Source organism: Oryctolagus cuniculus, chromosome 2, assembly GCF_051225735.1.
Source record: "Oryctolagus cuniculus isolate XC-2025 breed Fujian yellow rabbit chromosome 2, ASM5122573v1, whole genome shotgun sequence".
In the NCBI taxonomy this organism is placed as follows: Eukaryota; Metazoa; Chordata; class Mammalia; order Lagomorpha; family Leporidae; genus Oryctolagus; species Oryctolagus cuniculus.
This window is the reverse complement of record NC_142868.1, coordinates 5336696-5480874: the sequence shown is the minus strand read 5'-3', so window position 1 is coordinate 5480874 and position 144179 is coordinate 5336696. Positions and strand designations below refer to the sequence as shown.

The 144179-nt window shown below is 45.4% G+C and overlaps 1 pseudogene; it reads left to right on the top strand.

Annotated features, from left to right (window-relative positions):
* The first annotated feature begins 83914 nt into the window (after positions 1-83914).
* On the top strand, positions 83915-84852 carry LOC149127677 (phosphoglycerate mutase 1-like; annotated as a pseudogene).
* Positions 84853-144179: the final 59327 nt, after the last annotated feature.

Genomic DNA, 144179 nt, shown 5'->3' with positions numbered 1-144179 from the left:
AGACCAGCAGTGACTTCCCCATCACAGAAGGGAACACAGGCTCTTGCTTCTGCCCAGGGAGCCTGGTGGGCCCAGTCCTTACACGTTATGGCAAGAGGAATGACTTCAGGACCTGCTCCTCGAGTCAGTCTTTCCTACCTACAGAAGGTGCTGTTGTGACCAGGATCAACACTGGGTTTTCTAGAACAGTGTTCACAGTTGGTACTAAAGGCAACAAAAGAGCAAAGCAGAGACTTCTGGTGCCAAGTACTCCAGATGTACTTTCTCTCCCTCTTGGCATTTCCAGGCCGCAGCACCTATCATGGACCTGAGAAACTGCCAAAGCAGATTTGGATCTGTCATGACAATCTCAGTTCTTTAAGCCTTGCTCTGAGTACAGGCAGTCAGGATGTGGTTGTAGGTCATATAACTAACCCTAGGGACACAGCAGGCATCAGTTCCCAGGCATCTGTAACAGGTGCCCTCATCTCCTGAGGAATACAGGGCAGAGGAAACAACATTATGTCAGTGCTTCTAAGAGTTCATGCCTCAACTGAGCAAGGGTAACACACAAGTATTGGGGTAAGCACCATCCTTGCTAAGACAAGACAGCAGTTCCTTCCCTAATAAGAGTTTGGGTTGGTTTTTGCTCCATGTATAGGCACTTTGCCAAGTCCTGCACTCACCTACTCATCACCCCCAGAGGAACCCAGAAACTGTAGTGCTCCCCCTCCCTTGGGAAAAGGTTCCTTGACTCTAGATTTCACAGGTTGAAATAGTGTCAGTTGCAAGTAGAATCAGTCTCCCATGGATCAGGAACAAGATGGATCCCTTGGGACACACAAATTCCTAGACAGAAAGTAGACTGGAAAGCTTGGTGATTACAAAGGGCTGAGCTTCCACACCACAGTATAAAAAGCTGTGTTCCTTCCCCAGACCCTTGTTTCCATTTAGCTCCAACTTCAAGTTCAGCACAGACTGGGAGAGCCCTCACTTAGTCTAACCTTAGCTGTGCCCACCTCTTTATCTCTAGATCAAGGCTAGGAGCACACTTTCCTCCTGCCACTGATCAAGTTGCAGCCTCTGTTTCCATTTTCTGCCCATGAGTGCCATCTGATCATGCTGTAGTTCTCCGAGCCTGCTCTCGGTTTGAGGGCTACCCAATTCATGAGTCATTTCTTTACTCAATTAAGCCCTTTTAAACCTAAGATTTTTAACAGATTGGAAATTTACTTCAGATCCTACTTCCATTTCCAGTGACCCCTACAAGTACCAAGAGACCACATTAAGCCACCTGCCAGGGCCCATTGTATCCATTGATCTCTTGCAGTAACAAGCTCTTAGGTGAGTTCCCTCAGCCAAGCTCCATGGATTTGTGTGTTGAACCAGGCTTATCTGAGCAATTAGCTTGTACGGCATCTAGAGTCAGACTGGATCTAGTTAGAAGTCTTTGGTGAGTGTTTTGATAATGGATTTGTCTCAACCTGAGGTGCCTGGGATTCCAGCTAATCTGTAAGAAATATGGACCTAGAATTCAGGAATTCAGAAATAGCTTAATCATCTTACTAGAGACAATTTAGAATTATTACAATGGGAAAGTTTTATTTAAAGTTGTCCACTTTGGGGGTGCATCAGAAAAGGAGGAATTAAAAGACCCAAATAAAGCAATGGAATGCATTTTTGAATTGGTGCTGAGGCAGCTGAAAGATAAAAGTTGCCTTCCTAAAGGAATCTTTACAGAATGCAAGCAAAACAAAAGCTTAAGCAAGTGAGCCTCACTATAAAAGGACTGCTGACCGAATTGGCCCAACTGCACACATCGACTCTTTTGTATGGTTACAGATAATGAAGACACAGAAGTTAAATGCTTTAACTAAGCAAGATACTCTAGGCCAGGCCTACCATAGCCCTCCTCGCTCTCTGGTCCAAGATCTAGCTGACAGCCATTGCAGAGGACTTCCCTAAATGGAGGGGAAGTCCTTAAACCTTGGCCAAGGAATTCGGAGTACTTTTGGGTGGTTAGGATCCAAAGCTCCCTGACCTTTATCAACTTATTTACACGATTTTGAAGGTTGACACAGCATGGAAAGTTGTGACAGGACAAGCCTAGAGAGGATATCAGAAACTTCAAAATCTCACAGAAGGGGCCTAATGGATCTGGGAGAATTGCTGAAATCCTTTTCCAGTCAGTTCTTACAGGTCTTACACAAGTATATTCAATTGTTCTGCCACAAGATCTTGCAGACAAAACAGGAACTAGCTTTTGGTTATACAGCTCATTGTGAACTCTTGTTGTAAAATATTCTGTGCTTAAACAGCTAAAGTATTCCCATAGGGAATGAGACTATACTGTTATATTAAGTGGATTTTGTCCCGAGATTAGTTGCCTAACAAATTGAGATGGAAAGCTACAGATGAGACCGAGTTGGTGGCCCTGGCTGCCCATTTTCAGAGTGGTCTAGAGCAAAGGGGAACCCAAAAAGGCTAACAAGCCTATTTGTCTCCAATTACAGAGACCCAGGCCAGAACGGCTTCCATGCTCTCATTTGAAACGGTTTCACAAGGTCCTAGAATCAGGCACCCCTACACTGAGGATGTCTACCTTCACTGTAAACTATCACAGTGGGAGACACACTGTACGTCTACAATAAAAAGTTCTTAGGACTCTGCCCAGGAGCCTACGTGGTATTCACTCATAATTGTCTACATTAAAAAGGCTATTTTGCTGGAAAAACCACCATTGAGGATTTTTCTAGAAAATCACTCCCCATAGTCTTTATGTGAACATGGAGAAACAAATTTAAAATTGGGGAATCTTGTACAATTTTGTGGATACTAAGTTGCCTTATCTACCATAAATCCCACTTTTACAAACCAACAAACCCTTCAGAATGAGGTGAGTTCTGTGGTGAGAGGTTCAAATCACATCAAGAGGTTCCTACATTTAAGCCTGTTTGATATTGGTGCCATTTTCAAAACACGTTTTCCTATATATACTCCTATTGAACTTGCTACAGCAAGACTTTCCTGACAAGCTAACAGGGCATAGAAAAGTATCTGAAGAAAATCTTCTCTAGATTCCTCTTAGTGAGAGCTACTATGCTTTCTTAGAAATGGGAAGACTAAAACTCAGACCTGTAATACTGACTTCTTTCGTATCTGGATGTTTATGGGCTTCCTAATTCAAAATGGTTCATAGTAACAGGCTTCTGTTGTGTGCAGCATTCCAGCTGACAGAGGGTCAACGCATTTGCATTTACTTAGAAACAATCGTATACCTGAACTGTAATGTCACATGGCCTCCGGAAGTGCCCTTGCATTTCCCCCCAGGCATTGCATCAAGACTTAGTAACCCTACAGATTCTCAAATTCTACGCTCATTCAGCACATGAACTATCAGTCATTATGGTCCCCTACTGAAGTGCCCTGAAATTGGTTGTATTATCTTTCACAGCAACTCAAAGATCAAGGCTTTGATGGGAAAATTTTCTTCAGTAGTAGTACACTGGTCAAGGCATGACTTTGCTACTGAAAGGCTCTTCCCGCCTAAAAGGGCTAGAGTTAGCAAGAGGTTTCCCTGCAAAGGAAACCGCATATCTTAGGTCCCCAGTTTTTCCTTAATAGCCTCACCATGGTATCAGCTTACTAGGCACACAGCACCAGTTTCTACCTTGAGAAACAGTCATAATCAGGCTTTCATAGAGGCATAAAGTAGCTTTATAACAACCTCCAGCCCTAAGACTTATGTTCCATTCCCCTTTCTCCTTCATTCATGAATATAACAAGCACTCTAAGTTCTCGTCTAAGAATGTAGGGGAAGACAGGCACATTGCATATTACAGCTTGTAATTGGACCCAGTAGCCAACCCATATCGTAACTACTTCTGTTCACTAGCAGAAGCCAACCTGGGAGATGCTTCATCTGAGCTAGTTTTAGGAAGCTGATTGAATTGGCAAGTCTCAAGTGCTGGGAGAAGTCTATTAAATTCCAAACTCAGCATTTTTCAGCAAGTAGACTAATAAAGTCTCTCCTGTTCCTGGATCTCCATCTAAAATGCTACAGCCTACATAATCCTGTTCCACCACCTCTAACAATGCAAGCAACATTGGAAATCTTGGCCCCTTGTTGACTTGAGATGCTCTATTGGAGGATTCTGAGCTAATACTTGTTGATGGATCCTATGTTGAAAGCCAAAAAGGAATCAGGTCAGGTAGTTTGCCAAAACCCAAGAAGAGTAAAGAAGGGAACTCATCTCTGAGTTGTCTGCCCAAGGTACAGGAACCCATGTTCTCACTCAAGCTTGTCACACAGATCAGGACAAAAGTATTTATGTAGGTAGATGGACTTGAGTAATCCAGGATTTGGATATATTGTGGAAACAAAGAGGGCTTCTCACTGATTGGAGAATCCCATCAAAAACAGACTCTAAAGTGATGAACCCCGGGTCCAGTGCCATGGCACAGTGGGTTAAAGCCCTGGCCTGAAGCACAAGCATCCCATATGGGTGCCGGTTCTAGTCCTGGCTGCTCCTCTTCCCATCCAGCTCTCTGCTATAGCCTGGGAAAGCAGATGGCGGCCCAGGTCCTTGGGCCCCTGCACCCACATGGGAGACCCCAAAGAAGCTCCCGGCTCCTGGCTTCTGATTGGCTCAGCTCTGGCCATTACAGCTATCTGGAGAGTGAACCAGCAGATGCAAGACTTCTATCTCTGCCTTTAAAAAAAAAAAAAGATACAGTAAATCTTAAAGAGACGAATTCCTTTCTGCTGTCCTGTTTGCTGCCATAAGCTTCAGTGGAGATTGAAAGTCATGCTTGTACCTGAAAACCCAGACCTTATCAAGGAAATGCTATGTCATTTTATGCTGAATCAGTGTGAAACTGAGGACACTCAATTTGAATAAACTGTAAGGTTGACTCAAGTCTTAACAGTGCAATATCAAAACTTGGAAAAATAAAGTTAGCATCTGAAAGATTATAAATGATAGAAACATGAACTCAAAGAGGGCCTACTTGGACCTTCCCGAGTTCTTAAACCTGCTATGAGATACACACTCCATATTTCATCATGGAACACAATGATCAAGTTATGAGAAGATATTGGTGCAGTGACTTTCAAAAGTCACTAACGCAGATATAACTGGTGTTTGGTTTGTCAAGCCCATAATTCTGGGTGTATGGGAAAAATAAACTTCAGTTGGTGTATTTCAGCCAACCAGTGGGTGAGATGAACATATGCAATAGATTTTGTAAGGCTGAAGCTGGCCACCTGATCAATGCATGTTCATGTGAGTGTGGATCTAGTCGAGGTAGCTGTATTCTCCCTTTAACAGATGCTACCTGTGCTGCAGGCTGGAGTTCAACCTGTTCTGATCGAAGACGGCCTAACTGATCAAATCACCATTCATTAAACACCATTAAACTGAATTTGTCTAAGGTTACTCGTTTTGATACTTCCCTTCGTGTCAAATTTCCTTGCTGCCCGCAAATGATATTTTAGGTCGGTAGCCTCTTAACTCACTTGAAATGCATTGGAATTTGACATTCAGATTCAAGATATTGAGGACAACGCTTTAAAAATAAAAATCAAAGCTTTATTAGTGCTTCACTAAGAACTCAGCAATATGCAAAAGAGCAAAACTCAAACCATCAGAATAACATTCCAATTAGGGATCAATTCTCTTCACTCTTTGGAAAGAATATAAAAACAGAAGATGGTAGAAACAGATATCTAACGGGTCAGTTTATATTCATATGAAAATTTGTTTGAAATAATCCCAAACATTTGCTTATCTGCCATTTCTTTCCAGTCACAACAGTAACTTGAACACATTTAGGTCTCAGCCCTGGGCAACACCCAGAGTCCCAAGCCCTCAGGACTTCATTGCTATCATCGATCTCTACCAGAGATGCTGGTGAGAATGACTGTTCATCGTGAAAGTTGGAGATGCATCCCTAGATGCACACTTGTACAGAAGGCAGGCATGATAGTTCTCTAAGCTTCCGGCACTTAAGACGGAGATGAATCAACTGTTCTGATTTTGTGCGGTGACAAAGGATTTTCAAGCTTACGTTGGCTTCCTTACTAGAGGTGTTCACTCTCACTGTGGGGACAACACAGAAACCACGCATCAGCAAGCTTCTTCAGAGCAGTCAGCAATGTTCTTTCAGCTGAAGGGAGACATTGTGACTCAGAATCCAAATGAAAGAATCCTCCCCTACACGTCTGGGCAAGCCAAGAGCCCTCCGAGATGTGGCTACTCATGTGGACTAACATTGGCCATCTTCCATTCCACTTGCGTAACAGGCATTTGAAGACCACTCATGCTCAGCGTGTGAGAATGGGTGCCCCAGAGGGATCACAGTGAACAAATCTGGTTCCCACACTGGTAGTCACGGCTACCTCTACAGGACTGTCTTCTCCCCTCAAGAGCTGAAGAGTGGGGGACGGTGCTGTGGCGTAGAGAGTGAAGCCACTGTCTGCAGTGCCAGCATACCATGAGTGCTGGTTCAAGTGCCAGCTGCTTCACTTCTGATCCAGCTCTGCTACAGCCTGGGAAAGTAGTGGAAGATGGCCCAAGTCATTGGGTCCCTGCTTCTACATGGGAGACCTGGAAAAAGCTCCCAGCACAGCTCTGGCTGTTGCAACCATCTGGGGAGTGGGCCAGCAGATGGAAGACTTCTCTAGCTCCACCTTTCAAATAAGTAAATCTTTAAAAAAAAAAAAAAAAAGCAAATGAGTGACAGTGAACAAGAGTTTTCTTGTCTGAGATAGTCTAGCCAATCAGACACCACTCTTAGTATGCCAGTAGCAAGAGTGCTTAAGGCACACTCTTGCTTTTCCGATCATTTATAGAAGGGCTCACTCTTGGCCTTTATTTCAGAGGAGACTTGATGAAGGGGAAGAACACTTCTTTTTGAAACTGTACCAAGATGCTAAAAGGGCCGAACTTGCTTCACTCCCTTATGACTCCATCACAGACTGCCCTTAGGATGTTATTCTGTTTTACAGGCCCAAAGCAGCTGAAAACTCACCATAGCCTACTCTAAGGTCAGAGTTCTCAGTGAGGAAGCGCTGACACCAGTGATTAGCTCTGCATCAGGCCGTACACAGTATACAAAAGCTCAGTTAAATCTTGTGAAGCTGTAACTCTGATCTGGGGCTGACAGTTCTAGAAGGACCAGTGGCAGAAGTGGGAGGCAAGGCTCAAACCTCTTGGATATTGGTTTCTGTGTCTGGCAGTCATCCCTTGCTCCAACAACCTGTAACCTTTAAGGCACTCTGGTCTTGTGACTTCCTGCTTGAGGCACTCGAGCCCCTACAGGGGTACAAAGCTCTCTGTGCCCACCCCAAGTACTTCTAGGTTGTCCGAGCAGACACCTGATGGAGGTTGGTTCTTACTTGTTACTTGTGAAGGAGTCTCAGGAATATTCCCTTTCCTAGGTCAGATAAGCTGGTCTGGGAGGTACTGTAAGGGACCGGTTATCCCACCATCTTGAACAATCCAACAAGGCCTGGTGTATGGAACTCCCAGGACACCCAAGAGGGCATATCCAGAGCTTGGGCGATGCTCTAGGAAGGAATCTCCATGAGTGCCACCCTCAGACCCCAAACACCCCCTCCCAGGGGAAGGTCTTGGTCTGGCCATCTCACTCCTCCACAAAGTGGGAGATAGTCACAGCATACCTGACTGCAGACCTTCAGGTTATGTTCAGAACTGGACTATGTTTAGTTATAAGCCGAAAGTGATTCTCTTGTAACACCCCTGGCCCAATATCGGCCCGAGAATGAGTCTACACTCTCACACTGTTACAATTGGACTAGTTTTGTAGAATAGGATTAGATCTCACATGTATGATCTTAGAACTTCACACTGACAACTCCCCTGGGGCCACTGGTACCGCCTACTTTACTACACACTCAAAAGGGAATGATCTTCCCCACTCCTGTATCATCAGGACAGGAAACAATACCTCAGGCTGCAAAGTTGATCATACAAGAAAGAGGCATGTGAGGGGAAAACCTGACAGCTCTTTTCCTTGAGTACCACCTATCTGACCCCACGAGTCTCCATATAATACTCCCATCTTTCAGGTGCAAAAACCAGGGACAAGATAGTTTATGCAAGACTCAAGGACCAATCATTTTAGAAGATACACAGCCCGTGGTGCCAGTTCCCTATACTTGCTTCCCATTGTCTGGAGAATGGCTGGTTCGCAGACTTTAAATATATATACAGCTTTTTATTGCATACCCCCTCCTGAGTCCGGAGAACTATTTACCCTCAAGCGAGATTCAGGTACTAGTGTGAACAGTATTGCTGGGCAGTACTCCTGCAAGAACTCAAAGACACCCAGCATCTTTGAGAAAGGTCTAGGTAAAGATTTAGTGGTACTACTTAACAAGGGAATCTTACTGATCAGAGGACACTGCTAGTAAAAATCTCAAATCATAACCACCCTGATCCTCAATTTCCTGGCATAGTGGGATATAAAATTTTTAAAAAGGAAGACCCAAGTTCCTCAACTTGAAGATACCTAGGCTTTGAGTAGTTTGTGTTTTCCCCAGGAGGACGGGAGGCTCTGGCTAGAGTGGTCATGCCTATCTACCAAGGCATCTATAGACTCCTGTGTATGACTGGATTAAGATCTGGATTCCCCACCTTGAACTGATTTCCAAGCCCATACAAAGCCTTCAAATGCCATGGTGATGAGTCATAATTGAACTCTAGAATCCATGGAGTATTCCAAAACCATAAAGGAGAAGCTTCAGAGACTCCTGGATTCCCAGATGTAAGAAAGCCATTTCATCTTTGTGTATGACTGACAAAGTAGGAGCCTTGAAGTACTCACAATTTAGCCAACACCAGGAAGTCTGTTGTGAACTTGAAGCAAGTGAACATAGTGACTTAAGGACGACGAGTTTGTCTTCCAGCAGGTGTGACAGGACCTCTTACAAGAGGCTCAGAGGTTCAGCTCGGGCCAACATAACACATTGCCTGTACTATTGCTGCATCGACTTACTTCTGGGAGATTAAGTGCCAGACCATGCTGTTGGGTACCCCAAGCATGAAGCTAATGGCAGTGCCTGAACCCAGCCAGCCTGCTTCCAAACAGAAGAGCTTATTCTTTGACTATTTACAAAGAATTGAAACTTACTCTAGCAGACCCTGCCTGACTGCTCAGCCTTTGAAAAACTTATACCTGGAGATCTTTATGGACAAGAGCAGCTCCATGGACCACTAACTCTAGATACAGTAGTGACCCAGAGGATCATGGAAGTTGAGGCCCTCCTGACAGTTGCCCTCTGCTCAAAAGGTAGAGCTTGTATTCCACCCATGGGTCTTGTACCTCAGGACAAAGCACAAGGTAACTATTAGCACAGACTCTAGAGAACCCCTTTCTATATCTAGTATATACACATGGAGCCATGAGAAACCTGCTAACCACAACAAAAAGTTAAGATATTGATTGTTAGATTCTATTATGCTGCCATAAGAGGGCACAGTCCACTGCCCAGGCCAAAGAAATGGTAGCTACATAGCCAAGGGAAATAACCTGGATCAGCAGGCAGTGAAGCAGGCACCTAAAAACCAAAGGGTTCAGCCACTTGTTCCAAGCATAGGTTTTTCTGTTTAAACCAATTCTCAAAAGTTGATCTAGAAAGAGCATGAATGAGGGTTTTATACACTCCAGTCTTAGGTGGAGAAAATATGAAACAGAGCTGGATTTATAAAGGTAAGAATATCGAGTGTCCAAGCCTCAGAACTATTGCCCATTTACATCAGGGAACTCTTAACAGGAGAGTCGCAACCCGTTACTTAAAAAAGCTTGTCAAGCTGTGCAAATGACTATTGCAAAGATCACCTGGAACTTTATCTTGCATTAGAAGTAATCCAAGCTGGCGCCGTGGTTCACTAGGCTAATCCTCCACCTTGCGGCGCCAGCACACCGGGTTCTAGTCCTGGTCGGGGCGCCGGATTCTGTCCCAGTTGTCCCTCTTCCGGGCCAGGGAGTGCAGTGGAGGATGGCCCAAGTACTTGGGCCCTGCACCCCATGGGAGACCAGGATAAGCACCTGGCTCCTGCCATCGGATCAGCATGAGCATGGTGCGCCGGCCACGGCGGCCATTGGAGGGTGAACCAATGGCAAAGGAAGATCTTTCTCACTGTCCACTCTGCCTGTAAAAAAAATAATCCAAAACCAGAACTCCCTCCAGTAATCAAAGGGGTCCATATCCAAGGAGAACCAGGACATGATTGGCAAATAGACTTCACTGTTATGCCAAGATCTTAAGGGAACAGATGTTAGTATTTGTGGATAGCTTTCCTGCATTACTCAGTCTTGCATGTCAAATGGAAAAGAAATTTGAGCCAACAAAACCTTTACTAAAAGGAGTAACTTCGTGCATTAAGTTGCCATTTTCAAAGTCCAACAGAGAGCTTTCATAGCCAGAGTTATCTAAAAAGCATCTAGAGCTCTATGATTGCATTACCAGTTGCACACTGAAAAAGACAAACCACACCTTTGGCAGAAAGATATCTGCTTGTCAGGCCTACTTAGCATGATCAAGTCTTGCCAGCTGCTCAATTTAGACCAAGAGTAGCCCCTACAAGCAAGCTTCATAAGAACCCCCTATAAAATGCTATGTAGAAGATTTAAAACTAAATATTGCGATCTGGAAAGTGATTACATTGTATCTAAGATACAGTACTCAGGTGCCTACAGTATTTTGTATGCTTCTAGTCACTGCATGTTTCCCAGATGTTCTTTTCCCAAGCCTAGAAGATTGCTAACTACACCAAGTATTGCTGAACACCCAATGTGAAGAACTATAACAAGTGGTTTGGAGTCTCTAAAGTTTTAAAATGTTCCATATTTTAAAAGGTAGGGGTTGGGGCCAGTGCGCGGCTCACTAGGCTAATCCTCTGCCTTGTGGCGCCGGCACACCGGGTTCTAGTCCCGGTCGGGGCACCGGATTCTGTCCCGGTTGCCCCTCTTCCAGGCCAGCTCTCTGCTGTGGCCCGGGAGTGCAGTGGAGGATGGCCCAAGTGCTTGGGCCCTGCACCCCATGGGAGACCAGGAGAAGCACCTGGCTCCTGCCATCGGATCAGTGCAGTGCGCCGGCCGCAGCAGCCATTGGAGGGTGAACCAACGGCAAAGGAAGACCTTTCTCTGTCCACTCTGCCTGTCAAAAAAAAAAAAAAAAAAGGAAAAAAGGTAGGGGTTGGGGAGGACACTCCATCCTCCATCTACTGGTCCACTCCTCAAATGCTCACAATGGCCAAGGTGAAGCCAGAAGCTCCATCTGGATCTCCCACATCCAGGGCCCAAGTGCTTGAATCACTATCTGCTGCTTCCTAGGGTGTGCGTTAGCTGGAAGCTGGATCAGAAGCAGAGGTAGGATTCAAGCTGAACAAGCCCTGAGTAGAATGAACACACTAGGCCCATCTTAGGCTTCCAAACCCTGAAGTTAGAATGCTGTAGTTATTCAGAGAAAAATATGTAGTACATACAGGGAGAAATGACTCGATTCTTACAAATGGATGAACGGCTCCCTAAAAGAACTCCAATGGAGTTAAGCCTTGTGTTCACCACTTCAAGAAAGATTCTGTTAATAGTCACAAGTCTCATCCCCTTTATAATCCCTACAGAGATCAACCCCTTCATGGAAAAACAGAAGGACCACATCAGCTGCACATTAGATGGCTATGCAAGCCCAATTTGTCTAAATGTTGTTTACTTGGACTACTCTCCTACCTTGTTGTGGTTTGTCCATTTGCTTGTTAATCAAGCTAACTTAAAATTTGATTTGCCTTAGTTAATGGCTATTATGACTATCATTCCTCTAATTTTTACTGTCATTTTAAATGTCTACAAACCTACCCAGCCTTATAATACTAAGACTATCCTAAAGCATAGCCACTGTAAGAAATGCAACTGGATGTGGTATCTGCTACAAGATCTCTGTTGAATCCAAGGTCCACATATGCCTTGCGACTCCTGTAACCTGCTGTCAGTTCCTAATGCCTTGACTTTTCAGATACAACCCAGAAGCTTCTCTTCAGGTTATAATCATACAAATATCTGACACCTTGTCTGGTATCATCCTCTGAAGTTAACGTTCCAGAATTGTTCTGTACCCTGGACTACAACAGTCCATCTCATAATGAAGAAACAGACCAAGAAAAACAAGACTGACCTATGTCAATGTCTTTCTTCGGTGAAATACATGAACAGTTTTGCAACCAGTCCAAACAATCCCAAGGTCATCCTTTGCTTAAAACCACTTTTCATCTTGCCTTAAAGCACATCTTCATAAAAATCCCTCATAGAAGTTACATGGTATTCCCCATGGATATGTTGATATAATGGCTTATTATGACTCTCACGCAAGGATGGACTCAAAGATGTGTCAACAGCTGGATGTCTTTTAGGTCAACATAGAACTCAGTCCATCCACAAGCTGGATGATGCAGCCTACACAAGGAAGCCCACTGTTCGAAGAGATGCCTGCTGGATGTGATCATGGTGTCTGACCAAGTTTTCTTGCTAGTCTCCTGCCTAGTGCTGGAATCTACATATACCAAGATACCAATGGTTAGATAGCTAAGGACACCTGTACAAATGTGGCTGCTCAAACATTCCAGAATTCCCTTGTCTATAGATTTGGACAATAGTGGTATTAGGTTACCTAATGGCTAAGCGGTGAGAAATTGGTAGTTGTTCATAGCACTTGTGTACTTAAGTACTTCTGAGGAAGTGGAACTGGAGTAGACAAATTCAACCAAAAGGTTAAATGGTTTCAGGATGGGAGAAAAGACCCCTTACGTGACTTGTGCTATCAGCTACCTTCAGGTTTAAGCAGCCTTCCCTCAGGATTGCAGCCCTGATGGTCATTGTGAGCGTTCTATGAATTCTCATGTCCAAGTTCATTGTGGGGCTCCATGGGATGGCCAGCCATGGAGCCCCCATGTCAAGGTAGGTCTGATAGCTGCTGCTGTGTCTATCACAAGGCGGATGTTGCTAGTTTCGGTTAGGGCGATGCTTTCCAACGGTCAGGGCTTTCCAGAGGAGTTGAGAGTGTTGTAAACAAGATGGCTCCGAGGACCACACGGTGAGCCTGCCTGCTGCATGACACCTCATCTGATTGGCCCGAGGACGCGTGCACACTGCATGATCAAGCAGCAGATTGGAGTGTTCTGTGCATGGACTTGAGCTTGCTTGCAATTGGCTAGATTTCGTATATAAGCCGTGTGCTGAGGAAGGAGGGGGCTTTCTTCTTTCCACTCTCCTCTCCATTCTTTCTCTGTCGCTGTTATTTTCTTATTAAAAGTCTACTGAAGACCAATAAGCTGCGAGCAGTGTCGTTCCTTTGCGGGCAAGGGAGCGACAGTTCAGAATTGCCAGGTGTTTAAATCATTGTAGCAGCACTAAGATTATCTTGAGTATAAATGTGCTTTAGCATCAAGTTTTTCCAAAGTCCTGGGATCTAGAAATGCTTAAACACTAAGCAATTTCACTCCCCAAACCAAGATATATGCTCACAACCAACAGAAGTAGCTAGTGCCATCACTATTCCCTCGAGACAGAAATGCACCAAAAAAAAAGAGGGATTTAAATCTACAAAACTGCTGGCAAGATCGAGCTAGTGTCACTCATCACTCTCTCACCAACTGCTATGAACAGAATCTCAAGTTATTCTGCCAGCCACCTACTGAACCAAGTAAGGAATAAAGTTATTTGCTGGAACCTATTCCAAGGCAAGAGATTCCACAATAAGGAAGATCCAGTGCCCAGTGCTTTGTACATTATCTCAAGACAGGGTGGTTATCTTCCTGTCAAATCCTGCCAAGCCACAGCTTTGCTTCTCCCATTGTTTCCTAACCTTCTAACTTTACCCTGAACCTCAGGTCAGGAAGACAACTGAGTCTTGCTTCATTTTCTCAAAACTCAGTGCCACAGTATTGGTTTGTTGCATGCTGGACAGTGAACACTTAATACCTCTGAAGAGCAGGATCTTTAAGCTTAGACCTTACACTTCTCACATCCTGTATAGTAACTTACGTGATCCCAGTTAACATCAAGTTTACACAGGGTGACTCATCAGGAACTACAGTGACCCTGTGAAAGTGGCAAGCGCAGGCCTCCTTTTCAAGGCTCCTCTTAGACCAGATATCTGTAATTTTCTTCCAATCCAGGAAGCTGGAATAGTGCCTAGAGGTAGCCCAAGCAGTCATCCATAGCAGTAAGAAATACCACATACCCATTATCCCTCCCTGTAGGCATGTCTGACATAATTTCACTTAGAGCTACTCTGCGGTTATTTCAAGGTGGAAGCATTCCCCGTATTTCCGCCTCAGAGGAGCGCTGTGTATGCAAGGTGGGGAATGGTCTCTTCACAAGTAGCTGTGTGCAAAGATGCTACCTGTATTTTTCTAATACGCATTCTATTCACTCAGCGGGTTGGAGGCAGGTGGTAATTATAAATTATCTTTCACCATAGGAGATTCTAGAATATACAGCTCCTTTTGACAACCACTCTGGACCATAGGCATAACGTTCTCCATTTCCTATTTAAAGGTAGGAAACTCACGAGGCAGCAATGAGTACACCAAGGACGTTCCTATGACAGAACAGGTACGGTGCATTATGGGAAAGAGCAACTACACACAAAAAGGAAAGGAAAATGTATGGTCTATCACAAGTGCTAACTTGCTGTGAGTGCTTAGTTAGGAATGAGGTCCTTCAGAAATTGGAGATGAGCATGAGATGGAGAACGAACGCTTTGAAAGTGACTAGAGGGCAAATTAACCAGATGTGTAGTTTTTCCAAGCTAAAGGATAACCCTACACATGACATGAACTAAAATATAAAATGGCTACAATACTGAAGTAGAATTAAACTTCTCTAATGCAGATGGGGGGACTTGAGAACGGGACACAAGACACTTTTCTGGGGGGAAGAACAAGGACTCTACCCAGGCTCACCTCAGAGGACCCACTTTGCAACTCGTGCTTAAAGTGTCCTGAAAAAATGGGAGCTCAGCCAAAACAGCGAAGCCCAGCTTACGGCCCATGTGCAATGAGACCCAGTTTGACATTGGTGTGGCCCTGCAACACATGATTAGAACTGCAGCTTTCACGCCCCTCAAAGTCAGCATTCCCACCACACTGGAAAGCCAAGGGGCCCAACGCCCAGATATCAAAAGTGCCCGTCATGAGCATCAGGGCCACATCACCGGGCAGCACCATTTAAACTTGAGATAAATGCTTCAGAGCACGGTGAAAGGGGGTCATGTTCTCTTCCAACTGCCCCATTCCTCATGTGGAATGTACTTTGATAAGCTTTGCTTCACTATCCCTATTTCTGTCCCATTAAGCTGTAATTCGTTACTCTACAGGTGAAAAAAAAATCAGGGCAAATCTGCCAGTGTCAGCAACACTTCATCCTGAGTGCAGCAAAATATTCAGCTGACCAGACACAAGCAGTACAATCAAGAAACAGGGTCCTGAAGACTATCCTTAGTGGAACAAGCCAATTTCAAAAAGCCAAATGTCATGTTTGATGTATGGCAGTTAATATAGAATACACCAAAAACATGAATAGAAATGGTCATATTGGGATATGATTGTCATTTTAGCCCTTGTTTATACTTCTTTGGAACTGTGGTCTTCATACTTTATTAGTGAATTCTGTGAATATGGAGTACATTAAAATTATCCTAAAAACAAGACCCTAATCAGAAGTCACTCACACCTAGGAACCCAGTGACAGATGTAGCTATGTACACAGGTGACAGACTCAAGTGGACCACTCATGTGTCCCCTGTAAGAAAAGCTATTGGAGTATAGGCTCCTTTCTGAGGCCACCTATTCAGGCTAGAAACCTCCCGTTTTCTGGTCAGACTGCATAGGGTAAACTGAAAAAGCAGCCGAATCATATCCAACTAAGGAACCTACAACTGCTCAAGTTTTATGAGGGTGCATGTAACCCTCATTAACCCTCCAATGGATGACTTTCCTGGTTAAAAAGAGAAGCTGGTATCTACAAAAAACCTTCTGCAAATAATTTTTATCCCCTCATCTGTGCTATATTCATGCAAAATGGGGTGATTGGTCATCACAGACCATCTCTGACCAAGGAAGGTTCCAAGCACAGACTATCTGTAAATCAGTAAATCAGAAAGGAGCTAGTGACTAGGAAAGCCTGACCAGCAGCTGCCTCCCTTTTCCAGAACAGGTCTTCATACCAGTTGTCTTCAGAGAAGGATCAGTTAATCCTAAACCCAGGTCCCTAATGTCTCCCAGACGGGTTCTCACTTCTGCCAGTAACGACCGTGTCATCTTTCTAGGGCAAATTCTGTGAGTGCTACTGACAAGACTACAGGGGTTTCCAACTTACATTTCTTACCATCTCAATATCGCTTCCACTGGAGAAGTTCCAAGAGCACCTAATACGTCACATGGGGTACAGTCACTTATAGCATGACTTGCAAACCAGGTGGACAGCAAGTCTGCCAACAAAAGCAGGTATTTCTCGGTAGCCACTACAATAATGCAGAAGAGTGGTCACCTCAAGGCTGACTCATTCAAGAAAGTCAAAGATCAATAAGAGCCAATTCCTTTAAATATATGAGCAAGTATTAGCAAGACAAAACCCATGGAAATATTCAGCAAAAATGCCAGTACTTTAGTGAGTAGGATGAAGATCAGGGATATTCCCTGATGCCCAAAGGAAGAGACAAGAACTAAAATAAGCAAAGTGGCAAAACTCGTTTGCATCGAACAACTCCCTCTTGTGCTCTACAAGTTCGTGGTAGAGACGCGAGACCTTAGGTTTCCTCGATGGTCATGGATGGGACCCTTCTTTGCATGGGCAGCTCAGTTATTAGCCATAGCAAACATAAGTATAACTAGTCAACCAGCAGTTCTCTGTATGACTAAGAATTTCAGCCTGCATAAAGCATCCTTATTCAGTGGAACAGATTTTTATCTAGTCAACTGAATTCAGGATAACAAAACCAGCTTTTGTGGGGACAATTCCAACTTGGAGCCTCATGTTAGACTGATCTGGTGATGTTGAATCACTCAATAGCCAACAGTAAGCTAGTGTTGAAAACCTAGATGGTTTGACTAGAAAACCTGTGTTTGCTGTCTGAGGACTTCCATGTTTCATTTGATGTTATTCCTGCTGAAATTTTTTTCCAGGAGAAAACTGCCAAGTCAATTGTGAAGTTAATAACTAGTAACACCCCTGTCACTGGCATGAGCCCCATAACTTCTTATGAGGCTACACGGCTCCAGGGTCTTGGTTCTGCATCATGACAAAGCATCAGGGGCTATATTTTTCCCAACTAGACACAGTTGCTTCCATTTACCTTCAACCAACTCATTCCCACAAAGACAATCAAGGCCAAGTCAAAAAAGTATGCATCACCATCAAGACGTGTGGGGAACCACAGCTGGAGCTCAACCAAAAATCACTAGAGTAGAAAGGTGTTAAGATCAACCCGAGAAGATCAAGATACCACATTCCCACTTTTATGTCCTTGCCCCCCTTATCTCTGTTCCGTATGTCAGCCTGTAGGCAACCAGTGTCATGGTAACTAACAAGTCCACCTACTTGTCCAGATGCCCATAACCCTGTTACATTACCATCTTGGCTCCAGACCATTGTCTGTAAACCCACAAAAGAAAGGGCATGTCTAGTTATGGCTATTGGTGGGTGCAGCTATTAGATACAACTGTCTGGATGTTTGTGGCTATGTGTAGATACACGTAAACATCTGACCACCACTACAGGGACAAAGGTGGGTATCTGCTGTGGCCCCACTGCTGTCGAGGGCTCGTGGATGTTCCTTGTTTCTCAGTACTGTGAGTAAAGGAGATAAACACAAATGGCTTCAAGTTGTTCTCAACATGTGGGAATCTCAACCTGCTTGTCCTGGGCTTTAAGCCCTGGTCATACATTTTGACACTATGATTGGGATTCTTGCAGGCCAGAATAGTCATTTGCCCCCTTGGAGGGTAGAATCCAGGGTGGCTAGTCAAGCAGCTGTGGTCTTGTGGGCCAAGGTATCCTGAGAGTGGGCTGGAGTAGATGACTGACCCACTGGTATAAAAAGGCCTTTCATGAGCTCCAAGACATGTCCAAGCAGACAGATGTCCGAATAGCAATAGTGGCAACTTCCCAATTGCCTTGTGGGTGGGAGATAATTCCCAACCATAAGCTGAAGCCAAAAAAAAATAGGCCTGCCAGTTGCCTTAGGAAAGGCCAAAATGTCCATCAGAAGGCTATCCAGACAGCAGCTGATGCAGTGGAGGTTCTTCTCACTGCCTTGTGGACAGAAAATGTTAAGTTACAAAAGGAAAACGGAGAGCTTGCACCACACCTCAGTTTTTCAAGATTCCGAGAGCGCCAGAGATGAGCTCCAGCCCAGGGCCATGCACTCCACCTACCCTGCTTCTGAAAAGGGTTAAGGAAAACTGAGTGGCAGCCACAACTTGGAAACAACTAAATCCTTGACTCAAAACAGCTGTGATACAGCAAAGGAGCTCCAACACCCCCCCAAAAAATGAGCCAAAGGCAAAGGCAAAAGTTGCTGTGACAAAAGCTACTGACAACTTGTGAGGATGGGTGAGGCCTCACACAGGAGCACCCGCCTGGGGCTGATCCCACCACCCTTGGTTGCAAGTTTAGGGCCCTTGGGAATATTTATGAGTGGTAAGGAGGGATATTTTATCTTCCATGGTACCCGAGGTAAGATCCATGGATTGGTACCTTTGAGACCACTGGGAGCAGACACGCAGGCTTGCAACATGTTCTGTCCAGTGGGACAATGCCATCCAGCTATGCAGGTGCTATGCACTAGCCTCTCCCCTGGCGAGGCACAGGGCTGGACATGCCCATGGAGACTGCAGCAGCAGTGCCAGATGGGAACCTAAGGTTACACAGAAGGTGAGCGTAAGCAAACACCACGTTCCTTCCCCTTGGCAGGGAGTGGATCGTGGCTATAATCAATGCCATGGGCAGACCCAGGAGAAGGCCTAGGATCACATACACACACACGAAACAAAGCAAGAGGATACATAAGAGATCTGAAGCAAGCAGCACCTAGTCCTTCCATTCTAAGGTAGCAGTGGTTCAGGACCCAAGACAGAATCCAAAGCCCCAGTGACGTACAGCTGAGGCAGAGATGCTGTAACCGCTGGAGCCCAGGAACAGCCAAGAGGCAGAAAAACACCATGCACATTCCAGAAGTAGAGGTCCTCACCCCCTGAGCTATATACCCAGCATGGAGACCCACTCACAAATCCTCTGGTGGCTAGGACAATTCTGAGCCACTATGTTAAGACTCGAGTCACCAACTAGACACAGGATATAGGGGTGGGCAAGATCCTATTCCTGGGCCTCAACCAGAAACATTGTTTCTAATTATCTACTCAGCCTTGTGGCTGCAGCATAGCGCCACCTAATGTCGTAACTTAAATTTACTGTGATGTGCTATTAACTTGTGGCACTTAGAAACCTAGAAAATTACATGTTCATTTTCCTGAGCCATCTAGAGTTGCCCATTAAGAGATGACAAATAGACTTTACTCGACTTTTGCCACAAATGGATACAATCTGAAGGCTGCGAACACTGACAAACTGTAAGCTACCATGACCAATTGATCAGTTTGTTGGATTACACCAAGTTGGCTGTCAGCTTTGCAGCTGGGCTACCTTGGAAGGTAGTCTGACTACACTGGACTTAGTTATGAATCTGCACTTAAACTCCAAGACTTTAGTCCGAAAACACATCAAGAGTTGGGGTATTCTATATGGTACATGTTCACTTATTGTTCTAACTTCTAGTGATGTGGCCCTTAGACATGATGTCCCACACCTTGTGTGTACTCCTTGCACAATCTTTTCAAAAGATGTATGCATAGATTGTGAGCTAAAACTTGAAGGGGTGGAGTGTTAACAGGATGAACATAGGAAGATGAAGATAAGGCAGAATGGTGTAAAGACATGCCAACCATCATCATGCAATCTGCTTGGCCAGCTGGTCTACCTGCTTGACTAGCTGCCCACTACCCTGTTATGTGGCGGCTTGGCTCCAGGTCACAACTGTCACCTATACAAGCAACTAGGGAGCATGCCAGGTGCAGCTATTGATAGATGGCAACTATGTGGATGTGTGACTGTACGTGGCTATGTGATTACCCAGATACAGACAATCTGCTGTGGCCCCACTGCCATCAGGAGGCTGTGGCCATCATACATCTCACTGCTGCTGCAAGGGAGCTACCCCAAATGACTGAGTTGTTCTTTAAGCTGCAAAATCTACATCTGTCCCGGGCCCTAAGCCCCAGGCATATACAAAGGCAAGCTGTCAGCAGTGGGATAACAGGCAAGACATCCCTGCACACAGCACTGGTCTCAGTGGGCCCCAAGGCAAGCTGTCAGCAGTGGGATAACAGGCAAGACATCCCTGCATACAGACTGGTCTCAGTGGGCCCCAGATCTCTCCCCCACAGCAAAGGCAGCCACAATAGAGAAAGCTGAACTCTTGTGAACTGAGAACCACAAATGCAAGAGCCCAAGACAGACCACAGTGACTTAGTCCCGTAATACATATTGACCATGTAACCCACATTGAGGCAAACATTCCTCGGGTTAAAATAGTGATTATCTCCATTGGAGCAGTTTGGTGGTGAGAAATTCACTTGGACCATTCCAAATATGGCTTAGGGTTGACTCTCATGCAGAGATTAAAAATGTTAGGTCAGAATCAAAAGATGACACAGGCTTTGTCCATCAGGGGAGAGTCTTCTTGGGGTCAAACACCAACACAGAATGGCAGAGTCCAAAGCATCCAGCATCACCTTCTGCTTGAAGTCAGCCGTTTCTTATCTACCCAGGCACCAGGGTTAGGATTGTAAGCAGGAGGGCTCCAACAATTTTGTTCTCCCTTGTTCAATTCCAGCAGCTTTAAGTGGGTAGGCATTGGGAACTACAACAGGCCCTTTGAAGTTCACAGGAGCTAAAGAAACTGTGGTATCAGAGCTTAACAATTCTCAAAAAGGAACATTGATTGTCAGAATTCAAATAAGCACTTCTTGAAAGTTAGAAAGCAAAAATGTTTTACAACATCTGAGAAAGGATTCATCTAACTTCAACCTGAATTATGAGCCAATAGTGAGGTACATAGCAGTGAAATAGTTGATACAATACAGTCAATTAAAATGGAGAAACTCAGTCTTAAGCTCTTATTCCTTCATTGAGGAGAACGCTGAAGTACTATTGTACAGTGTTAGATCAGCTAGATCAGACCAGGTTGATATGCATGATGTAGATTAGGTTTTCAGTCATTAAGATACTTTTCGGCCGGCACCATGGCTCACTAGGCTAATCCTCCGCCTTGCGGTGCCAGCACAACAGGTTCTAGTCCCGGTCGGGGTGCCGGATTCTGTCCCGGTTGCCCCTCTTCCAGGCCAGCTCTGCTGTGGCCGGGGAGTGCAGTGGAGGATGGCCCAAGTACTTGGGTCCTGCACCCCACGGGAGACCAGGAGGAAGCCCCTGGCTCCTGCCATCGGATCGGCGCGGTGTGCCGGCCGCAGCGTGCCAGCTGCGGCGGCCATTGGAGGGTGAACCAACGGCAAAGGAAGACCTTTCTCTCTCACTGTCCACTCTGTCAAAAAAAAAAAAAAAAAAAAAAAAAGATACTTTTCACCTCTTGCAAGAGTACATGAGACCTAAGAATCTCTAAGTACAAAGACTTAATTATTCAGGTCTTCACTTATTGCTACCCCTAATTCAAGCAGCCACTGGTGGAAGCAAAGGTAGCCGAGTAAAGGCAGAGCTGTATAAAGGATCTCCTTCTGAAAGAACTTCCACTTTGCTTACTGGCTTTACCTAAATACTGAAGGAGTCTGGATCCGAAAGGCTTCCATAGCCTAGGCAGCTCATGTCAAGAGCCTTGGGTGGACACTGAGGGCATACTTGAGAATGTTAACTGCTGAATAGGAGTCAGTGTGCACTAACCCCCAATATAAGACCTCTGTCCTCAATGAGTTGTATTATGAGAGTTAACTGTTAAACTAGTTTTTCAACAGTTGGTGTGCAAATTGAAATCTTTACTTAGTATAGAGTTGGGCTTCTGTGTAAAGTTAATTGAAAATGAATCTTAACAGAGAGTGGGACTGGGAAGGGGAGAGGGAGGAGGAGGGATGGGAGGGTGGGTATGGTGGGAAGAATACTATATTCCTAGAGCTGTACTTATGAAATTTGTATTCCTTGAAATTAAAGACTCCTCCCAACAAAGGAAAATGGTCTCCAACTGGAGATAGAATAAGGAGCTCCTCTCTGAAGTGACCAAGACTGTTGCTTTTTTGCTGAAAAGTACAAGGTGTTTGACCCAGACCACACCCTGAAACCCCCATTTGCATACAGTCACAACTCAGCAGTGTAGGAAAATTAAGTCAGCTGTTCTGACCAGTCCAGGGGAATGAAACAGCCAGAGAAAAAGAGCCCTCCATCGAGTTTTCTGAAAACTCTGCTAAGTTGTCCCTCTATGGTGAGGTTTGCCAATTTAAGGCCAAAGCATGGTCAACCTACACACAATCAGCCCACAAACATGACCTTATACAACCACATCACAGAACCCAATTCACTGTGGGCTCTGCTGACACTCCAGGTAGGATGTGTGTCCAGGATCAGATGAACAAGGAGCTACGAGAACATCCCCCCCCCTGGTTTCAAGCTTGCGTCCCAGCGTGTGTTGACAGGTCTCCAGAACAATCCCCAGGTCACATTCTCAGGCGAGTGCTTCCAGCAGAGCTGGGCAAGCAGCAGTCCCATCCCTTACCAACACTCTGCCAGGAGAGTCAGCTCGAAGTCAGCTGCCTCATGACTGCTTTCAGATATTTAAGAGCCTCCTACCAAGACAGCCAGGAGGCAGGCTACTAGAAAGGCAAAACCAGAGGGGCTGGTGGTGGTGTGGTTTTTAAGCACGTTTTGGGGAAAACTGACAATCAGCTAACAGTTACAAGGCAGGGACAAAACCCATCAAGACTACCTAGTTTGTATTCTTATTTGCCCTATCTGGCTTGCTGATGCTAGTACAAGAGCGCCACCCGAAGAGCGAGATAGGTAACTTACTCTCACAGCAAACAGAGCTCAGAAGGGTAAAGTCACCACTCCCTTGCTATTCCGGTAGACATTTGTAGGGGTAAATTGAAGCTAGAGTTTCTTCTAGGGCATCATAAGGGTGAAAAACTTCACTGGAGAGTCTCTGGGTTTTTTTGTTTGGTGTTTTTTGGGGGGGGTTGTTAAGATTTGCAAGGCAGAATTGGAGAGAGGGAGGGAGAAGGAAGAGAGATCTTCCATCTACTGGTTCACTTGTCAAATAGCTGCCATGGCTGGAGCTGGGCCTATCTAAAGCCAGTGTCATCTTTGGGGTCACCCACATGGGTGCAGGGGCCCAAGGACTTGGGCCATCTTCTGCTTTCCCAGGCCATGGCAGAGAGGTGGATCAGAAGTGGAGCAGCTGGGACACGAACCAGCATATATGGGATGCCAGCTCTGCAGGTGACAACTTTACCCATAATGCCACAGCATTGGTGCCCTCAGGGGTTTTCTGATGGGATGTATCATTGCTTTGACAGCCAAGAATGAAGATGAGGCAGACATGCTGAAAGACAGGCAACCAGAATGCTGGTCACTGGATTATACACATGGTGCACTTAACGTCTCCCTCTTTGGAGAAAGGTGAACAGCCTTGTCCTGGTCAGTACAGTGTCCATTCCTAGCCTGTACCTTAGACACAGAAATGCAGGAAGATGTCTGCTTCAAAAATCTCAAAGTTGCTTCTGACACAGTCATTAGAGGATCCTATAAGGAAATAGCAACTCACTGCCAGGCCTCATTGCAATTTATGGGGCTAAAAGCTGCATCGGTAGTCAAAGTCATTCATCCATAAAACTTCCCATATTCAAGAGTTTAAGTTCCAGAAAGCATGCCTTACAAAATGGTAGCAAGAGAGCCAGATCATCTTTCCCCGAATATAGTGCAAGATGTACTAGTAGAAGTGTGGTAACTGGTATACTGAAATTGTGGGGATCGGGAGGCTGACCCCACAAGATGGCGCCGGGAGGAAGTGAAACTCAGTGCTGTAAACAAGATGGCGCCGAGGACTGTGCTTGAGCCTGCCCGCCGTGTGATACTTCAGCTGATTGGCCGAGGGACGCATGCACGCCGCGTGGACAAGAAGCCTATTGGAGTGCTTCACACATGGACTTTAGCTTGCCTGTGATTGGCTGTTAGCGCTCTACAAGCTGGGTGCTGTGGGAAGTAGGGGCTTTTTCTTCGTTCCCCCTGTCCCCATCGTTGTTTTTCTTAATAGAAGTCTATGGAAGACCGATAATCTGTGAGAAGCATCGTTCCTTTGCGGGCAAGGCAGCGACAACTGGTGCCGTGACTCGGATGCTTCGCAAATCGCAGGAATAGGTAAGAAACAAGGGTAAGCGCGATTCAGTCAATACGAGAGAGTAAAGAGTGCAGACAGAGACCACAGTCCCGTCGTGAAGACGGAAAAGAAAAATCGCCAGAGCAGGGTAGAGAGGCCAGCGTTAGGCAGGAGTTAAAGAGGGTAGGACTGTAGCGCCCCACCAGAGGAAGGGGTGGAAGGTTAAAACGCCAGAGATAGGCATGAGTCGATCATGGGTAACACCCCACCCAAATTGCGAATACTGCTGAGCCGCTTGTTAAAAACCACGGGGATGCCCGTTAAAGCAGCCACTGTGTGTGCATTCACTAGGGCTGTTGCCAAGGCATCACCATGGTTTGTGGAAAATGGCGAGTTGGAGGAGCACCAGTGGCGGAGAGTAGGAAGACAGCTGAGAGCAGCCGGGGAATCAGTAGAAATACTCAGGCTGTGGCAGCTCATTGAGCAAGCGCTCCAAGACCCCACTGAAAGGATAGGACTTTTACTCAATGGAGGGAGTGAGCTTAGAAAGGTCCAGGAAGAGACTAGCCATGGCCATCAGTCCAGTGACTGTGGTAGTCATCGTGAGGGGAAACAAAGGCCGAGAGGGGGCAAGCAGCAGGACGGGAAAGGGAAGAGCGCTACGGGGTGTCGACCACCACCAAGTGCGCCCCTGGACCCAAAAGGGCCGCCTCGCTTAGATCCTAGTTTGCCCACATTCGCGAACTTGTCCTTGGAGGAGGACCCGCCACCGCAGTACACGGGTGATGAGGACATGGTCTCTACGAGGCCTAAACATCCTTCTAAAGGGTAGGTGTTGTAACACCCCAGATTGGGAACAGTACCAAGAACCCGGACGTGTGTTCCCAGTACTCCAGGACCAACAGAGTAATCGGGGTTGGACCCCAATGGACCATAAACTGTTGAAGGAACTACAACAGGCAGTACAGCTGTAGGGCCCCCAGGCAAGTTTCACATTAGCAGTCTTAGACAACATAGGAACTCAGGGCCTGGTTCCGGATGACTGGAGAAACTTGGCAAAGGCAGTGTTAGGCGGTGGGGATTTCCTCTTGTGGTCTGCCGCATACAGAGAGCTGGCTCGAGAATAGGCCAAGCAAAACCACAGGGCCGGAGATGCAGCTTGGAATGAGGACATGCTAAGCGGGGAGGGAGCCTTTAGCGATGCCGATGTTCAGGCAAGAGTCCCCATAGCGGTATTGCTGCAGATTAGGGAAATGGTGAGAAGAGCCTGGAAAGCCATCCCAAAGAAGGGTGAGATCAGGCATAGTTTGACAAAGATCGTGCAGGGCCCCACAGAGCCTTATGCAGACTTTGTTAACAGGCTAATGGAAGCTGCAGGAAACATTTGAGACCGTAGAAGAGGCTATGCCGCTGGTCAGGACGTTGGCCTACAAGCAAGCGAACAAAACTTGTCGTGAAGCTCTGCGACTATGGCAGCATCAGGACATCCCCACATGTTTAAAGATCTGCAGAGATGTTATGGATGATGTAGCCTCGGGCTTGCATGCAGCTGTTGCCATGGCTAGGATGCTTTGCCGGGACATGGGAGGGCGCAAGTGCTTTAAGTGTGGAGAGGAAGGTCATTTGAAAAAGGAGTGTCGATCCAAGACTTGGGTGCGCAAAGACACGGGTTGACAGCCAGGGCTCTGTCCCCAATGTGGAAAGGGCAATCATTGGGCCAATGAATGTTATTCAAAACAAGACAAAGCAGGAAATCCACTTTCGGAACCCATGGGGCAGTGGGCCAAAAGACAATGGGAGCAGCGCCCAAAAAACAGGCGGCAGGCCCCAGCACCCAGGGGCCCGAAACCTCAGTGGGTGCCAGCGTCGCAGGGGCAAGTGTCTCAGGAAACAGGGCTGCAATTGAGGGGAAATTAGGCATTTACTGCAGAGCTACGAGCCACTGATTATACAGTATTAACACCACAAATGGGAGTCCGAGCAATAGATGTAAGCCCACAAGATCCTATAGACGATTTGGAGGGCATAGGAATTACCAAGGAAAGGCTACCAACAGGCCTATTAGTAGTGACAGGTATTATCCAGTTACCCTGTAAAAAAACTGAAGGTGTTACTACACTCCACTAAAGGAATTACGCAACTATTGCCATCACAGCCGGTTGCTCAGATGATAGTTATGACACCCGCAGTTGATAACAGGGGCATTCAAGGGAGAAACTTTGTGGCCCTGTCCATGTCACTAAAAAACCGCCCCACGTGGACCATCACTGTAAGAGGAAAAGCAGTCCGCAGACTATTAGACAGGCGCAGATGTCAGCATCATCGCTGAGAACGATTGGCCAAAGTCATGGCCCCTGCAAGAGGGCAATAACACTTTGGTGGGGTCGGGCACAGCCGTCGCCCCATCTAGGAGTGCCCAAGTACTGGACTGGCAAGACCAGGAAGGCAATAAAGGCAAGGTGCAGCCGTACATATGTGCTGTTCCCATCACGATATGGGGGAGGGATGTATTAGAACAATTACAAGTACAACCAACTAATGAGCCTACAGCTGCTCACTCCCCCAGGTGGAAAGTGATGAAGCGAATGGGTTACTCCAGTGGAGGTCTAGGGGTGGATGAACAAGGCATAGTGGAGCCTATCACTCCTAAGGCAAGTGAGAGAAGACGAGGTCTGGGTTTTTCATAGGGGTCACTGTGAGGCAGCCACTTCTACTAACTTGGCTGGATAATAAACCCGTGTGGATACCGCAGTGGCCCCTTATTGAAGAAAAATTGGCTGCTATACATGAAATAGTTCAACAACAGAGGCAGGTCACCTTCAGCCATCCACGGCCCCTTGGAACACTCCTACTTTTGTCATAAGGAAAAAAATCAGGAGAGTATCGCTTACTGCATGACTTAAGAGCAATAAATCAGCAAATGCAACCAATGGGAGCATTGCAGCCAGATCTACCGGTGCTGACTATGATCCCCAAAGATTGGCCTTTGATTGTAATTGATCTTAAGGATTGTTTTTTTAATATACCACTGCATGAAAGGGATACCCAAAGATTTGCATTTACTGTGCCTGCTATAAACCAGAGCCCAAATAAAAGATATGAGTGGAGAGTTCTTCCAAGGCATGGCTAATAGCCCCAACTTGTGCCAGCTATGTCACAGGCGATAGAGCCTGCTCGTTTACGACATCCAGGAGTAAAAATCTTCCACTACATGGACGACCTGTTGCTCACCTCTGCCAGGGAAGATCAATTAAAAGCAGCATTTACTACATTAAGCTTGTGCCTGCGGGAGGCAGGATTACAAATAGCCCCCGAAAAGGTCCAAGAGGACACAGTAGTTCAGTACTTAGGACTCAGACTGACACCAACTAAGGTAGCCCCTTTGGAATTTACCATTGCTACAACAGGACTAAAGACCTTAAATGACTTTCAAAAATTTGGAGATTTAAATTGGATACGACCCTATTGCAAGTTAACCACTGAGGAGATGCTTCCATTGTTTAGGCTTTTAGAGGGGGACTCACAACTTACTTCGCCGCGACAGTTAACTCCAGAGGTGGCTTCAGTTTTACAGCAAGTTGAGGAGCGTCTTAGGACTACCCAAATGCAGAGATGTGATTTGACAAAACCCCTACAAATTCTGGTATTTATGGAACAATTGTACCCCTTTGTGGTAATTAGGCAGGGAGGTCCTTTGCTGTTTACCCACATTCCCATTTACCTCGAGTACTGTACACCCAGGGGTCAGCTGTTTCAGATCTAATATTGGCCGCTATAAAAAGGACAGTGGAAATTTCGGGCAAATATCTGGTACGATGTGTTACTCCTTTTCACAAGGCGGCTGTGGAAGCATGGACCAGGGAACATTGGGCATGGGCATATATTATCCTAACTTTATGTAGTCAGACTGTTGGACAGAGCATGCAGTGTTTCCAGACTGTCCACCATATATGCCTACTTAATGGAAATTCAAGGTTTGTTGATTCAGAGACACCATCCTATACTTATAGGGCATATAAGAGCACATTCCAATCTACCTGGACCACTCAGCTGGGGCAATATGCTAGCTGATCATTACTCATGTTTTCTGCTTGCCTGCACCGCTGTTGATCAAGCCAGGGAGTATCATCTAAGTGGCATGTGAACAGCACCACTTTAAGTGTAAAGTATATTTCCCGTAAGCAAGCTGAGGATATTATAAGGTCTTGTGAAAAGTGCATGGTTTCCATAAACCCAAAAATTCCAGCAGGGGCCAACCCTCACGGCCTTAAGCCGTGTCATATCTGGCAAATGGATGTAACTCACATTCCTTCTTTTGGACAGCAAGGTTGTGTTCATGTGATGGTGGACACATATTCAGGTGTAGTTATGGCCACGGCCCTCAGTAAAGGAACACAACAAGTTATTTAACATTGTTTACAATCCTTTGCAGCCTGGGGGATTCCTCAAATTATTAAGACTGATAATGGACCGGCTTATACATCAGCTCGCTTTGCTACCTTTAACTGAATTTGGCATTGTACATATAACTGGTATACCATATAATCCTCAAGGCCAAGCCGTTGTGGAGCGTACTCATTTGTACTTAAAAAGGGGGAATAGGAGCATATGCGGTATCCAATAGGGATGCTTTGGCTTTAGCATTATATACCATAAATTTTTTAAATAAAAAATGGCAGGACTCCAGCAGAAATGCATGCTCAAGTAGCTGATAAAGAATCAGTATAATGGATTATGTGGAAAGATTTGCAAGATAATCAATGGAAAGGCCCGTTCCCTTTGTTGAGGAGGGTACAAGCTTTTTCTTCCCGCAGGGAGCCGCGCAACCCATTTGGGCGCCAGAAGAGTCCGACTCCTGAGTGGAAATTACGACAAACAATGACCCCCGGAAGGGACAGTGAACAGGCCCCAGGCCCAAGTCTGGAAGAGAACGATTGAAAGTGATGAAAAGACTATTTGTGCTCTTGCTTATTTTGTTTTTGATGTATTGGTGGCTTGTTGGGAGTATTGACTATTTGCTGTTGATATTAGTGATTCATAGTAATGGGACCAGCCATGCTACTTAAAGCCTTTTGCTTTTGGACATTTTGGGTTGTTGCAGTGGGTCAGGAGTGTATTGGGGCCTTCTCAGAGCCCTGCCATGGCCCATGCCATTGTCTAACACGTCCAGCTATTTGCCAGTATTGTTTGCAGGAAATGCCTCTTTGGGCCGATTTGGTATCGCCAGTTTGGATAGGCCCCCTACCGAAGTCAGTGCCTTCAACCTTTCTGTTGCATTAGAAGGCTCCTTCTGTTTTGAAGTATTAGATAGGGATGAGGTTAATTTTACCTCTCCATGCATTTCACTAATCAATCCATGGGCTGGCTTGACCACCCTGATAAGCCTAATGGCAGCTTTGTTGCCTTTTCATCAGGATCTTTTCCTACAGAATGCTATTTTTGCTTTGAGTCAGAACCTATTGTACCTATTAAACAGGTGCTGCCAGCCTGTAATGATCACATTAATCTGGCTCGACCCCACTTTACTTCCTGTCAACGCCCAGCTACATACCTGGCTGGTGCCGGGTGTAGCCACACCGTCTTATACCAGTTTTGTGGGCTCTCGCTGGGTCAATTTCAGCCATGTAGGCTTTGATAATGATTTTTGTATAAGCTGTGATGCCTATTACAATCCTGCTAATTGCTCCCTTGCCGCCTTGCCATTATAATTTGTGGGTTAATTTTACCTTTAAGCCAGTGCCCGTTATGGGTAATGGATGGGATCTCATGATTGCCTGCAATAGTGAGGGAGTGTGCATTGACCTATCCCCACTTCTGTTCTTGAGGGGCTGGACCTGGTCCAACGGATCCTGGAGTGAGATCAATGATACTGTTTATCTCAATCACACCTTTAGGTCCGATAATTATACAGCTCAGGCTTGTGTTGAGCCACCCTTCCTCTGGTACGTCTGCACTAAGGGAGCAAACACCACCTGCTCCTCGGGGTATCTTGCCCAATGCTGGAATGGTACTTCGGTGGGAGTGCTCATGCACATCCCCACCTGGATTCCAGTCCCGGTCAAGGCAGGGCCTAAGGATTTCCTCAGTGATCCTGCGAAGTCGTAGAGACTTTGTCATTACTGCGGCCCTAGTGACCGCCATCATGGCGGCTGTGGTGGCAAGTGCGGCCGCAGTCACCTTGGTTACCCAAGTCAGCTCAATTCAGATTAACAATATTTCGGCACAGACAGCTATGGCTTTACATCAACAGGAGCAATTGGGGGATAGTCTCCCAACAGGTATCCTATTAATTAACCAAAGGGCAGATGTGCTCCAGCAGCAAATAGATCTCTTGGCATCTGTTATGGGTGCCCCTTGTCTGGTTCAGTCTGTTGCCGTCTGTGTTACACTTTCCTTATGAAAAGCACTCCAAGCATGCCAATTTGTCACAGCAGTTGGGCAACATGATCAATAACACCTGGAATAGCAACTTTACGTCTCTACTGCGGCAATTGCATGCCAGTATCTGGGTGCTTAACCAAACTAGAGCACAAGTTGAGGTGTGATCACCTTTCTGTTATTGGCTGATGGGTTTCCTCCACCTGGTCTTCTGTTAAAGAATGGGTTGCTATAGGTTTCTTGTTCAACGCGGTGGTGCTGGGGCTCACATTTCTCGTCAGATGGGTCAGAGTTCTAGCACTCTGTCAACAGCGTACTAACATGATAATCCGGCATGCCATGCTGGCCACCGTGTAGGCTGACCCCCATAAGGAAGTATGGCTTAGCATGTTGGAGCGGTAGTCAATGACGGGTAAGCACCTGTGGGCAGCTCTAGCAACCTACGACAGAGGGCAGGACAACCTTCTTGTATCCGTGATGACGGGTAAGCAGAGTATGCGCCGAGGGGCACCCAAGATAGGCACGCTTCCATACCATAGCTTAATACACAAAAAGGGGGAGCTGTGGGGATCGGGACGCCGACCCCACAAGATGACGCCAGGAGGAAGTGAAACTGAGTGCTGTAAACAAGATGGCACTGAGGACTGTGCTTGAGCCTGCCTGCCGCGTGATACTTCAGCTGATTGGCCAAGGGACACATGCACGCTGCGTGGACAAGAAGCTGATTGGAGCGCTTCACACGTGGACTTTAGCTTGCCTGTGATTGGCTGTTAGTGCTATATAAGCTGGGTGCTGCGGGAAGTAGGGGCTTTTTCTTCTTTCCCCCGTCCCCATCGCTGTTTTTCTTAATAGAAATCTACGGAAGAACAGGTGTCCTTGCAAAGTCTGCCTTTAGAAGACAATCTTTGCCAATCTCTAGGATTCAGTTTGGTAGGTGGGGCGGTTGTCTTCACAAGCTGTTCAATAGGAATCAATCTAGAGACACTGCAGTTCATCATGGCCAACACCCTGAAGCACACACACAAAACGCCCCATGTTCTATTCAGAGGAATGTCTTCAGTGATCAACATCGCCAAAACTGTTTCAACAGAACACACGGCCTGTCACCAGGGCTGAGAGGTTAGCTACAAATGGAAAGCAAAGACAGACTTCTCTAGCTTCAAGCTGTGAGTGGTTGAGGCCCAGAGTAAGGTGCTCCTTCACCAGTGTAAGGCTGAGTGGGGTAGAACCCCATTTAAGTTTTGAAATATAGTTGCAACAGAAATTACCTGTGTCATAGCTAACTGTTCAGGCTAGAGGAAGCTCTACATGAGGACTTGAACCAGGAGATGTAGAGTGTTCCCTTCAAGGGATAATTAGCTTGCCATCATAAGTGTGCTACAATGTCAAGTTGACCAGTCACAGGCAGTAAAATCAGGAAAAGATCCTGAAGATGAGATGTCCCTTGAACTCATACCTGAGACCATAATGTAGACAGGACGTCTTAGATTCCCAGCTCAGTCACAGGGCAACCAAAGGTCCTCCGCTCAAATCACAAGGACTCATGTGCCCCTCCCATTTATAGTACAGGTTCCTTTTTGCCACCTGCTCATCACAACTCCAGCATCTTCTCCTTGATCTGAGTAGACAAAGGTGGCCGAAAAGGCAAATACAAATGGAAAATGTCACACCTCACTACCATATTATCAGATGGGGCACACAACCCTCATTACCTTGTATCCCAAGCTTCTCTTTTCTATGTAGGTCCTTCTAGGAAGGAGTAAGCTTCTATGGCTGCCCACTAGTGTATAAAGTGAGATGCATGGGCCCAAGATTATGGCGCCCTCAATGGCTCAAGGCCTCAAACATCCACAGCCAGACCTTAGCAAAGTGAGGCAAGCAATGTCTAGCAACAGGAATATGAGGAGATTTGAGCTGTCACCCGATAGTGGAAGCCCAAAGCTTGTTTTGTGCAGCATTTACAACTATTTGAGCCAAGACCTTCCCCTTTCTCCTACAGCAAGGTAGGCAATTAGAGCCTATGCTGGGGACAAGCCCTGAACCTGCTGCTCCAGCAGTTCTGTGGGGAAGAGAAATTGCAGGAAGCTCCACTGCCAGCTGAGCACATGCCGTCATGTAGAATCACAACCACGCCAAGTTGTGAAAGTTGGTCCCCAAAATGGCAACTGAAAGTCATAACCCTGAGCGATGTGAAGGTGGCGATATAGGCTAAGACTTGTGATTATATAATTCCCAGTTATGTGCTATGAGTCCTGTCATCTTTTCTATTCTGGAATCTCAGCACTGTTCACTTGGTAGTTATGGGATTCAAGGCGAGATTGTGTGTAGAGGGGTAAACTTCAAATGTTCTCTAAAAAGATCTTTTCTGTTGTCGATCTTATATTCATGCAGGATGGAGGAAGACAGTGGTCATCAGCAGTGTCCAAGGAAGATTAAGAGGAGAGCCATGAGAAAAAAGCATGAGGATCTGTCCTATCACATGCAGGACGCTTACAGACCGTGGTAATGTCACCCAGGTCTCCATGATCAAGAACAGATGAGAGGGTGGAGTTCCAAGATGGAGGAATAGGGAGGGAGCACACCGATGGTCCGGGAAGGGAAGGTTCAAAGAGGGGTGAGAATTTGTAGTTTTGGGGAAAGAGAAGCTCTTCCGAAACGAGGGAGACAGAGTGGAGCTGCAAGGAGGACGCGGACGCCTGAGGAGCAGAACACCAGCAGGAGTGTGTACGCACCAGCGCTGGAAGCCGAGGTGAGACAGGGCACCCGCCCAGCACCGCGGCACAGCCGCCACCGCCCCTCCCAACCCACCCTGAGACGGACACTGAGACATGCACGACTGAGTGGGGGAGGAAATAGAAAACGGAACAGAGTAGCGCCAGCGGAAAGAGCGAGCGATTCAGGGGGTCTGAGGGACTGAACAATCCAGGATCCCTCCCCCAAGTCAGAGCTGCAGTGGGCAGGAAGCAGCCATCTTGTTTGTTTACATTCGGGCTTAGAGAACTGCCTCTGCCTCCGCACTAACCTTCAGAGGCAGAGCCCAAAGGTGAAATGGAGCGACACGACACTCCTTGCGCAGGGGCGGGCAGTGAGAGAGGGCAGCTCAAAGCCCTGACACCAGTCTACTCAAGTCACCAGAAAAAAACAATTGAATAGTGCCTGTGGGAAGAGGGCAAGATCCAGGGGGACGAACTGAGGGATCAGTAACACCAGGATCCTTAGGACCACCCAAACCACAATCAGAGCTGCAGCAGGCAGAGTACAGCCATCTTGTTTGTTTACATTCGGGCTTCAAGGAGGCTGGCCTCTGCTCTGAAGGAGGAAGCAGCAGGGGCAGAGTCCAAAGGTGGTCTGGAGCTACTTGACACTCCTCACGCAGGAGGTGCAGTGAAAGAGTGGCTGACCAATGAACCCCAGGCAGACACATAAGGGCAAATGTAGGAACAAGGAAACCAGCCCAAGGGGCGGAGATTGGCACCTCAAAGCCCTGACACCAGCCCACTCAAGTTACAAAAAAAAAAAGTAAAAAATAAACTCTAGTAGGCAGAGCAGCCTGCTTACACTGGATATTGGTACAGACTCACAGCAGCCCATAGCAGAGGGAAATCAACCTGAAAAACCACCCAGACGGAATGCCAAAACACAAAACAAAAACCCACAATATAGAACATATAAACTTGCGAATGGAGCAGGCTAAACCAACCATAACAGAGGCTGAAGAATTTGAAACTATGCCAGAAGAATTCAGAAAATAATCAAAATACTTAGAAATGAGAAACAGTGTCGAGAGCTGAACGAAAAACAAGCCCAAGGATTAGAGATCCTAAAGAGAAGCCAGAATGAAATACTGGAAATGAAAAACTCAATTGACCATATAAAAAACACTGGAATCCCTTGGAAATTGATCAAACAGATGAAATAGAAGAACGAATATCAGAATTCAAAGACAAACTTCCAGAAATACAGTCAGGTCAAACGCAGGAAGAAGGAATTAAATATGGTCTGAGACCTACAAGATTCAATCAAACGGTATAATGTTTGGATAATAGGAGTCCCTGAGGGGGTGGAAAGAGAATGGTTTGGAAGGTGTTTTCAATGAAATAATATTAGAAAACTTCAAACAAAGGCAGCTGGATAACAGGCAAATTCAACAGATAGCCAGGATTCCGAACAAGGTAGACTAGAAGAGAAATTCACTGCGACACATTGTGGCAACACTCAGCTCAGTGACACACAAAGAACAAATCCTAAAATGTGCCAGAGAAAAACGACAAATCACATTCAGGGGCAAGTTAATCAGACTCACCCCAGACTTCTCATCGCAAACACTACAGGCAAGGAGACAATGGCATGATATATTTCAAGTTTTAAAAGAAACAATGCCAACCTAGAATACTATACCCTGCAAAGCTATAATTTATGAATGAAGGGGAAATAAAGATCTCCCAAGACAAACAGAAACAAAGAATTTGTATCCACGCATCCAACCCTACAACACTTGCTCAAAGACGTGCTGCACACAGAAATACAAAAACAAGAACTTCGCTACAAAAAAAGCGAATGTAGAGTAACCCACAAAGTGCAAAATAAACAGCTCGTTTAGGAAACATGAATGGGAAAAGAGTACTTAACAGTAATCACACTGAATGTGAATGGTCTTAATTCTACTACCAAAAGAGATTATCTTTCTTGATCCAATCAGCTAGTCTATATGCTGCCTTCAGGAGACACACCTTATCAGCAAAGATGCACGCAGACTGAAAGTGAAAGGATGGAAAAAGATACTCCAAGCTAACAGAAATCAAAAGAGCTGGTGTGGCCATCCTGATATCAGACAAAATAGACTAACCTAAAATTGAGACAGAGAAGGGCACTATATAATGATTAAAGGATCTATCCAACAGGAAGACATTACTATTATAAATGTATACGCACCTAATTACAAGGTGCCTGGCTACCTGAAAGAATTACTAAAGGATTTAAAGGGAGATATAGATTCAAATACAATAGTAACAGGAGACTTCAACACCCCGCTCTCACCAATGGACAGATCAACCAAATTCAACAAGGAAACAACTGAGCTAATTGACACCATAGACCAAATAGACCTAATAGATATCTTCAGAACCTTCCACCCCATAGCCAAAGAGTTCACGTATTTCTCTCCAGTACATGGAATGTTCTCTATGATTGGCCATGTAGGGAGCCTCAAGTTCAAGAAAATTGAAACTATACCATGCAGATTCTCAGACCATAGTGCAGTGAAACTCAAAATCAACAACCCAAGAATCTCTACACCATATGCAAATATATGGAGAATGGACAACATGATCCTAAACGAACAGTGGGTCAAAGAAAATCAAGATTTCTAGAAACAAATGAAAATACAACCTATCAAAACCTGTGGGACACAGCAAAAGCAGTGCTAAGAGGAAAGCTTATAGCAATTGGTGCCTACATCAAGAAGCTGGAAAGGAACCAAAACAAATGAACTCTCCATGCACCTCAAGGATTTAGAAAAACAGCAAACAAGCCCAAATCCAGAAGGAGGAAAGAAATACTAAAGATCAGAGAAGAAATAAACAGAATTGAAACCAAAAAAATACAAGAGAACAAAACCAGGAGCTGGTTCTTTGAAAAAACAAAATCGACATACCATTGGCCCAACTAACAAAAAGGAGAGAGAAGACCCAAATCTGTAAAATCAAAGATAGTAATGGACATGTAACAGACACAACAGCAATAAAAAGAATCATCAGAAACCACTACAAAGAGATGTATGCTAACAAATTGGGGAACCTGGAAGAAATGGATAGATTCCTGGACACATACAACCTTCCTAAACTGAGCTGTGAAGATATAGAAAACCTAAACAGACCCATAACCATGGAAGAAATTGAATCAGTAATAAACGCACTACCGAAAAAGAGCCCAGGACCAGATGGCTTCACTGCTGAATTTTACCAGACATTTAGAGAACAACTAACCCCCGTTCCTCTCAAGTTATTCAAAACAATTGGAAGGGAGGGAATCCTCCCAAATTCTTTCTACAAAGCCAGTATCACCTTAATTCCTAAGCCTGGAAAAGACACAGAAAACTATAGACCTATCTCCCTGATGAACATAGATGCAAAAATACAACAAAATCCTGGCAAACCAAATCCAACTGCACATCAGAAAGATCATTCACCCGGACCAAGTGGGATTTATCCCTGGTATGCAGGGATGGTTCAATACTCGAAAGTCAATCAATGTAATCACATTAATAAATTGAGAAACAAAAATGATTATCTCAATAGATGCAGAGAAAGCATTTGACAAAATACAACACCCTTTCATGATGAAAACCCTAAGCAAATTGGGGTTAGAAGGAACATTCCTCAACACAATTAAGGCAGTCTGATAAACCAATGGCCAGCATCATATTGAATGGGGAAAAGTTGGAGGCATTTCCATTGAAAACTGGCACCAGACAGGGATGCCCACTCTCACCATTGCTATTCAATAGTCCTAGAAGTGTTAGCCAGGGCCACCAGGCAAGAAAAAGAAATTAAAGGGATACAAATGGGGAAGGAGGAAGTTAAACTATCCCTATTTGCAGATGACCTGATACTATATATAGGGGACCCGATAAACTCCTATAAGAGACTACTGGAACTCATAGAAAAGTTTGGTAAAGTAGCAGGATACAAAGTCAACACTCAGAAATCAACAGCCTTTGTATACACAGATAATGCCAGGGCCAAGGAAGAACTTCTAAGATCAATTCCATTCACGATAGCCACAAAAATAAAGTACCTTGGAATAAATTTAACCAAGGATGTCCAAGACCTCTATGATGAAAATTACAACACTAAATAGAAGACACAATGGAAAAACCTTGGATTGGAAGAAATGTCATCAAAATGTCCATTCTCCCAAAAGCAATTTATGCATTCAATGCAATACCAATCAAAATACCAAAGTCATTCTTCAAAGACCTAGAAAAAATGATGCTGAAATTCATATGGAGAAACAGGAGACCCAGAATAGCTAAAGCAATCCTTTACAATAAAAACAAGGCTGGAGGCATCACAATTCCAGACTTCAAGACATACTACAGGGCAGTTATAATCAAAACAGCCTGGTACTGGTACAAAAACGGATAGATCAATGGAACAGAATAGAAACACTGGAGATCAATCCAAACATCTACAACCAACTCATTTGACAAAGGACCTAAAACCAACCCCTGGAACAAGGACAGCCTCTTCAACAAATGGTGCTGGGAAAACTGGATGTCAAACCACATGTCGAAGTATGAAGCAAGACCCCTACCTTACACCTTATACAAAAATCCACTCAACATGGATCAAAGAAGTAGAGATGCGCCACGACACCATGAAACTAATTGAGAGCATAGGGGAAACCCTTCAAGATATTGGAACAGGTGAAGAATTTCTGGAGAAGACCCCAGAGGCATGAGTAATCAAAGATAAAATAAACAAATGGGATTACCTCAAATTGAAGAGTTTCTTTACAGCAAAGGAAACAGTCAAGAAAGTGAAGAGGCAACAGAATGGGAGACGTTATTCACAAACTACACAGATAAAGGATTAACTAGAATCTATAAAATGATCAAACCAGAATCAAAACAACCCAATAAAAAAATGGGCCAAGGACCTTAACAGACATTTTTCAAAAGTGGAAATCCAAATGGCTAGACACATGAAAAAATGCTCAGGATCCCTAGCCATCAGGGAAATGCAGATCAAAACCACAATGAGGTTTCACCTCACTCCGGTTAGATTGGCTTACTTTACCCTTTCAGTATTTATGTTCTACTTAAAACTAATGGTTGAACTCTAATACACAATTACTCTTAGGTGTTTAATGCTATAACTAGTACTCAAATAGTATTTTACACTTTGTGTTTCTGTGTGGGTGCAAACTGTTGAAGTCTTTACTTAATATATGCTAAACTGATCTGTATAGAGAATTGAAAATTAATCTTGATGTGAAGGGGAGAGGGAGTGAGAGGGGAGTGTTGTGGGTGGGAGGGAAGCTATGGGCGGGGGGGAAGCCATTGTAATCCATAAGCTGTATGTTCATTAAATATAAATATAAAAAACAGATGAGAGCTAGCATCACAGCAATATAACTTCTCTAGCACTAACTTGTCACTGTACAAGGAGATTCCTAAAGATACTGAAAAAGCAGGAAATTCTTAAGTCTCATAAGAGCACTAGGCTGTCTCCCCACCACCCTAACCAGACCTCATTTATTCAGAGTAAATGAACTTGACCACCACCAGTATGCAGACTGGACACATGGTAGAGGGTCCAGACCCTAGGGTCTGGGCTTTTTTATATCTTAGGTGGGCTAGGGAACAGTAAGTGGAGGTCAGTTCTCCATCAGTTTTAAGTTTGACCTGCTAGCTTCCAAACCTAGTAAGTGCTGCTCGTCACAGGGTAGCAGGTCTGATAGAGCTCCTCAGGGCCAACCTGGGGAGCTCAGGGGCAGAGTGGGATGAGTGTCGGCGGCAAAGGAACCACACCAAAGCCGGATCAGTCAACGCCCAGGGAGCAGCCAGGTTCTCGACTTTATGGGGAGGGGAAGAGCTTTTATAGACACAGAAAGGGGGCTGTCCAGGGCACAAGGGAACCGAGCCAACCAGCTGAAAGGTAAGGCAGGACATGAGCCGGGCACACCCTCAAGGGCCTATCACAGCCAAGGACACATACTGTTCACGAATACGGAAGTCTCCTGTCAGGTTAGGTACCTCCCCAGAGGACCACCTTGGATTGTTGGAAATGCTGAGTCACTGCGATGCGGAAGTGCGGCAAACTCGAGCAAAGGCTTAGCGGCCTTGTTGAGCACAGGCTTAGCAACTTTGCTTCCTTTTCGATTGGAGAAACCTAAAGCACTTTATCTTCAAGGGTAAGCTAACAATGAAATCTCAGCATATTATACTCCAATGGAATCAAGGCAGTTCAGAAATGCTGATAGCTGTGTTCTCTAGAAGGGGAAAAAATATGCTCGAGAAGTCAGTTACTCAGATGTATATTCAGAGATGTTCACAGTTGGAATTCTGAGAATTAGTTACGGAGAACACTCAACTCAGCCTTAGAAGTCCTAACAGCACCTCGGACTCCCAGTGAGTTCACTGCTGAGGACCAAGTAGCCTCATCAAGTTCACCAATTTGAATTCTTACCGGCTTTACCACCAGCAGGATTAAGTGGCATGATTCTTGAAGATTCAAGATTAGCGAGTTCAGAAATGGACATTGATCAGAAGGCCAGAGAAATTATTTTGTGCCACCCTGAGTAAGTTTCTTTATGGAAAGAATCTCTGGCATTTATTTCCCTCTGATCACAGCCATCTTCCCATCCTGATGAGCCATTCTTCCAAGAAACTCAGTAACAAGAACAGGACCAGGAATAGCGTCTGGAAGCTATGACCAACACTACCTCAGACCAAAACAATCTGTCACAGTGTGGGGCTAAGGGTTATCTGTGTGCTGCAGAGCAATGCTTTGAAGTTACAGCTTCTCCAAGATTTTCTTCTATGTCTCTCAGGTGTGGCCCCATTACCTATAAAAAGGCACACTTGTCACTGGTGGTCATTGTCTCCCACCTGTCAATCTGAATCCTGTCCTATTAAAGACAGAAAAGCCTCAGGGGACTGCTTGTACTCTTGAAGCTTTAGGTCTTAGTTTCCCAGAGGGACAGCACCTGAGATGTCCCAGATCTGCAAAGACATCCAGGTCCAATGGGACAACATTCAGAAGTTCTGCATCTGACAGGAACCCCGTAAGTTCACAGTAGCCACCTCCAAGGCACCAGTCACTGAAGAGAACTTCCCCAGTCAGTATAGGTTATCACAGAATCGTGATATCCACCCCATCTCCAATGATAGTTGTAGACATTGGCCCCCAATATATGAACATGATGCATTCATCAGGAACAGTACTGAATAAAAACATATGGTAATATAAACTACAGTTGCTCAAGGTTAAATGTGCTTCCTTGACGTCCAGAGGAAAACACACAGGCTAAAGTAAGGACAAAAATATTTGTTTCAAGCACTATAGTGTCTTTTTACTCTTGGGCCCCAATAGGAGACAAAGTTCAGTAGAGGTACAGGATTTTCAGGCTTTTGGGTTCAAGAGCACCCCTACCACGGCCCTAGATGAGTTTCAGAATACCTAGATGCCCTGGTTCTACCAATTAGCTCTGCTTGTGACAGAAGACACAAGCAGGAGACTGACCAGTGATTCTGGTTCTGTAGCACATGTGTAGGAGGATAACTTATTTCCATCGCTGTGTAAGTACTTTATAAGTACTATCATTACTTGTATAAGTGTAAACAAGCATGATGTATTGAATGGAAATTCATCTGATTCCGGTAAGGATTCAGGACTTCACAATTGGGTTTGTGAGGAAAATAGGCCTGGAATCCATACTGTTGCTATAATATTGAGGGTTGACTAAGCATATTACTTATATCAGGAAATCCCAAAATACAGCCTTTCAGGTCAACAGTCCAGAGAGACTGACATTAAGATGTTCACATGTGCAACAACGTCTAGTTGGACCCCATTAGCTGTTATAGAGTAACACTGCAGGAGTAACGGCCGTATAACTGAAGTAATGATTCCTGACGCTTGTCATAGGTACTTGACCCTGTGACTTCCAGCAAGAATGATCTAGGATCTTCCATCTACTTAAAGCATGAAGTAGGGTGTTTTTCTAGTTTAGCCAGTCCTTTGATCTATCTTCAATTCACCCCGAAAGAAACCTGGGCTGGTGCCACAAAGACATTCCCACGTTAACAACTCAGGGCAGCCACATTTGGAACTCAGATTGGAGAGTGGACTATCAGAGGTGCTACATACAACACAGATGTTTTCTGGGCCCTTAATCAGCTCACTGCAGCAAAGGGAACCTGTAGCAAATAAAGCATCAAACTACCTGAGATTTCAGCCCCACGGATGGGGGAGCCAGGTCCATACAAACACTGCCCATGTCATGATATCCAGAGCTGCCCCCGGAGAATAATGAATACCCTTCCAGAACGTGTGGGCGGCAAGAACCCTCAGACCAGCTCAGATACTCTGGCTTGGAATGAACCTCACAGGACAGAGCCCACAGTATCCGGCAGACAAGTGTCAAAGCCTGACACAGCCCGTTTCCAGCATGGGCTGAGCATACGTTTGTAACTCACAGTACTAAGCAAAGTTCAAAGGCCAAATATGTTGAGAAACACCTTCCACTGAGGGCAGTCTTATCCAGGGACCTGGGTTAGGCCTGCAGAAACTCAGCAGGAAGGTTTCAAAGCACCTCACTCTAATTCACTCACAGGGGTTAAACAGCACAGTGTGAAACATGACAGGCTCCCTGGGATTCAGGGCAGCAAAATAAAGCAGCATGACAGGACAGACTCCTAGGAAAGAAATATCCATTCTTCAAATTCTAATGAAATTGTGACCAACATACCAATGCCAGTAATGAACAAAGCTGGTGTGGAGAACATGGGAACTCTACTTCACATTTCATAAGTAATATCCTGAAACAAGCTTAATGAAAACATTTGATCTAGATGCAAACAACTTACAGATCAGTTTCTGGAGAAAGCAGCTTAGAAAAACTTTAAAATAGACCTCAGGTATTTCCCTCTAAACTATGTCGACAGGTCTACAGCAATACGGTAGTTATATGTATTGAGGTATTCATATGAACATGAAAACTCGAAGCTTCTTAATCTTCATTACACCTCCATGAGCCAAAGAGTTGCTGTTCAATATTGTAGAAACATACATGAAGTGCATTAGAGCACTGAAATCAAGTTAGATTCAACTGTAGTTCAAGCATATAATGTCACCTGTTTTTGGTAGAGAAGGATCCTCATTTAAGAAACCATGCTTTGAACAAAGTTTTTGCCAGTGTTTTTCCTTAGATATTTAATCCAGGCAGGCATTGAGGGCGGCAGAGATGGGAACATCCCTGAATGAGATGGGGTATGTCAACAATCTCCCAGAACAGATAAGTGTCATTACAGGGTGGAGGTTTGGGGGGGGGGGAGGGAGGAGCGTTCCTTTCTGCAAAAGGCATAGTACCTGTCTTACTGCAAAGGAAACCCAGGTGTCTGGCATTTGATTAGATGAATGTTGCCCTTGGCTGAACCGACACACCCACCTGACTCAGGTCCACTTAATTTCATGGAAAAAAAAATCACATCTCAGTAGCTTTAGAGGAACAGATGCCTCAGGAAGTGACAGTCTCAATGATCATGGTTGATATAGGTAAGGGATAAGCAGTCACATTTTGGTCCCATTCTGCACCTTTCTCCGTCCCAAAAGGATTGGGCTCTGATTACCTGAAGTGACTGGTTTAATATTATCCAATTAAGTGGCTGCTCTCTGCCATGTCCTGTTACCCATCCTCCTCAATGCTTCCTGCAAGTATTACCTAGTAAAGCACCAGGTAGACACAACCCACCCACCACCCACCCCCCAAGCTGTCCTCAGTTTTAGAAACTGAACATATGGCATGTCAGGAATTCAGGGAATACTCCAGTAAGGTTGATCACCTGCTAAGATTCAAGTGTCATCCATGTAGGCCAAGCAGAAGAGGGACAAGAAATTTAGCTGAGATGGCCTTAAGATGTACACCAGCTTTGAGATGAAGGTGGTCTTGAGGATGAAGAGAGACAAGTCAGGAGTCCAAGGGGGCCTTCTAAACGTGCTAAGTTGGGGGAACACATTGTCCTCTGCAGCAGGCACACCGGAAACCAACCCAGTTATTCCCTTCCTTGGATGCAGGTAACACCTGCTGCCAAATTTCTGTTCTCAAAGTTTAACAAATGGCCTAAGCTATGGGGTTAGAACAGGAAAAGTGTTCTCTATCTTCTCTCAAAAACATGCTAAGTCAAAGACCTCCTGGAGAAGTGGCTGGTGGAGGGGTTGCTCCAAGGCAAAACCCACAGGTGCGGGCGTTAGTGGAGATTTAAGCCAATTCTGAGGGAAGAGGACAACTGACAAGGCGGGGACAAAGCCCACTAGAAGGTCTGCTTTGCAGTCTTATTTGCCAACAAGAGCCATCAGAAGGGTGGAATCACCACGCCCTTGCTATTCTAAGATTGGAAGCTCCCCAGGAGTGGGGCAGGGACTTCCGTTTTGCTCAAAGGAGGTTTTGAGACCCATGCAGTGAGATTTGGTAACTTGATCTTGACCTGTTGTTTGGGGGAAGCAAACATTTTACCCCCTCAATTTCAACCAGGACCAACCTGACTGCCTATTAACCCCTGACTCCTCACGTTCCCTCCCCCAGAATAATGGGCCTTAAGATCTATTAGGGAATATGGGGGTATGCGACAAGGACTACTCAGGCTTCTTCAAGCTGAGTAGGGGCAGCGTAGGGAATGGCAGTCAAGACAGTTCTAGCAGGAGGTGGCCTCTCAAGGGGGCCAAAGAGCCAGCTTGCAGAAACTGCTTCCATCCAAGGTTTCACGTGCATAGCCATCTAAAATTTCACTGTTTCAAGTCTGGAGAAAACCAATTAACAAGCAGATTAAGTATACAGGGTCTAAAACCAAGGACAGTCATTAGAAGACCTAAGAAAGGTGCTTTCCAAACTATGAGGAAGGTTTTCCATTGAGAGGCAAACTGACAGGAGGGACTTAATAATCAGGTGGGCATTAAGGCCTGGGCAGTATTTGAGAGGGCCAGACCTGTGTATTTCCTCACATGAGGTACTGAAAGGCATAACAAGGGAGGTGTGACCCTCCTTAGGGAAGGCTGGACCAAATAGAAGGTAGGAAACTGTCGCTCCCCCTCTTCGCGGAGGAACACAGGACCCTGCGCTGTTCTTTCGTCTGCTCGGCCCTCCCCGGGTTTACTGCTGGTTCTTCCCGGGTTGGCTACTGTCCCTTCCACCTCCGTGGAAGGGCGGTTCCCCCTGGCCACTTTCCCCACTTCCGCAGGGGAGCGGCACACCGCCGGCCGGCTCTCTCGGGGGCTGCACAGGTGTTCCTTCAGATAGATGTTCCCCTTAGATGTTCCTGGTGCATGTTGTCTCTCTCCTCCTTTATAGTCCTCTTCTACCAATCCCAACTCTGCTGCCCACACGCCGAGTACGCTGCTCTCCTCCAATCAGGAGCAGGATCAGCTCCTGGAGGTCATCACTCAAGTTGGCAAGAGGCAGCTGCGTAGAAGCTGTTTTCTCCTCTCCCAGCACCATATTGTGGGAGAGCAGATGCATAGAATAAGTCTTAATTCCAGTAACTCAGTCCAGTCCGGGTTGCTCCCCACAGAAAACAGTTCTGCCTGCAATGTTAAACCCTAGGCCATCCCCTCAACAGTGGTGGATATTTTGGAAGCTGGGCAGAGTGAAGGGCTTTTTCAGCTTAGAGCCAACAGGATCTGCAGCACTGAGCTACGAGTCCTTTGACTCCAGGGTGGTTGTTTCCAGTGCCCCAACTCTGGGCTGCCATGGCTGACAGGACTCGTCAGAGGCTGACTTCTGTCATGACTGCTGTCCATCTGAAGCCCTGGCTTTCCACAACAAGAAGTGCCATGTGGGGGTTGACTGGCCTTCTTGATGGCAGGTGTAAAGCTATTACTTGGCCTGCCACCTTACATTTGCTCCTGCTGTGTAAACTTCGCTCCTCTTCCTCCTAGTCCCTAATGACTCAGACCAGATGAAGCCTTTAGGATGTCAGCCAAAGGGGTGCTCAATCCCATTCCTGGACTTCGGTGGCCTGAGCTAGGAATCTGGTCACAGGCATGTCCTGACAGTGCTCTTCCTATGAGAATAGATTATGCCCACAAGAACTAAGAAAGGTGCTTTCCAAACTGAGGAAGGTTTAAGATCAAAATGATCACCTTAGCCAACCCATCCACAAATTTTGAAGTCTTATTGACTTCATTCTCCATTGGTTTGGCATGAAAACGGAGGCTATGCCTGTTTACTGTGCCCATGGTAAAATAAATCTAGCTATGAAGTGGTGACTTCTTCTATGTTGCCAGGCCATTACAAAAAGTTGATAGCTATCCCTTTTATAAGGTGTAAAGATCAAACTGTACATCCTGATGGAGAGTCCTTCACCATAGAATCAGTCTTCCATCTTAAAGAGATTAGATGAGGAATGAGGGAGTAAATCAGGCCTCCTAGATTGCTAACTCAGTAACTTAGAGAAAATTTTAACTGTCAAATAACTTAGGAAGACTTACCAAAAAGGTCCAGTTCCTGCTATAAATTTTCACAGTACATGTAGTTGGCAATATTTCTTGAATGTCTAACATGTGTAACTTCACCAGCAAACCCAAACAAACATGCCAATGAAACAGTTTCTAAAAGAATTTAAAACGTCCAATAAAGATTTAAGTCATGTAAACCAAAAGGTATTTTGGAATTAGCAGTTTAAATTAATGAGCAATTTTTTTAACTTAAATTCCCAAAGTACAACTTTTGGATTGTAGCGGCTCCCCCCCCCCCCCCAATAACCTCCCTCCCACCCGTAACCATCCCATCTCCGGCTCCCTCTCCCATCCCATTCAAATCAAGATTTTCAATTATCTTTATATACAGGAGATCAACTTAGTATATACTAAGATCAACAGTTTGCACCCACAAAGTGTAAATTACTGTTTGTGAATTAACAGTATAACTAGTACTCATAGTACAACACATTAAGGACAGAGATCCTACATGGGGAGTAAGTGCAGTGACTCCTGTTGACTTAACAATGACACAATGAGCAATTTTATCTATACTAATTAATGCTCTTAAGTTTTCCCACAGACATACAATATGTATGCACGTATAACACATGTTACCAGATAATTTAAGATTTTAAGAAGCTGTTACTTATCAATCCATAAGTTAAAGTGATCATAGAAAAAGGATTAAGTGTCTGGTAATAACAGAATTAAAGAGGAATGAATGCTCCAACACAGGAAGCAGTCCATACAGCAGACTCATCGCATGAAAATGGTTTTAAGTAGCACTCTGACCTCAGAATCAGCCCTTGAAGGCATTCTGCTCTGGCTGAAAAGCCCACAAGAGCATCTCAGGCATGGGAAGCCAAGATACTGTGGCGAAACATGTCTTTCATGAAGGACCTCTGTGGGCGAGACCCCACTGGAAAGAAGTGGTCAAAGGAGGAGGTACTTCTTTGGAGGGAGGGGAGAACTACTTTGCTTGAAATCTTATCTCAACACTAATGGAGTTTGTCAATTCAAAAGGCTTTCATAACCTAGGCAGCTCATGTCCAGAGCTTCAGATTGCTGATTTCATACAGAAGAGTGTTATTTGTTAACAGGAAATCACTGTGCACTAACTTCCCATGCAGGACCTGTCCTCAAAGAGTTATGAGAGTTAACAGTAAAACTTGCTCAGATTTAATTTTAGTGTATATTAAGTGGAGGGTATTCTTATGTCTCATAAGTTATGTCTAAGTGCCCACAAAAGATGTATTGTCCTTGGGTGCTTCTTTAAAGTTAAGCCCGAAGAAGTGAAATTAACCTAGATGCAATGACTTTGAACAGCCCCTTGTCTCAACTGTTGCACTTTTCATGAAAGTGGAACTCTTCATATCGAGTTGGTCTTCTTGTGTAAAGTTCATTGAAAGTCTTAGTGGAGAATGGGCCTGGGAATGGGAGAGGGAGGGAGAGGAGTGGGAGTGTGTGGGGGAGGATGGGTATGGTGGGAAGAATCACTAGATTCCTAGAGTGTACTTAAGGAATACAAACCTCACATTTCATAAGTCAGGTTTCTTTTGGACAAAAGTTATCAATCCACTAGAATTATTTCCTACTCACAGTAACCTGAACAATGTTGGAAACTAATTATTGGACTCTGTTTACAGAACTGTCCTGAAGTACTGAATGCAATAGAAGTTAGGGAAGTCCTTCTGAACCCAGAGGACACATTTAAACACAGAACCAAAACAATGTTTTGATTTCCGTGAGAAGTATTTGATTTAGTATTTGGAGAATTAAAAACCATAACTGACACACAAGACTTTAAATATCCATATTTACAATAAACTTTAACAAGAGAAAGCAGTTTTATTCCACAGTATTTTTGGAAGCACCTCTAAGGTTTTACACAGCATTTATCCCTTCCTTTTAGGCCTCTAGGCCTGGAAAAAGGGCACTGCACATGTAGTCTATTAATCTCTTGAGCCTACTGCCAGGCGAAGCTAGTGCTAGTCACGGAGATCTCCTTTGCATTTCATCATTTGTTAGATTTTTTTTTGTATTTCAAGTGGAAGTCTCTTAGCCATTCTTTCCCTAGGAAGCCTCATCTAAAGAAGTTAGCAACATGTCCTCTTAACCTTCCTAAGATCCTGAAAAATTATGAATAGGATTTAAACAAGTCAGCAGGCATAAATGCCTTGAAATAGAAATTATAATAGTATTTAATATGAAACTAAATTTTCAAAGTTATCTCTGGGCCTAGAAGACCTACCTTACTGGATTCTACTCATCAGTTAAGGTAGAAATAAGAAAAACCCAATACTCAAATCATGCCAGACATGAAAAATCCCAATGTGGTGGTCATTTTTGAAGAGCCAGTAAGACTGTTGGATACATTCTCAAGTTCCTCAGTCCAGAGAGGCTTAGAGAAGACCACAAGATCCCCACTTCTCATGAGCCAGCCAGCACGGCCATAAGAGGTGGCAGAACACTTCTAACTGCAGGGAGACAGCAACTTCCTCTAACTAAAGCTCTCTGAATCCCCTCTACCAGCCCTTGTCTGGGGCTCTGAGTAACCTCCCCTAAACCATCAAGTACAAATCTAAAAAGGGTTAAGATCTGGAAAGCAAAACCAGGAGCTGTTTAGTCTCACCGGAGAGCTCCGGTTTCTGCTCTTACCCTAGAGGGGCCAGACAAGCTCAGCATTCAGACAAAACGGTGATGGGAATGACCTCAGAATCCTGCTCCTTGTGTTGAATGCTAAGCCTTTTCTGCTCAGATGGTGGTGTTGACTGGAGGTGAGAGCTTTAAACCTTACTACCTACAACATTCTACCACAAATCTGGAAGAGTACTGTCCACACACTCTTCAATCCTTTACTTCCTCAGGTTGAATTTCCAAGATACTGCACTAAGACACTGACTTCGGAGAAGCTGAGATTTTAAAGCCAACATGAGAAAATACCCACATCTTCCCTGTGACTCAATCCAAAGACAGCCCAAAGATCCAGGTGAAAAGATTCCATGAAAAGGAGTACTTAGGAGGTTCTTCAGACATTCCTTATTTTCAGAGATTGACCAGTTACAGGGCCAGAGGAGTGGCTAGACTCGAGCCCCCCGCAGACATGACTCAATATGGCCTCTGCTACATCACATGGAGGCTGACTAGAGATCTATTGTGGATTCTGAGGACATTCCAGGTAGCCACCAGGAAACAGATTAAGAACAATGAGGTAGAAGACAATGTCTGGCTAGCTGCTGAGGTACATCACTCCTACTATGGCAGAAACACAGGAGGGGCCTGGGGAGATGCAAAGGCACATTAGTCGCGAGAGGTTAGAGCTCATGATAAGTACGCATTCGTCTTCACTCAAGGAAACCCCTGCAAAGCTGTAGACACACCTGTGACTGCAAGAGGGACCTTGGATCCATCGATTTTATGGAGTCAAGAGCCACAGCAGGCACAATGGGTATGGTTAGCCGTGGACTGGCAACAGCTTGTAACCTATAACCTATAACCTCCCTGGGGAGAGAAAGCCTGAGCATCCCTGGCAACATGAAGAGCTTCACTCCTCCCAAGTCACACAACTTCCAACTAACTTGAAGCTCGGCACACTCAAGACAATGGAGGAGACATACCTAGCCTACGCTGCGCTCACCTCCGCACTATCTGCAGTGCACCACTTTGAACTATTTATGAAGCTGCTTGGTCAAGTTTAACAGGTTCTGTATTGGGGTACCAAAGACCACAGCCCATACTTCCCCCTAGAACTCCACTCATTCCAGTCCTTCCTAAATATGTAACTTGCAGGTTCCCAGTGTGCAGACTATCACAGGTAGTGATTTCACAGGCGAGATGCAGCACAAACTAAAGAATCTTCAGGGTACAGGAACATTTCCCATTGAAGGCTACAAAGACTGCCAGTACAGTGACCAAGCCAAGTCCTTCTACCTATGATAGAAATGAACTTCAATGAAAGAATCTCATCCCTTGGCAACAGTTTCCCCTGCTTCTTTGAGATTATCAAGGTCCATAGACTTAGCCTTCTTGGACTACAGCTACATTTTACATACAAACCTGGAAAACTTTATGCATAAAGTCTTTGGTTGTAATCAGAACGAACAAGGATAAATAGGCCCTTGACTAGGTATAGGGACCAACCCCCACCCCCAACCACCTGGAGATCAATCCTGGAGGACCTGAGAAGTCAAGCAATGGGCTTCTGCGATTGGCGAGTTAACGCTCACCCAATTGTAGTCAAGGAGAAACCAAAACAGTCACTGCTTAATGTCTCATTTGCGTCTCTCCCTAGTCAATCACAGGGACTTTCCCTTTGTAGACTATAAAAACCTGTCGACAGCTTCCCCTAATGGCAAACCTCTTTTGGGACTCCCTCCCTGTGCAAGAGCTCTGTCTTGCTTCAGCAAACTCTGCCCTTTCTCACCCAGCTCCCTCATTCTTCATGGTCACAAGACTAACAACCCAGCAAAGAGCTCTAACATAGAAGAGCTGTAACATTTCTAAAAATTTGTGAAAAAAAACTTGCAACAGCAAATGTTAATTCTCACACTTTGAAGTCCTGTAAATATTAGTAAAAAACAGTCTAGTTGGTACAGCAGTCTGCACGACAGGATCCACATGAAACATCTGTCTTAATGTTTTGCAGTCAGAAAAGGAAGTGTGAGAGAAACAGGGAGATACACTCAGGAATGAGTTCCATATTGACAGTGACTTCCTCCCAAACTTTTAAGGCCAAAAGCACCTGACGCCCTCTCTGGACACAAAATGCTCTGATCTCACAATGGGCTCCAACCTCAGGACAGGGTCATCTCATGCCAGCTACACCAAGATTCAGTTCAAAGAAGCCGAGACCTGACGGGAGTCCTTATGCTCAGTTAGCCAGTAAGGCTTCGCTTCCCAGCAGGTTGATGGTCAGCAGACCTGTCCTTAAGATGGGCCCTTCTCACTGCACCATCAAGAGCACATTTGCCTGACATAGGACCAACAGTTATTCCTCCGTGATAGCATTTCTCCAAGAGGTCAAAAACATTCCCCTTAATACCAAACATGAACCAAAAAGGTGCGACTTCATGGAAGATAAACAGCTTCCTGAAAATTTGACAATACTCATTCCTTTTTCCACATCGTGTCAGGAAGCTGAGCAGGATAACCCCGTAACTCGAACCGATTCAAAATCCTCCCCAGACTCCAGACAGGGTCCTGGCTGCCCAGGGGTCAGCCTTGGCCACTCATTTCTGGTGGTCCCAAGGCCACCAAGAAGCTAAGTTACACCTGGCTGCAGCTTGATGTGTTCAATCCTCTACTTGCTAGGTCAGAGATCAAACAGCCACATACAGGACAAAGCATCAGCATCCGCTTACTGAAGACAATCAACATCCCTGGTGGATAAGCTTCACTTAGGACTAAGGTCTGATGTAGGTCGCACTCATCTACTGCACCTCTGAAGCAAAGGAATTACAACTGACAGGGTTAAGAACTTCCAAGACACTGTCCCCAGACTTTCTGGGATGACGTAGAGTACCAAAGGCAGTGGAAGTGCAGAGGTTTCCAGAGCTGTGTTCAGCCCGTCTTTCTACCTACTCCAGGTGAACTATAAGTTGCATGTACAGCAACTTTCAGGAGAGCTATGAGAGCAAATTGAAGATGGTCACTGCAATGAAGGACTCAGGAGACTCAGGACAGTGTCCATGTTCTCATCAGTCCACGTACACAGAAATCCAGGAGCCCACACAGACGAGGTCACACAGCACGGAGCACCATCTAGTCCCACGTGTCGGGACACACCGCTCCTCTCTGGATCTAGGACAAAGGAAACCACGTTTGCTTGGTGCTCACTAGCCTTGGGTAGTCTGGTCAACAGGGATTACACACCAAGAGTTGAGTCAGTGTACCAGTCTTACTAAAACTGAAGTCACTCCTTGTCATGAAGGCTAAGTTTGGCTTTTAGCTTTCAACACATAGGCATTTGCCAAGTCCTGATGGAATTGAAGGCCCCAGGTGGGCTGGCTTCAGGTCGAAGAGTGCAAGCAGCAGAGTTCAGTTTACAGAGGCTTCAGTCTCTGGAATTGGCCTACCAAGCCGGCTGTCTGAAGGAGGCGGAATTGCCCTGTACACCTGGAGTCGTACGAAGACCTGAGAACCTTAGGATGACTGAGCACACACTTCTCCCAGTACAATTGTTTGGATGCTGAGTAATATATATTCCAGGATACTTCCCCAGCTCTCAACTGGAATTCACCTGTTGCATACAGAATGCCCGTATGTGTTACCACTTGTGACTGAACAGGGGACTTAAGATCTGCAGTACTGAAGCTGTTTTACATGTAGAGTACAGCGAATTCTGTTAATTGTTAGTTGCTAACACATCAGGAAGGCTGTTCACTCAGATCAATGCCCAACTTATGAGAAATAAACCACTGTGACCAGAACCAGCACCACAAGGATTAATTTCAACATTGCCTGGCTTTCACCAGGAGTAGCGTTTCAGGAATCTACAAGCTGGATGCACACATCCTGAGGTCGATAATATCCAAGGGGATATTATCCCAAAGAGGACCGAGTCATTCTGGGAAGAACCCAAGGTCCGAAAAGAGTGCTCCCACATTGTGAGCATTCCGTACCACCCACAGCCTACATTGACAGAATTGCCTTAACCTCCTTGTGTATCCAACTGTCCATTTAATGTTGTAGAAGGATCAGGAAGGAATGGGGACAGATTTCCATTTATTTCCTTCCAGTATGCCCTTCTGGGTGAGCAGGAGACCCAGCAGAGCAGGGTGTGGGGTAACATGAGGTTTCAGGCATCTGGCCCAGGGTCACTTCCATATCCCACAAGCTCTGGTTCAAGTACACACCCCCACATAAGACAGGAACAACCACCATTGGAAAATGGACCCATAGGTCAAAGATTTTAAGCTTAAAGTTCCAGCTACCTTAAAAATGCTGAGGCCAGGTGCCATGAAGACAAACACTAGAGGATGATCCCAAACAGTGCACTGAAGGGCCAGGCCTAAGAACGCAGTATAGTAGCCTTATGTGGAAGGCCAAGTAGACCAGCTGCAAAATTGGCATTGCCATATATTCAACACATGGTAGACAAGCCTGGGAATAAACCAGAGCTCAAAAATCTCTCCTACAATCTCCCTAAGCAGTTTAGCAAAAAGGCAAGGAAGGGCAAGAACCATGCACCTGTCATCTCAGCTTTAATGTTGCCATGTCTTAAACTTAGCGTGCAATGACTTAATAGGTACACAAACATTCTACTTCACTCAGGGACTGCTGTTACATTTTATAGAAGACTGATCTCTTCAAGACACTGACTTCTGCTAAATGGATTTAACTCTCCTGGAGACATTTACATCATGAATCAAATATGGCAAAATGTTGGTAACTGCTACATATGTGTGCTCACTGAGCTCTTTTAAATACAGAAAAGCACAAAGAAAAGTCATAGAAGAGGCAGAACCATCCTAAGCCATTTAAGAATTCTGTAAAACACCCCCTTATGGCTGCCAATCCACAGCTAAAGGTAAGTCTCAATGGCCTAGCTGGTGGATTTTCCCAATTAGATGGAGGTGACAATGCCAATCTCCCTTTAGAATTAAGGACTAGGTATGGCATACTCGAGAGCCAGGAACAATATAGCCTGTCAATTCAAGTCTACCATTGTTGTTTCAGTCATCAAGAAGCTTTGGATTCCCCTTCAACACCAGGAAAGAAATCCCTTGAGAGATTAGTACTTTGATAACTTATAAGGTAAGATTTCCACTATAAAGTATTAGATGAGAGCCCACCTTGAGAACACATACTAGGGAATGTATAGGGTCTGAATCCCAACATCACACCTGTTGGCCCACATGACCCATCAGGATCAGATGACATTACTGTTCCACACAGACCCACAGGCTCCTGAGCACACCAGTCTCAAGTGCTCCATGTCTGGGGAAAACTGGACAAGGCAGCCATCTTTATCCTGTCCTGGGAGGGCTCCCACAATATCATTAAGATCAAGTTCCCATCAGCATTTCAGGCCACCCTGCTAGGGATGCAGTTTAGTGACAAAGTAGTTATGAGTATTAGCCCTCCTCACGTGTAACCAACTCCACTGGCATCTATCTCACAGAGCAGTGCCAAGTGCAATTTAACTCCCATAGTTATTACTCACAATCTTCACCCTAAACCAAAGGGAAACTGGCTCTTCATCCTGAAGACGTCGTAACAAAGTCACCAACAGAACCAGGAAACAGGACACAGAGGAAATAGCTTGACTTAGTTCAAACTTGTCCCACTCTCGAACCCATCATGAGGAGCTTCCAGCAAGCTTCATTTTGATGTTTGAAAGAGGGGGAGGGGAGGGAGGGAACCCGCACCTGCCAGTTCAAATGACTGCAACAGCAAGGGCTCAGCCAAGACAAAGTTAGAAGCCAGAAACTAAATCCAGGTCTCATAAGGGCAGCAAGTACTGAACTCCTTGAGTCATCATGTGCCACCTCCCAGGGTGCATATTAGCAGGACAGTGGAATTAGAGCCTGGATTTGTGTCCTGGTACTGCTCCAAGGTATAGGATGTGGGTTTCCCAAGTGCATCTTAACCACCATGCCAAACACTCTTCTGAAATTCAACGTTTAAAGAAAACATGGTATGAGAAGTCATTGAAATTGCTATCTTCTGTATATAAGAGAAATGAAAATGAATCTGTTAATGGAAGGGGAGAAGGAACGAGAAAGGGGAGGGTTGCAGGTGGGAGGAAAGTTATGGGGGGAAGCCACTGTAATCCATAAGCTGTACTGTGGAAATTTATATTCATTAAATAAGTTAAAAGAAATTGCTATGCACAGTGCCCTTAATGGACAGGATAATACAATTTGAAGTTACATGAACAGGTTTTCTGAACAGTTCTAAGGAATGACTTGAGTTCTATTTCAGCTGTGGCTAAGTCTGTATACCAAACCTGCATAACCAAACTCTCATTTTCTGTATGAGGACATTGCCAGTTTCAGGTACTCCACTAGCTACTGGGAATGCAAGGAGACCCAGCCCTTGGTGGTATCTGGTCTACCTGAACCCTAAACCAGTAGAAATATTACTAGGACATCCAATTCAGTGATATGTTCTAGGAACAAAATGCAGGGTCCAAACCAAGTAGTCTAGTGGGGGGGGGTGTTTCTTGTGGTGACAAAGGACCCCTAGGAAGAGATGTGAGACTTGCCAAAGGGAAGGGCGGCCAAGCCAACAGCTTGTGTCCTGGTACTGCTCCAAGGTATAGGATGTGGGTTTCCCAAGTGCATCTTAACCACCATGCCAAACACTCTTCTCATACCATGTTTTCTTTAAACGTTGAATTTCAGAAGTCATTGAAATTGCTATCTTCTGTAAGATGCAAGACCACCACACCCACAAGCCCTGCCACAGCTAAGAACTGCTTTCAATAACATTTGAGAGTTTCTTTCCCCTCTACTGCCGTTATTTCAGGCACTTGTGATTTGGGGGCCAAAAACTTGTTTAATAGATCAAAAGCTTATTCAAAGAACACCACTACTGAGGAGCACCTTAAAGCAAGGCCAGACACAACTGACTGGAGACCTCACAGGACAGCCTACCTCTGAAGCCAACTCAAACGGTTCACAACCCTGCCGACAGGACAGAATCCCGAGGACCTGGGATGTACACAGGCAGACAGTCACATACCCCCAGGAGCTCAGAGTGTATGACTATGGGAAAGTCAAAATCAGCACTCACTCCTCAGTGAAACTGACCAGGCTCAACTGCCCACACCCTGTCACAGAGGACTTTTATAAAAGATTTGAAGTCAGTTACACAGAAAGAGGCAGATGGGTCTTCTATCTGCTGGTTCACTCCCCAGTTGGCTTCAACAGCTGGAGCTGTGCTGATCCCAAGCCAGGAGCTTCCTCCGGGTCTCCCACATGGGTTCAGGGGCCCAAAGACTTGGGCCATCTCCTACTGCTTTCCCAGGCCATCACTGAGAGCTGGATCAGAAGTGGAGCAGCCAGGACCCGAACTGGCACCCATATGGGATGCCGGCACCAGCCCGGTTATGAGCGCACTCTGGACTCACATGGGCTCACCCCTGAAGACCAAGCAGCTTCACCCAGTCTGCTGGTGAAGTTCTCACCACCTCAGCTGCACAATACCCAACATCAGGGCTGGCCAGTGAAGTCCCTGTCCTTCATGTGGTTGTCAATGTGCAGGGCACATCAGCTCTGCAGACCCACCAATTCCTTATGGAGAGGAGCACGTTCATTGTTCTCATGATAGCCATTAACAGGACTTAGTCACGCTCCAAAGAAGTGCTGCCAGGAACAAGGGACTAGTGCCTGGAAGCCACCACTACCCAGCTGCCTTCCCCACAGAAAAGTTTGAGTGTAATGAATGTGGGATAATGTTTTCCTGGAATCCAGGCTTGCATAAAGAACATCACTTTGTGAATTCTTAGTGCCAGAAGTATGAGAAAAAGCTTAGCCAGGAATTAGAGATATTAGTATTCATAAAGAAAAAGTTAACGTGATGAGTGAAAAATCCCTCTGCTGTGTCAGTTCATAAGAGCCTTGGAACTGAGCGCACACACATGCTTAGAAGAGTTCTGTACCATAAGTCATCAATGGTTAACTGAGAACTCAAACGAGGAAAAACCCTATGACCGTAATGGGAAAACTTACTGTAAGACAAGCTTCCACAAAACATAGCAAGGGGCTGGTGCTGTGTCGTAGCAGGTGAAGCCGCCACCTGCAGTACTGGCATCCTATGTGGGCAAAGGTTCGAGTCCCGGCTGTTCTGCTTCTGATCCAGCTCTCTGCTGTGGCCTAGGAAAGCAGCATAAGAGGGCCCAAGTCCTTGGGCCCCTGTATCTGGATGAGAAGCTCTTGGCTCCTGGCTTCGGATCAGCGTAGCTCCAGCCATTGCTGCCAGTTGGGGGGTGAACCAGTGGATGGAAGACCTCTCTGCCTCTCCTCATGTATAATTCTGACTTTCAAATTTTTAACTTTTATTTAATGAATATAAATTTCCAAAGTACAGCTTATGGATTACAATGGCTTCCCTCCCCCCCAATAGCTTCCCTCCCACCTGCAACCCTCCCCTTTCCCTCTGTTCCATTCACATCAAGATTCATTTTCAATTCTCTAAATACAGAAGATCAGTTTAGCATATATTAACAGTTTGCACCCACACAGAAACATAAAGTGAAAAATACTGTTTGAGTACTAGTTATAGCATTAAATCTCAATGAATAGCACACTAAGGACAAAGATCCTACATGAGGAGTATGTGCACAGTGACTCCCGTTGTTGACTTAACAAATTGACACTCTTGTTTATGGCATCAGTAATCACCCTAGGCTCTTGTCAGGAGCTGCCAAGGCTATGGAAGCCTTGAGTTCACCAACTCCGATCTTATTCGGACAAGGTCATAGTCAAAGTGGAGGTTCTCTCCTCCTTTCAGAGAAAGGTACCTCCTCCTTTGATGGCTCATTCTTTCCACTGGGATCTCACTCGCAGAGATCTTTCATTTAGGTCGTTTTTTGGCCAGGGGGTCTTGGCTTTCCATGCCTGAAATACTCTCATGGGCTTTTTAACCGGATCCACATGCCTTAAGGGCTGATTCTGAGGCCAGAGTGCTGTTTAGGACACCTGCCATTCTATGGGTTGGGTCTGCTGTGTATCTCACTTCCCGTGTTGGATCGTTCTCTCCCTTTTTTATTCTATCAGCTAGTATTTGCAGACACTAGTCTTGTTTATGTGCTCCCTTTGGCTCTTAGACCTATCATTATGATCAATTGTGAAATCTTAAACATAGCAAGGCTACAGAGCTTTCTGAAGTTAAGTGTCTGCAAGAATTGGGATCACTCCTCAAAGTTTCAGGTAATTCACATGATAAATTGAGACTGGTTAACTGTTCAGAAATTCTTACACAACCTGTGTTTTTAGTTTCCCATTATGGTGAGTTGGACCAAGTAAATGAACTGTGCTTTCTTTCAATGTATAAATTGTTAAAACTCAGCAGTTGATGCCACAGTTATTCCAACAGTTATCTGGATTATCAATTACAGTGTTATGGTTGTATAGCAGTTTTGTCAGTGTCCCAGGATTCTTTCCCCCATTATAGTGCAAACCAACGATGTTGATGGGTAAGTTAAAGTTCATGAGCCACAAAACCACACCTCCATCTCCGTGTTACCATGTCCATCTACCTGTCAATCAGATGACCCCTTTCTCAGGAAGTACTTCCCTTTACCCAGGGCCTGGGGGTGGTACCATGTAAACACTTTGGCTTTACCTGTTTAGGAGCTTAGAAAGAAGTGGGACCTCCCTCTCCTCATGGGCCCATAGCCAGCAGGGTAAGAAAATCCCTTTTACCCTTCCCAGGGATCTCACGGGGCTGCTCTGCCCGAGCACGCCTGCTGGCAGAGCACCTCTCGGGAGACGGTGTTTTCCCCTAAGTAGCTAAGGTGATGCCTCTGGGTTGGGGGTTGAATTTCATCCCTATAGCCCCCCCCCCCAAAATGGGACCTCGGGGGTTGCTCCGACATTTTCCAAGAAGCCAATACAAATGTGAACAGGTTGAAGCTGGTTCCTCCTGCCGTTCTTTCTAAGGAGGGTTTTCCTAGCAATAAAGACACCATTGCCACAGATGGGGGTGGGGGCCTCTCCAAGAAAGGCCATCAGATCTGCCTTTGAGTTGATAGTGATCAATTTCTGACAAATCCCCCCATACCAATTTCAGCTTTCTCCCTTACACGAGTCCCTGTTGTATGGGATAGGGATTTCCAGCTAAAGTCTTTGTCACAATGCTTACGTTGGTTTTTGGATAAAGCTCTTCTATATTCATTAACATCTCAAAGGGTACCATTTAAGAAAGTCGGACTTATACTCAGGAGTGTTCAACATCAAGATGTTAAGATGTATGGAACTGAAATTTTGTGACACAGAAGCTGTTAACAGAAAATAAGGCATAAGCCACAGACAAGTGAATGCAAAATATATTCTTTAAAATATGAGATTAGTATAAATGTAGCTGAAGATCAGATTTCCTGAAACCCAGAGACCTAAGAAACAGAAAGGGCTCAATTGTGGAAGAGGACAGAACGTATTTATATCAGTAGCATAACTACCAGTGTCCCCTTGGTTCCCCCTACCTACAGAGTATAGAGGGGCAGAGATGTTTAGAACTCTGTACATGTCCATTTGCATGTCAAAGGTGGGATCTAACAGTGAGTCCAGCCCTCTGCACAGCATTGATGTCATTAGGCCATTAACTTCTCTTCAGTACCTGGCATAGGCAAGTGGGCACCCGAGAACCATGGATGTGGGAGCCTGGGAGAGGAGACCAAGGTAACCGATTCATGGTGAGTGCTGCCCGTAAAACTCAGACCCGTGGCTACTCCCAGCGGCAGCAATTATCTCTTCCTAGAGTATATGGAACCACACACACGATTCTCTCACCACCTTATTATTTTAGAGACGACCTCAAAGTGGGTCCATATAGAATAACAGGAGGATCCAAAGACAACCAACCCAGGTGGTGTCCAGCAGGGACCAAGACAATGGGGATACAGCTGATGTGGGCAAAGACTGTTCTACACCCTCAGCAATGGCTTGTGCTCAAGGACAGCACTTGTCCAGATAGCCCAGGCCATTTCATCAGGCCCACTGGGAACACCAGGAGGAGGTTTCCAACAGCCTTCTTGTTCAATCTGAAGAATTCTGAGGAAGTGATGCTGCCTCAGAACTGAAGGGACCTGGAGAGGAGCATCAGAACAATTCTTCTCCATCTGCTACCAGAATTCAAGTGAGATGCACAGTCTCTCAAGCTCAGAGTGGAGGGAAGGAGGCCTTACAACTTATGCATGTAATAGTTAACATTCCATCTCAATCTAAAGCACAGTGATGAAAGCAAAGTTGACATGCATGAGGATTTCCCAAAGGCTAGGAATCCACTCGTCACATCCACGGCATCCCAATGAAGAAATGCTCTAAGTTCTTTGTCATATCATGACCGATAAAGTAAATTTCAGGTTTTTAAACAATCTCACTTTTTATGGAAGAAAAAGCATGACTGAGTACAATGGAAATTATTTATTCCTAGTTTCTTATGCTCCATTGTTTTGCTTTCTTGGGCATCAGACTCAAAAGAGGGACAAGGCTAACAAGATGCAGGGCTATGTGGAGAATTTCCATCACAGGGAGAGGAGCCCATCCATCTGCTGAAAGGGAAACCCGGGCATCTGGCACTCCACTGGGCAGACTGGGCTGCCCATCCACACCCTGAGAGGCTAAGACTCCATGAGCAGCTTGCATGTCAGCACCAGTTGTTCCTTATCACTAGCTGGAGGTGGGCAGAACCACCAGAAGGGGCATAAACTTTCTCCCTGCGCACCTGCAAACAGCAAGTGCTCCTCCCCTTATGGAGGCTGCCTTCTGGGCCTTTAACTTTTCAGATATGCATGAGCCAGGACCACACCTGAAGGACAGCAAGCCTGGAAAGCAAAACCAGCAGTTCCTTCCCCATCACAGGAAAGCTCAGGCTCACTCTTGCCCTGAGGAGCCCAGGACTTGCCTGCTGTGGTGAGGGCAATCATTTCAGAATAGGCTCCTTGGATTGGAGGCTGCCAACCCTTTCTCTCCCCAAAAGAGGGTGCCAACACAGCATGGGTCAACAGTATCCCCGGACTGAGAGCTCTTCAGTGAGAACCAAAGGCACGGAGCCCTTCATTTCCTCTGGGTGAATTCAAACTGCAGCACCTACTATGTGCCAATATTCACAGTACCAGACCAGTCTTAGAACTGTTACCTTAAGAACTACTGGTTCGGCTGGTGCCGCGGCTCAGTAGGCTAATCCTCCGCCTTGCGGCGCCAGCACACCAGGTTCTAGTCCCAGTTGGGGCACCGGATTCTGTCCCAGTTGCCCCTCTTCCAGTCCAGCTCTCTGTTGTGGCCAGGGAGTGCAGTGGAGGATGGCCCAAGTGCTTGGGCCCTGCATCCCATGGGAGACCAGGAGAAGCACCTGGTTCCTGCCTTCAGATCAGCGCAGTGTCCCGGCCACAGTGCGCCAGCTGCGGCAGCCATTGGAGGGTGAACCAATGGCAAAGGAAGAACTTTCTCTCACTGTCCACTCTGCCTGTCAAAGAAAAGAACTACTGGTTCCTTACAAGGTAAGTGACCTGGGAAAGTGTTCAACATTCCAGGGGAGACACTACCAGGTCAGTATACCAGGCCCCATTAAAGCGACAAGGTAGCTGGTCCTCAGGTAGTCATGAAAGGGGTTTGTTTCCACCGCAGAGCGGCTCACTGGGTGCTGAGCAGGACACTTATACATGCTCTTTTCATTCCAACTGCAGAACTCACTTGGCTCACGTGAGGTTCCAGCTCATTTGCTATGGGTTGTGAGCCAAGAGCATCTATTTAGAGATCCCAAAGACGCCTGACATTTACATAAATTCCTCACATTTTTCTGAAGGAGCTTCTGGTCCTTTTGAAATGTTTAGCTGTTGGGACCTCCTAAGGACTCATGCTTCATTTCTTTCAGAGGCTCATGATTAAGTCCTAGAAAATTTTTGGCTTTTGAACTTCTTAGTAAATATAAGTTTCCAGAGTATAGTTTATGGATTACAATGGCTTCCCTCCCACAACTTCCCTCCCACCCCCACCCCTCCTATCTCCCACTCCCTCTCCCATTCCATTCACAAAGATTTACAATTATCTTTATACTAAGTCAATCTTCTGTATAAACATTAACAGTTTGCACCCACACAGAACATAAAGTGTAAAATATTGTTTACTAGTTATAGCATTAATTCACATTGAACAACATTAATCCTACGTAGGGAGTAAGTGCAAAGTGACTCCTGTTGTTGCCTTAACAATTGGACACTCTTGTTTATGGCATGAGTAATCTCCCCAGGCTCTAGTCACGAGTTGCCAAGGCTATGGAAGCCTTGAGTTCACCAACTCCAATCTTATTCGGACAAGGTCATAGTCAAAGTGGAGGTTCTCTCCTCCCTTCAGAGAAAGGTACCTCCTTTGATGGCCCATTCTTTCTACTGGGATCTCACTCGCAGAGATCTTTCATTTAGTTTATTTTTCCCCAGAGTGTCTTCGCTTTCCATGCCTGAAATACTCTCATGGGCTCTTCAGCCAGATCCAAATGTCTTAAGGGCCGATTCTGAGGCCAGAGTGCTGTTTAGGACATCTGCCATTCTGAGTCTGCTGTGTATCCTGCTTCCCATGTTGGATCATTCTCTCCTTTTTATTCTATCAGTATTAGCAGACACTAGTCTTGTTTGTGTGATCCCTTTGGCTTAGACCTTTCTGTGATCAATTGTGAACTGAAACTGATCAAGTCCTAGAAAATTTTCTATCAACAGTGGAAGCTCAGGGAAGTCTCACGGGAGACCTATGTTTAGTAGTTCTGGGGCAAACTCCCACCTTCCTCCAGGCATTGCCTGTTGCTTTGCCAGTTGAACCCAGACTTGGGAACTCTGAAAGCAGCTAGTTGGCCTGCGGTTTCTTCTGTGAGAGGTGGCTCATGCTGAGTGGCATTCCCTTGGGCAGTGCTGTTTGAGGGAGCTGGGGAGATCTTGATGGTGCGTATGGCACTAATACCTTGCACAGTAAGCCCATACTTCAGGGACCTTCTTCCAGTAGGTCCCACACTAACTCAGACCTTCCCTGTACCATGTGGAAATCCAGACTATTTCTCTAGTTATACAGAAGATGGCATTTTGTTGGACTGCAGGTGGAATGCAAGATGGCAGATGCTCAAGGCCCCATCTCTGCCAAACCCTGGTTTTGCATAAATTCCTCACATGACATATTGCCAGTAGTTATGGTGTTAGACGTCCTTGCCCCGCCCCAACCCCTGGACCCCAGAAGAGACAACACTTGATGTAGCCCCATGAGTATCATCTAGGCAGATGCAGCACTCAGCCCAGGAACTGGAGCCAGGCTGCCTGAGAACTTTGTCCTCAATGCACTGAGTCCCTTGAAGCCACACACAGGGCTGTACTCATGATGTAGGGTACGACTATGTCCTAGGGACCAAGCTCCAAGTTCACGCTATGGCATGCACAGACAAGGGCTCAGAAGGAACACTAAGGAACTGAGAGTCTAACCCACAAGTCTCACATTTCTGAGCGCCCACAGGAGAAGGAAGCCTCAAGTGTGTCTCCTTGGGAACAGCATTTCTGTAACCTTACATGGTCACTGATTATAAAAGAAAAGTGATGTATTTGCATGACACATTAGTTTTGAGCCCTCCACTTTCCCTCCCCAGAGACCATCCAGTTCAGAGGATGGCTAAGGACCTTCTGGCATTTGCACTGGGCAGGCTGTGTAGACTCCATAATGCCTGGGCACTTTATTCGAGTCTGGGTTGCGGGAAACTTCCTAGTACAGTGGCAGGTGGAAACTAAACACTTCCTCTACTTTATGTAGTCAGAAAATAATTCATACCACTCTGCATTAAATCTTTAGTGTTTCCATGTTTTCATGCAGATTTAGCTGACAAATCGGTCAATTTATTGTCATACTGGAACTGAAAGTATACTTCCAGATGACTGTAGGACCAAAAAAGGGAAAAGATTTGGAACATACAGTGTTCATTTCTCATCGGTTCCCTCCTGAAGCATTTCTGATCACTAAGATCGGGGGGGGGGGGGGGATTTCCTTTAATAATTCAAGTTGTTCTAGGAGAAAGGCAAGATTAAGCTGGAGCAACAAGGAAGCAGAAGGGAACTGCCTATACATAGCAGGCAGCACTGTCATGAGACACGTGACTACTGGGAGCCAGGAGACAAAGACCTCTCCCTAGCTTTACATGCACTATTTCCTCCACCCACTCATCACCAAGATATGCAAGATCCAGGGGCAGGTGTGTGGCAAGGCAAGTTAAACTACCACTTACAGTGAGGGTAACCCATCTCTTATGGTTTGAGTTCTGGCTCCTCCACTTCTGATCCAGCTCAATGCACCTAGAAGTTGGCCTGAGCATTCCTGACACCCTTGTGGGAAGCCAGGATGGAGGTCCCAGCTCCTGGCTTCAGCCTGGCCCAGCCCCAACTGCTGCAGCCTTTTGGGGAGTAAGCCAGTGGGTGGGCTATCTGCCTTCTCCAGTCTTTCAGCATGTCAAGAGAACACCCTTCTGTCAAGACCTCCAGTAAAGCACTGCAGCCTCTGAAGATCTACCGCCGAGGGGAAGCTTGGCCCTTTGCTGGATGTCAGGTTGACACCAACTCAGGAATCACTGGGTTTTAAAAGCCCCAGCCCAGCCTAACACTGAAAGAAAACATCCTAAGATCAGAGTCACAGGTGTAGAATCCTAGGGAGGAGACCCTGGCAATCCAGGCCCATAATCAACACTGCCCACATAAACCACCCTGGGGACCGTCTGAGATAAGGGATACTTTGAAACAAGACTTGTCCAGTGGCTTTGATAAGATTACTACTGCTTCCTACACACACTCTTCAGGCTAAAGTCCAAGAAAGAGAGCTTTGCCAGTTTTACCCTTACAGGAGGACTTTGTCCAATTCAACCACATGCCTGTGTAGGGCTCTGCCAAGAAATGGAACCTGGAGATGTGGTTCAAGAACAAGTCCCCATGTCACCCAATTTAACCACAGGGGCTGCAGTGGTTAAAGGAGTGCATTCCACGCTGGCCTCTCTGCAGGGCCTGGGAGCCTAAGGAGAAGGTGGAATTCCAGGACAACTCATCAAGGAAAAAAGTGGCTTAAATTGCTCAAATTGAAATTCTGGAGGCTAGGAGAGGAAGATGTTGTTCAAATACGAATGGGCACAGAACTCTGACTATCATCCCTGAGAGTAAGGGATGTGCCATCAGAAATAGTCACATTAAAATCTTACAGGTGCAGAAACCTAAAACTTGATAATTCAAAGTGAACAAATGAACTGATTTTAATGTGATTTACAAGATCTTATTTGTAAAGCAGACCTAGTTATAGGTCTTTAACATACTCATTGTAGATTCATTTAAAAGCGTCAAGTTTAGAAATGAACCCTTACAAGCCAATGTAATGGAAATGTCCTCTCCATTACCAGAGTTCTGAGCCGTTTGATGCCTGCCAGCATCTCTGGAAAGCAAGCAGACTCGCAAGTAAGACTCAATGGGACACAAAACCTGAAGAATCTCTCCCTAGAGGAGCAAAGGCCAGCACCGCAAGAGGATGGGAGTTGTGAACCCTGCTTGGGGGCTGAGCGCCTTGTTGTGGCAGGAACGGAGCCTACCCCTCACCTCACAGTAAAACCTAGGATGTCTGATGCTCCTCTGGGCTACCGGGCATACAAGAAGGCTGAGTATGTTCCATGCTACACATCCTGTGCCTGCTCATCTCTGGCACAACTGAAGGACAGAACCGCTTCTGCTGCCTGCATCCCATTCCAAGTTCAACTTCATGAGCCTTTGGGCTTCCCGAGTCAAAGGTTGTTCAGCCTCAGACGCCAAGTCCCTCCCTTCAAACGGGGCTAGACTCCACGAGTTGTGAGCAGGCGAGGCGTCACTGAGGCATCCCACCTAAAAGGACGGCACGCGGCTGATGTCATCAGTTCTGGGGAAGGGAAAAGAAATGAAGCATCAGCAACTGCAACCCATGTCACAGTGCCTCAACTTGTACTAACTGCGGTCCAGCTTCATCCGACAGCACTCCATACACAGAATGGCCTCCTTACTCAGAGCCAGGGGGACACACTACACCCATTGGTTGCATTCTCAATGAAAATAAGCCCGACTCAAGAGCGACCCCCTGAAGTCAGTTAGGCCCATCAGCGAGATACCATAATAATCTGAATGGTTTTACTATCCTGTCTGCACAAATAGCTCTCATATTGGACTCCAAAAAAGACAGTACTGATGTTGACCAACATGAGCACGGTCCTCAGCCCCAGAATCACATTGGTATCCACCATACCAAGAAACCTAAAGAATGAGACATCCAGCTCCAAACTTCTGCATTGTTATTTTTCAAGGTGCTGTTCTTGGGACCTCAGTCCAGAGAACAAAGTGTGCAAGAATCTCGGGGACAAAACCTGAGAAGCCCAGGGTGGGATGGGTGGGCACAGAAATCAGTTACCAGACCCCATGTGGTTAGCACCAGTGACAACTCTGACCAAACATCACTGATTAATCTAGGTATCCTGAGGTGGGAAATAATCTCATTTGCACAAGAGAATAGGAACGTCAGGCATGAGAATGTCGACTTCAGCTGTATCCAGCAGTCTCAGATGTGTATCAGATGCACCCCCTACAAACAGACCTGCAGTTAAAAGTCAAAGCAAAATAGCTTTGGGAGGATTTCCCCCTTATGTTAGCACAATAGAAGCAACACTTTCCGAATGGTCAATTAAAGACCTCCAAAAATTTGTTACCACACAAGAACTAGTAAGAAATGCTGATAAGATTTAATTACCAGAGTGCTGGAAGTTTAACCACCAAGGTGTTCAAGAAGAAATGCTAGTATTAACAGTGCATCTGACACCTAACTTCCCTTATTCCAATTGTCTCCAGAGGTTCAATAGCCTTGAAAACCAAAAAACCTCCCAATAATGGTAGCTGTGAAAAAGAAATCAGCAGTCTGTCGACCACCGTTAGGACAAATTGGGTTTGGAACTCCATTAACTCCCACCCCACAGAGTCAAGTATCTGATGTACTTGGTATCTCCTAGTGAAAGCCCAGTTCTTAGGGTGGAGCTCCGTGGACTTAATTTAGAGCCCAGCCCTATTCCCCTGGTGTTTTCCAAGAACACACATCAGTTGTCAGTCATCACAGGCACTTGAGGCTGCATTTCTCGCTGTGGCGAGAGAGATTTAAATAACCACATAAGATGTTCACAAGGAGGTTTAAGCAGCTCTAACATGCTATTTCTATGATTCTATCAAGCCATATATAAATGCAAGTATTTACATGCCTAGGTAAGGTCTGAGAAGCTGTTTTTGTCCCTGGCTAACCTTAGGCTCTTCACCGAGAAGACTAAGGCAAAGTTTTAACTGTCCAAGTAACTGAAGATGTTACAAGCCACAAAGGGTCTTTAGGCACAAAAAGGTATCAGGTCAAAGTCTTGGACCATGAGGGAAGTACTTATCCACTAAAGTGATTGCTAAGAGAACTCTGTAGTCTACTTATGGTCATGCGTAGCTACCAAGTTTAGTCCAGAAATTCACTAGACAAGCAGGAACAGCAGACCTTGGGGATACAGGTCTCATGAGTTGTTATTTGAAACACCCATTTAACAAATGAAATACAAAGTAAAAGCAAAGAGTGGCTCATAACACAGGGAGTACAGTCAATACAGTGTCCCGGACCCAGTGGTGTGTTCTCATGCTCTCAGTTCTTGTAAAGTTTTATCAAGAAAATTTAATTAGTATACTACCTCTAGTGACATGTTCAATTTTAATAAAACTTAAATGTGAATTTTGTTGAGTTATGAAACAGAAGTGTAACTCATGAATAACTGGTTAGAGGGGCTCCATAAATCTGACCTGTAAGAATGAAACCAAGCTGAAGAGTACAGTCTCAGTTGACCTGTGGAACACCAGGTACACTAACCATGTGTACAAGCCCTAGAGCAGACAAAGGAGGCAGAAAGAACACATTTGGGGGGGTTGGAGGAGAGCAGGAAGGACACACACGTGAACATTTTCCCAGATGGCTGAACAGAGAAGTCGCGTTCACCTCAGACCGAGAGCATTAGAACAGAGGAAGGGTTGGACTTCCTAGGAACCGACTGAGGGAGATTTTCAGTAAAGTGGTAGGGCAGCACAGGCTCCATAAGCCAGTAGAGAACAGACGTGCTGCTGCCACCAGCTCCTGGCTGGGTTTGCCACACTGCCAGGAAGTTTAAGGTGGCACAGCATTGCCCTCCACTACAGATCAGCGGCCTTTATACTATGGGGTAATTTTTACAGTCCATCCGCACTGCCTTCAAGTCTAGCTTAGAGAGCTGGCTGGGGTCTGAACGACTAGTTTTCAATAAGGAAAGTTCCACATGGCCTCTCTCTACAGTGCCAGATTCTGACTTACTGTAGTGAACCATCACCGAGCTCAGTTCTGATTTAGAGGACAGTAAGCAACTCTTCTTACAAAGCACTCTGGTGGCTTCTAGTAAGGTGGAGAACAGAGCCCCTGCTCCCTGAAACTGAGTTCTGGGCATAAACCCAGGAGCTGTGATCGCTCATTCTGCGTGATCCAGAGGGGTCCCCCTCAGCATTTTGGGGCTAGCAGCAGCCTATTAAAAAAATCCAAGAGGACCAGACTAGAGGATGGCCACTCTGTACATCCTACCTTAATGGTGCCGGGAGCCAGAACACAAAATTCTCCCCTGCATCTCACATGGTAAGTGGTAATGAGGCAGCTTGATCCATGCCTTGTAGATATGCGGATATTGACATTGTAACCTCTGGAGTAACTCACACTCCAAGTATCCAAAGAGCTCTACATGTATTCCTGATTCGGGCTGGTGGCTACTACTCCAATTGCCAGCACAAGTGGCTGTTGTCTGAAGCCTGGTAGTGATCCCACTGCACCCTGCAGCACCCAGACTTAGTGCTACGTTCTTCAGACTCATCAGCTTAGCCTGTGGTACACAGGAACAATCTGCCTGCATTCCACCTCTCCAGACCTTACTAGTGCAAAATCCCCAGTGTATCTTCTGTATGATGGAGCAGAGTCCCTCTCACATACCCAGTTCTGCACGCTGCCCTGTGGTACCCAAGAACCTACCTGCATTCTGCCTCTGGCCTCAAGTCTGCCAGTGCAAAATCCCCACATCTTTCACCATGAAGACTGGAGCAGATTCCTTCACATACGCACAACAGTGACCTGCCCTGTGGGGCTAGGGATCCGCCCTGTGAGGCTAAGGCTCTGCCTGCGCTCTACCTCTAGACACCCACCAGAGTACAATCCCCAGTGCATCTTTTAGTCATCATCATGTAGGACTGGACCAGGGTCCCCTCCCTCACACCCCATTCTGTGACTAGGGCTTGTTGGTGCTGTAAGCCCGAGTGCCACACTCTCCCAGCAGCACTGGAGAAGGTCCTTTTCACATCAGTCCTAAACCCACAGTTATTGGTGCCACAAGCCACAGCATCACTCAGGAGTGTCCGGTGGGACAAGGAAACGACTCCTTGTGTCCCTCAGCAACTGAAGTGGGGTTCCCACCTCAAACCGTAGCAGGTGTAACACCAACTCAGGGCACTTTACAGTAACCCTGCGAAGCTCACACCTAGAAATTATATTTCTACAAAATGTTGCAGACTAAATTGCGGCACTTAGACATTGCTGACAGCAATTAAAAACACTCGGAAGTTAAACTTCTGTGCCCAGCTGGAACTAAAGCCGAATCACCCACCCATCTAAACTTTCTGTATTCCATCTAAACTTTCCCAACAAAACTTGCTCCATAAAGTAGTGACCATTAAACCAGATGCACAGGTAGTCAATGTAGGGACACAAGAAACACGAATCAAGGAAGCATGATACCTCCGGAAGTACGCTGGTTCTAGAAGCAGACGGTCATGTGGAGACAATCTATAAAGTGCCCGAAAGAGTTCAAGATTGTGATCCCAAGGAATCTCAAGAGCAGAGTTTAAGGAAGTGAGGAAAATGGCATGAATGAGAAATTCACTGGGATAAAAATTAAACTTTCCACCTCCAAAATGTGGCTCTTAAATCAGTAATATACAACAATTAACAGTAAAATAGACCAAGTAAAGGAAAGAATTTCTGACCTGGAAGATAACAAGTTGAAATAAACCAGACAAAAAAGCCAGTAAAATATGGGATGTCATTAGGCAGATATTTAGTTTGGGAATTTCAGAACTTTAAGATGGCCCAAGCAGCCCAGAATTAACCTCTTCCTCCTCTAAGCCCCAAAGCAGTTACACCCGTCTCCAGGTGCGTGGACACAGGACACCAGCGTCAGGCACAGCAGCTTAGAGAGAACAAAGCCAATTGGCAACTGAACCCTACCCCACAGGCAGAGGATTCCCTGATGCCAGGAGAAAGGTGAGCAGGAGAAAATTGTTGGAGCTCATCTGCACGAGTCTTAGGCAATCCTTCCTCGAGAGGAACCCAGTCACCAACACACCAGCTCAGTGAAAATTCATCTCCCCCACGACCCGCAGCACAGGCTGCAGCCACGCGGTGCCGTCTTGTGAAACGAGTCCCTGTCAGAATCTACGCTGCTCTAGGAGATGTATCCGACATCTTGCCAGGAGCCCTGTGGACATTTCTGTGCTTTCTCAAGGAGGATTTAGGCTCAAAGGTTCAACCAGGCCCAGATTTGGTGAAGTTACCTACATATTCAAGAAGTTCAAATACCAAATAAGAAACCCAAGTGGATCCATAGCTATATGGATTAATGATCTGTTGAACCAAAAAGGACCTTATGTCAGCAAAAGGGAAGCAGGCCATCACCTACTAGGTGACATGGCAAGATTACCAATTCCTCAAAATAGACTACCAGACGATAGAACATCCAGCAGTAATGAGACTTAATTCTGTATCTCAACTTATTTCAAAGTTGAAGCGTTGAGTCTTCCAGATAAGATTGCAATACCATCTTTTGTCCGGCTCTCCCCTCCTTGACTATGGAGCCTCCTTGTGATACAAAACGATTTGAGAGCCCTTGTCTTGACTAATTGCTCCTGATCAGACATACAGGGTACAGTCCTTGAATTTGTGATCCCATCCTTAAAGCTCCAGTTTATTCCTTCACAACCAAATGCCAAGGCCAGAATGAGCAGATCTGAGCTCAGTCCTGCTCTGCTGTAAGTAGCAGCCATGCTCCTCTCAGTGGAACCAAACACTGGAACCTGGGACTGCATGGGACAAGTGTTCCCTTTAAATGTATCTTCCTCCTTATGATCCCTTCAACCAAGGGCCACTTAGGCAGTGGTACCTGCAGAAACTGAGCACAGAAGAGCTTCTTTAAATGGCGCTTCCTCTGTCATGGACCTACCAAACTCTCCTCAATCCACTCCCTGCAATCAGACTCTTGCAAAGATCGAAAGTTAAAGGACACTCTCCATTCACAATCCCTGGTAGAATTTGTTTTATAGATTTGTGTGTGCGCAGTTGCCCCTACCAACCCACAGTTCTCTGAGCACAAACATGGGATCCAATGAATATGAATCCAAGAACCCCCGAGGCATCAGGATTGTCTAACAGGTCAGAATCTGACAGCATCTTCGGTGGCACCGCTGTTTTGAGTCGTGGCCCTTTCTCAAGTACAGGACTCAGGGTGGGCCTTTAGAGAGCTGGTGACATCCGAGTGTGACCCCTGGTAACACACCCTAGCAGTTGAACTCGATGTATTCTGATGCCCAACTCTCTGTATCCCCCCATAAAGTGTATGGAAATCATGTTCACCCATGCACCAGAGGGGAGGTTGGCAGCAAATGGATAGGAATATCCATACAGAAACAGGTTTCTGATCAACAAGGCTACCTCAGCTCTTCATTGTGTGCTGCATCTTCAAGTACTCATTACGGATGCATGGATTATCTGCAATGATATCAAATGAACGGTTTTGGCTTTCATGTAAGTACTGTTACTTTTATAGTAACTGAGGACCGGTGGTGTCCTATCTTAGGTAAGCTGGACAGTTTCTCAAAGCCAGGAGAGCTCCACTTGTCAACACCACTCTGGGGATTCTCAAGGGCACGAGTTCAAGGCACCTGGATTGGATCCCTTGCTTTGTGCACACAAGGAACAGATTTGCCCACCGGAGCACCCATGTAGAAATGCAGGATTACAGGTAAGCTCGTGAGCGAGCAGCATCACCTGCCCCTTTCCAGTGCTCTACAGTCAGGATTTAAGCCCAAGTATCATGGCCTTCAAGTACATGAGAACTAGGGCAGCAGTAGGCAGAAGAAGTATCTTCAAACACATCATTGACCATCAGCATCTCACAGAACTATGACCAGCCACTCACATGCCCCGGAAGAGCACACTCCCATCATTCAGTGTCAACTAGGAGAGAACCAGCTGAAGAATGAAACAAGACGCAAAGTATTCTAAGTTGTTAGAATTCAGAATGCTGGAACTGGTCGAGACTAAGTTCCCAGAGCAGGCATTCTTGAGCCCAAACTGCAACCGTGTAGAGCTCATCATTTCCAATTGTATGTAGAGGGGACCAGTTTGAGCTTCCATCCCATCTGTGTGTTTAAAGTAGTTGCACTGCCTCAACACGTTCTTGAGGAGGTTCACAAGTCTATGGACACACACCAGAGCTAGTATGTCTGTTGCCTGAAGCTTGCTTTGCACTTAAGATCTGCAAGGCATTGGGATGGTCTAAAGTCAACAATAGTGTATGAACTAGTTTGTATTACCATCAGAAAATTTAACATTTAGTTCTGAACCTACAGTTTCTACCTTTGGACAGGACAAGACATGGCCAAGCTTTTTTCTACAGTACAGTAAGAAATACAATCTTGGAATATAGTAACAAGGGCCATACTCCAACTGCCACACACAAGATGAAACCTTCTGACTTAAGTTCTTCCAGTATCTATCTTCCCCCATTATCCTTAGGGGATTCCTACACAGGATCATAGTTCATTCCTTTGTCTTTGATGTTCCCCCTGCTGTGGGATCAAGATTTTCTTGGTGCATGACAAGAGCCAGAGTCATTACTTTCCTGTAACTCATGGCAAATGTTAATCTCCCAAAGGAATTTTAATCAAAGGATTCTTATGAGAATCAGTTTTATACTATCTTTCAGTTACTACGTTCTATCTACTGTCTTATTCTCACTGATTTGAGTGCTTTTACCCAATCTGCATTGATTTGGCCTAAGTGCATAAGAGTTTGGGCCAAAGGAATCTGACCATCATTTTCCCATGTAAGACTAAGAAATGTCAGAATGCATCATCTGACTACTTGACTCTGCATTTTGACAGGGTAATGCTGCCACTTCTACATTGAACTCTAGATTATACCTGGAAAAATACAGCCACATTTTTGAAAACCAAAATCTCAATTATGATACAAATATGTATAAAAACCTGAGGAGCTTGAGATCAAGGTCATTTGATGCCCGTAACTCTAAAAATAGAAGCCAGTTCACAAGAAGTCACTCCAATGTCAGCGAAGGCCAACTGTGACCAACAGCTTCCCCCTGCCCTCCACATGCTTCCAGAGGATGCAGTCACGCATGACAGTAGCAGCAGGGTATTCATACAATGCCGAGGACTGATGGGCCATGAGGTGGACTATGAGAAATCCTAAGACTATAGGCCACCGAGGACTGATGGGCCATGAGATGGACTATGAGAAATCCTAAGACTATAGGCCACCGAGCACCTGCTCTGGCTGGATCAACAGTAACTGCTTAAATGGGCTTGAGGACAAAGGCTTGAGATTTCATCCAAGAATATTGGTTCTCCCTCTGAATTTCCCTGATCACTTTAAAATTAAGGTTTGAAAGTCAGTTACATAGAGAGGAGGAGAAAGATCTTCCATCAGGTGGTTCACTCTCCAATTGGCTGCAATGGCCAGAGCTGCACCAATCCGAAGCCAGGAGCTTCTTCCAGGTCTCCTGCACTGCCACAGAGGCCCAAGAACTTGGGCCATCTTCTAATGCTTTCCCAGGCTATAGCGAGAGTTGGATTGGAAGTGGAGCAGGCGGGACTCAAACCGGTGCCCATACGGGACGTCGGTACTGCAGACGGTGGCTTTATCCTCTATACCACAGCGCCAGCCCCCTGATCACTTTATCTGCCCAAGGAGAACACAAGTTGACAGTTTGACAATATTCTCTTGGCTACCAATCTGCACAGAAAATTGGTCTTATAAACCTTTGATGGCCCAAGGCTGTCTGCAGCCTGCCACCTGCCAATTCACCATAGCCATCCACCTATTCCCTAACCCTGTGCCAGGGGTCTCCCACCCAGAGCAGGCCTGTCTAGCAGGGAGTGTGAAGTCCAGCAATACCCAATCCAACCCAGCTTGGGTGGTCCTACTTCAGCAGCTGTGGCCACTTCCCAGGCCCTTGGAGACCCCCGTGGCCTTCAGTTTAACCTGGGGCTAGCTGCCCTTTCTTGTGATCAAGTCATACTTGAGCCACAAGTTCTACCATCAACACAGCCCAGTGACCGCTACACAGCCCTTCCTTTCCATTCCACTCACCCAGGAAGGAACCCAGCATGGTGTACCCTACCCCCCATCTTGGCTGTCGAGAGGAATCTAAGAAGTTGGGGTGAAGAGCCCCCATTACCCAATCATACCCAGGCTAAGCCCTCAAAGTGGGCTGCAATGCTTGTTCTTGAGGTCAGCTCAGGGGCTCACTGAAGTGGCAGCAAAGGTGTCCTGTGGCGATTTCTTGTCCCCCAGTAGCCAGTTGTGAGCAAAGGGTCTGAGAGACTCCTGTAGTGAAGTGTCAGTAGGTGTGTAGGTGTGTTCAGTTCTATGGGTTCTTTACGGTTTACATGTCTACATGCTGTATAGACAGGATATGAGCTAATGAAAGCCACCTTCCAGGAGTTTCCGCTATACAAATTTCCATATCCATTTTTTATATACTCCAGAAGCAATCTAATAGAGGCAGTAGAGATGGCTCCCCTGCCATGGAGTCATCTTGATAAAGCATAGTAAAATGCCAGAATAAGGAAGCCCAAGCCCACATCTTGCTTCTGTGAGAAGACATTTACCATTGAGATTCCCAAATCACTTATTTCAACCCTGAAACAGACAATGAGGTCAGCCTTCAGATTCCCAGCTCAAACAGCTGACAGGCATGACTACACCACACAAAGTCTAATATACCTCAGAAGTAGTCATTTCTGCCCCCCCTTCTCAGAAGTGAGCTTGGCAATGAACTCTGCAGTTTGCAGCCAACAGTGGTGTTCCTCCCAGGACCCAATTACCGTGAGAAAGCAGGAAGCCACTTGAGTAGTAAATGTAGCTACTCACTGGATATGGTCATTTATATAGAGTTTGAGGGATATGAGCAGCTTGTGCCTTTAGTTAGCACTGTATTCTGCTCGACATAGGAGCATAGCCTACAAGTTTTCAAATGATTTGATGGAGGAAACCTACAAGTAATGATTCATTCAGTAAATATGTACCTGTATTATATTCTACAAATACCCGAGATGAGACTTAGGATTTTCAGTCACTTTGAACATTCACAATCCAAGATAGATCTACCCCAATTAGTCTTAAGCCTTTGAGAAAAAACACTAAGCAAGTAAGGTTAATTCTTGGTAGCATTATAATCTAGATAAAAGTTTCCAGGACATTTTTTCCATCTTTACATTTTAAAAATTATATTTTTTTAAACTTTTATTTAATGAATATAGATTTCCAAAATACAGCTTATGGATTACACTGGCTTCCCCCCCTCCCCAATGACTTCCCTCCCACCCATAACCCTCCCCTTTCCCGCTCTCCCCCCTTCCATATCAAGAGTCATTTTCAATTTTATATATACAGAAGATCAGTTTAGTATACATTAACAGTTTGCACCCACATAGAAACACAAAGTGAAAAATACTGTTTGAGTACTAGTTATAGCATTAAATCTCAATGTAGAGCACATTAAGGACAGAGATCCTACATGAGGAGTAAGTGCACAGTGACTCCTGTTGTTGACATTACAAATTGACACTCCTGTTTATGGCATCAGTAATCTCCCTATGCTCCAGTCATGAGTTTCCAAGGCTATGGAAGCCTTTTGAGTTCACCAACTCTTATTTAGATAAGGTCATAGTCAAAGTGGAGGTTCTCTCCTCCCTTCAGAGAAAGGTACCTCCTTTGAAGACCTGTTCTTTCCACTGGGATCTCAGAGATCTTTAGGTCTTTTTTTTTTTTGTGCCAGAGTGCCAGGACATACTCATAGCATTTTGCCTTCACTTGGAAAACTAGCATGGACTATATGCCTTAATAGTTCTATCAACTGTCTTGTTACTGTGAAGTGTCACAGGCCTATCTTGATGTCCCAAAAGCTAACACTGCTCCTAACACTAAATGTTTTTGGACCTGAAGCAGCACGCACTCTAGATGAGTATTTCAGGAGATGGCCACACCCCACCCAAGTTCAGGCTTGCCACAACAGTGCCTGGGCACATCGGAAATCCACTCTAAATAGCAAATTTCTGTACTCATGGACCCATCTAATCAGGGAGCAGCTGGTCCAGAGCTTGGTGCATAGTTTAACTTTAGAGGCAGCACGGATCATATTGATGCTGCTCAAATCTATTTCCAGATGATCCATAAACTGCAAAGTCCAAGTGGTACCCAGAGCAAGAGTGGGCCTGACGCAGGGATGCAAGCTGTCCTGACACCTGTGTCTTATGACATCACAGGCTCATACTAGAGTTGACTGTGTGGAACCTCATGGAGTTCAATAAGAAAGTCACAATCCAGCAATTCGGGACACTGGACGCTTAGTCTCTTGAGTGCGTCTGGCTTGACACCAAGCTCTGACCCTAAGATTGTAATGACCAAAAGCTTTGATGGCTCAAGTACAAGGTCATTATGGATAGCTTGAGTCAATGTTATTTAAGCTCTGTGATGGTGCACAGAGAAATTCTAAATATTTCTAAACACATTATGCATAAGCTTACAGCTCATAATCCAACAGAACCACTCTTGCTTTACCAGCTCTTTATCAACATACCTACAGACTTCCCAAGCGTTTAAGAGAAGTGAAAGTCTGGGTATAGATGGGGCATGCAGAGCATGTGAACACTAGGAAGTATACAATCCCTGAAGAGCCCCTTTCAGTGGGGGGACTGAAAAGTAATGGGAGTAGAAAACTTTCCATAGGATAACTCCAGACAGTACATACAGTATCTACTCTATAAAATGGTGGGTTATCTTAAACACTAGCTGGTATTGACCAACAAGTTGGCTGATGGAGATATTAAGAATGAAGACACCAGCCTGCCTCCCAAGCCATCCTGTACCAATTCAGGGGGATCCCAGTGGCAGGAGTAAAGGCTCTCACGGGAAGACTTCCCTTGGAAGCCAACAGAAGGGGAGACTTCATGCAGGAAGTTTATTAGAGCATACTCTTGAGATTGTCACCTGCAGAGGTAAGGAAGCAGGATGGGGCAGGAGAAGCTGAGATACCATCTCAAAGATCTCAGCCAAATTTATATGGCAACTCCAGGCTCAAGATGGCCCTTTCAGGGTTGTTTCAAGTTTAGATTAAGGTCTCATCTGTCAATTATCCCAGTGATCAGGCACTGGATAGAGGTCATTCCAGAGGAACCATTCTCACAAGGCACAGCTAGCACAATGCATTGGCTGGAATTGGCCAATATAAATCTGGGAGGATAGTCCAGCGAGTTTAGCTCAGAAACACTTGAAATCAAAGTTACTTGCAAACATCTTTTTGGAGGTTTTAGAAAGGAAAATGGAAGGTGTTCAATAATCTCGGGTACTTTCGAAGCTTGGTGCGAGTGGAAAGATACTTCTAAGAACACTAGATACACGTAGCATTCCTTGTGTTGTTGCCTTTCACCTTAACTTTAAGGTAATAAAGTGCCAGTTACCAGGAAATGGGAGGGTTGATATCTTTATCAGGTTCCCTCATGCTCACATAAAATCTTGGTGAGCCAGAGTTAGGGGGCCCTATCAAAGTTTTACCCTCCAAAGTCTGCCAGTAGTACCTATCCAATACTGGGCAGCCAAGGTCTCAATTCTTTGATATAGATGGAAATTCATTGCCAGCTAAGAAGCCAATGTTCTCTGCACAAACTTCATCCTGGGTCACAGAGTCCACCTATAGGTAAGATATGCACCTGTACGCAACAACTTCACCTTGGGAGACTAAGAGGAACACATGCTCACTTCATACCTAAAATGTAATGTATACAAGTGAAATTGGCATTGAGATTCTATAACCCTGTTAAACATTGTTTTTCTTCATTAAATGTTGAGTCAGAATTCCCGAGTTACTGCTGAGAATGGACACCTAACTGGTATTTGTTATGCTCTATAGAAAAATTGCCTTGTTAAACTTTACAGGACATTAGAACAGGTAAAGATGAAAATACCCCAAAGCACAGGCAATGACAAGTGTGATCACAAACTGAGAAGCTTCTGCACTGCAAAGGAACCACTCAGCAAAGTGAAGAGGCAACCAATAGAATGTGACAAAGTATTTTCAAACTATGAAACTGATAAAGGATTGATATCCAGGTTCTAAGAATGAGAAACTCCAGACAATCCAGTTGAAAAATGGGCAAAGAATCTGAACAGGCATTTTGCAAGAACTTTAGAACTTTACAGAGATCTACTTTAAGAGTAAGGAGGGAAGTGGGAGAGGGAGAAAGGTTGGAACACGGGTGGGAGGGAGTGTAAGGTGGGAAGTATCACTATGTTCCTAAATCTATATAAAATACATTAAACTAAAAAAGGAAATTTCAATGGCCAAAAAACGTTCATCACTAGCCATTAAGAAATGCGAACAGTGAGGTTTTACCTCACCCTAGTCAAAATTACTTACAGAAATCAAGTGTCGGCAAGGATGTGGGGGAAAAAAAGATACCCTAATCCACTGTTGGTAGGGATGTAAACTAGTACAGCCATTGTGGAAGACAATTCAGAGATTCCTCTGAAATCTGAAAATAAGTCTACCATATGACCCACCCATCCCACTCCTGGTAATTTACCCAAATCAAACTGTTCTCTGTGCCAAGATGTGCGATTTAAGCAAATATGTTAACTTGGTGAATCTTCTGGTGACTGAAGAATAGAACCCCTGGCCCAACAGCCAGATTTTTGTACCCAGAGGGAACACACATTTTCATAAGATTCCCCTGGGTCAATCTTCCTGGAAACCTCACATGATGGTACAATATGAAATACTCCGACTAAATCAACACTAAGAACCTTGGAGAACCAATGTTCATGATCAATACTCCCCCACATCTTTCACATATGGAGTGATTGACCAGGGAGTCATCAGAACTAGAGATCACAGGACACAGGAAGTACGAGACCCAAGTTGTTTTGGGAGAATGATGGAACTAAGTTACATGAAAACATGGACAAGAGTTAGCACCGGCATTGTCCCAGTCCAAGAGATCTCTTCTAGGCAGATATTTAACTTTGGGGAACCTAGAACTAAGTGGCCTCATGGTAGTCAATGAGTAGGAAGACTAGAAGTCCCTGTAAGCCAAAGATAAATGGAATTTCAACTCCAACCATGGTGGGCTCTGTTCCATAACACGTATCAGAAGACAACATGCTGGACAAAATTTTTAAAGTAGAATGAGTCTTGCATTTTCAAGTTTTTTCTTTCAGAGCAAGGGTGACTAGAGAAGGCATAGTTTGACAGTCTAACGAGTCTTTGTGGTCACTCATGCTAACAGGAAGCCTGCTCTGAACACTGCTGTAGTAAGTATAAGCAGAGTTGGCCAAATCAAGTTCTCAGGGGATTAAGTAGCATGGTAGGAGGATGAAGAAAGATGTTACAGAAAATCACCAGTATAAAGTGAAGCCTAGTGAGGTATGTCATGCCTCGTTTGTCCTCACCCAAGAACATGTTTCATACCACGAAGTACAATAAGTAGTGGTAGGGAGGTTGCTGTTTAAGAATTCAATTCAGAAATGGCCTTGAAAGACAAGGAAAATGATATCCCAATAGTCAGCACTTCCAGCAATTTTGGTCACCCACTTCTTGAAGAGATATGGCCTAACGTTAGAATATGCACTTCTGGACAGTCAAATGGCCTGGCCAACTGGGCAGTGCTGTCAAAGAATTTGGTGCAGGAATGTCTAGGCTGGAGAATATGCGGACATGTGAGGTAGGCACAGAGTAAGGTCTTTGCATATTTTAAACCCAGAAAACATGAGAAAAATAGATGACCTGGCTGCTTGATATCATCCAAGTTCTACTCATATCCTTTATGCCCCATTGAGGGGGGTTCCTAGGGACACAATTGCCATTGCCACGTATGGATGCTCTATATCACAATACGGGCTCCCTCTTGCCAAGGCTGACCTAGTTATTACCAACCTCTGGATAACTTGGTTAGAGTGGTAAATGTCAATCCCAGAATAGCACCATTGCTCATGAGAGCCACCAACTTGCCACTTGGCAGGGCGTTTATTACAGTAGGTTCCTGACACCTTGGAAGGTCTAATATTTGATTCTAACAGGACAAATGCTTTCACAGTATATGGAATTCCTACCCACAGGCAGTAAGCTAGAAATGGAGTACTTAAGGCATTTGATCCACTAGTACGTTATCCCAGAGAACAGACAAGGCATATACACTTCACTGAATAAGGTACATGTATACAATCTACTTTATTATGCTACATGCTGTACAAGTCAGCTGCTGGATCAGTAGTTGGAATGGTATCTCAACCATGCCTTCAACAGGTCTTAGAGATGCTCTAAGAATATCTGCATCCCTACAGATACAAGTACTAGAATAAAGTTGTATGCTGTAACATTGTATAGTCACTGGTCATGAATTACGGGTACCAAAGGGGAACAAAGGAGTTGCTTACTTGCCACTACTTGCAAAGAACATAGGCCCTTCATTCATGCCACTTCAGGGATCAAGAGTTCTAACACTGTAGAAGCCAAAAGGATACCAGTTTTACCAGGGACACTGTGTCCCTTATGTCTACTGACCAATAGGAAAGTAGTTACCATCTTGTCATAGGTATTTGATTAACAGGGGAATCCAGAGCTAAGCCAGTGGGGAAGAGAAGACTATTTGGTTAACAGATGAGCTGCTTGGGAACTTCTTGGAACCCATTTGAAATGGTAAATTGATCAGGGCAGCAAGAATCCCCACCTGAAGACATGGTGACCAAGATTATGCCATGATAAACCAATCAGATCTATCTAAGTGTGAACTGAGGGATAGGAATCAAGACAGAAGTGGCAAATGAGAAGTCACCAACGGGAGACTTAAAATGGGGACAATCCTAAACAGACTATCTTATCCTAATCCCACCCCCTCCTGAATTTCTCCTCAGAGATGGAGGAACTCAAACTATAGAAAAGTAGAACCAATCTGCCCTAAATGGACGGTTGTAGATGACATTAGTCTCTCTCCAATGAGTGACTTGTCACCTCAGCTACAAGAATGCTAAGAAAGATGGCTATCTCCAAGTTATGCCTTCCCATGAGCAGGGATTGACTGAAATTGGCCTGGTTTTGAGTTGTATATGGATTACAGGAACTCTTCAGTGTCACGTTAACCTGAGACTTGGCAAGGGGGAGAAAGGAAATGGACCTGGTTTCGGCCCAACACATCACAATTCAGATCAGCTGAACTTCTCGTGCAGAGTTCTGACACCATCAAACCCACATCGCAGCTGAAATCCTCAGGACTTAGGTGTGTAAGGTAGGCTAGGAGGACTAAGGACAATCCTTAAAAATCCTGCATGCTTCACGCTACAGAATCCACTTCCTGGAGAGCTTCTACAATGACAAAGGCACATCCCACATCGCATGAAGATCTGGCAAATAATTCCAAAGATGTTTACTAACACTTACCAACACTCCCATAATTTCCTTAAATCCTTTCTCACTCTAAGGACAAAACAGGAGATACTTAGGACATGTAAAGGCTTATCAGTATAATCAAAGCGGTAATACTCCGATATACTCCGAACTATCTGCTTCCCTCGGTTTATATATACCATGTGCCATTATTGTACTTTGCAGTCACTTTGGTAAACCAGTTAATAGACCTCCAACTCTGTTGCAGAGAACATGGAAAATCCTCATTTACTACATATTCTATAGATATACAATGTTTAGTTTCCTGTAATCCTATTATCTCTTGAAAAATTACTCAAGCTTTAACGGCATGTTGCCTGTTTAAGCCATGCTGTTCAGCTTCACCTGGCTCCCCCTAAGCCACAGAAACTCAATATACTTTAGATGGGATGAGTGAGATCAGTGGAAAGTCTGCTAATCATGTGGCTCACTCTTAGACCCATCCCCGGAGTATGAGGTACCTTATGGCACTAGGCATGACGTATGGTACTGGGCAAATCCCTAGCCTCAGTTGCAGCTGATCTGCCAGCCAAGCCTAGAACCCCTTAGTATCATCTACATCATCAAGCACCTATACAGGATATACCCAGACTGGGCCTGGGGCCGCCCGCTCAGCACTGGGCCTTCTTGAAACAGCCTCAGCTATCCCCAGCTGAGTACAACTCAAGTTTCTTTAAAGCACTGGAGAAGACCTTCACAAGGCAGCATAACCTGGTGGTGAGCAAGTTCACCTGAAGGGTGTCAGGGACTGAATGTCACCCAGTTTTATGTTGAGACCCTTGTATTTTATGATAGTATTTGGAGATGAGGTCTTTGGGAAGTCATTAGCTTCATGAGGGTAGAACCTTGGCAATATTCTACAAGAGGTACTGGGTAGTTTGCCCCTCAGCCAGGCAAGGCTAGAACAAGCAGCCAGCTGTCTACAGGCCATAACACTGGCTTTCACTGGCCACCAAACCCGATTAGTGCCTGTTATGGACTTCCCACTTCCAGGACTGAGAAATAGAGTAAAGCCACAGTCATCGGATGTTGTCATGACAGTTCATGTAGAATAGGCTTGACATCCTGAAACAGCGAGACCTGTGATGGACAGAAGTCCTCGGCTCCATACTGAGGTGCCCCGAGGGGCAAAGGCAGACTTCCTCACTCTAAGCCACATCAGTGGTCCAGACTGAAGATATACAGGTATATGCTCAACTTTCTGCTGGCCTACGGTAGCTCTGCATTCCGAGGTGTGGAGCCACAGCGACTCCACCATGAGGGTACAAGTAATTATATTACCACCACAAGGGTGCAAGTGACTCAGAATTCTTAGTTTCTAACACCCTTGATATCCTATACTATTCTCTTGCCTGTGCTTTCTTGAAAATGTGTAAACCAATGACCAGTGGGGCTTAAGACTCAAATATGTGCCTCACTTCTGAGACAAAGACCGCGTATAAGAATTTGATTCAGAAACAAAGAACATCCCATGCAATGTAAGTGACTCATGAAGTTATACCTGGATCTCCCTTTTCCTTAATTCCTAAGGTCATAGGAGACTTAAGAGTTTTTTGTACATAGAACTGTCATCCCGTCCATCTAGGACCTCAATCAACAAGTAGGTATGAAGAACTTAGGGAGGCATTCACATCACCCTCACTTTGAGGAACATTCTTCCCTCATTCATCAATGAAACTTGGCCAATGCTGGAAGAAAACAGCTCTACACATAAATAGGAGACACGTGAACAGCCCCACATTCAAGACCATGATACTGAGGCTCTTCGCAGGAGGTACAACTCAAATACCTCTTCAAACCACCAACAGTTTATGAAGCTATCAATTAGTCACGAACTAGACAGACTACAGTCAAGACCCCCAAAGCCTTAAGGAGAGACCCAGGGATACTCCCTAGCACAGCCCACCAGAAACTTGGGCTGTTGGAGCGACAGATGAATCACATCCAGGGCAACTGTTCAGTACCTCACAAATCTTCTGGGGACCCATCAATGGTATCAAGGCCAGAAGTCTCCAATTCCAAACTGTGCTATGAATTTAGACATTTCTGGTAGCTCCCTGGTAAGAGGGTTAGCTTAAGATAGAAAGCGGAATGGTCAGGACTACAGAAGCGAACAGATTGGCACAAAAAACGTGACGACCCCTATTACTTTTACTTGAATACTACCGCCGTGGGGAAAACATACCTATTGGCACAGAGAAGAAAACCTGTTCTTAGGCCTTAGGCAAGCCAGTTTAACAAATGCCCCACAGCAGTATAATCTCAGTGGACTTTTTCCCCCATCAAGAGCTAACAAGAATGAAGGTTCCAAGCCCCATCTAGTACCCCCCATGAGATGCCCAAGCTCACTGGCATTGAGGCGAAGTTGCCATTGGAGTCCGTGCCCCATCTCCATCTCAAAGCCATGCCCACCTATAAGCTGGTGCTGATCTGGCATGGCAAGAGCCAATGAAACCTGGAGAATGGCTTCAGTGGCTAGGACACGGACCTGATCCCTGCTGACCACAAGACAAAGCTTGGGAGGCAGGCCTTGCCAGATGCTATGAATTTGACATCAGTGCAGGAAAGTCATCTAGACCCTCTGGTCAGTGCTGGATTGACCTAATGTGGTTGCCAGCTGTGAGGACTTGGTCCAGCTAGCAGCACGGCAGGGGTTTAACTGGCTTCAACGAACTATTAAGCATGGTGCAGGCAGCCCAGATATGGGGTTACTGATGGAGTTTGGCCACCTTCTCTACAGCATCAGTAAGAACTGCAAGTACACAGACCACCCTGAAGATAAGTTGCCCTCCTGAGGGGATCTGAGGGACACTAAGCCAGCACCCCACCCTTCTGGAATGAAGGGATCATGCCCCAGATCAAGGAGGGAGAAATGGGCACTGATCACAGCCCGTGGCAACGGCCTTCAGGGCTTTATCAGGCACCTGGAGGGTGTCTCTAAAGAGACTATCAATGGAGCTGAACCTGCAGACTCATTCTCATGGTCTATAAATCAGACAAGAACCTGCAGTCCATCAAGCCCATGTGGTTGCTAGGGGATAGAGGTGGTACATAAGGTTATGGAAGCTGTGGTTGCCCAGAGTGAAGCCAAGAAGTGAAGGCAAGTGAACAGACCATTACCCCAAGGACTACCCTCCCTGCCTGCCCATTCTTCTACATGTCACACCAACTCAACCTGTAGACACCTTGGGTTGCGGCTGCAGGTGGGGACTGGTGGTTCTCACTTTTAGCCATTTTGTCTCCTGTACCATTCCTTTCATATAGGCTGGGATTTATAGAGTCTACCATCCCCGGGGTGTTCAGTCCAAGCCAAGGGAAAGTTGAGAAGTTGAAATGCCCATGTCTGCTAGTGCTGTTTACTAAGAGCCTGCAGGAGTAGGGATAGGGAGGAGCCATGTTAAAGTTTAACCAATGAGAGGCAGAATAATCTGTTATCAGTGATAAGGCCTGTGTGCTTTTGTATCAGGTCACTGCCTGGGTGCTTGGGCTCTAGTCATTCCTATGTAAGATGCATGTAACCTTCATGGCGATTTAGAACTACCATCATCACTTCTTCCAACCCCAGAGGAGCTGGATCCAGAAGGCTGGGTTCAAACCTAAGTTTATGTGATGCATATACCTTCACAGAAGATGTATATAGGTGTAAGTGTGTATTAAATGTATACACAATACTAAAAAACCCTTCTGGAGTTCCTAGTGCCAATTCAAATACTCCCCCAGGTAGTCACACCAGAAGCCATTCCTCACCAGTATGGGATAAGCCTGGCCTGTAAGGAGCATGAGTGCCCCCACTGCGTGTCTTAGGATACCTCCCCAGCACCTTCGTGGCAGTGAAATGCCTCGATTGTGTCCAAGGGTGCCTTTTGAATTTCTGAATTGTTTGCTAGTTGCTTGGCCCTGCTACATGGGCCCAGTACTCATTTTGACCGTCACTGTACCAGATTTCTAGATGGGAGTAATAAAGGAGTAATGTAGTAGAAAAGCTACCACTGGTAGAGGACTCCGATTATGGAAGCTCCGAGATCTTGTCTGGTGACACATAATCCTAGCTTCAGAAACCAACGTCCCATGTTCCTAGACAGAGGCAAAAAAGATCACTCCTGACCTAAGACGGCCATTCAGGATACATACACTCATGGAGAAAAGCAGAACTTTGACTAAAGAACATCCAACATACCTAACAGCTAACAAACTTAATCTTTCCCCTTTGAAATCAAGGGCAAGGCAAGACGTCCCATCTCACCACTCCCACATCACCTTGTGAGTCCTAACGCATTAAGGGAGTAAGACATTGGGAGAAGAAAAACTGTACCCAGATGGCCCGTCTACATGGGAAGTCACCAGGTATGCTTTGGTAGCAGCGAGAAGGGATGACAGACGTGGCATCTACTCTTGCCTGGGCAGGAGATGGACAACAGGCTTAAATTATCACTGATGGCTAGAAGATATCAAACATGGAGAGAAAATGCTGTATCTTATGTTAAGCACTGTATGCTACCCTAGCACTTATGCTTGATGGCGGTCAATCATTTCAAACTCACTGGATTGTGATTTCTTCAGTCGTGACATCACCAGCACACTGACGGGATGTCTGCCTGCTACCCTATCTGGAGCTGAGCTGCAGCACATCCAGAAGATCCAAGTGGAACTCTGCTTTCCGGGGCCAGAGAGAAGGTTCAAGATGGATCTTAACACTCTCCACATGCTCATGTGTTAATCGGACTTTGAGTTCTTCAGTACATAAGCCTAGCCAGGCACGTGGATATGGACTGTGCGGACAGTTGACTGTCTAGGTTCCTCAGTTTGCCATAGTCAGGGATTTTCTGATGTTAGACTGAGGATGGTGGAGCTTGTTTAGGCTAGAACTGTGTGCCATACCTGTGACTCCTGCCCAAAGCTATGAGGGGGATGTGCTGCACAGAGCTTGGACAGCCTTCCAACCACTGCTAGCTATCCATTACTTGGAGCTCTAGAAGCCCACTTAGGGTTTTCTGGGATTGTGTTAAATTTGAGGCTGCATGTCAGCCAGTGCCAGCCATGATCACGGGGACCCTGAGCCTCATCAGGAGTATATGCTCTGCTTTCCGGACTCTGCAGTCTAATGATGTGCATGACAAGCTGCCCGTGGTGAGGAGAGGGGCCGACTCCACTCCTTTGTTCCTCCCTGCTCCACACATTCGACTGCTGGGTCATTAACCAGCTGCCTTGGAGTTACTTTTTAGTTGACTTACATAAGAAAGGGGCGAGGTATTGCACATGCCTTTGTGATTAAAGGTTACTTGAAAAAATCCCCAGACCACCTCTAGGTCTGGGAAGAGAATGCTGACTTTTTACCTAACAGCAACCCCACGTGAGCCTGGTTAACAGCCTCTGGCCAGCAGCCCAATTGAAAGACAACTTTATTATAAGAATATTCTGTCCTTACATAAGGCCCTTCCAAATGAAACATGTGAGAATGGAGGGGAGGGGTGGCTGATAAAGGTTATAAAAGCACCTGGAGTTAGGAGCACCGGTTTTTAGAGTGGATCGAGTAAACACCCTGAAAACTGGGAAGACCACCTAGGAAGACCAGGATTGCCCCTCTCCTAGGCAGCCCCTGGAACCTGCCTCCTGCGGGAACACCCCCATGCAGTGCTTTCAAATGGCTGTGAACATGAATTTAACTGCTTGCTTAATCTGCCCGAGTGCTTGGACCACAAGACAGGAGACATGACCTCAGATGCTGCACACCCTCTTCAGCTGCCACCAACTCCATTCTATCATGCTGTGAATGACAAGGACCAGTCAACTGCTCTGACTTTGAATCCTGGATCTTACCAGCCAGTGGGAACCCATGTTCTTGCTAAATCGTATACCTCACAGATAACAGAACGGCAAATAAATGTCTGCAAGATTCTACATGCAAGCTCAGGGTTATACTACTTTAAGTCAGACATTAGCTCACTTCCCTCACAGAAGCCGATTTCCTAAGAGGATAAATACATTGAATGGCCTTTCCAGAGCCTCCCAACTCAGTATTCTTTGAAGGGGAAAAAGTACATGGACACATTAAGACAGCCACTTCTTCACTCTGCAGAGTGGCAGAGTGTTTACCCAAGAATCCTGCCCAGAGCAACACGGTTGCACATTCTATAGGCTCTTCCTGTTCTACACCCGTTTAGTTCCCGCCAGATGCAGGAATGAGAATTCCCGTGGAAGGTCAGAATTGGTGGTTAGAGCCAAGGACTGGAGGAAATGTGGTGCTCCGTAGACAACAGAATGTTTGGCCAATGAGTAGATGTAAGGAGTATGTGTGTACGGTAGGGAGCCACACCTTGGATCAAGAAGGCAAACACTATAGTAAAGCAGTAACACAGGATGTTGGTCTCCCTCACTGCATAATGTTCCAGTCTTTGATGCAGATTTCTATAGAAAAGTTAGAAAGGAAAATATTACTCTACAGTCTCCATCAGGATCAAGAAAGTTTTTCCTGTATACCCTGAAGTTGGTGAGAAACAAGATTTAAAGTCACTGGGATGAGAAAGGTCCCATACCTGTAACAGTACCACTTGGAGAGCCACGACTGATCTACGCATGAGGGGACACACCCTTCTCCTTTCTGCAAGTATGTACCACCCAACACTGAGTAAGGATCTAGGGTTTCAAAAGAGACCAACTTCTAATGGCCAAGTACTGGAAGTCACCAGCCTTGAGATCAAAGTGCCAGCCTGTAATGGGAGCCGTAACACATGCTACAGAGCATCATTTCTCAGTCCCTTCCCGAGGTAGGTACACAGCATGGCCATCTAGCATCTTCCTCACAATGTCCCCCACCCCACTACCCAAGCCAGTGTATATAAAGGTACACAGGATTTGGATTGCAATAGGATTGTCTGTTTCAAAGACACAATTAGAACTAGGCAACACCAAGTTATTTCTCTGGTCATAAGATGATCAATTCTAAGGAACAACCACCTGACAGGAAATCCTCTTCAGTATCCGCAGCATGGGCATTAGCTTTACAAGCCTGGACTCAAGTTGGCCACACATCTTGAATGGCATGGATGGCAACAACCCATGTTACCAGAAGCTGCAAGCATATCCTTTTAGCTTCCACATACAATGCCCTACAAGTGTCTACTGGAAGATAGAGGGGTCACTCCAGGTCATTAGCTTAGCATCTTGATGGCACCCTGAACCATCAGTCCCCCATGCAGGTGGGCAGAGAAAGGAACAGCACCTCTCAGGCTCATTCACGACACTGGGGTCTGAGTTTTGTTCAACTACAACAATGAACCATCTCAGAACCCCTACCAGGCAGCCTGACCTCAGTGAAGTGCCTTAAGACCAGATAGAGTACTGCTTTCTTAAAATTCAGCTCAACAGCCCAAGTACCGCCAGAACATGGCCACATGCCAGCAACTAATGACTCATAATTCCAACCCAGGAGGGAGAGCACAGAGTAATTCATTTTGCTCATTTTGGGGGCTTGAGCCAAGGTCTACCTGCTTTGCAATGCTTTTAAGTAGACTGCTCAACTACGTAGATGAAATGAGTCTCACCCAGGTGCCATCTGTCTGCACACCCTTGGAGGGGAGAGTTGGCAGGACAGGCATAGGCACAACAGCCACAGGGCCAGCACCACACTGACCTTTCTTGGGAGCCTCTAGGAATAACCCATGCTGGGGGAGGCCAGAGTCTGAATTAAGTATCCGATACACTCAATTTTATCTGCCCAACCTCTTCATCTCCTTTCTGCAACAACATACCCTCACATTTGAGATGGGAATACTGTTTCCAAAAAAATAGACTACTGAAAAGACCCTCTCCTCCCATCCCCAACCACAGTCCCACTTTCTTCTGGTTAGAACTTGGAAACAAGAAAACTTGTGACAAAGGTAGATGTCTACATTTGGAAAGAGAACTTCAGTGAAGTTCAAAATTCAAAGTAACGATTGCTCATTACACAAAATCTCCTGCGTGTGACAGCCTGGACAGCTGGATGTGATGTGAGACCAGTAAAATATAGAAAATTGTAAGAGGCACCTGGGGAAGTTATGCTATTTTAGAAAGTCTCCCAATCTTAAAGGTTATAAGGAAAACTTATAGTCGTAACCTTTAAGATTTCGTAAGTTGTGGGCTGTAGTCTATCTTGCCATCATCCACTCACCTGGTATCCCTCATGTGTGCATACTATTTGTATCCATGGCCCACAGCCAATCCTTTCCTACACCTTGAGAAGGTGCATCATGTGGGCAACTTGGCTTTGCTATTCCTTGCAGTGGAACATCCCCCGCCTGTGCTCAGGCTTTTGCCAAGCCACATGGACCCTGAGGTTTCAGCTTTCCTCTTACACCTCAAAACCCCACCTTAATCCTCAATTACGGGCATGTGTTTAAAGGATAATGAAAAGGGGGCCAGGGTGGGCAAACTTCAGAGGCTATAAGCACTGCACAAAAAAATGCAATATCCTAGGGAGGCAGTGACTAACCCTGAAGCTTCATGACACCCAAAAACCACAGAAGCTCTCGAAGTCAAGCAGTCCTCAACCCTCTTAAGGTAGTCCAGAAGATCTGGAGCTTGCAGTAAGTTTCCATGGAGACCTTGTTAGGTAAGATACCTGCCCACCTTCCCAAGCCCCTGTATTCTATCACTCATGTTAGTGATCCAGGTTGAGGGCTTCCCTTCTGGCCCTAGAGTTTCTAGGGGAGGGAATGGATGAGCAGACTCACGTTCTAGGGAGCTGTATCAGTCTTTAAGAAAGGATTGAGTCTTTGGTGTCTACCTACAACCAACTCAGAACCGGTATTAACTAGGAGGTATGAGACCAGATATTTCACACCCTGAAATCCCATGATGAAAGTAGGTCTTTATTTGCAGCTGAGTGTAACAGCCAAAAGAAAGCTGTCTAATGAGTTGAACTGACAAAATAAAGTTCCAGTAAGAATCTAGTAGGGTACAAGTACTTCACACACTGACCATGAGTAATACAGTGCCAGTCCTATAAACATCAGAATTTCAGTGTGTTAGCAGAAAGCACAGTTATAGGTATTTATCTACCCTCAAGGTTTGGCATCTGACCCAAGCAGGATACTTGTGCAGCAATTGTGATGACAAAGTTTAAGCTTGTTCCTGCTTTGTATGGAAAGCTGACCACTCTGGTGTCTCAGTAGACCTCTAGTTAGTGGCCATTCCCACTCCTAGCACACACGCAGACACACACACACACCCCTATTAGGCTGATGTCACTTCCTACCTTCAAGGCAGACATCCGAGTTATGGTCCCCCTCAAATTCTCAGACTTTTGTGATTTATATACAACACTGTAAGTGATGCCCCCTCTACTGGTTGAGACCATCTGTAGCTTGCTCTTCTGGTTCCAGATCACAACCTAGTCTTTGGATTTAGCATATAAACCCTGGGGGAAAACCTTAGAGCAACTGTTGGGTAATAGAGCACTGGCCTGGACAATGGAGAAAGCACCTGGGAGGAGTCAGGCATTTCTCAGCACAAATACTGGAGGAGTTTTAGACTCATTCAATCCAACATGTCCTTGGCACAGGGAAATAACCAAGGCAAATGAGAACTAAGAACCTTGCCCAATTGAAGCCACAACCAGAAAACGTTAGAAAGTCATTGATACCTTTAGATTAAGCTCTCACAAATGCAGAAATCTTGGGGATGCAAAGTCTGTTAATGGATTATAAGTCATTTGATCTTACTAAGATGGAATGACTATGGTTGTGGTTGCCTTCAATTCCCCTGGCCACATGTCCCCTAGTTTTAGAGGTTAGCCACATGCAAGTCCCAAGGGACAAAGGAGAGTAACTTAGTTACCAACTCAAGAACTTGATCGATTCTTGGAACCTAGCACAGCTTGCCACCAAAAGTAGGAAATTGTATTTATCAACTAGGCTGTACATACCACAGGTGTTATGACACTGAGAACCTATCAGTAAATATGAAGGGATTTGTACCAATATTCAACCATTAAACAGATGCTTTGGACCATCTTAGCAGAAACTAAATCATAATCTTAACAGTAAGAGCTAAGAGGCCCTTCAAATCAGCCTTGAATGGACACATTAAAGACCAGTCATCAATGCAGCTTTTCTGAATTGTTAGATTTCCATGTGTAGTTCAGTGTGGGGAGCAACCCGGACTGGACTGAGTTACTGGAATTAAGACTTATTCTATGCATCTGCTCTCCCAAAATATGGCACTGGGAGAGGAGAAAACAGCTTCTACGCAGCTGCCTCTTGCCAACTTGAGTGATGACCTCCAGGAGCTGATCCTGCTCCTGATTGGAGGAGAGCAGCGTACTCAGCGTGTGGGTAGCAGAGTTGGGATTGGCGGAGGAGGACTATAAAGGAGGAGAGAGACAACATGCACTGGGAACATCTATCTGAAGGAACACCTGTGCAGCCCCCGAGAGAGCCGGCCGGCGGTGTGCCACTCCCCCGCGGAAGTGGGGAATGTGGCAGGGGGAACCGCCCTTCCACGGAGGTGGAAGGGACAGTAGCCAACCCGGGAAGAACCAGCAGCAAACCCGGGAAGGGCCGAGCAGACAAAAGAACAGCGCAGGGTCCTGTGTCGTTCCTCCACGAAGACGGGGAGCGACAGTTCAGGAAAGCTGCCTCATTTCTAAAAGGATGCCTGGGATGCACCTAGCAGGATACTGATGGTAACAGAAATAAAGGGAGGTTTACAGGTAACAAGCATGAGTCTGAGGCTTCTATGACACTGTCTAGTTCCGAGGCAGTATTGACACTCAAGGACCTTTTCATTTTTATATCCCCCCCCCCGAAGAGTTTTTTTTTTTTTTTTTTTTACAGGCAGAATGGATAGAAAGAAAGGTCTTCCTTTGCTGTTGGTGCACCCTCCAATGGCCGCCGCGGCCGGCGTGCTGCGGCCAGCACACCGCGCTGATCCGATGGCAGGAGCCAGGTGCTTCTCCTGGTCTCCCATGGGGTGCAGGGGCCCAAGCACTTGGGCCATCCTCCACTGCACTCCCTGGCCACAGCAGAGAGCTGGCCTGGAAGAGGGGCAACTGGGACAGAAGCTGGCGCCCCGACCAGGACTAGAACCTAGTATGCCAGCACAGCAAGGTGGAGGATTAGCCTATTGAGCTGCGGCGCCGGCCCCTGAGGAAACCTTTTAATGAGTACAAATGTCGTAAGCACAACTTTAGGAATAGTGATTCTTCCCATCATACCTGCCCTCCCACCCTGACTCCCACCCCACCCCACCCCCTCCTCCCTCTCCCGTTTCTAGTCCCATTCTCCTTTAACTTTTATTTAGTAAATAAGTTTCCAAAGTACAGTTTATGGATTACAATGGCTTTCCCCCCCAGTAACTTCCCTCCCACTGGCAACCCTCCCATCTCCCGCTCCTTCTCCCATTCCATTCACATCAAGATTCATTTTCAGTTATCTTCATATACAGGAGATCGATTTAGTATATAAAGATTTCATCAGTTTGCACCCACACAGAACACATAGTGCAAATACTGTTTCAGTACTAGTTATAGCATTACTTCACATTGGACAGCACATTAAGGACAGATCCCACATGAGGAGTACACAGTGACTCTTGTTGATTTAACAATTTGACATTCTTGTTTATGGTGTCAGTAATCTGCCTAGGCTCTTGTCATGAGTTGCCAAGGCTATGGAAGCCCCCTGAGTTCACCGACTCTGATCATATTCAGACAAGGTCGTAGTCAAAGTGGAAGTTCTCTCCTCCCTTCAGAAAAAGGTACCTCCTTCTTTGATGGCCCCATTCTTTCCACTGGGATCTCACTCGCAGAGATTTTTTTTTTGCCAGAGTGTCTTGGCTTTCCATGCCTAAAATACTCTCAAAACCTCTTCAGGGAGCAAGACTTAGGGTCAGTACAACATCCTAAATCCTCTTTTCTAAATCATTATGAAAACTCTGCATAGGTAGCATTTGTCTTAAGATATTTGTGTGACTGACATTGCAAGACACAAACTGGAGACTGGGAACTTCAGTTTCCGGAAGAGGAGTTGTCAGCCATGTGGAAGTCATGGTGAGGAAGAGATACGCCAGCTACAGGGCTTCACCTCACAGCAGTGTCAACGGGGCTGATGTGATTCAAGGATCTAACCATCTAAACATGCATGCAGAACTTCTGATATGGTGACTGGAATGTCAGATTCAGGAACACTGAACTATGCAACATGAGGACATGATGGCTTCAGACTCAGATTTGTAGGATGTTATCAAGTTAAAAGGGGTTTCCCAAAGTGAGGAAGAGAATGTGAGGCAATTTTAAGAACCCTGGAAATTTTATGGGTATTGTCCAAGGAGGCAAACAGCCTGTTCTTAGGGAAAACTTCCCAAGGCCTCTGAGCAAAGCCATTCAAACTCAGTACTTTCTGAAATCATTGGAAACCATAACGCCATCATCCAGGACTCTTCATCCTTTGGGATAATTGCAAGATATTCACTCTTATCCTTAGTAAGAAAAACACCTAGCCCAGTTGTCTTGCACTGGGGGCAGTTCTGAACCCCTTCCAAAGCTGTTACTTTGCTTCAAGAGACAGTTTTCACTGCCTGTTGAGGGTTGTTCAATGCAGCAAGACTAAGCTATGGATGCTGCTAAAAATACCATGAACAGCATGACCACCTGCAAGGAGACTCACTCAGCCCAAGATATAACATGGAGGTTGTGGAACACAGAACAAGCTGGTGTCTTTGAGGGAGATCTGAATAGCTTGTTACCACTGCAATCTGTCCAGTCACCACAGGTAGGACTTTTACAGGTGTTAACACTAAGAAGCACACAAATAATCCAACCCCAAAAGGCAGAAAGCAGCATTTCGCTCAGCGATAAGGCAACTCCTGTCTCTTCCATTTTCCCAAAGCCCCCTCCTCTGCCACACACGTTTGCCCTCAGGTTGTATGCATGGATACTGATGACAGCTTTCTCTCCTCCCCTGGCAACATACAATTTTATAACATTTAGACAGCTATGACAAGGTGGTCAACCTATCCAACCCTCTTGATTGGAACCAGACCTGACTACTGGGTCAGGGCTCAGATCTCAGGACCACAAGCCCTGTACCCCACCCAGGTGCCCTGTGCTAGTCTCTTCATTCCTTCCTCAAACTGGATGCAAAACGCTACTGCAAGTAAGAGTGCCTCCAAGGACTGAACTTGAAAATAAACTTCAGTGGACAGGCACCCATAGGTTTACTTATCTACTGTAGCCTCAATTGCAACTGGTGTTAACTCTTGCCTTCATGGAGGGCGATGAAGAAAAAAAAAAAAAAATCACTGGGTCCCAAGACCTCTATGGAAGGAGACCACTGCTCACATGTGCCTGGTGGCCTACAAATTCTGCAGGCAGGCTGAATTCCACAGCTCAGAGTACCGCAAACTGGAGCCTCACTAGTCAACTAAGGTAATAGGACCATTGCTTGGAGGCTGCTGAACCAGCTATACGAACTTAATAGAAAGTGCATCCTTTTAGATAAGCTTCAAACTATTGTATGAACTTACTGGGTCAGCTCCAAGCACTACATCACTTTCTCTCCCTTTCTGACCCTACAGTGGACCATGCCCCATGCTCACCCTGGCATCTGCCACCAGTAGCAACAATGGAGCCCTGTTGCAGCCAACACTAGAAATCCTGCACAGTCACCCGGAGAGTCTTCAGTAGCAGCCTCGAGCCTGCCAAACCCTTGATGCCCTTACAGGGAAGGAGCTCCCTCAGCTCTCAGTTGCTATCCCCAACCATTTCCATACCCTTATCCCTTCAAGCATATTCCTAGGAGCCTCTGCTAAACTCAGAGCCAATTGTGGAGTAGTGGTCTGAGGGGAGCTGGTCTTAAATTTAGAGACAGCCAAGATGAAACATCCAGACTCGGATACCCTGCACCCACTGACCTGTGTTGTCTAAGGGTAAGCAAGTAACTTGATGTCATGTACTACCATGAAAATACCCCATCTCCCAATCAAGGACTGGGGTGACGATGGCACTTGTCACTGGTCCTGTCCTTAACAGCTATAGCCCAAGGGAGAGAACTGACACAGAACTGACATGCCCCCCACATAACCCAGATCAGATTGAAGATAAAAATCCGCTAAACTGACATCTGTACGTAGACGAGTAACCAGGACAATACTGTCCACCACAGCAGCTACTTCCAGGCAGAGCACAGGATACAGCTATCCTGCAAACAAGACCCGGAGGAAAACCACCCACAACATGGAACACAGGGACTCCAGACCTGACAAGGACAGTGACAAGGTCTAGAGACATCTACACCTGAAGAGGGACTGCTAGATTAGAGATGGGACTACGATTCCTTTCTCATACCTTGGTGTACGAACGAAGGCCACTGAGCTCAGAGGTAACGCTGGTGGTTTGGGAATAAGGACATGCTCCAGTTTTCCCATTATGACAGTAACTCCCATATTTCCAGAACACATACAAGAGTTCAGAGCTCTGTTAGCATTTCATTGTCACCCTACACTGAGATGTACTTTTGGTAAAGGGAAACTGTAGCTCCCCCATTCGTGGAGGAACGACACCAGACCCTGCGCTGTTCTTTCTGCCCCGCCCTTCCCGGGTTAGCTGCCATTCCCTCATTCACGGAGGAACGACACCATCCCGGGTTAGCTGCCGGCCCCTCCACCTCCGTGGAGGGTGGCACCCCCCGCCGCTTTCCCCGCTTCCACGGAGGAGCAGCACACCGCCGGCCGGCTCTCTCGGGGGCTGCTCAGGTGTTCCTCAGGTGTTCCCCTTAGATGTTCCTGGTGCATGTTGTCTCCTCCTTTATAGTCCTCTTCCACCAATCCCAACTCGGCTGCCCACACGCCGAGCACGCTGCTCTCCTCCAATCAGGAGCAGGATCAGCTCCTGCAGCTCAAATTGGCGAAGGAGCTGCGTAGAAGTTGTTTACTCCTCCCCAGCGCCATATTGTGGGAGAGCAGATGCATAGAATAAGTCTTAATTCCAGTAACTTAGTCTAGTCTCAGTTGCTCCCCACAGAAACTTCACTACTGACCTCAGGGGAGACTCTCATGACATCAGCACAAAGGATTTGATTCAAGCATCCAAGGTTCCAGTAAGCTAAAACTCATTTCCAAGAAGGACATGTATGGACAAAGAATGAGAAGCATGGCAGGGTGACAGATCAGTGACCTTCACACTCCAGGGTGTCAAGGACTTCTGCAGACATGGCACTCTTTCTCCAACACTGGCAGCTGAAGGAGGAAGCAGGGACACAGGGAAAGATGGAGCCATCACCTCCTGAACTGTGACTGGAGGAGATAATCTAGAACTTGTCATTTGGTAAAGGCAGCCAAGTAGCTTGCAATACATCCAACATTATATTTAAGCCTGGGAGTGAGGGCTCCTGTTAGTAAGCTTATTCTCATGCAGAATCTCAGAGTACCTAGACCTGGATGCATGTTCATCATCCAGGCTTTTCCAAATGATCTTTCCAGCATGTTCCTTAGCAAGTTATTCCCAGAGAGGTGGAAGGAGCAAGGAAATAAGGAGTCACAAAGCACCTACTGCTCAGATACACATAAAGTCCAACTAAGATTTGAAAGAGGAAGAGAAAGAAGGTCTTCCGTCTGCTGGTTCACTTGCCATGTGGCCACAATGGCATAGTGTTGAGCCAAGCTGAAGCCAGGAGCTTCATCTGGGTCTCCACATGGGTGTCAGAGGCCCAGGCATTTGGGCCATCCCCTGATGCACTTTCCCGGGATGTCAGCAAGGAGCCAGAAGGGAAGTAGAGCAGACAGGACATGAATCAGCACCCATATGGAACGCCAGCGCTGCAGGTAGCAGCCTTATCCTCTGTGCCACAGCACCAGCCCCGAAATGTCTTTTGATGTGTCATTTGTTCTGAACTCAAGTCATGATTTCTATTAATAGGCATGTTCTAGCTTGCCCTATGATGTGTGTCCACAGGAATTGGTCTTAAAGCTTCAGAGCTTAAATATCAGAATCTGAAGACTGCCAAATGTGCTAGGTTATGACTGCTCTTTAAGGACACAGCCCTAGTTCCTACAATGAATCTAGATAACATTCCAGATAATCCAAATGCAGTTACAGTGCCATAGTCCCCCCTAAGTGGGATTCAAAGTAGACCTATATGGATATTCCAGGTCCTAGGAATAGGAAGCACATTCATTCTATGGAAACTATTCCTCAACTGCACCAGGCAATGTCAATGTCAACAATCCATGTACCCAATTGTGCTAGCTTCCCTAGAGAATTGTTGGACTCGATAGAGTAAGCCAGGAGATAGAAATCAGGAACACCTACCATGGCAGTTATTACTGGAATGCCCTATTAACACCTATCTTCTGATGCCCAAGAAACTAGATAGGATACACAAGGGTCCAAACAGAACCATCTCTGCACTGCAATATGCGACTTTAAAAAATGCAGCTGTGCTTGGAGTACATTCACATCACTGTCATTGTACAGTGTCCTTTAGACAATGCCAGTCCTAAATCAAGAGTCGAGATTCCTGGTGAAGATTATGATTGAGCCGTTAGAGATGATCGACTCAATATGGGGTACTTAGTGACCAATGGAAAAAACTGTCTTACACAAATGTGTACCCTTCCCTTAGTACAGAAGCTACCTCACGTTCTTCGATTCTGGCATGCAGGGAGAGGGTTTTTGGCAACATGACTAGGGTAAGAAACTGTCCTACCTCCAAGGACAGTCCAGATGCCTGCCCCCAAGACAGGCCTCGTCTTGGAGTTGAGAGGCCTTCTTCCACCTTCAGCCCCGCCCTCACCACAAGCCAACTAGAAACTACAAGACCAATGGAATAAGCAGCAAGACCTGCACTGGCAGCAGGTCCATCCAAATGACAAACTTGTGTGTGAATACACAGAGCATGTGGGACTCAGTTGCAGCCAGTCTTGTGTGAAGGATGTGTTGTAATGCAATTGGAACTAGTTAGAACCCTGGATACAACAGGTTCCAAATCTCCAAGTTACAAATACCTGTTCTTAAAAGTAAACATTGCCCAAAGCATTTCACTGGATTCCACATGCCAGAGGTCCAGAAGAGCTAGAGCCATGTGAATGACAATGTGAAAAGCTCAAGTGAAATAAAATTGCATTTTTACTTCAAAGAGTAAGCTCCAAGGTCAAGATGTCTAGGAAGATTGAGGAAAAGGTAAACATGGAATGAGGACACCTGTAGGTCAACAATGCAGAGAAAAAAGGGAAACTCAGATGCTGATGCCCTAACTACCCCAAGACTTGGCCCAGAAAACTCAAGCTCAGAGGCTTCTAGTCGCACGCTTCCACCAGCAAGCAATACTAGTGTTGCAGTCTAACTTCCAGGTACATTGCTAGCTTCATATGAATTTCTCTGCAGCTCAGTCACTGGGCAGAGGTCAAATGTGACAGTCAGCTCCTGACAGACACTTAACTGTGGTGAAGGGTTATAGGAATCTTCACAACTTCCTGTATCAAGGGACAAGTGATGAAATACCAGGAAACCAAGGAGTCCAAAGGGCTATCAATTCTTTACTACTGGTTGTGCAAGCCCAGAAGTAGTCCTTTGCCCCCAAGGTACACTGAACAGTTTTGACATCACTTCTAGTCACAGGTTCCATGCTTGCACTCCTCAGGCAAGGAATACAAGATCCATAGGTTTCCCAGTCTATATCCTTTGTTTTGTTCTTGGGATAACTGGCCAGCCACCTGAACACCATCCTCAAATGGCAATCTTACACCTCCTCCCAAACTATTAAGAATTCACTTACATTTAAGCTATAGAAAATGATGATCAAGGGAGTCTAGAAAAGTGATTAACAAAAAATGTCATGTCTTCCTTCAAACTATGCTATGAGCAAGTACAAAGCCTTCCCTCAAGCTATACTTACTATTCAAACTTCATCACGACAATTTTACATGAAGTTGCCAATATCCAGCCCTTTCGTGGGACAATTATCCCATGATTACCCTGATACTCATAGCCTAGCCCACTACCAATAGAATATTAGGCAGCTCCAGGATGTCTCACCCTCACTTCTCTCCAGTCCATCAAAACCATCTATTTCTGAAGTTGGTATCTTAGCCCATCACCCCAGATCCACCAGGACCCAGGATTGGAAACCCAAATCCAGTCACTTACCTCACATGGCTCATGTGTTGTCTTAGATATCGCTGAACACTTGATCAACCCATAAGATAGCATGTGTCTGGACAGGACTCTTCCCACAACAAGGTGTCCAACACAGTAACTCTTTCCCATCCAGGTATTCCTGCATTAGCCAAGATTTCAGGAGTAGAAGCTAGGCACTAAGGATTTTCTAGAAGACCATAAAAATCAACCTGGGTGATGGGTGGCAGCTGAGTGAGGGGCATTTCTCCAGAAGCACAAGCCAGTGGTACTAATGCCATCTTATGTGTTAAAGTGATCATAGGTGTGTAACTAATCATAAAGATAGGATTAAGTGTCAAAGGGATCACCCAAGACCAAGTGTCTGGTAATAGATGGAATTGAGAATATTCCAACATAGAAAGTCCACACAGCAGACCTCAATGATAAATGCCTTAAACAGCACTCTGGCCTCAGACTCAGCCCTTAAGGCATTCAGATCTGGATGAAAAGCCCACGAGAGCACTTCAGGCATGGAAAGCCAAGACACTGTGGCAAAGTGATCTACATGAAACATCTGAGACCCCAGTGGAAATAAGGGGCCAAAGGAGAACGTACTTTCTGAAGTGAGAACTTCCACTTTGCTTTTGTTCCTGTTTAATTACTGACAGTTTGTGGACTCAAAAGGCTTCCATTAGCCTTGGCAACTCATGATTGATCACTGACATCAATCAGAATGTCAATTGTTCAACAGGAGTCATTGTGCACTTAACTCCCCATGTAGGACCTCTGTCCTTAATGAGATGTACTATGAGAATTAACTGTAAAACTTGTTTTCAAGCAGTACTTTATACTTTGTTGGTATGGGTGCAAATTGTGGAAATCTTAGTATACAGTTGATCTTCTGAACTAAAAACAAGTCTTAGTGAAGAATTTAATGGGAGAGGGAGAGGGAGTAGGAGATGGGACCGGAGGTGGGGCGGGGGGGGGGGGGGGAACTGCTATATTCCTAAAGCCGTACCTATGAGATTTGTATTCATTAAATAAAAGCTTTCTGAAAAAATTTGTCAGCAAGCTTGACTGGATCCTTTCACATGTTCTTTGAACATATGGAAAAGGAAAATCTGAGAATGGCCATCAGCGATGCTGTGCTCACAGTGAGGTAATCACTCATGCCTACCTACATGGACACCTACAGCAGCAGGTACAGGGCAGGTATACATCTGTCCAGACAACTGACCACAGCGCACCCCTCCAGAACATAGAACATTCCAGTTCAGACCCATGCTTGGCCACAATGAGTTTATGAAGTATGTCACAAACCTCAGGACCTAGTAAAGGGAGGATTTCGTGAAATAAGCGTGTAAAGCCAACAGAAGCTCAAGGAGCTACGTTGAGGGGAAGATTATCTAAGGGAGAAAACTGTCCTCTTAGGGACCATTCCTAAGCCATCCAAACTCTCCACACTTTCTGCAGTCTGATACTTTGATTATATCAAACCAGGAACTCTACAAATGGCTGCTGCAAAACAAGGCAGATCTCACTCAGCTGTCCCCTCTGGAGACAATTTGCCACAACTTTTTTGCAATGTAAGGAGACTATCATAGCTGACGGGCATCAAGGACAAATCCTTGGGATTTGTGCATCAAGGACAAAAATCCCAAGGATGGTGCTGGTAACCCTACAGTGCACAGCACAAACAACATACAAAGTCAACCAGCCTCAAGTCAGTTTTGGTGTTAAGAGAACCCAGAGCCTCTAGAAGAACATTTGAACCAATCATAACCTTTGGAGTTTGCCCATGAGCACAAGGAGATAGCACATTCTGTGTATACCCCAGGCTTCATATTTGCTCTCCATACTCCTTCCTCAAATTTCAAGCCAAACAGCACAGATCAGGGCCATATTGATGTGAATTCAGAGTCTGAGCTTCAGTCCAAGTCATCTGTGAAATTAGCATCAGTGGCAATCAGAAAGTAAGGCAGTTCTATCCCATGAACTTGACAAACCCAAGTAGACACTGAACCCTGACACTTCAAAAGTGGGAGACAACACTGTAGCCTACAGCTGGTGTTTCAACTAGAGATCCTTTAATAGAACTTGACTGGTTAAGGAGCACTGAGGTCACCAGACCTTTGGGGACAGATCAGTTGCCTGCACAGAAGCACTTTCTCTACATTAATAAGGTTCATAGGTACTTCTGCCCACTCTAAAACTCAAAGAACAGGATCCAGGGTTGCCAACAGCTATGACCCTGAGTATGGATCAGAAAGTGCACAGAAGATTCCTAAAGGGAATAGGACCAGAGATAGAAAGTAACCTGAGCAGATGACTTCCCTCTAGATAAACATGGAGTCCAGGATTAAGTGGGCTGAGGCTCCAGCCTACCACCACCGTGGCTCCTTCTCTGCTTATCTATACACGATTCAGAAATAGACCTAATACACATTTGAAAGAAAGGGGGTCCTTAGAGGGGCACAGGTCCCAAAGAACAGATCCTTGAGAAGGGCAGACACTCCGTTCTTAGAGAAACAGTGCTTGTACCAAGTAGTGGACGAGAGAACTGGTGAACTACTCAGAACCGAGCAGTTCCAGCACTTGGCCTTCTCTATTCATTGAATCTGTACTTGCTGAGGAAACCAAGGATCCTCCTGAGACAGAGGGCTATACAAAGGCCTTGATGAATGAAACACCACTGGGTCATCCCAGGAAAGGATGGTCATTCACTGAGGACAACACCAGAACAGGCATGCAACGAAAATGTCTTCATGATCCAAGTCCAGGGGACATCGGAGCCATCAATTCATTGACCACTTATACGATGGCCTCCATTCATGGTCTGAAGACTAACTCCCCCCACGGCTTCCTTAACATCTAGGAAAGGTATTAGCACAGAGGCACCATTATCTGGTTCTGAGCAGTCAATGTGGACACTGGTCTGTCTTCATAGGCAGTGAGAACCTGCCCTCGCTGAGGGCCTGCTGGGTAGAACAGCCCTAGCACATGAGTTTTCCAAGCCCCTGTCGTCTATCCTTGATGCTCATTCTAGTTGCACCTAGAGGTGTCACTAGGTTCCTTAGTGTTCACCCCATTCTGATCATTGCTGTGAACCCCAGGGTTTCACCTGCTCAAGGCAGAATCAGCACACCACTCACAGCCTCTAACACAAGCTTCGCCATTAACCTTCAGAAACAGACTAAGTGGGTCTTGCTATGTTCAGTGTGGGGCCACTGGAGAACCGAAAGCATTTAAGACACAGCACCTCCTGACATCAAGCTGCAGTTTTATGGCAAGATTCACAGGGTGATATGGGTTCCTCCTTTTAGAGGACATCTACTAAATCCTCGTTACAGGAATTCTTGTGTCGAGGGGGAGTGTTTAATAAAGAGAACAGGATTCATGTATTTCAAAAGGTAGAATAACCATGTTTCTCTCCCTCCACCTTCTCTCTCAAACAGTCCCCTCCCACCTTACTCAGACTGAGTGAAATATACAAGTGGCTGCTCTCCAGCAATGAAGGCCCAATGGGAAGACTGCACAAGACACTTGCATGTTCCACAAAACCAAGCCAAGTTGTTCAGTCGAGCGGGAGATTCTGCTCCCCACTGAATAAGATGTCAGGGGATTTTTTCTTCATTACCACTTGGGTAGTGCTACTGGCATCTTGAATAGTCAGAAGGGTACCATTGACCATCTGATGGCACAAGACAGTCCCCCCCTCAATCAAGCAAGCTATCAGCTCTAATAAGGTCAGAGCTTTTATTCCTACTTTATTGGGCAAAATAAAATTGTAGCATACGCTGTTCATTTAAAAAAAAAAAAAAAGTCAGTAGTCCTGACATAGCTGGCAGCTTTGACTCAGACGTGGAAGACTTGAGAATGCGTAGGGAGAGGTTACACCTTCAGTTGACTGTTTTTGCTGTTTAGATAAAGCATCCCCACCATGAAGTCAAAAGCTCATTATCCCCATCACACTACCCATATGGACACACACATCTACATTTCCTACAGCCAGTGCCATTAGGCATCTGTCACTGGGCACTTGCCCAGACATGGCAAGCATGACCAGACAGCCTCCTCCATGAGGCCAGATTCGGACCCAGACTGGGCTAGACAGTTTGTGTGTGACCTATCTTTGAAGTTCATAATTCAACAAGTGATCGAGGATGCCCCCAAAAGGAGAGTGAGAAACAGAAGCTAAAGCTAAGTCTGGAAATTCACAAAGTCTAGAGTGTTTTCTTGGGGAGCTTTCCCAGCCTTCTCAAAGTCAAAGTTTTCCATGATTTCTGAAGTATAACTTTCAATGCATCACCCAGAGCTACGCTTTGGCTTTTAGAAGAACTTGCAACACACCTAGTGTTCCCAGGAAACACTTGTCAGCTATCCTGAGGTAATCTGCTCACAATTCTGACAGCTTTTGCAGTATAGCAAGATATTTTAAATCACAGCTTATGAAGCTGTGCTAACGGCATCTAGGACAAAGAGCCCAAGGAAGCTGGTGGTAATCCTACAAGGCACAGCACGGGTGTTGCAGGAGAGTTCTCCAACCTCAGAAGTCAGTTCCGAGGGAGAGAAACAAGCATCTGGTGCCTGTGGAGGAGCGTATTTGATAAGTCTTTGGAATCTGCCCAGGAGCAGAGGGAAGACCCTTGGGATTTTTGGAAATAAAGGGCCAGTGAGTCACATGACAGGCACAGCCCAGCTGTTGGAGTGCATTTCCATTGCAGAGCAGTAAGGCAGCTTCCTACCATTCAGCTTCAAAGCTCCTTCTGCCATTCATTTGTTTTCAAGCATGCACAGACATCTGCAGTTCGTTGGTCTTTCCTTGTTCCCTTCTTGGGGCATATGAACTATCTGTGGCATCTAGAAAAGGAGACAAACCTGCCCATCCTTTCTACAGGTCAGGTGTTACACGCTCAGTGGAGCAGGCCAAGATGAGCCCTGTGGTTTCCAGACAGACCTTTCTTTGCACACACCAAGTTTTGTATTTGCTCTGCCTTTCTTCCCATTTCAAGCACAACAGACAAGTCCACACGGATGTCAACTCAGATTGAGCTTCACTCACCCACGTCATTCTGTGAAGTTATGTAAAAGTTAGCATCATGGCTGTCAAGGTAATCTTATTCCATGAACTGAACAGACACTGAACCCTGACATCAACAGTGGCAGACAGCTCTGCAGCTTAGTTTGTTCCGAAAGTGCCGAATCCGCAGAGGTCAAATGGAACTCAGCTGGTCAACACGCACTGAGGTCACCGACACCTGGAATAGGTAAACTCCCTGCATGGAATTAAGAGCATGCCCTCTCCTTTCGTAAAGTTCGCAAGTACTTCAGACTGCTCCGAACAGCAGCAGCGTCTGAGCCGCCAACAGCCATGGTCTAGAACGTACAGGAAGTTGAAGTGAAGTACGTGGGATTCAAGAAGGGAACAGGCCAGAGCAGAAAACAGAGGGGTCCAGGTGAAGTTAACTTAAGCCTTCAGCCAAATACCACCTGAGGCTCTTATGTCTTCAGTGTGGATTCAAGAATAGATCTGGTGCGAAGTCAAGGGAAAGCAGGTCCTCAGAAGGTGAGAGGCACAAATACCAACCACAAAGCAGATCTGAGTGGGGCAGAGGGGTAGCCCTTGAAGGAGCAGCAATCCTCTTTAGTGGACAGAACTGGTCAACTATTCAGAACCCACTGGACCAAGCACCTGACTCTTTCCATTAACTTTTCTAAGGGTGGACTAAAGGCCCGAGTCAGTGGCACTGCACACAAAGGCCTTGATGAACCACGTAATGCAAGGTCATCTTAGGAAAGGACGATCATTCACTGAAGCCAACATTAGTACAAGTAGATATAAAGTGACAGTCTTCATGACCCAAGTCAAGGGCACATAAGCACCAGTTTGACAGGGTGGCTTGAAGTTTAAAGTTTTTCCCACAGAACATGGCACACCTGGGTGGTTATAGGTTATCTTGCTTGGCTGCTTCACAGCATGAACTTAGAAACAAGTTACACACTAGTCTGCTCATCCGGCTGTAACAGGCACATTGCTGGCTTCTGTAGTTCTGTTCCCTTTGCTCAATAATGGCCAAGGCCACCAAAACACGCTTTCTGCCTTTGAAAATGCCCCACAACTGCAACTCGGGCTGTCTTCCCAGACTTGCTCTGGGAGCAGGGCAGCCGCCAGCGGGCTAATAGACTCCTAACTTAATCACTCCGGTGGTCTTTTGCTCAATGTACCCAACATTTGGAGACCCCAGCAAGATCTCCCTCATACCCCCAGGACAGACTGGCAGGCTAACTCCGACATTGTGGCTTATCCCAAGGAGGTCAAGGGCAGCCATTGAGACGTTCCTCACCCCTGAGCCGACTTCCGGCACTTCAGCAGTTTCTCGGAATCTTCACTAAATTTAAAATCAAAAGGAGTCCTCTGGTACCTCACCGAGTAGAAGCTTTTATTTCTTCTGGTTTCTGGTCTGTGGATCAACCTGTCTGGGGTGTTGGAAGTCTGGACACAGCACTACTTCCACAACCAGGTCCAAGTTAGACAACTCCAACGTCTATACAAATTAGATTGACCAAAACCAGAAGTCTGGTTGGTTGTTTTGCTGTGTTGATGTTATTGTTACAGGGATAGGACAAGGACTATCCTTCCTTGCTGGTCCACTGGGTTCTTTTAACAAAATTTCAGTAAGGTTAAAAGGCACACAACCAGATCTGTTGGTTTCACCCTAAATACTTTTGATTTCCAGCTCTTCTGCAAATGAGAGTGGCCAACCTTTGTCAGGGGGCCACTGGAGAGATCTGTTTAGAAACTTATTTAATGAATATAAATTTCATGAGTACATTTTTAGAAATACAGCAGTTATTCCCACTATACCTGCCCCTCCCATCCCTTCTTCCACTTCTTCCTCCCATTCCCAGTCCCATTCTCCATTAAGATTTTCAGTTAACTTTATACACAGAAGACCAGCTATACCAAGATTAACTTTATACACATGCATATACAATATGTAACAGAACAAGTTTTACAGTTAAATCTCATAGTATGACTCATTTAGGACAGAGGTCCTACATGGTGAGCACAGTGACTCTTGCTGTTAATTATTAAACCAACACTTGTGTGTGGTGTCAGTGATCACCTGAGGCTCTTGCCACGAGTAGCCTGGGCTATGGAAGCCTTCCGCGATCAGTTTCCATCAGTATTTAGGCAAGGCCACAGGCAAAAACGGAAGTTCCTTCCCCCCTTCAGAGGAATGTACCTCCTTTGATGGCCCCTTCTTTCCACTGGGGTCTCAATTCACCGAGTTCCTTTCATGTAGGAAGTTTTGCCTGTGTCTTGGCTTTCCATGCCTGAAATGCTCTCATGGGCTTTTCAGCCAGACCAGAATGCCATTTAAGGTGACTGTCATTCTACAAGTCTTCTGTGTGGACTGCTTCCCATTGTAGAAATAAGGAGAGAATGTTCATTACCAGATACTTGATCTTATTTATATGATCACTTTAGTCACTTTAGCACATAAGATAGCACTTTTACCACTCAGCTTAGTGGGACTTGGGAGTCCCATGGGAAGTTTAAATTTGACACTTAGTCCATAGGCATGTATGCAGAACTGGAGTTTATATCTGTTAACCTTTCTATAGCTTCATAGGTCCAAGAAGTGGTTTATGGAGAACCTGGCCATCCTGACCAGATTCTGTATATCAAAACCTGGGTTGATTTCCTTTCCACTCCCCCCCTATCTTGACTAAAAGGTTGCCAAAAGCGCAAAACTGTTCAAAGTGAGGGGTGACATGTCCTCCTAGCTAAGCAAAGGAGCCACCACCACCTGCTATTCAGGGAACCCCGGAGGATGCAGCCCTACTGGACCCTCTTCCCTATAGAGCCAGTCCATCAGCCCCACAACAAGACCAAGACTTGAGCCATCTTCTGCTTTCCCAGGTGCATTATCAGGGAGCTGGATTGGAACTGGAGCAGCCGGGACTCCAGCTAGCATCCTTATGGGATGCCAGCATTGTGGGGCAGTTTCAAGTGCTGATCCAGAACGCCAGCCCCTCAGTGACCATCTTGTAGGAAAGCACTGTAGAATTCACTGCTTATGCTCATTCCATTTCTTCAGTCTACAGATTCCATTCATTTCCCAACTTAGCACCATTTCCTGCCACCTACAGTGTTTCCACACAGGTATGACCGATTGTCACCACAAAGTAATATAAATGTATTTGATCTGCTCTTTGGACTGTGCGATTCTGTAGGTCTTATCAAAATGCGTAGTATCAGGGACCCACCCCAAGAACCTCCAGTGGCCCTCAACTCTTCAGATGAGGGCTGTCACCATGGGGAGCCCCATCCCTTGAACTCCCCCCTACATCCATGGAACAGGTCAACATGTCACCCACAGCCCCAAGAAACAGATTCTTCAGCCACCTGTCCCAGTCCTTTCATTGTGGCAAGTTGCCTCACTTGGGAGAGACAAGCCCCCTTTTATGGACTACGTCACTTTCTACTGGTCATCTGTATAATTGGAAACAATCCCTCTTTGAGAGGCCACAGGGTTTATTCTCGAGTCTCTTAACATGGAACTGTCAACAGCCTCTCCAAACCTTCACCTTGAGACCCCCCTCCCCAAATTCAGCAGAAAGCCCAGAAACTGGTCCTGGAGCCATAGACAGCCCACCTCCGAGCCAGCCCGAGTGGAAAGAATTTTTCCCACAAGTTATCCCCACTGGGACCCCAACAATGATAGAGGTAAGGAGGCCCTTGATATCGCCAGACAGAGGGGTCCAAGCAGCAGCAAGGAAGCAGGCAATCCTTCTGAGGTCAATGAGACTGTTCAGAAACCAGCCGAGTCCCCAGTGGTTTTCCTTGAACATCTCCTTGAGGCTTATCAATTATATACCCCTAAAGATCCATAAACACATGAAAAACAAATGTGCTATTAATGTACCCTTTGTGTCTCAGTCAGCCCCCGACATTAGGTGCAAGCTACAGAGAATAGAGGGATTTAAGAAAGAGCTCCTTTCTAGATTTGTGGAGATAGCCCAACAAGTTAACAGGGACGTCCCTGTTACCTCCCAGACCAAATGGCTAGGACTGTGACAGTGGCCTTTGAAAGACAAGGGGGCCCATGAGGGAAAGGTGCAAGACCAAGATAACAAATCAAGTTCTTAGGGCCATGAGCTACTATCAGCCTTTGGATTCCAGGCTTCACAAAAAAGGCCCAACCCCTTTATACCAGCACCAGGGCACGGGAAGGCACTCTAGTGGACCAAGAATAAGACCTTTCAAGCCCTAAAGGCGGCCCTTGAGAGTGCCCTGGCCCTAGCTCTCCCAGCCCTTTTCAGCTGTGTATGGCAGAAGTTCAGGGTATTGCAAAGGGAGTCTTAACCCAAGCTCTGGGACCATAAAAGACCCATGGCCTAAGAAACTAGACTATAGATGCCGGATGGCCGGGATGTTTAAGGACTACAGCTGTGGCTCTAAAAATAGCAGCTCCAAAGTTAATTCTGGGTCAGAACTTACAGATGGTGGTGCCCCACTCGGTGGAAGCCTTATTGTGAAGCCCCCCCCACCAATGGATCACCCAATACCAGGTCCTACACCTAGACCCACCAAGAATCCAATTTCTAGAAACTTCTGCTTTAAATCCTGCCACCCTGTTCCCTGATGACCCACCAGAGCCCATGACTGCAAAGGAGCTCTGGAGTCTGGCAAACTTGAAGGCAGACCTGATTGACGTTCCATTAGGAGACCTAAACATCTTGTTCACCAACGGGGGCAGTTGCATCTCCAAAGGAACAAGGTATGCGGGTGCAAGAGTAGTCACCTTTGCAGAAGTAAAGGTCAACTACTTGTGCACAATGTAAGAAACTGTTTGAGAACAAGTTTTACAGTTGAATCTCAGTACAACTCATTTAGGACAGAGGTCCTGCACGGGAAGTGCAGTGACTCCTGTTAATTTAACAATACTCATGTATGATGTCGGTGATCACCTGAGGCTCTTACCAGGAGCTGCCTGGGCTAGGGAAGCTTTGATAGGTCTCAGTATTTAGGTAAGGCCAAAGGTTAAGTGGGAGTTCCCTCCTACCCTTCAGAAAAAAGTAGGTCCTCCTTTCATGGTTCCTTCTTTCCATTGGAGGTCTCACTCATGGAGATCCTTCATGTGGGACTTTTGCCAATGTCTTTGCTTTCCATGCCTGAAATGCTCTCATGGGCTTTTCAGCCAGACCAGAATGCCTTAATGGCCGATTCCTTCCTAAATGAAATTAATACCAATGTCACTCAAGATTGTTATGTGTAAACCCAAAACTCCCCTACTATGTGGGTATAGAAACTTATAGGGTACTAATTCTTCCAACATCTAAAACATTACTGCTAGCCAAGCCTACCAACAAAAACTTTGCAAATGGAGAAAGATACCAAAGCTCACCCTCGGTGATCTCTAAGGTAAAGGCACAGGCCTATTGATTAGAGGGTTTCAAGTCCAACGATCTCCCTATCGGAATTCATGCAATCAGTCCCTGCCCTTGAATCCCTGTCTCAGGAACAAAAACTACTTTATAGCTCCAGTGGGGACCTGGTTTGCTTGCACTGTGGGAATTACTCCATGTCTCTCCCATGCGGGACTCAGGAAGTCTAATCAAACAACTATGTACCTGTACACACATTGCCTCAGGTTTACTACTACTCAGCAGAGAACACGTAGGGTTTGAGAGGCAAGCAGCCCCATTACTAGTTCCCCTTCCGGTCGAGCTGAAAATACCTGGCTCCACAGCTATGGGAAATTGGCCCTGATTACTGGCCAAAACTTTAAACTTCTCAAAAAAGAATTCTCTAGATTCATCAGAAGTCGTTCTCCAAAATAAGGGTCTAGACCCCCTATTCCTAAGACAGGGAAGATACAGGAAGGATGACATTAGGGGAATCTTGCTGTTTCTATGCCAACCACTCATAATTGAAAACAGCTTATTCTTAGTCCCAAACTGCCTAAAGGCCAATAAAAGTTGGTATAAGAACACATTTTCTTACTTTGGCTAACAACTCCTTTTGGCTCTGGAAGGACCATTAGTTTTAATACTCAGGCTACTCATAGGCCCTTGTGTTATTAATAGCCTGTCCCAATATGTTTGCTGACAGTTGATGATACTTCACATTTAAATCAAGATGACAGAGTCAACAATTTGACTTCCAAATAAAGCTAGTGGTAAATGTGACAGGGTGGCCTGAAGTTGAGATTTTTCCCACAGGACATAGCACACTTGAGTGGTAATAGATTATCTCGCCTATTTGCTTCAGAGCAGGGACTGCCCCTTTGAGAGAAGTTAGATGCCAGTCTACTCATCCGGCTGTAACAGGCATATTGCTGGCTTCTGTAGTTCTGTTCACTTGCTTGATAATGGCCAAGGCCACCAAAATGTACTTTCTGCCTTTAAAAATGCCCCCCCCCTCCCCGCCCTGCAACTCAGGGCTGTCTTCCCCAGACTTGTTCTGGGAACAGGGCAGCCGCCAGCTGGCTAATAAAAACTCCTAACTAAGTCACTCCAGTCGTCTTTTGCTCAATGTGCCCCACAAGTTCTGACCACTTACTATCCTATGATGGTCCACATTCATGATCTGAAAGTTGGGTCCTCAGGAAGCCATGCAGAAGTGTGATAGCACCCCCTACTCCCCACTGGCAGAGGCACTAGTGTCCTGCATGCTGCGGTTCTGGGCCGTTGCAATTCTCACCATAGAAGTCGGCCCATCTTCACAGGTAGAGGGCTTGTTCTACCCAAGGTACCCTCATTGGGAAGGTTGAGAAGTCTTTGTTCACGAACCATCTTCCAGATGACAATAGGCCTTGCCCATGTCTCCTTGGCCTAAGCTTAAGCCAGTTCCAGAAGCACTTCTAGAGGTGTCTTGGTTCCCTAGCATTTACCTTACTCTTTGATCACTGCAGTGAGTCTCAGAATTACTTGTTCAAGATATGATTAGCAAGACCTAGCCTCAGAGGCTTTAATATAGGCTTGGCCAGGGCCCTTCAGGAAACATCTTCAGACTTGCAAGCTATGCTCAGTGTGGAGTCAGTGGACAGAGGGCATGGAAGGTGCAGCACTTCCTGACACTGAACTGTACTTCATGACAAGCTTTAGCCAGTGATAGGAGTTCAAGGTGAGTGAGGGCATAGTAGCGAATTCTAATCAAGGCAATTCTCGAATGGAGGGGAAGAGTTCACCTCTGTAGATGACGACCTTCTGAGAACAGTCTACTCTCCCCTAAGGCCATCAGGAAGATGTCCAAGTACCCAGCACTACAGCAGTGAAGGCCCCATGGGAGGACTACATGACACTCAGGTGTCTTTGGCTTTCACAGAAGTTGCTCAGTCAAGGGGAGATTTTGTTCCCCAATGAGTTGAGTCATGTCAGGATATTTTTCATCACCACCACTGGGTAGTGCTACCGCCATCTTGTATAAAGAGTCAAAGGTTGTCACTGACCATCTGACAGCATAAGATAGTCCCCCACAGGCACCGGTTCTGTCCTGGTTGTTCCTCTTCCAGTCCAGCTCTGCGGTGGCCCAGGAAGGCAGTGAAGGATGGCCCAAGTGCTTGGGCCCTGCACCTGCATGGGAGACCAGGAGAAGCACCTGGCTCCTAGCTTCGGATCAGCACAGCGCACCGGCCATAGCGGCCATTTGGGGGGTGAACCAACAGGAGGAGGACCTCTCTATCTCTCCCACTGGCTGTCAAAAATAGTTTTGTTCTTGATTTTGGGGGTCTATCAGAAGTAATAAGATGAACAGTCATGACAACTGGCAGCTCTGACTCAAAAATCCAAAGACTTGAGTGTGTAGGGGAAGAGTTTATACCTTTAATACATAAGACTTTTGTTTAAGATCCAGACATCAAGCAGCCCCACTACACTGTTGATCACTCTCCAGCTCAGACAAGAGCCCCTTCTACCTGTTCCCTTGGAGTTTTCCCAAGTCCCAGTCCTCTCCCGTGGACTGTTGAACCATAAAGCTCCTACATAAAGGAATGAGAAATTTGGCTTTGCTCCATTTCTCACTGAGGATACCGATAACATTGCCTCCTTAGGACATCTTTAAAGCTGTGGCTGATAAACCTGCCCTTTACTCACCTGAGGACAGAACTGAGATGTTTGATGTGGGCCTTAGGTCCCCAAAGTTCCGTGATCTTTATCAGGTGCACTTTTAATGCTAAGGTTTGTGTTCACTCTGCATTCATTTCATGCATCAGCAAGAGATTAGCACAAGATGGGACAATGCACATGAATTCAGAATGTAAATTTCTGCAAACCACAGCATCCATGAAATTAACGCAGGGCTTAGCTTTCAACAGCAATTTGGAAAGAACTTGTGTGATGGAAGTAGATATTCAGGAACACTGGTTCCTGATACTATGAGAGCTGGATGTACTCTGTAGTCAGAATGCCACGTGGAGGAAGCAGATATTGGGAAGTGTTTTCTCCATGATATTCTGATCAAAGGCCACCCATTCAACCCAGAACGCAATACTTATTCATGAAACATACCAATACACCAAGTGAGATACAACAATTCATGAGCCTTAACCAGGGAAGGCTTGTCAGATCAAGATACAGTTAACATTCTACAAGGATCTAGATCTGAACTGAGCAGTAACTTCTCAGGAAAGCTTACTCAGGGAGTGGACCCTCTGCCCAGCCCCTATTTTCCATAAGTACCATGCTCTGCATCCTCTGGTTCTGGGCACTGCACCCATCACTGTGGATGCTGCCCTACCCTTACTAGCACTGAACGTGCTCCAACTACCTCCCCTCACCCATCTGGGACACTGACAGCCACTGCATCAACCCACAGACAACAGCACATCCGTGCACAGGACTCTCCATTTGACCAAAAGCGACCCTCTTTCCCATCCAGGCTTTCCTGCACTAGAGGGGATTTTAGATGTAAGTAGGAGTTGGGTATCTCTTAGGGGCCTAAATAACCAACTTGGTTGAAGGACAGCAGCTGGGGGACCAAGAAGGGGCCTTCTTCCAGAAACACCAGCCAGCATCTGAAGGTGTTTGCAGTTTTCCCTTCAAGTCACCAGCCAGAAACTGAGAATTTCTGTATCGATATCTGAAGAACGGTCACACATCAGGTAACACTATGAAATATTGCTCAGCCATAAGAATGAAATCTTGAATTTTTTCGACCAACTGGATATAACTGTAAGCCATTATGTTTAATGAAAAGCCAATCCCAAATAGACATTTGATAGGATAGTTAATGTAGAATTAAAATAAAGGAATGAAATATGTCTTGTGATTTGTTTTTAGCTTATAGTTCTGTAGAACTGGTCTGTTTTACTTGTTATTATGGTTAGTGGTGCATTAAGTCCGATTATAGTTTTTTGCAAAAATTGGAGTTGGCCAGCACCGCGGCTCACTAGGCTAATCCTCCGCCTTACGGCGCCAGCACACCAGGTTCTAGTCCCGGTCAGGGCGCTGGATTCTGTCCCGGTTGCCCCTCTTCCAGGCCAGCTCTCTGCTGTGGCCAGGGAGTGCAGTGGAGGATGGCCCAAGTGCTTGGGCCCTGCACCCCATGGGAGACCAGGAGAAGCACCTGGCTCCTGCCTTCGGATCAGCGCAGTGCGCCGGCCGCAGCGGCCATTGGAGGGTGAACCAATGACAAAAGAAGACTTCTCACTGTTCACTCTGCCTGTCAAAAGTAAAAATTAAAGAAAAATTGAAGGCAGTTTGAGGAACAGAAGTATAGTTCTTAGTGTTGTACCTATGAGATACATGAAATTCTCTATACTAAATAAAATTCCTTTAAAAAACAAATATCAGTATAGGAAAACACCAAAACAAACGAAGAAGTTTAAGTATCTTGCCAGTGAACTTAAAAGCTTTGTGGCAAACATTTCAGGGAGTGAAGACATAGCTAGTTGTTCAGACACGTTGAAAAGCTAAAAGCTTTACTTAAAAGCTGTGTTAACTGTTCAGTGAGTTTAAGTGTACATACACCTCAGGATTCAGCACAAGGGGCCTTAACATGGGTTAAGTTTTAAGTGTTAGGTCACCTTTAGTGATGTGCACAGTCTATTGCTAAATGCAAAGAATTCCACGATTTACTTGGAATATTGAATTAAAATTGGCACAATGTTGGTAAAAACATTAGACTATTTCAAGTTATCTTCTGCCAAGTTTATTTCAAAATTCTTGTTCATTTACTATGTTTGTTTATACAGCTTTTACTGTGAGCAATTGTTTATTGTATGGAAAGTAAAATCCTATCCAAGTAAAAATGAAGTACGTCAGCAAATGGAACTGGAGTGTATCTGTTCCTCGACCCTGCTGAGAACAAGTACTCCCCAGGGGTGGCCATCAGCAACGCTGTGGTCAGTGAGGGAGCCTTCATTTCTATTGCCTACAGGGACACACCTGTAGTAGCATCTGCAGGACAATGTCATCTCATGAAGCATTTGCCCAGAAGTTAAGGGTGACCGAACAGCACCCTACAAGGGCATGAGCAGATTTATACCCACGTAGAGCCATCCACAGCGAGTTTGATCCAAGTGACAAACTACTGCAGACTGATGTCCCAAAATGAGGAAGTCAAGTGAGGCAGGTTTCAGAGCTAAATTCGGGGGAGTCACTAAAGGAGGTAAAGAGCAAGTTTTCTTGGAGAGCAGTGCTGGCTTCTGACCAAACCCATCCAAACCCTCCAACGAGGTGTCCCCAGATCTTGAACACTGCCATTTGTCACCACCCAGGACTCCTTTTTGGACTAGAGACTGCAGAACACCGTGAAGTTTCCAAGACAGACCAACAACTGTCATCCTCTGGAGTAATTTGATCATTCTCCAAGCAGATTTTGCAATGTAGGGGATTTAATTACCACAGTTTATGGAGCTGTGCTAACAGCATCAAGAACAAACAGCCTGGGGGATGCTTCTAGTAACCCAGCAGTGCACAGCAAAGGTGCCTACAATCATCCAGCCTCAGAAGTCAGTGGTCCCGGGTTGAGAAACAGAAGCTGGTGCTGCTAGAATGAACACTCAAGCCAATCGTAGCCTTCAAAGTTTGCCTGGGAGCACAAGCACAGTGGATTTCTTTCTTCACAGATCCTACAAGTCATCAATGAACAGGCTCAATGCAGGGGTGGAACATACTGCCCAGAGCAGAGCAATGAAGTATCTTCCTAGTATTTCTTGGATTTCACCCAAGCTCCTTCCCCCATTCATTTCTCCATCTTCAAGTATGTGCACAAAAACGTTGCATTTTTCTTGGTCATTCCCTGGGACATACACTATTTTGTGGCATCTAGAAAGCAAGACCAGGGGACAAATCTGCCCATTCTTCCCATGGGAGCCCAGACCTTATGTGGCGAGTGGAGGAACTTGGGACACCAAGCTCTGGGGTCTGAGATAGTCCTTTCTCTGCACACCCCAAGCTTCACGTTTAGTCTGCACTCCTTCCACCCATCAGCAAGTCTGCATAGATGTGAATTCAGTCTGTACTTCAGCAGCCCCAGGCATCCGTGCAATCATACAGGAATTGCCATCAATGGCAGTAAAGATCAGAATTCTATTTCACATACCTAACGTCAGCAACACTGAACTGACATTAACAGGAGACAGCCTTGCAGCCTAGTTGGCGTTTTCAAAATGCTATAGTGAAGTGACATTCAACAGCTAGAGATCCACCACATGCACCCTGACCGGCCAACAAGCACTGAGGTACCAGTGAGACGCGAGTCACCTGCACAGCATCAGGAAGAGACATGCTTTCTCCATTAAGGTTCACAGGTACTCTTGACTGCTCTGGAGCTCAAACGGGATCAGGAGCTGTCAGTCGCCACTGCCCAGAAAATGCTGGTTAAGAAGTACACGGAATATTCAGGAAGGAAACGAGACCAGAGGCAGAAGGTAACCTGACCAGATGACTTCCTTCTAAGTTCAGGATGAAGTGAGCCCAAGTCTTCAGCCAAACCCCACTTAGGGCTCCTTGTCTGTTCAGTATAAAGATCCAGAAATAGATCTAGTATGAAAGTCAAGAGAAAAGATGTCCTTAGAGAAACACAGGTACCAGTCACACTACAAAGGCCAAAGAAACTCAGTTCTTGGAGAAGCAACCCTCCCACTAACTAGTAGAACTGTTAAACGACTTAGAACTCGCCTGACCAAAGATCAGGCCCTTTGAATTCAACTCCATGCTTTCTAAGGGTAACTAAGAACCCTTCTGAAACAGAAAATGGCTGTACACAAAGGCCTTGATGAACCAAATACCACCAGGTCATCCCAGAAAAGAACAGCCATTCACTGAGGCCAACGTCAGTACAAGTAGGTGTAAAGTGAGGAAGTCTTCATGACCCAATCCCAGGATACATCAGGAATCAATTCATTGACCACTTAGTATTCTATGATCCACATTCATGGTGCGAGTCAAACTCATATACAGTTTCCCGAGTACCTAACAAAAGTATGTGCCCTGTTAGCACAGAGGCCCCATGTTCTTCATGTGGTTCTGGGCATTTGCAATCCTAAGAGGCTGCCACCCTATCTTTGCAGGAAGTGAGAAATGCTCTTCTACCCAAGGTTCCTTAAGTCACAAAGTTGAACAGCCCTAGTCACTGAAGAACCTTTCCAATAATAGGTTATGCCCGTGTCTTTGGCCCATCCTTGATGCTAATTTTAGATCCATCTGTAGAGATGTATCTATATCCCTTGAAGTTCACCCCATTATCTGATTAGTGCGGTGAACCCCAGATTTTACCTGTTTGAGATGGAATTAGAATACCACACTGAGGTTTCCTAGTACAGGCATGGCCATAGACTTTCATGAATCAGATGTGCAAGAAGCTCAAGCTATGCTTAGCATGGAGCCACTGGGGAACAGAGGCATGCAAGACACAGTACCTGCTGACATTCAGCTACATGGTCAACATGAATTCACAAGGTGATATGGGTTCTTCCTTTTGAGCAAGGGGACATGTAGCAAGTTCTAAATAAGCACATTCTTCCATGAAGGCAGCATTCACTTCTGAAGGCAACTGCCTTCCGAGTCTCCTCTCACCTTACTAAGGCCGTGGGGAAAATACAGATGTCCAGATCAGCAGTGAAGGCCCAATGAGAAGACCGCTCAAAGCACCCAGGTGTACTATGAAAACCACAAAGCCAAGTTGCTGAGTCAATGGAAGATTTTGATCCAGTTTTTAGGTGGTGTTGGGATATTTTTCATTACCACCACTGGACGTTGCTACTGGCACCCATGGAGATAGTCAAGGAGTCCACTGACCATTTGACAGCACAGGAAAGAACCCCACCCCCATCCCAGTGAAGATGTTCAACCTAAGGAGGTTGAACAGCCTTTACACGGCTTGCAGCATTGAGTCGAAGTTCAGACTTGGAAACCTTGAGGCTGCACAGAAGAGGCTATACCTTCAGTGTGACTAGGGGAAGAGGCTATACCTTCAATATGATCAGGATTCTTTTTACTGAAGAGCCAAAGATAAAGCAGCCCCACCACGTCAAAGCTCATTGTGTCCTTCCATCCGTCCCCTCAAAGTTTCCCCTCAAGTCCTATCCCTCCTCCGTAGACCACTGCCTTCAAATCTTCCCTATGGAGGCATTAAAGGAATGGGGAAATTTTGCTTTACTCATGGGAGATACTGACAATGCGGTGGACTGCTTGGACATTTGTAGCTACAGCTGGGGAGCCAATCTTCCCATTACACTTTCTGCTTGAGGACAGACCTGTGTCACCTTGTAGATCTTGTCATGAAACGTGTGGCTCGATGTTGGGGTGTGGGCAGACTTCAGCCTCCTAAGCTCTATAATCCTATTGTGCTCACTTGCATCCATTCCAAGTCAGCAATAGACTAGTACAAAAATGGGCCATGCACATCTGAGTCCACAATCTAAGCTTCTGTAAGTCAAGGTACCCATGAAACTACAGTACTCAGCTTTCAATGGCAGTTTGAAAGATGCTTCCTGCATAGTACAAAGACACTAGGCCCTGACAACTTGAGTGACCAGGACTTCTGTAGCCAGAGCATCAAGTGAAGGAACACATTAGACCACTGGTGACAACACTTCGATGATCAAATGCCACCCAGTTTTCCAAGATACTCATTCACCAAGCGTGACAGGGTATTAAGTGCACTAAGTTCCTGAGCTTCATCCAGGCACCTCTGGCTCAGTGAACACACACTCAATGTTCCACAATGACTCAGACCGATGAGCTGAGTAGCAACTCTTGGGTTTTCTAAAGGAACACAGCCTGTACTTAGCACACTTTCCGTAAGGAGGCACCATGCTGTGTGAGTTTGGGTTCTGAACAATCTCACTGCTCACCGTGGAAGCTGGGCTGTCTCCCTGGCAGCAAGAACCTGCTTCTCCACCTCAGGGCATCTTAGGTGGAACACCCCTGGTGCCTGGGCAAGCCCTGGCATCTGGGAGGTTAAGTCCCCTTGAACCATCTCCTTAATGCTAATTCCAGGTGTACCTGTAGAGGTGTCCACATCCCTTAATGGTCACCCATTATCTGCATATTGCAGTCAACCCTAGGATTTCACCTGCTGGAGACAATTAGCTCACCACCCAGCCTGGGGCTCCCTAGTGTAGGCTTGACCATGGACCTTCAGGAAACAGACTTGCAAGCAGGTATGCTCAACGTGAGGCTGCTGAGTAACAGAAGGAACATAAGGCAGGACAGACAAGGACTGCACTGTCCTAGGAAACCACTGACAAGGGGAGAGTTTGTTCCCTCACCAAATTTAAGGCGATGTCAGGATATTTTACATGACCACTACTGGGTAATGCTATTGACAGAAACAAAGGACACCATGGATCATCTGGAAACGGAACCCCGAACTATCAGCTCCGCTGAGGCTGAGAAGTTCCGATACAGCTGGCTACTGTGACTCGAAGTCCCAAGACTGAAGACTTGAGCGTCTAAGGGACAACACTGCACCTTTGAAGATGTCCGATTTTGCTGAAAGACTGAAGATAAAGCAGCTGCACTGTGCTGAAGCTCATCAACCCCAGGCTCAGATGTGAGCCCCCTTCCACCTGGTCCCTCAGTTTTCCAAGTCCCAGTGCTCTCCTACAGCTGCCGACTTCAGATTCCTGCAGACATTGAAGGACTAGCAAGGTTCAGCCAGGCACCATTTCCCCATGGGGATACCGATGGTGCACAGCAGCCTCTCTGGGACATCTTGAAAGCTGCAACTGGGGAGCCACCCTGCCCAATACTCTTCCCACTTGAGGACAGACTGCTGTGTTTGACACAGCCCTTAGACCCTATTCCCCCTAAACTCCGATCCTGATCAGGTAACCTTTTAACACTGGTTTGTGTTCACTCTTTGCACCCATTCCACAAATCAGCTAGCAAATAGCCCAAGATGGGGCCATGCACATGTGAATTCAGAATCTAATCTTCCGTAAATCAGGGCCCCTGTGAGATTATGCAAGACTGAGCTGTCAATGGCAATTTGAAAATAAGATACTTCAGGATACAAGATAACTTCAAGAACACACTGAGCCTCGATACTTGGAGAGGGAGATGCACCTCTGTAGCCAGAATCTCAGGTGATGGAAACAGTGCAATGACACTGCTTTGATGAACTACATCTACCTAGTCATGCTCGAGGATATTCACTCACCAACCTTAACACAATTAAGCACAAACTCTCCATGAGCCTCAGACAGGGTGCACTTGGCTCATCAGGGAACACATTCACCAGTTAGCAATCTGCACTGATCCAGATGAATGAGAATGAGCTGAACCATCAATCTCAGTGCAGACTTCCGGAAGCAGGCACTCTAAGCCCTCCTTCAGGGTTATGTTATGCTTCACTACGCTCTGCTTTTGTTCTAATCGGTTGCACCCAACACCATGGCTGACTTGTCCTTGCTGTCACCAGGAACCTGTTTCACCTTCATTGAGGTCACCACAGGCAGGCCAGGATCTGTATGTGAGGGCTTCCCAAATCCTAGGCCTTGACAAAGTCCTCTCAGCCCATGGCCATCCGCCTAGATGCTAGTTCCATGTGTTTCTCTAGCGATTATGTCCAGACCTCCTGATGCTCACTCCATTCTTTGATCATTACTATGTACCCTTGGATTTCATCTGCTCAGGACACAGTCATCTGTCTTCAGAGGAACCCTGAAACTCAGCTGGCTATGGACCTGCAGAAAACATACTTCCAAATAAGGTCAAGCTAAGGTTAGTGAGGGGCCCCCAGAAAGAAGGTATCAGTGTAGGACAGCCCAGTGGGTAAAAGAGCCCACACTGTGTGGGCAAGATCACAGGGCATTGCTAGAGGCTTCTCTGGGGCAAACCTGAGCACACCACAGGGCCCACTTTCAGGATGCCCTTATGGGCTCAAGGAGAAACCTTCACTCTACCCGAAATACCACAAATACCTAGTAGCAAAGCTAGGTACGTGGTGACGCTCCAGTATCTTCTGGCTAAAGAAGTAACCACATCCTTTTTCAAGGCTCTTCTCACTGGCTAGGTCCTCCTGACAGAACACTGAGCCTTCCCATGAAGGCTGATGCACCTTTACCACATAGCCTGGATTCGCATCGATTCAAAACCGAATCCTGAAAGTAACACCAGATCATGTCTACCTCTCCACCAGCTGTGCCAGACAACTCCTGGCCAGAACCCAGATGTACCTGTACATCCTGCAAGTGATTCCAGAAGCTTGGTGCAGAGAGGGAAGCTCCAAATGCAGAAGTGTTGACCTTGGCAAGGACAAGAGTTTATGACGTCTACAGAGGGATCACCGATTACAGATGGAGCTATTGTGGTTCATACCACTTGAGGCACACATGACGATCACTGGGCTCTGTTCAAAGCTTTCCCAGATTTTTGGCATAGATTTGGAGGAGGATATGCCAATTCAAATGTATTTGCCATTTCCCAAATCCTGTGAAGTCTAAGTAAAGGTAGGTAAATTCTAGAAACAGCTTCTCTTCAAGATAATGGAAAGGTGGTCTGGGTGTCTCTTCCCCTAAGATACATGAGGTCAGCGGAGTATAGTTTGCCCAAGTTACCAGACATGAGCTAGTGTAGGGGAAACAAAGGTCTTCATGAACCAGAGTTTGTCCCTTGAACTCTGCTGATCCAGAGTCACCAAGTGACTTCACCTGAAGTCACCACTTAGGGTATGACAATGGGACTTCATGTGGCTGTGAGCCTACTCTCCCCAGTTCAAAATTAGGGAACAAAAGCAACTGAACTTCTCTGGAAGTCAGAGGACCCTAAAAATCAAGGAATGCTCTCAAGATGGTGCTCCTTCACTCACTGTTGATTCCAGAGCCTCTGACAGTCTAAGAGCCACATCTGGAGTCACCCAGAAGCTCTGCCTCCACCCTGCAGTGTCCCTCACTAGAGCTTTCCATGGGGGTGGAGGAATAGGTCCGCAGTTTTGAGGCCATGGAATTGGCTATTTAGAGCCCTGCTGTGATGCAAACCTCACTGAAGTGGAGGATCAATTCCAGGACAAGAAGTCCTCAGCCATGATCTTGGTCCCTGTGGACATTTACCTCCCTGAGAAGGTTGCCACTGTGGTAACACCAATAACCCAAGATGGAAGCTCAAGACTCTCATCCATCCTTGGCAAGTGTTCAAAAGGTAAAGCATGGCCCAAAAAAGTGACTCCAGTTTTTCCATTCTGGAACAATGTAGTCAGGGGGCCGAGCAAGTCATGACACATTTGAGTGAAGCCTTGTAAGAATGCATCAAGGTGACTAAAGAACCTAAGTTTAACGCTAAAAGCTATCTTCAAATGCAACTTCATAGTTCAAGATATTCTAGTTTAACTTGGTTTTATACTCTTGCCATCTCCCAATATTTAATTATTCTAGGTAACCAATTTCAGTTTCTAAGAGTCAAGCCTTCTCACAGCACTGGTTTGCTTACTTAGTTCTATGCTATAGTGTTTCCTATAACTTTGAACACTCTTCCAGGGTCTAATTCAAGTCCCTTTAAATCAAGCTCAACAGGTTATCCACACAATTTTCCCATAAGGCAAAGCTATCACACTGCTGGAGATTTTTACCTTGGGGTAACTGGCCTAGAGAAAAAGTATTTTATAAGGCAACTTCTGTTTCATGTTGTCTTCCTAAATAAGCAGAAACGCAATGAAAACAAGTTTTAAGTGTACATTTAAAAAATCTAATTCTAGATAAGTGACCACTGTTTCAATGATTTGCGCATCTATTTTGGTCTTTTAAAACTGACATCTTTTGTGGGCTTCCCTAGGACAGAGGGACTAAGTTACATCTTCTGACCCAAAATTAACCTGGTTGTTTTTCAGCTGGGATTTTTAGAAAGCAGAGTGCCTCACATCTTGTAAAGACAAACTAATTGGGTTTGATAGATAATTTGGTAATCCTTTGTATAAAAAGTGATGCTGTGGGCCGGCGCTGTGGCATACCAGGTATAACCATTATTTGCAGTATCGGCATTCCATATGGGTATCGGTTCGAGTTCCAGCTGCTCTACTTCCTATCCAGCTTTCTATGGCCTGGGAAGCAGTGGAAGAGAGCTCAAGTGCTTGGGTCCCTACACCCACATGGGAAACCTGAAGCTCCTGGCTCCAGATCGGCACAGCTCCAGCCGTTGCAGCCAACTGGGGAGTGAACCAGCAGATGAAGACCTCTCTTCCCCCTAACTCTGCCTTTCAAGTTTTAAGAAATGTGATGCTGTATCATCTTTCAGGTATTATGGAGAGGTTCCTGATGAAGATTTAAGATTTCTAAGTCTGATGGTCCTAGTGATATAATTCTTGTAATCTCAAAATTCCATGTACAACTGAAATCCCTTTACTGATTTTTTTTAAACCAGAGCCAGTCTAAGTCTTACTTTCGATCATCCTCTAAAATCATTTGCAATGAGACTCATGGAAAAGACTAACAAGATAGTAATCTTAGTTACCAGAGATCTGTAAGTAAACACTTCCAGAACTGATTAGCTAATGGATTCATAACACTGCTGACCAAGATCAAACATAAGACCCCTAACACCACTTTATACCTTATACAAAAAAATTCAACTCAGTAGAGATCAAGGCTCTAAGTCTACAACCTAATACTATCAAGTTAGAGATCAGAGAACCTCTGCGAGACATTGGCATAGCCAAACTTCTTGGAACAGACTACAGAAGCAAAATTAAATGGGATTATGTGAAACTAGGAAGCTACTGCACTGCAAACAAGCAACAGAATGGCAGAAAATATTGGCAAACCATGCAGCTGATAATGAAAATCTATAAGGAGTTCAAATTCAACAAAAAAACTCATTAAGAAATGGGCAAAGGACTTGAACAGGCATTTAAGGAATTCCAGTGACCGAAGAATGTTCAGGATCGTTAGCCATCAGGGCAATGCAAATCAAACCCACCATGAGGTTTTACCTCACTCCAGTTAGAATGGCTCTCCTACAGAAAAACAAAATACTGGCAAAGATGGGAGTGAAAGGTACCACTAATCCACTGTTAGTGGGAATGTAAACTATGGCCATTGTGGAAGACAGTATGGAGATTCTTCAGGAATCTGGAAATGTATCTAGCCATCCCACTCCTGGAAATTTACCCAAATAAAATGCAATCAGCATGTGAAAGAATTATCTGCAACCCCATATTTATTGTTCAGTTCACAAAAGATGGAATCAACCCAGATGTCCAACAATTGAAAGGAAATGTGTATACACTTTGAAACACAGCTTAAAGAATGAAATCCTGTCTTTTGCAACAAAATGGGTTCAGCCAGAAACCATTATACTTGAAGTAAGCCAGTCCAATATATATTTCCCTGATCTGTGGTAACAGTACAAAATAACGTATGAGTTAAAAAGGACATTGAGATTTGTTTACAGCCCTTTTGTGTTAAGGAAGTTTTTCCTACCATGTCTTACGAGATTGATGCTCCACTAGATATTCAAAGTATGTCATTGAAAGAGGGCAAGAATGGACAGGACGGAGGGAGGGTGAGAAGTACTATTATGCTCTTAAGTCTGCATATGAAATACATGAAGTTTATTAACCTTACATGATTGGGAAACATTAAGGAAAGATGATAAAACATGGGTTTGACACTTTTTCCCAAGTATTTGTTTTTTCCCCATGTTAAAAATCCTGAAGTTGCCTAGTTTACAAAATTTGGTCAAGTTTCCCACTTGTGAGACTGCATTCTCTTTTCCCTACTTGGACTTATATTTGTCAGCGTGGTTGCTTACCTAAGTTCAATAAATCTGTTCTTTATAACAGCATACAATTACAGACAATTGCTCTAGATGAAGGCCTGCCTTCAAAGAGTCTCAGCGGTAGCCTGAGTAGCAAAGAATCAAGGGGCCCAAGTTAGAAGAGCAGGGGCCTGCCTCGACTTCTTTCTAGCCTCAATGTTTAGGAGTCCAACCGGAGATCCCTGGAAAAGCCCAATTTTAAAGGACCTCTGATTATTGCCACTGCACTTATCAGGCCATGTGCATCAGTATTAGCCTTGCTTTACAAATACTGTGGCTAAATTTGGTTAACAAGTAGGGTGGAGGGGGGTTCTGACTAGACTTTTTCAAACCTATAGCAGTACATCTGTTACTAGATTTTAGCCTTGTTCTGAGTTTGAGTTGTATTTGCCATAGTATCTGACTACAATGCTACAACCAAGAACTGTATTAAGCAGCCCCATAAGCTCAAATGGGACAACTTGATGTCAATTTTAAATATATCCCACTCAGTTATGACTGGGGTGTAGTCCAAATAAAATCAAAACTGCCGATAACTAGGTATCTGAACTGCACATAAGGCATAATCTGGCATCACCATGCTGGGGACAGATTTTTCCTAGACATTCAAGACACAACAATTCTACATGACAAGGACAATCTCACCTGTTTGTCTTCCTTTTTCACTTGACCAGGTAATGCTTTCATTAATAGTTACAATGCATTCTTAACTGGGAGTATCTTGACAAAAACTTGACCTACAATCTTAGTCCACCTACTAGGTGACTTAGGCCAACTTGACCAAGATTGGGCTAGATATTGCCAAACAGTTTGAGTTGGCACACTGATTTGGCCTAATCATGAAATATCTATTCAAAAGGTTATAGTGGATCTCGCCCAGTTTCTTCATGGTCTTTGTTTCATTGCCCTAAGTCTTGAGCTCTTGATTCAAAGCCACTGCACAGACTGGATTTGTTATCCTGTTAGTTTCACTCTGTATTGTTGCCTTTAAGTTTTATTCCGATTGTCTATCAGACTACAGAAATGACAATCCCAACCTAGTGCTCCAAGACACCTATGGAAATGACAAATCCAGTACTGGATCCAAGTAGACCTAGCCAGAGAGGAGCCCCTTCTTGTTGCTCAAATGTTTTGAAGGGTTTCAGCATTGACTTCGATCACATTATTTCTCTGTGGGCCAAGGATAGTTTCATTCCAACACCAAAAGGCTCTAAACCCTACCACTAAATGGCTCATCAGCATGACTTCTGGAAAAACACTATCAAGAAGCAGGAAACAACTCAGATTTACAATGAAGTCATCCATGCCAACTCCTGAGAAATGGAACCAGGAAAGGTTGTGAAGGGAGGGCTCTCATGTACAACTTTCCTGGTGACAGAAACCACTCCAGGGACAGCTAGCAGTACAGTTAACTGATTACACTTCCTTGACAGTTGATGTCTAACATACATCCTGCAACTCCAACTAGTTTAAGATTTTGAGAGGTAGAGTGACAGTGAGAGGGAGACAGAAAGGTCTTCCATTGATTCACTCCCCCAAATGTCCACAATGGCCAGAGCTGCACTGATCTGAAGCCGGGAGCTTCCTGGTCTCCCATGCAGGTACAAGGGCCCAAGCACTTGGGCCGTCTTCTGCTTTCCCAGGCCATAGCAGAGAACTGGATTGGAAAAGGAGCAGCCAGTACTAGAAATGGCACCCCTATGGGATGTGGGCACCACAGTCAGAGGATTAACTTAGTGCACCATGGTGCCAGCCCCTAAAACTACTTTTACCAAGTAACTGCAGCCACACTCAGACCACAATGAGCTTCCACCTAACAAAGCACCAGTGAGCTTTCAACGTATTCCATATAGCTTTCCTCCTGCCCAAAAACAGCACCTTCATTTTCCTTCAGACATACCAGAGACCACCCTGTCCTGTGTGTGTCCCACTATTACAGTCCTGTTATTCCCAGAAGAAAGCCATTTGGCATGGAGATTTGACAACCTGTAAGAGGTTTGTCAAGGCTATGCTCCCTTCCTGGGAGTAAGTAACTTCCAGGGTACTGGGTAGAATGCCGAATTCTAGTCAGGTAAGGAAATATGGTAAATGTAGAATACGTTACCAGTTTAGATATTTTAATAGTCTGTCAGCTCTAATTGGTAAGAATTTTAAGAAACTTGAAAAAAGTAAACTTTTATTTAATGAATATAAATTTCCAAAGTACGACTTATGGATTACAATGGCTTCCCCCCCATACCGTCCTTCCCACCCACAACCCTCCCCTTTCCCACTCCCTCTCCCCTTCCATTCACATCAAGGTTCATTTTCGATTCTCTTAATATACAGAAGATCAGCTTAGTATACATTAAGGATTAACACTTTGCTCCCACACAGAAACATAAAGTGAAAAATAGAGGATTTTTTTAAATGATGAAATCAGATCAGACCTATTGTCATGTTTAATCCCAGTGAGTCAAGTTGGGAATTGATAATTTTTTTTTTTTTTTACAAAAGATCAGTTTAGTATGCATTAAGATCAAGAGTTTGCACCCCCATAGAAACACAAAGTGAAAAATACTGTTTGAGTACTCGTTATAGCATTAAATCTCAATGTACAGCACATTAAGGACAGAGATCCTACATGAGGAGTAAGTGCACCATGACTCCTGTTGACTTTACAAATTGACACTGTTTATGGCATCAGTGATCTCCCTATGCTCCAGTCATGAGTTTCCAAGGCTATGGAAGCCCCTTGAGTTCTCCGACTCTTATCTTGTTTAGACAAGGTCATAGTCAAAGTGGAGGTTCTCTCCTCCCTTCAGAGAAAGGTACCTCCTTCTTTGATGACCTGTTCTTTCCACTGGGATCTCACTCAGATCTTTTTGCCAGAGTGTCTTGAAGGAGACTAAAATGTTATAAGGCCTCCACTAGAAGTCAATATGAACATGCAGAAAGGTGTGGAAGAGAGCCACCATTCAATGATGCTGGTGATGGAGGGAAAAATCCAGAACTTGGATCATTTGGCAGAGGCAGCTTGCAGTGTTTCCAACAGTGCTAAGGCTAGGAAACTGATGTATCTCCTGTTCTTTGAAAAATGTATTCATGACAAACCTCACTCTCCTCCCAGATACATCCACCATCCAACTTGGAACAGAACGTTCAAATTTCTTCAGGACGTCTGGTATGCTACCAAAAATCACTCCTCCTACATGAAGCTTAACAAAGTCATCCCCTGTGCAGGCATCTGGATATAAGCTCAACCTTCTGTGACCGGAGATCACACTGGTGTCTTTACACCAGTCACACATCCCTGTACAAGGTACTTCACATGCTGTTGCATCTAAGAAAGTTGTCCAAAGGAGTGGACGGGTGGTAAAAGGCCTAGACACTATGTGATGCCAGCATCTAGAGGTTCCACCTGCCATACTTCCTTTAGGAGAGAAGTTTCTAGTATTGAATTCCTACAGATAAGTCTGCATAAACAAATATTAACTGAGCTGGGGTGCCATGTGATACTTGTCCAAGAGTTGAAATTTAAGAGCCGGAGCTTCCAAGGTTCTAGCTCAACTTCACAGGAAGTAAACTCAGCTGCATAAAATTATATACTACCTGCACGAAGTATCAATGGCAAGTATCTGTGGGTCCCACAATGAGCATCCCTGGAATTACTGGACTAAGGTAGAACTGCAAATTAAGTCAAGGATTTAAGGACATGGGAAATATCAGAACAGTATCATTGGAATATCACACTGATTAATGCCTGGAAAGACATGGGATTTGAACCTTAAGGTGTTTTATTGTAATAAGCATACCATTTAATTGGTTGGGGGTATAAGCATCAGGATGACCCAGCAATCAAGAACAAGGTATGGGGTGATGAAGTGGGGTTGCTACAGTCTGTTTCTAAAGAAAATTTATTGGTCATCAACTGGCTAAATTGAAGTTGGTTGCAGAGCTTTGACAGGAATATAATCCAAGTACAGCTACATTTTCTTCTATTATGCAAGTCCTTTGGGCAGGACCCACTATGTTTCTACCCAACAAGGGAGTAAACACTTTATGTAGATGATTTAACTAGAGGTGACAGACAGAAAATAGTGTTTAGTAACCAATTGTATGCACCATTGAGCATCCTTCTGACAAGGGCCCTCTCATTAGGTGCTCTGGTGCAGAAGTGGACAATATTTCAAAATTCCCAAGACTGCCATGCCCAAGAGACAGACCTCATCTCAGTCATAAGGAGTGCAGATATCTACCATCTTCACTCTAGTTATAAACCACAAGGCCATTGGTTTAAGAACTTGGATGCTTCCTAGCAATGAGTCTACCCACAAGAGCTACAGGTCTCAAAACTTACAGGACATCAGAGGGTTCAAAGGTATTGCTCCATGCGTTAAACCACTGCTTGTGATGTGCCCATTGTACAGAGTGCCTATTTGAATCCTGGCTCCCCTGCTTCCTGCCAGTCTTCCTGGGAAGGCAGTGGATAGGGGCTCAAGTACTTTGATCATTTAACAACCATGCAGGAAGAGCCAGATGGAGTTCCAAGTATTTGACTTTGACCTGGCCCAGCCGCAGCTGCTGCAGGCAATCGGGGAATGAACCGGAAGATGGGAGACCTCTCCCCCACCTCTCTGGTATGATTATGGAAAAGGAGGTGTATTATGAATATGTTTGGGATAAGATGCAACCTGGCTAATAGTGGTCCAAGAAGTTCAAGTGAAAACACTCAGATGTAAGGATTTCACCCAGGATTTTTTAATGTCACTATCCCTTAGAAGCCTCATATTGGAGGACTCATTCTTTAAGCCTCAAGAAAGCTGAGAAATCTGGGAATCACAATGTGAAAATCTTAGCAAGGAGTGAACTTCCGTTTACAGATAACAGACTGCATGCTCCAAAGTTAGAGGCAGAAGTTGGCATGGAATGAAGTCTAGAGGCCTCAAAGAAGCTGGAAAGAATGCAAGCACTTTAGTGCTAGCTGTCCCCAATGCTTGACCCAGGAAGCACCCAAATTCAGACTCTAGTCACATCTACTTGGCGCCGTCAAACAGCTAACAGGGTTGGGTACCAGCTACCTGGTGATGCATCCAGATGCATTGCTAGCATCCGATGAGTTACTCTGTAGATTAAAGTGGCTGGTTTCTATGTCCAGCTCAGAACAAGTCAAACACGACAAATCTCAGCCCCTGAAGGACCTCAACCTTGAGGTTATGACACCAGTGCTTTCCATTTATAGAATTTGTGCAGCTTCTTCCTGTGTAGAAGTAGTGAAGGAATGCAAGAAACAAAGCAGTCAGAGATGTGCGAGTCCCTTGCAAGTGTTTCAAATCTGGAAGTGTGCTCAGACCCTCAGGAACGGACGCTAACCAGCTGTGGCAGTGACACCTTCCAGGCACAGGCCTCACTGCTACCACCCTTCAAGCAAGCACTGCAGAACCATTTGCCTCTCAGTCTGCATTCTCCATGCTGTATTCCTGGGACAAGTAGTGACCTGGATACCATCCAGTGAGTGGGATACCTGGGCCTTCTCCCTGACTAAAGGTGCTTAATAGATGCTCTTTGGGTGTCTGTAAACCTGGAAGTGTAGAGTCCAAGAATTCAGAACATCAAAACCAAATTATCTTGGCTATCTTTAAACCATTCTATGACCAAGAAAAAAAGCCCTCATTTAAACTCTTCACTTAAAACCCAAAATTCATAGGTATCATGAAGCTGCCAACATTGTAGTCATAAGACATCTTAATTCCCCTGCGACCCAAAAACTGGCTCATGGCTGTAAAACCCAAGCCAGCTGAAGGCAGCAACACTCACACCCTGGCCTCTGGGGACCCTATCATTTAGAGGGGGCCTCCCAGTTTCTCACACCAAGACATCACATATGCAAAGACACCCGAGTTAGGTTTCTGATGTTGCTTTCCCAAACCACACTTGCTAAGACTTTTACACAAGATTCCTGAAATCATCTTAAAGTCGGATGTTGTATACTAGAATAAATCCATCTGCCACACAAGAAGTTTGAGCTGTGCTGTAGCAAACACTGGGTGAAGACATGGTTTTCAGAAACCAAGACTTGGCAAGCCCTTACTCTTCCATGCAGGACAGCCAATGCCTCAAGAGCACCCAGAATTAAAGGCAAGTATTCCTAGTTTCTAGTCTCTGCTGCTCACCAGTCTTCAAAAGTTGCCTTCTGTGTCTTTCTGGAACACCAGTTCCAATGATCTTTTACTGCACTCAGAACTGATGAAGTTGAAACACATCCACCAATGGACAGTCCTTAGGAGGCAACCAAGGCGAGGACACTCTGGATCCATCTGTTTTACCAGATAACTTTAGGGATCCTCAGGTAGCCCGACATCATACACAGCCATGGAAGTACTCCATATTCCAGATGAGGTCAGTTCAGAGAGCTAGGGTGAGGATTGGAACCGTCACTGTTTGTCCTTAAAAATTCATATACAAGAGAACTAGGATACTGACCCAGTCATCCAGGTCTGTTATCACCTAGCTCAGAACATACCTGACACATACTGCCTGCGTTAAGGGAGCTTTTGTCAACAGCTTTGAACAAGCATTCGATAAACAGACTTGCAGGTTTGTTGGACTATATTCTGCTTGGGCGCATTGGAAAGCAGGAAAAGGTGGATCACAATGCAAGAGAATCTGAACAGCATTCACACTATCAGGGGATACTTGAATACGGCATGAGACCACACTAACTCGTGGTCCATTTTCAGGATCCCCTACACGTGGGGGATTCTCAGGTGAGCACCGACACCTAAGAGGCAACACATGAAAATGCTTATGTTTCTACATGAAGATGGGCAAGGAGATTAAGAACCACAACCGTATCGAAAGACCTCACATTGGCTGTGTCCTTCTGGAAGCTATAGGCCGTCTCTAGTAAGTTTCACAAGAATACAACCTACTCCAATAGCCTAGATCAATAGAAGGCAACCAACTCCAACACCTATGCACAGGTAGATCTGTGCTCAGGTGTACCTCTCCCACCGTGAGCTGCAGCATCAGACCACAGGATGAACCTATAATCTGGTCAGGAGTCTCGAGTCCTTGAAGGGAAGTTACCTATAGCAAAACGGAGCCTAGGCCTTGACAAAGCCAGTAGGGGACTGGTCTGAGGCCATCTCTACACAGGACCATGACTACAGATGAATTTAGTGGTTCATTCTTACATCTTGATGGTAAGGTGAAGGGCACTGAGCCTGTCATTGGGAAATCCAGTTCATTAGCTCAACCCATAGATATTTTGAAACCAAGCATGACCAGCTTTCTACTACAGCTAGTGAGCCCACACAAGTCTATTTCATGACCAAATAGGACAGTAAACCCACAGGCATTCTGTACAGAAATACAAACATGATTCCACTCATGAAACACTCCCACTTCCTTCTCTTGCTCCAAATTAACCACATCATAATGATAGAGTCCCCACAACCACCACCCACTACTTTGGGATACCACCTGGTGATTTCGTAGGATTAATACGAGAAAGATTGCCCAAGATTATCTTTGTTCTGACTTCTAGAACTGGACAGATTCTCCAGAAATGGGTTACTTAGAAATTGGGATGATTCATTTTATCTGTCAGTTTGTCCAGGCTGCAGTCCCTATCATCCACACACTAAGGTGAGCCTGAAACACTGGTGGATTTGAGGAACTAGAAGACGTGATTCAGACAGTTGAGGGGGGCACTTCAAGCTGATGCTTCCTTGAAAACAAACTGGATACAGATCTGCCCAAGTGGCAGCCTGCACTGTGACATGCAGCCTGACAGATTTGACTTAGCAAGGCAGCCCCACCACGAGGCAGTTCCTTGCAATAGGTCTCCTGATGCTACTGATGAAATGTGAAAGGCTCACAAGTTAGGCTACTTCAACTCTCGTAGGTTGGAAGACATCTGAAGCTGGTTTTGGCTCAGGGAGAAGAGGGTTTAGGGGCAATGCTGTTGTCACTATGGAGACTTGGGCCACAGCAGGCACCCTCAAACACCAGTGTCACTTTGCTTCTGCCCTGACAATTACCCAAGTTTTCCCCAAATACCAGACATTCACTACTGCCTTCAAGTACACAATTGAAGCTCAGTTCATGAATGCATGACCATGAGGGCAAGAGTTTCAAAGTGTCTATAAAGGTAACAAGATAGTGAACAGTGACCACATGGTAGAATCTTGAAAGCTGACTGGTGAGTTCAGACTCCTCACTCTGCATATGAGCTTTGAACCGATGTGTTAGAGGTGGACTAGTCCCCAGGATCTCTTTTGGTCGTGTTTATTAGGGGTTCTATGAGCTTCCTGTACTAGGATTTCTGTCCTCCAAACCTGGGAAATTTTCTGCTAATCTCACTAAAAAGACCTTCTAATCCTTTCTCCCTCTCCATGCCTTCAGGAACTCCTAGAACCCGAATGTTGGGTTTAATAGTATCCTGAAGATTCCCAACAATATGTTTTAGATTTCTAATTTCCTCTTTTCTTTGGTCTGTATCCTTTCCTGTTCTGTCTTCTAAGTGAATATTCTCTTCTGCTTCACCCATTCTGTTTAAGGCTCTCTAATGTGTTTCATTTGATCTATTGAATTCTTCACTTCATTATGATTTCTCGTCACTATCACAGTTTCCTGGTCTACTAGTTGTTTCATTTCATTTTGATTCCTCAATATTTTCACAAGAGATTTTCTATCTTGTCCATTAAGGATTTCTGTAGTTCAAGAATGAGAACTTCTTAATGTTATCAATTTTTTGAGATCTGCTTCTTGCATTTCTTCTATCTCATCTTCATAATCTGCAATTGGGGTGTTTTTTCATTTGGGGGCATCATAGTGACTTCCTTGTTTTTATTACCTCAGTTTTTGCGTTTGTTATTTGGCATATTGGAGATATTTGGTTTCTTCACTGTGGTGCTTTTCTTGTTATACTATGACTCTAGATTAAGTGGACTATCTTTTTGATGGAGCCTTAGAGGCTTGAGATGGGTGTGGCCTGAGAGCCCTGTTTGGTGTGCCAAAGGTGACACTCCCAGGTTAGGCGTGGTAGACCTTTGATTCAAAAGGGAATTCCGCACAGCTGAATGAAGTTGGAGGTAGTTAGCAGGCAAATGATATACCCACAGGAGCCAGAGATCGGAAGCTCTTTCCCAAGGACCACACAGGGAATCTGTTCGGCCCTCAGAGTGGGCTCAAATTCTCCTTCAGTCTCCCACTGGGTTGCCAAAGTTATGGAATTGTAGCATCTCTGGAGAGTACTCACGTGAATTCCATGAGTTCTCTCCCCCACCGTCTCTTTTTTCACAGTCTTTCAGTAGCACCACAAATTCACTAAGTCCTAATCTCCTGTTAATTCACCCCGCCCAGAGTCAGGTTTTTCTGCTAGGCTCAGGGCTGGTACAGACCTGAAGTCACCCTGCTTATGACGTATGTCCAAGATGGTGCCTGCTCTTTGTCTTGCTCGCCTTTGAGAGGTGAGCAGAGAGAGAAACCCGTGTCCGTACCACTTTTTTTCTCTCTAGTTAGCCTGGTGAACTTTTCCCTCCTGGGGGTCATTCCCTCTAGTCTCCTCTTTCCGCTTGCCTGCCAGTGTCTTGGGCTATTGAGGTTTGGCTCACCTCGCGTTCCAGCACTGGTGTGTTGAGTCTGCCGCTGGTGTCCCGAACTGTGGGCTCCCACGCTCTCCATGCAGGTCCACTGTGAATCACTCATTCCGGAAGAGTTTCTTCTGCTGTTTCTTCCCCTACTCTTCCTTGAACCTGCAGTATCTCCACTTTTATTAAACTCTCTCCCCGGACTATCAGTGTGCTCCCTTCCTATTCCACCATCTTGCTAAACCCCGTTCAGTCCCCAGGATCCAAAGCAACATGACCAGCCTGAGAAATGTGTCCCAGTTCAAAAGGCAATCCTGATGCCTTCCTGGAAGACATCCCTCATCCCCACAGGTCAGAGGAATACCTTCCTCCACCTCTAGGCTGCCCTGCACAAGGACTAGTTTGGAATCAGACTCAACTGCAGACCTTTGGGTAATGCAACTCCATCTTGAAAGATGTATTTTGAGTCATATCATGAAACAGGGTTATTTCTCAAAGCTCAAGTGAAGTAGACACTACAGTCCCAGTATCTGTCACATGTTCCAGGGTACTAGACAAACCCCACAGCTGCAGTGAGTGGAGAGGATGTTTAAGTTCATTTGGAATGAGATTCCCCTTAGTCTGAGTCAAAGAGCTCCACTATGGAGTATTTACAATAACATTAGCAAGAAAAAAATGAGGTTTTAGAGTAACGCTAACAGTTGCCTTTAAGCCTCAGGTAGCTGGAGGCCTTTTCAGTAGTATAGAAGCTCCTTGAGTGAAATAGTGAGGAAGATCTCTTGACTATCATGGCAGACAAGAAATTTGAGTTGACATGGAATCAAGTCAATTACAGGACCCATGGGAACAGAGGCTATCAAGTGGAGCTCAGGTAGTAAAGTCCTGGGTGCCTCAAAGCTTAAGACACTCTAGACTGGACTCCAACAAACACTCGTACTATTCAGCAAGTGATTGCCACTCTTAAGATGGGGTGCTCACCTCAGGTATCCCACTACCACTGAAGTAATCACTCCATCTCAGAACAGCTGGACACTAGGATCCAGTTCACCGAGCAGAGGTCAAACATTGCTATCTGAGGCCATAAAGGATCAAGTATGGTCGTAAGTTATGTATCATTTATTTTGTGGTGAAATTGATACCATTTCTCCCTTCAATTCCTTCATGGCCTCTTGATACAGGAAAACCAAAAGGAGCACAATGCATCAATCCCCTCCAACTGAAACTCAAGCCTAGAAGTGCCTCCCCAGTCCTTAACAATGCTGCCCAGCTATGACAGCTTCCAGTTACAGGCCCAGGTTTCTGTGTCACCCTTCAACCCAGGACCACAAATGCCTGTATTTCCCAGTCTTTACACTCTTGTTCTTAGGATAAGTAGCTACCTAGACACCATCCAAACATGTTGGAAAAAAAGCATCTAATAAGGCTTAAGCTTGAACCACCAAGACAGCCAAGGTGTACAAAAACTAAGAGTTAAGAGTATAGATACTGAAGTCATCAAGCCCCTTGTTTTAAACAGCTCTAGGACCGAGATAAAATGCTCTACCATGGGCTATACACGATATTCGTCTTTCACTAAGGTTTTACATGAAGCTGCCAACATCCATGAATTTAAGGGTTCAAAAAAATCTCGTTTGTCTAGTTACTGCCATCACAGAACTGACACACGGGAAGTCAGCAAGTCCTCTGAAGACCTGGGGGTCCCAAGTGTGGGCTAAAGGATGAGGTTCAGATCTTTTAGGTGTGTAGGACATCATTTCTAGTTTCAAGAATGCAGGACAGTCTTCTGTTTTGTCCACCATGAAAGTGCAACTGCAAGATTAGGCTCCTATGGATTTTAGGGGTAGCATATGTCCCCTGGGATTATTGCTTCACACTTTTCAGTAATCTGGACAGCCAAGTTTGTTTGACAGAGACAGGAAGGTCTTCCTTTTTCCATTGGTTCAACCCAAGTGGCTGCTATGGCCAGCGCTATGCCAATCCGAAGCCAGGAGCTTCCTCCTGGTCTCCCATGTGGGTACAGGGCCCAAGGACCTGGGCCATCCTCCACTGCCTTCCTGGGCCACAGCAGAGAGCTGGACCAGAAGAGGAGCAACCAGGACTAGAGCCCAGGGTTTTGGTGCTGCAGGCAGAGAATTCGCCTAGTGAGCCACGGCGCCAGCCAGAAAGCCAAGTTTTGAAGTGGTCTTATCAACTGCCTTGCTACTGGAAGGGTTGGACAGCTGCCTGGTAGGTCTCTACAAAGCCAAGCAGGAAAGGAGAGTGGCAGGCCCTTGTAGTAACAGCACGAGGCTGCACTCCCACCTGGAAGAGCAGTTTTTGAAATGACTTCAGACATCTTACTAGACTGTAGATCAAGCTCCTGGTCTTGAAAATTCAAGTGATGGAACTGACCATTATGAGCAAGCTACTCAGACGATGAAGTCATAAGCTTCAATGGACAATTTTATGATAAAATTGTACAGTGAGAAGTAAAGCATAGGAACAACCAAGACACTGGCAAAAAAAAAAACACACACACACATTATCTAAATCAAAGATCTGAGTGAGAGCCCAGCGGAAAGAACGGGCCAGAGGAGGTACCTTTGTCTGAAGGGAAGAGAACTTCCACTTTGACTATGGCCTTGCCCAAGATCAGAGTTGGCGAACAAGAGGCTTCCATGAGCAAACTGTTGAAATCTTTACTTAATGTATGCTAAACTGATCTTCTGTATATTAAGAGAATCGAAAGTGAATCTTGATGTGAATGGAAGGGGAGAGGGAGTGGGAAAGGGGAGGGTTGCGGGTGGGAGGGACGTTATGGGGGGGAAGCCATTGTAATCCATAAGCTGTACTTTGGAAGTTTATATTCATTAAATAAAAGTTAAAATAAAAAAGGCTTCCATGGCCTTGGCAGCTCATGACGAGAGCCTCGGGTGATTGACTTCATAAGGGTGTCAATTATTAGAACAGGAGTGCACTTACTCCCCATGTAGGATCTGCCCTTAATGTGTTGTACTATGAATTAATGGTAAAACTATACAAAGTATAAAGTACTGTTTGAATACTAAACTGTTGAAATCTTTACTTGGTATATATACTAAATTGATCTTCTGTATATAGATAATTGAAAATGAATCTTGAAGAATGGGATGGGAATGGGAGATGGGATAATTGTGTGGGAGAGAGGTTATGGAGGAAAAGCCACTATAATCAAAAAGTTGTACTTTGGAAACATTAAAAGTTGAAGGCTCACATTCAGAAGTCTACCAACAACAAATGCTGGCGAGGATGTGGGGAAAAAGGACACTAACCCACTGTTGGTGGGAATGCAAACTGGTCAAGCCACTATGGAAGTCAGTCTGGAGATTCCTCAGAAACCTGAATATAACCCTACCATTCAACCCAGCCATCCCACTCCTTGGAATTTAGCCAAAGGAAATGAAATTGGCAAACAAAAAAGCGGTCTGCACCTTAATGTTTATTGCAGCTCAACTCAATAACTAAGACCTGGTGTCAACCCAAATGCCCAACAACAGTAGACTGATTAAACATGGGAAGTGGGATACACAGCAGACTCATAGAATGGCAGATGTCCTAAACAGCACTCTGGCCTCAGAATCAGCCCTTAAGGCATTCGGATCCAGCTGAAAAGCCCATGAATATTTTAGGCATGGAAAGACACCCTGGCCAAAAAAAAAAAAATGACCTAAATGAAAAGATCGAGATCCCACTGGGAAGAACAGGTCAAAGAAGGAGGTACCTTTCTCTGAAGGGAGGAGAGAACTTCCACTTTGACTATGACCTTGTCTAAGTAAGATCAGAGTCTGAACTCAAAAGGCTTCCATAGCCTTGGCAACTCATGACAAGAGCCTAGGGTGATTACTAACGCCATAAACAAGAGTGTCCATTAAGTCAACAGGAGTCAGTGTGCACTTACTCCTCATGTGGGATCTCTATCCTTAATGTGCTGCACATTGAGTACTAATTACAGCATTAAATCACAAACAGTATTGTTCACTTTTTGTTTCTATGTGGGTGCAAACTGTTGAAATCTACTTTATATACTGAACTGATCTGTATACAAGAATTGAAAATCTTGATGTGAATGGAAGGGGAGAGGGAGCGGGAAAGGGGAGAGAAGCCATTGTAATCCATAAGCTGTACTTTGGAAATATTAAATAGAAGTTATGGGACATGTACTCTGTAGAATACTATACAGCAGTCAAAAACAATGAAATCCAGTCATTTGCAACAAAATGGAGGAATCTGGAACACATGCTGAGTGAACTAAGCCAGTCCCAAAGGGACAAATATGTGATAACCAAGCACCAAAGGAAACCTGTTGAAGTGAAGTGGACACAGTGACTTGATCAGCCCTTGTTCTGTTGATGTACAACACTTTATCCCTTTTTGTTCTAGTTAATACTATTGAACTCTAACAATTATACTTAGGTGTTTAAATTTAAACTGAAAAGTGATCCCTGTTAAATATGAGAGTGGGAATTAGAGGGAGGAGAGGTACAATTTGGGACATGCTCAAGCTGGCTTGCCCCAAATGGTAGAGTTAGAAATGTGCCAGGGGATTCCAATTCAATCCCATCAAGGTTGCATGTACCAATGCCATCTCACTAGTCCAAGTGGTCAACTTCAGTTCACAATTGATCACACTGAGAGGTCTAAGAGTCAAAGGGATCAAACAAGATTAGTGTCTGCTAATACTAACGGATAGACTAAAAAAGGGAGAGAATGATCCAACATGGGAAGTGGGATACACAGCAGACTCATAGAATGGCAGATGTCCTAAATAGCACTCTGGCCTCAGAATCAGCCCTTAAGGCATTCGGATATGGCTGAAGAGCCCATGAGAGTATTTCAGGCATGGAAAGCCAAGACACCCTGGCAAAAAAGAGGACCTAAATGAAAGATCTGTGAGCACAGTAGAAAGAACGGGGCCAAAGAAGGAGGTACCTTTCTCTGAAGGGAGGAGAGAACTTCCACTTTGACTATGACCCTGTCAGAATAAGATCAAAGTCGACAAACTCAAAGGGCTTCCATAGCCTTGGCAACTCATGACTAGAGCCTAGGGAGATTACTGACGCCATAAACAAGAGTGTCAAATTAAGTCAACAACCAGAGTCACTGTGCACTTACTCCCTATGTAGGATCTGTCCTTAGTGTGTTGTCCCATGTGAAGTAATGCTATAACTAGTACTGAAACAGTATTTTACACTTTGTGTTCTCTGTGGGTGCAAACTGATAAAATCTTTATTAAATCGATCTATAAAGATAATTGAAATTGAACCTTGATGTAAATGGAATGGGAGAGGGAGCAGGAGATAGGAGGGTTGCGGGTGGGAGGGAAGTTATGGGGGGGGGGGGAGCCATTGTAATCCAAAGTACAGTTTATGGAAATTTATATTTACTAAAAGTTAAAAAGTTGAACAGGGTTCAGACCCATCATTCTCTTGTACCTTTCCCCATTTCAGCTCACACCTATGCTAACTTCATACAGATTGACCCATGAGGGTGCCAAAGAACAGGGTAAAGTCAAAGCCCTGATTTACAGATTGGCTCAATTCATAAGAGGAAACTGAAAATGGATTGTTGCAACTGGATCACTTTTTCAGGGCTCCCTAAAAAACACTAAGGGGAATTCATCCATTCATCTCATGAGAAGGTGTTAAAGCCATTCAATCTGTTGTCAGCTTGTCAGGATGGCTCTGGGCTCACTGTTGAGTGGAATCTGGATTCTCATGGCTTCAGGGCCAGGGACTCCCTATTCTGATTTTAAAAACTAAGTTGTTTTTTGAGCAAGTGAGCTCCTTTAACGGGATTTTCTGCAGCTAGTATTATTCAGTTCAGGTTTCCCAGGCTTTCCTTACACTGGAATACACAAGTCTCCTGTATTTCTTTCACTTGACTATCAGAAGCCATGAAAGAACTGGAGAACTGTGCTTTGGGCCAGGCTCTTGAGCCAATTCGCAGCCCTGATCAAAGTAATCCCACATTTCCCTCTCCCCTCCAAAGAAAAGGGTCTTTCTCACTTAGTTTCCTCCAGGGAAAGACGACCCAGGAAGCTGAAGTCTTGAAGCAGCTTGCCGAGAAACAAGGGCCTAAGACGTGCTGTAGGAAGTGGAGAACCTCAGCAAATGGCACAAGAGAAACCAACCCACAAGACAGAAGCCAACAGAACTGGGAGGCCCAGATGGCTGCTAGACTGGAGCTTTGCCAGATAAAGATAATACCGAAGTGCAGAACAGAATCCAAAACCCCACTGAGGCTGAAGCTAAGCTGCTCTGGAAGTTGACTTTCTCCCCCTCCCCAAGTATCTAAGGACTGGACTGGCCAGTCTTTTTTCCCCTCCTGACAAATACCTTAGACATTGATGTAGGACTGTTTTGATTGACTGCTGTGCAGGCCAGCCGCACCAGTCGAATGGAACCTGAAGGAGGGAGTGGGAATGAGGGGGACAAGGGCTCAGAGAACGGAGCCAAGACAACAAGGCTGATCAAGGCTCGTTTATTCCAATGTCTCGGTGGTATTTATACATAACCAGGACAAAGCAGCACGAAGAAGCACAAAAGGTGTAAGCAGCTTATCAGGGCTCTGGTAACATTTTAACAAAGTCTTCTTAACATCCTCCTTCAGAATGGCAGTATGTGACTTTCTTATCCCAAGAACTCCACAAGCCAAGACTGGCCTTGATTTGCCCAAAGGCTGCCTACAGACTGCAAAGTGTTTTAGGGGCTAAAGGAGAAACTCAAGTTTCTCTTCTAAAGTGTCAGTACTTCTAATGGAGCTATTTCTTGCATCTTTTCTATTCCAAAGTGTACTGGGTTAATTGCTAGCACTGTGTTGGCTCTGAGAAGTGGCTTCTCCCAAACTGTTAGATGCGGATTGTTCACTTTTCAATCCCACTTTTGTTATCTTACCTGATGGCTACCATTTTTGAATGGTTAGAACCACTCAGTGCTGGGGGGAGGAGTATTCATTCACTTATTGGGTAAAATGGATTCACTCCTGGTTGAAGCCTAGGAGATAGGTGACAAGGAGGTCTGGCAAACAAGCACATAGAAAGCCCTATGAGAATGGGCACAAGCCAAAGTAGGTTGTAAGTCAGAGCCTAGACTAGAACATTCAAAGGGGATGCGCTTCACAAATTGATTCAAGGATATGTACAAAAGTCAGCCAGCCTCTGACAGTCACTGGAATGCCACCGAAATGGTCTGACTGAAGGCTGCCTACTTTGTATCCACTGCTGCTGGGTCCAGCAGACTCTGCCTTCTGTGAGGCTTCATCCCTTGATGAGGCCAACATCTGCCCACTGACCGGGGTGACTGTCTCCTTGTTCAGGGCAACAGGTTAGATGGATCCATCCCTACCCATTTGTGCATTGTGGTTACACACATGAAAATCTGCTTACAGAACACCTGGTTTACTATATACAATCCCATTAACTAACCAGAACTGTCTCAGTGAAATAGACCAGCCAATGGCACAGGATATACTGCTTTTATTCTATATGACCTAGGGACTTCCATCCTAATAGAGAAGTCACTTCAAGAGCTCAGCCAAGTATAAGATTGGTTATCAATTCTAGACATAGTTGTAGATACCAATACGTACAACCCAATCTCCCCACAAGGCAAGATAGGACAGGGAGGGAGGAGAGTTACCTATAGCTGTCAGTGCCCCTAGGGGCAACCCAGTGCCGGAGTGCAGATCCCAGCCACCTCTAGCAGAACAGTAATGGAAGATACTTTGCTCTGCAGCTCCCTGCCAGGCTCAGCGAGTCTGCTAGCTTTGCATCCCATGACTTCCCAGTCATGCTTCCTTCTTCATCCCACATGTTTTAACTCCTGAACATCTTTAGCAATTGTGTCGACTCAGCATCGCCTTCTGAGAGCTCCAATAGACAATTATGAAGCATCAGTGGTATGCCAAGGGAGGTTCCCAGGGTGTAAAGGGACCTGTGCTGCCCTCTAGCAGAGCCCACATGAATTCACTTTCAAGAATTTGCTAGCAAAATACCCAGTATCACACGCACAGAAAGATCTGCACTGCAAAGAATGCATTAACACTCATTACGATACTGCTTCCGTAATAGCTAGAATATGGGTCTGGGATCCAAGGAGCCTAAGTTTCTACCCTATCCTAACCCCTACTGACCCAATGGGCCATTTGTGCCTTTGGTCCCCCAGGTTGCACTGTAGCAGGTATAGCATTTAGTCCCTCGAGGCAGCCACAGGTGTGGCCAAGTAATGGAGCTCCTGCCAGCAGACCAGGAGTTACTGCTTCATGTGCAGGGAGAGGAAAAAACATGGATCTCAGGTGATCCCCTTGGCCTCTTTGTGCTGCATTCCCAGTGTTTAAGGCTAATAGGTATTCAGAGTGGTTTGACGAAGACAGTCACCAGGGATTCAGACTTCCTAAGGATGAAGGTATCTGTAAAGCCAAACAAACCAGGAAAGTGTTGGCAAAGCGTGAGGGACATAGGGATTGACGAAGGGTTAATGACAGGTCAGTGTTCCTTTCAGACCAAACGGCAACAGCTGAAGGTTTTAAGAGCTAGCATCCCAGCACGGTTCAAGGACAACGTGCCACTTGGCTTATGTGCCCTCTCACCGGACAGATAGGGTCCATCTTCAACACATCCTATTATACTTCTTCCAAGAATCACACCACTTGTCAGGTACTTAACAGTGCTAGTGTTGGACTGGCAGAATGGAAGGAAATACGAAAGGGATCACTTCACTGAAGCCGAGCCTCCCCTGTTATGAACTCGTGGCAGTCACAGGACAGCCTCTGCCAGGCTAACTGAATTCTAAGCCAGTATCTCTACAGCAGATGGGGCCCTTTCCTGCCTCTTCCAGAGGCCACAGTAGCCTACTCCTGACCAGAGTACAGTATGCACATTTCCTGCAAGCAAGCTCCAAGACAAGGGTCATGTCCCATGGCATCAAGCCCAGAAATCCCACACCTTGGCAAGGACTATGAGGAATGGGTGTGAGGTGCCCTGTGTCTACAGAGCGACTATCCAAGGGCATGAGTGTTACATTGTAATGCCTAAGTGTAGGCCACTGAACCTCACTGAGTAATCCTAGTTACTCAGTCCATAGGTAGCATTATGGCTTTTAGGCAAGAATCCTTATGCGCACCTGCCCTAGCATCACCATTCTATTCCTAAAGTGACTCAAGTACAAGATTTTATGGAATACAAGGCAATGTTTCCGTAGAAATGTCTGTGATCCAATCCATGTGATCTAAACTTTACTTCCTCTCAATTACCCACATGGTCATGACCTGGGCACCATACCCCATACCAAATACTCATCGCTGGACTTCTGTGATTAAGTAAGGTTTCCAAGTGCTACATAGGTTGAAGTCACAGGTCTTAAACCTCGTTTAATCATTCATACTTCGATTCATACATGATGTATCATAATCCATCCAGCTAGTGAAACCACCTAGGTCAAGAGGACCATGGTTATACCCGTCCACCCAGCCAACATAGGGGCCCAAAACACCAGTTGAGAAACCTGGATCTCTACATAATGTCTTGCCAATGAGAACCACTGTTCCAAATAATTAGACCTGGTACTCCAAGGGCTTCTGTTTAAAAGTTAGGATGGTCATTGAATGTTCTGAAGTTCTGTTCATCTCCAGGAAATGGGACTGGAGGCCTGCAAGGCTTAACACCACAGAAAGCTTTATTTGGACGACTGGTTCAAATTTATGATGGCTGTTGTCTGCTCTTCACCTGGCCAGAACTGAGCCATTCAGAAGCTTTTGTAGTTGTTTCCTTATTTGGAATC